This window comes from Elgaria multicarinata, chromosome 2, assembly GCF_023053635.1.
Source record: "Elgaria multicarinata webbii isolate HBS135686 ecotype San Diego chromosome 2, rElgMul1.1.pri, whole genome shotgun sequence".
In the NCBI taxonomy this organism is placed as follows: domain Eukaryota; kingdom Metazoa; phylum Chordata; class Lepidosauria; order Squamata; family Anguidae; genus Elgaria; species Elgaria multicarinata.
In genome coordinates this window covers 9529373-9673551 of record NC_086172.1, presented here as the reverse complement: position 1 = coordinate 9673551, position 144179 = coordinate 9529373, and the positions used below count along the sequence as shown (strand labels likewise).

The window sequence follows — 144179 nt, the reverse complement described above, 5'->3', positions numbered from 1 at the left end:
AGGGCCATTCGCCCAAGAAAGCAGATTTTTTAAAAAACAACAACAACAACAACAACACAACAACAACGTATATACCACTTTACTGGCTATGTTCGCCCTGGGAAAGGCAAACCCAATTTCATGAAAATCCAGATATAAATGGAATTGCCTCAGAATGTGTAGATGGGCCCAAGGTAACAGGTCAAAGCACAGGGAATCAGTCCAATATATATGGAATCAGGAAAAGCAGGAGTGGTGAAACAGGCAGTAGTCAAATGGAGTTAGGTGGTCATATGCATACACAATCCAATGGCAGTGTCAGGCAGGAGTCCAAAGTCTGTAGCACCCAGGCTCAATCACAAGGCAGGGTCAAGAGACCAGGAGACAAAGCAGTAGGAACTGGTGAGACATTGTTTCCAGCATTTAGCAAGCTCTAACCACAAAGGCTGTTGAGCCCCACACAGGCTCAGCTGCTGTCCGTTAGGACTCTCTGGCCAGAGCCCTACTCAAGAGGAGTCCATTTCTCCTGAGGAAACCATTGTTTTAAGCAATAGAGGTGTGCGTTCCACTCTGCAAAACCAAGGGTCCGTCAGAGGTCTGTCGGAGGTCTGGTCTCACAAAGCGGATATTGGCTGTTTTCAAAACCATCGGATCCCCGCAGTGTGGAGCAAAGGTCGTTCGGAGCTCCGAAGCATCTGAAGCTTTTTTAGGCTTCGTGAGAGGCCATTTTAACTTGATGGACTAACACTTTTCCATATTGGGAAGATGCTGGCAGGGGAGGGAGGGGTAGTTTTGAGATTGACATCTGTGGCTAACCAATAGCTCCAGTCTCCTCCCTATCCCCCCGTCCAATCACAGTGTTTAGGGGGAGGGATTGCAACTGATATAACCCATTTTCACCCACCCTGGAACTCATTTGTTTGCTGGAAGAAGAGTCCAAGTTCCCACTCCCCATAGGCACCTCATCTTCTCTCAAGAGAGATTGCAGAACTTTCAGAAACTAACCTCCTACAAAAAATGAAGTCCCCCATGTGTGTTGATTGAGTACCACATACCATATGTTTAAATTATGGGATCTGTGTCTGAATTAGAATGAGAATACAACCAATTTCTTCACTTCTTGAAAAAATGATGTAGGCTAAAAGGAAGGATCTAGGAAAAATGGCTCACATTATGAAAATAATGAAAACCATTCCATGTAAATGAGTTGTCCCAGGAAGTGATGATGACTGGCAGGCAGTCTAGATGCATACAGTCTCACAAGCCAATATTAGGATACGGAAAAGAATCTTGTGCCAAAGGCTGATCTGTGCACCACAAGTATGGATGCAACTCAGCCGGGTGTAAAGTCAAGAGAAGAAGGGGCAGAGAGAGAAAAGTTTGCTAGTACTAGTATATCTCCTGTTTTGAAGACAGGACTCAAGTTTATATGCTTTGATATGTGTGTGTGTGTGTGTGTGTGTGTGTGTGTGTGTGTGTGTGTGTATGTATTATATTTATGTTTGTTCTTGTCTGGCCTCTTATAGGGAGAGCACACACACACACCCATTTCACCCCAATAGAGCAAACGGTCAAAGAATGCAGCAGATCTCTATTTTTATAAACTGAAGATGCACAACTGTGCATCAGCAAAGTAAAGGATAAAAGGTCATGTGCAGTTTCAGATGTGTGTGTGTGTGTGTGTGTGTGTGTATGTATGGGGAGGGGTGGATGGTTTGAGAGGGGACTTTTTAAAAAAAAAATCCTAAAAATCAGGGAATGAAGGGATCAGCTTCCAAATTGGCATGGCTAAATCCCTACTTAAGAACTACCAGGATGCCAAGTTTCATCTCTTTATCTTTAAAAATGACAGTGGGCTTTTTTAAAAAATAATAATTTTAAAACCTCAAACTTTAAGAAAAACTTCCTAAAAATCAAAAGCTGAAGGGATCAGCTTCAAACTTGGCATGGCTAAATTTCTACTTAAGAGCTACCAGAGTGCCAAGTTTCATCTTTTTACCTTTAAACATGACAGAATTCTAAGCATTTTGGTTTCCCATAGGCTACAATAGGGCGGTAATCCGAAAACTAACGGTTCTCTAATGACACGGAGAGACAGAGCCACTCCGGAAACTGGAGTGGAGAATCACCTCATTGGAGCGCCACTCTGATTTTAGGAGTGGAGCAGACCCACTCCACATACAGCATTCCTTCATACAGTAGCCCTACTTGTCTGCCGCTTGAGGAGACCATGCTCCTGGGGGCCAGCAGGCTATTCAGCCTCTGCTCCAGAGGCAGAGTCCTGGCAGGGAAGGACCTGCAGCTGTCTCCCCTGAAGGCCCAGGCTCCTCCTGGTCTGGTGCCAGTGGCTAATTAATGTTAAATGTTAAATTGCCTTGGCATAAAGAGAAGAAGAAAACAAAGTTGGCTCCAATCATATCTCCTTTGGGAAAGCATTCACAAAGAAGGCCCTCTCCTTTGGAAATACACAGTTTATTTCTCCCACTGATGATATTCAGGGAAGAGCCTCATCTGAAGATCTGAATGTATGAGCAGGATAGTATGGGGGGATGCAGTCCTTCAGGTATTTGGTCCCCAAACTATTAAGGGCTTTACGAGTAAAAGCCAGTACCTTGAATTGGACTCAGCTACTATCCTCAAAGTCCTGCTATGTTTCCTGTCCTCCAAGTCCTACGTGTTCACACATCTGAGACTGGTCCAAGACATTTTGGTGCCTAAGGCATGAAACTCAGATCATGCCACCTCATGGTTCAGAAAGGATCACCACACTGTGGATGGGAATATGCCTTGCCCCCAGGTTTAGGCCCCTCAGACAGCTTGTGATGGTAAAGGCCTCTCTTTTTTCCTGAAACCCTGGAGAGTCACTGCCAATCAGAGCAAGCAATACTGGGCTAGGTGGACCTGGTATAAGGCAGCGTCCTGTGCTCCATATCACTGACCATACTCTGCTCCTTAAAAGGACTCAGAATCTCTACCTGAGGCAGCTGTATCACGTGGCCCACTGTAGGCATCTCACATCTCTTCAGAACTCAGAGAGGTGAGCAGGGATTGTCAAGCAGGGAGGCTGTCTTATAAGAGGGACAACTGAATGGCAAGGCATTTGAGACGTGCCTATGTTGAACATCGATCAGGACTCTGAAGGATTGTGTCACGCCTCACCTCGAAGAAGAGTCCTCTGAGGAAGAGGAAGAGAGCCAGATCTCTGTGCCACAGCCAGGGGCACACGGAGGGGTGGAGGCCCCGACCGACAGTGTTTCAGAGGTTTCACAAGAGCAGGAGGCAGAAGAGCAGCATGGCACATTGAGCTGCATGCCAGAGATGCCAGAATTGCAGGAGGCGGAGCTGGACGTAATTCAGCCAGTGTAGCGGAGAAAGAGCAAACGTCTGGAACGGCGAAGGAAGAAAAGCCAAACACAGCAGGAGGGAGCACTTAAGTACCACACACAGCCTTGATGGCCCAGGCATACCTCGCTGAAGGCAAACCGTCCGTTTCCTTGCTTCTTGAATCATTGCACCACGACTCTGATTCCTAGACCCTCGGCAACGTTTCTGATACTGCTTTTCCGGACACTCCCTGACTGCTTCGACGCTTGGCTCCATGACCCCTTGGCAATAGACTACGGACTGACCTGACTACGCTTCTGCTTTGCAATACCTTACCGGAAATTCACTGAGAGGACCTGGACCTGGGCGAACAGGATGTCCCTAAACAAAATAACCAAAGTCTCTTTCTATCTCTCTGAACTCACTTTAAGTAACCTGTATGTGCACAACAGGTCATCCAACCCGGCTTGGAGCACGACCCACCTGTGAACAGGACAGACTGCTTGGCACATTCTTGTTTGAAATGTAAGGTGGTAATCAGCCATGTTGAATAACATATTCCTCAACTATAGCCTAGGCAAATCTCACTATGGCAAAGATTTCTATGAAAAGCAGTTTCCAAGGGTAAAGCATTGCGAATAAACCACTGAATTAATGGTTCTTGTGGAAATCATCTATATGTTCTCCCATATAGATAACCTTCTGTAATAATCAGGATAATCAGGACCTGGTCTGTGCAGAGGAATATACTTTTGCTCGATGAGATTTTTCCACATTACTTCAGCATCTATTTTTAAATGGATGTGGTCATGTAGGTACATGAATTTCTGTATCGTTGGCTGTCAGCTAATCCATACCTCATTCTGAATCTCCTTTTAAATAAAATATTCTCCTGTCACTAATGCAATCTTATAGTTTATCACCACATGGTAAGGATTAACATTCTTCTCAACCTGCAGTCAATACAACACAGAGGAAAGTGAGATAAATCTATTAGAATTCAGTGTAAAATAAATGATTTTTACACCAAAAATTTAATACATTTATCTCACTTTTGTATGTATCGCGTCAAACTATGATGTTTCCTATCAAGAAACATGGTTATCGATCATTTTTAATAGCGGCCATCAATATTATCAAAATCTGAATAAGCTTTTAAACTAAATCTTTTTGGAGATATCAAAATCAATTGTTATTTTAAAAAGTATATTTTATCCCACAAAATTTAAAGGATACTAGAAGCATCTGAGATGTATGTAATTCATAATACATGTATTCATATTTAATATCTTTATAGCAGTTGACAACAGTCAGGGAAATTGTAACTCAAGAAATAAAAGGATGTTTTCAGCAATGGAGCTCTCTCTCTCTCTCTCTCTCTCTCTCTCTCTCTCTCTCTCTCTCACACACACACACACACACACACACACACACCTACCAGCATAACTCTTCATTCTATTCTGGGCCTCCCGATCCTGTGGTAGAACTATGCTGGTCACCATTGCTCCTCTGTTTGCATTGATTCAAAGTCACTGGCGTCCTCTAGATAGCAAAGAAGTTAAGGAAACAGGTAATACCAAAAATGTATAAAATTTTAACACAAAGTGTAATATCAAAATTAACACTTAATATAAGTTTCCAAGAGCACAAAGCCAATAACACAATAAACATCATGCTCAATCATCACAAAAAGCATAGGCCAAACGTGTTTTGACAGTTAACTCCTTCAGTAGCTAAACTGCTAGGCTTTTATGTACTTCAGAGCAGTTTTTTTTTAAAAAAAGGGGGGGGGCTGACCTGGTTATTCCCAAATTTGAGGGATGTATAAATGTCACTCCCCTCAATGGAGAATAAAGTGCATCAGCGTTTGCAATCTGCCTAAGTTTTCAAACACAAGTAGCTAACGTCATCACCATGTAACATATAAAACATCATGGACTCCAATGACTATAGCAACTCTTATATACCACAACCTAGGGTGACCATATGGAAAGGTGGACAGGGCTCCTGTAACTTTAACAGTTGTATTGAAAAGGGAATTTCAGCAGGTATCATTGTTATGTCTGCAACATCTGGTGAAATCCCCTCTTCATCACAACAGTTAAAGCTGCAGGAGCCCTGCCCTCTTTTGTATCTGCTCACTGTACAAAAGAGGGCAAGGCTCCTGCGGCTTTAACTGTTGTGATGAAGAGGGGATTTCACCAGGTGCTGCATGCATACAAATGACCCCTGCTGAAATTCCCTTTTCAATACAACTGTTAAAGATACAGGAGCCCTGTCCTCCTTTTCATATGGTCTCCCTACCACAACCACAAGTTGATGTCCACAGTACTGGAAAAGCAGTTGTCACAAAACTGTAATACATACACACACAGCAAATTATTGTTACCCTCTCCCACGTAGGGATGGGGACATCCCTGGAAAATTATGCTCAACGTTCTCAACTTGTTAGAACTTCCAGTAATGCCTCTTGATGCTGTTGTCCCTCCGAGTGTTGTCAAACAAGCGCGAACATACATTACAGCCACAGACAACAATCCAGCAATTGATACGACATGCAGAAATTTAATACAGTAAGCATTTCCTGGCATGGAGATAAAGTTATAAGAAAAGCTTAATTTCTTCACACCTTGATACTGTTTAAGGCACAGGAGCAAAATCCATTAAAAAATGGCAGCCTAACCAGCCACAGGTGAGATACAGGCTGCCGCTGACAGGCATGTTCATTGCTGTGACCTTCTGAAAGGGGGAGTCTCTATAACCTCGTTTATTTGTTTGTTTAATTATAAGTATAAACATAGGACACGGAACACACAGAAACGTACAAACCAACAAAGTTTATAAGACTTTCAAAACCTTTCACTGCCTCTCCGTTTTGATCAAGGCGGGGAACAATAGTAAATATAAAATACATAAAACTGAATTAAGAACATAATATACACATTGTTAAAACATCCTAAAAGCATTGTTAAAACATCCTAAAAATTCCCCTGGATAGGCCTGCTGGAAGAGATCAGTCTTGATAGCTTTCTTGAATGCTAATAGACTGTCAAGTTGATGAGTGTCCTCTGGCAGGCCATTCCACCGTCTGGGAGCAGCAGAAGCGAAGGTCTTCTGGGTAGGACCTGAGTGTGTGGGGCGAATTGTATGGGAGAAGGCGATCCCGCAGGTAGCCTGGACCCAAACCATGTAGGGCTTTAAAGGTGATAACCAACACTTTATACTTCGCCCAGAAACTCATTGGCAGCCAGTGAAGAGATTTTAAGACTGGTGTGATGTGTTCCCCCCTAGGTGTACTGGTTACCAGCCTGGCTGCCATATTTTGAACTAGTTGAAGTTTCTGGACTAGGCACAAAGGTAGATCGCATTGCAGAAGTCGAGCCTCGAGGTTACCAGCGTGTGCACTACTGTCTTTAGGTCTTCCGACTCTAGGAAGGGGTGCAGCTGGCAATATCATTGATAGTTTGTTGGTTTCCCGACATTCTAGTTCTATTGGCAGTGAGAACTTCAAGCTAAACTAGGGTGGCATTTGGGGGTATTCTTTATTTTATTTTTTATTTTGGCCCCACCCCTTTTGTCTTTGGCCCTGCCCACAACTGGAATGTGGACTCCAAGAGCTTCTTTGAAATTGAATTTGGTCTTCAAGCTGAGCAAGGCTCAACATTCCTGCTATGCACCTTATTCACGGGAGAGGTGGCGTACGCTGCAGCTGTGCTAATGTAGCAGCCACCATATCTAATACTCTCTCATTCCAGGAAGACAGGGATCAACACAGAAAATCAAAAAAGGCACCAAAATGGCAGCCGTGCTCCAAGCCTCCAGCAGTAACTAGTGCTCACTGGGGCTGGTGGGGTACAGAGGCTGAGCTAAGGGCAGACCAGGGGCTGGGCAGCCTCTAGAATCCCCATGCTCCTAATCGAGGCACATCATTTTCAAGATTATGCGTGGCAGGGTGGGATCCAGACAGCTGTGCAAAAGCACTTCTTTTGACCTGCATTCCCCTGTTCCAACAACAACTCCCACTGACAGAAAATCAAGTTGAAAGAAAATCAAGAAAATCATGTATTTCATGGTGTTTTTGTGTTGTACCCCGCCTCGATCCAGAGGGAGAGGTGGGAGGAGGAGGAGGAGGAGGAGGAGGAGGAGAAGAAGAAGAAGAAGAAGAAGAAGAAGAAGAAGAAGAAGAAGAAGAAGAAGAAGAAGAAGAAGAAGAAGAAGAAGAAAAGAAAGAGGAAGAGGAAGAGGAAGAGGAAGAGGAAGAGGAAGAGGAAGAAGAAGAAGAAGAAGAAGAAGAAGAAGAAGAAGAAGAAGAAGAAGAAGAAGAAGAAGAAGAAGAAGAAGAAGTTACTTTAAGATGATGGGTACAAAACAGCGGGAGGAGAGGACACCACACAGCCACACAAAATCATCCCCATCATCATCTCAGAGCTACACAGAAAAGAAATCATTGGAACTTAGCAGCAAGTTCGGAGAGCATCCACAATCCACGCATTTGCATGCCCACCATAAAGCATTTCCCAAACCACCCCTCTCCATGTCTATTCCGAAGTTAGAAAAAAGCAGAACAATTCAAAAATCCAGCTTTTGCATGTTGACTCAGGAGTGCGCATGGATAGCAAGTTCTGAAAACATCCAAAATCTACCCCTTGGCATGTAGTAGCCGTAATAACAGTAACCATAACAGTGGTGGTGGTGGTGGAGAAGATATCCTTGGAGGAGCAATTCAGAGCAGAAGTCTTTGGGACCCAGCACAAGCCTTGCAAGAAGAGGACACTGGGAGTGTGTGTGTGTTAGAGAGAGATAATAATAAAGGTTTTGAGGTGTATTTAAGAATACAAAAACTAAAACCCAAAGAGAAGTTTTTTAAAAATTAAAGAGACAAAAGAAACATTTAAAAATTATAAAGACATTAAAATAATTCCAAAAAATCAACACACACAAAATCAGAAATCAACTGTTCTCTGGTGTCTGGTTGTGATTCAATGAGCTGGCCTCACACACAGGGAAAGACACCTTGGTTGTTCGTTCGTGTTCGACAGCACGGAAGACATTGCCTTCCCCTTTTGCTCTTTAGGAAGTAGGAGACAAAGGAATTTGGTACAGTTTATATGGGATGGCACAAGTCAGGGTTGGGGAAATAATAAATGCCTTTCCTGGGAAGAAGAAAATAGTAATAATAAAAATAAATCAGGAGGGTGGGTGGGTGAGAAGAGGGTCAGCTTGTGGGGACTGCAGTTTCCCCTATTTGAGAATCACAAGAAGCGTTGTCTATAGCAATCTTCCCCAACCAGGTGCCCTCCAGATGTGTTGGCCTACAACTACTATCATCCACAGCCAGAATTGGCTATGAAGAGTTAGTTCAATACATCGGGAGGGTGCTTGGTTGGAGAAAGTGGGTTTAGAGTTTTGGAATGCATTAGGGGGAGGTTGCCTTGGCACTGTTTCCAATAATTGGAATAAGTCTTTCTTTTTCCTCTCAACAAAAAAAGCAACATGTCAAAATGCATTGGACATAAATTACACCTCCGCATAAATTCTTAGAGCATTGTTTTGAGGCCTCACTTCTCCTTTTCTGGCTTACTGTTTCTAAAAACCCACATGTACATACATGTGGAAACATGAGCAGCCTGTCTTGCCTTGGGATGGAAACGTTTGGGGGAGGGAATGGGGTGGGTGGAACTGAAAAAAATCAGGAGATAATCATTTCCCCCCAGAATTCCCAAAAATCTCTGGGTGGGGGGAAGAGGAGGAAAAGGGTGGTTTGGTTTGGTTTCTGTTTCACCCTGCTTCTGGGGGGGGGGGTTTCCCCCATTCCTTTAAACCTCTAATCCTGCCCTTTTCTTCCTGCCACAAACCAGTTTTGTATTCACAGTGGTTCCTAAGGTCTTGCCAATTTCAAAATTCTTCCGTTTTTGTATGTGAATGCCGTGAGATTATTTCCTAAAACGGTAAATGTATTCATTTTCATTAATGCGATAATGTATCTTAAATTAATGCTCTCTACGCTTACCCGTACCCTTAATGACTTCACTTTCTATTCATTAGTGCGGCACAGGAATAAAGAATTATTCAAAAGGAAGCTCAGAAGGTGGCAGATTACTATGCAGCTTTGTGAGTCTTGAGTATTTTAAGGAACGGAGTGTGGGCGCAAGTGTTGGTGGCTGGCACCTACTCCTGTTTAGCTCTTAGGTTGTCCATGCTGTCCCCTAAAAAAGCTTGCCAACTGTTACATTATGGATAAGATGACCCTATGAAAAGGAGGACCAGGCTCCTGTATCTTTAACAGTTGCACAGAAAAGGGAATTTCAGCAGGTGTCATTTGTATATATGCAGCACCTGGGGAAATTCCCTCTTCATCACCACAGTTAAAGCTGCAGGAGCTATACTAGAGTGACCAGATTTAAAAGAGGGCAGGGCACCTGCAGCTTCAACTGCTGTGATGAAGAGGGAATTTCACCAGGTTCTCCATATATTCAAATGACACCTGCTGAAATTCCCTTTTCAATACAACTGTTAAAGATACAGGAGCCCTGTCCTCCTTTCCATAGGGTCACCCTAATAATGGAGGCATATAAGTTGAAACTTTTTGCATTTCATCCCCTTCCCCCCCACACACACATATTTTTGCATGAAGGGGAAATTATTCTGAGTGTCTATTCATTTTGGATAATACCAGTACAATGAAGACATATGAAGCATCTTGCAAGAGCTGGAACTCAGAAATCTACTTAGTTGGTGAGATCACAATAAATGAAGAAGGGGTTGGAGGAGGTATGACGCTGGAAGAGAATCTATTCATGGAAGAAAAACCTCTTGAGCTGAGAATGCATAGCTCGCACTGCACACACACGCACACGGCAGAACATTTCCACAGTGAGAGCCATATTCAGTAAAATCCTTGATTATATTTTGCCTTCATGCTTTGCAAAATAAGTCCAGGCTTGCTCTCATGCTCAAACGGAGCAGATTCCTGCCTGAGAGAAGTTTAGGGGACGATCCACAAGATGCGAATCAAATAGGTCTTAAGCACATGGATAAGTATTTAAATCCCATTCATTTCAGTGGGATGTAAGCACACTTGGCTTTCTTTGATTATGTGTTGTATCTATAATAATACATATTGTTTCATTTAATAATGTATTAGTTTTAAATGTTTTAATTACATGTTTTTATGGCATTTGCATTTATGTTGTACCCCACCTCAATCCGGGAGGGGGAGGCGAGTAACAATTATTATTATTATTATTATTATTATTATTATTATTATTATTATTATTATTCGATATAGAAGGGACAAACGTTGCTCAGAAACGCTCCCGTAAACCACAAGTAAACACACGTAAGCCTTCTTCTAATTGAGGTCGTAAAACCTGAATGCTCCTCCATAATAACCCCTCCCCCAAAATCCATGCACTTAGAAAACTAGCGTATCAGGGCGAAGGCTAACATCGAATTCTTCTCTTTGGCACCTATCTCTTTTTCTATATGGAAATATTAGTACTTGATTCGTGTGGAGGAGCATTGCAGCCCACTTCCATCTGAAGTGGTACAGCCCCAGCCAGAGGTTCACCCTCTCCGTGAGAAAACTAGGCCTGGCACTTTCTATGGGAGAAAGCAAATGGGCTTTGCCTTCCTGTCTGTTGGCAGAGCGCTCTTACGGTGTGCCCATGCCCCCTAGGGGACCAGATGGTGCATTACACCAGAAGGCCTACGTGACAAGCAGGACAAGACGCTGTGGGATACATGACAAGTCAATATCCCCTTGACTAGAACAGGGGGGCCTCAGAGAAGTGCACCTTTCCTTTAACAGTGCTTCCTTTACAGTCCTGATGCCCGGTGATATCAGGGTTTTGCCCTGCATTTTGCAAGGGGACATACTTTTATCCCACAGGCCTTTATTTTATATTCCTGATCAAATACCCTTTTGGTTTTTATGTCAACGCTTGTGTTCTTTGTTATTTTTCAGCAGGTAATGAATTGTAAAGCAGAGCTATGACTCGGGAATAGTCTTCTGAATCAAATATCTTTTCTTCCCCTCCGCCCGCCCCGGACAGTTTCTGTGACGATTGTTTCTTGAAACTCATGATAAATTCAAAAATCGCTAGAAAGTGTAATTTACACTCCACACTTCATTACAGATCAAACAGTGCAGGGAAGAAGGGACTCTCTTCATTCTCACGCTTCCTAGCATGAAAAAACTTTCATCTCTCTTCGATGCCAGCTGTGGAATCCTCACAAATGGATGTGAAGGAACAAAAGCATGGCATTATTATCTTTCGCTAAAGCTAGTCTTGAGCCTGTGCTAGGATAACTTCAAAATCCTCATAATTAGAACCACATCGTTTCAGTTAGATGTCAAGGATGGAACATGTGGAGCAAAGGGTCTTTAAAGGAATTATAATGAATACATTATACAAAAAAAGTAAAAAGTAAAAAAGTAACACAAGATTTAAACACAAGCGCATCATAAATATGAGTGGTACATGGGATATCAACCGCCATACTAAAGTGAATTAAGTTCAAAACAATTTCATAAGCAGTCCACACGTATGGTACTAATAGAGGAAGCTGTACAAACCAAATTTCTGCAGTAAGCATGGTAGTTGTATTGCAGGCCTTTGAACAATCTGCTTTGCCATTCATGCTGGTGTAAGTATCAGGGTTTCTTTCTCTCTGCGCCTGAGGAAGATACTCCAATGTCAGCTCTAGTGAGGGAAATCCTACGATGAAAATAGCACAAAATGTATTCACTGCAAGGAACGTGTGGCAGTCCAGATGTTGTTGGACTCCAGATCCCATCTACCATAGCCAGCACAGCCAACCATGGGGGATAATGGGAGTTGCAGTCCAAGACCACCTGAAGAGTCACACATGGACTCAAACCAAAGAGTGCTCACCAATGGCCCCTCATCAACACAGAAAGAAGCGATGACTGGGCTGTCATAGAATAGCAGAGTTGGAAGGGGCCTACAAGGCCATCAAGTCCAACCCCCTGCTCAATGCAGGAATCCACCCTAAAGCATCCCTGACAGATGGTTGTGCAGCTGCCTCCAACTACCTCACACGATTTGGTACTGGTTCCTCTCTGTTCGGCCCTGGTTAGGCCTCATCTAGAGTATTGCGTCAGTTCTGGGCTCCACAATTCAAGAAGGATGCAGACAAGCTGGAACGTGTTCAGAGGAGGGCAACCAGGATGATCAGGGGTCTGGAAACAAAGCCCTATGAAGAGAGACTGAAAGAACTGGGCATGTTTAGCCTGGAGAAGAGAAGATTGAGGGGAGACATGATAGCACTCTTCAAATACTTAAAAGGTTGTCACACAGAGGAGGGCCAGGATCTCTTCTCGATCCTCCCAGAGTGCAGGACACTCTGTCACAGGGTTCTGCCCCAGGCCCAGTGTTGTTCGACATCCTTATAAATGACTTGAACAAAGGAGTAGAGGAATGCTCAGCAAATTGGCAGATGACACAAACTTGGAGTGGTAATTTATACCACAGAAACAGGATTCATGATGGTCTTGACAGGATGGAGAACTGGACACCAAACTAACAAAGTTAATTTCTAACAAATTCCTGCTGGATCAGTCCAAAGGCCATTCTATTCACACAGTGGCCATCGAGATGTTTGTAGAAAGCCCACAAACAGCATATGAGTACAACAGCACCTTCCTATATGTTCCCTTGGAACTGGCACACAGAGGCATACTGCCTCTGATGCTGGAGGTAATATATAGCCATCCTGGCTAGTAACCATTGATTCCCTGATCCTCCATAAATTTCTCTAAGCCCCTTTAAAGCCATCCAAGTTGGTGGTGATCACTACATCCTGTGGTAGTGAATTCCATAGTTTAAATACGTGCTGTGTGAAGATGTCCTGAATTTGCCGCCATTCAGCTTCATAGGATGACCCTGGCTTCTAGTATTGTGAGAAAGGGATAAAAATCCGCTTTTCCCACACCATACAAAATTTGTATACGTCTATTTGTATACCTATTTTCCTAAGGTAAACAGTCTCAGACACCATAACCTTTCCTCCTAGGGGGTTGCTCCAGAACACTAAACAATTCCTTTGAACCCACAATTTTCAGCACCAACAAAAATCGATTTCACAGTATTCCCATAAGAATTGGTTTTTTAAAAAAAAGTGTCACTGTGTTGCACTTCTTTGACAATTTTCCAACTAAATATGAATTAAACTTGATAGCACTATGGTCATACTCTCCAATTGGTTCAACCACACTCAACATCTCACACTAGAACCTGGACAGCACCATGTAGGATTAATCTAGGGTTTTCTCCCCTCTTGAAATTTAACCTCTTTGTCATGACTGAAACATGCATTTATCCAGTCAATTTAAGAGTAATTGAAGTCACCATTACTTCAATATTTCCTCATTTGGATGCCTCCCTAATTTCATTCTCTATCTGAGATTGCTCTGAACATTTAGGTCTGAACATTTAAGTCAGGGGGACAATTGCATGTCCCCAGTTACTTTTGGAGCCTGATAGTGTCACCTAGAGCAATGCTGTGGAGGAATTTGCCTCTTCTAAGGTTTCTACTTTTCTTCACACTATGCTTTATTTGATGTATAGGATGACACCACCTCCAATAAAACCTGCTTTGTCCTTCCTACAGGGCTTGTATCTAGAGATGACTATACCCCACTGGTTCTCTCCATTCAACCAGGTTCCCATTATGCCTACCATATCTAAGTTCTCCCTTAAAACCAAATACTACAAGACTCCTGTCTTGGCTCATACATGGTGACCTTCTCCAGATGTTTCTGGGGTGTGCATGTTCTGATATGGCCCTTAGGCCACTTTGACTGCTTTGCCATATGCTCATGGCCTATTTCCACCCCATCACAACTTGAGTAATTGGAAACATTTACACTTCCATTCCCTGGGAGGATTCAACACAAACTGGATGTTTCCCAACTCCCATTGGCTTTTCCCCCAGGGTTCCACTTATATGAGCCTCGTGTGGTGCAGAGTGGTAAAGCAGCAGTTTCTGCAGCTGAAACTCTCCCCACGGCCTGAGTTCGATCCCAGTGGAAGCTGATTTCAGGCAGCCGGCTCGGGTCGACTCAGCCTTCCATCCTCCCGAGGTCGGTAAAATGAGTACCCAGCTGGCTGGGGGAAAGGTAATAATGGCCAGGGAAGGCAACGGCAAACCACCCCACTATAAGGCCTGCCAAGAAAACGTCAGCGAAAGCTGGCGTCCCTCCAAGTCAGTAATGACTCAGTGCTTGCACAAGAGGTTCCTTTCCTTTCCTTCCACTTAAAAGCTGTTCTGCCACCTTTTTTATGTTAGCGCCAGCAGTATGGCTCCATTCTGGTTCAAATATTTATTTATTTATTTTATATTTATTAAAACATTTATGTCCTGCCCTATATTAACAAGGATCTCAGGGCGGCATACAGATAAATACTGCCCATCCTCTTTGTACAGGTCTGGCTTGACCCAAAACATTCCCCAGTGCCTAACAAATCTAAACCCTTCCTCCTTACACCACCATCTCATGCCTTCATTGAGACTCCTCAGCTTTGTCTGTCTAGCTCGCACTGTGCATGGAACCGGTAGCATTTCAGCGAAAGCTACTTTGGTGGTCCTGGCTTTCAACCTCCTACCTAGCAACCTCATTTAGATTCCAGGAATTCATGAGTACATTCCACCATGAGATTGGTACCCATATGCATCATGACCACTGAGTCTACCCCACCTACCAAGCTATCTAGGGGATGTGTGATATACACAACCTTTAGACCAGGCAGGCAAAGATGTACACACCTTTCATAAACCCAGACATCTATGTTTCAAATCTCCCACTATCACAGCATAAGAGACCTCAGCATAAGAGGATATCTGTTCATCCTCCAAGGAATCCCTGTTGTTGTTTATTCGTTCAGTCGCTTCCGACTCTTCGTGACTTCATGGACCAGCCCACGCCAGAGCTTTCTGTCGGTTGTCACCACCCCTAGCTCCCCCAAGGTCAAGTCTGTCACCTCCAGAATATCATCCATCCATCTTGCCCTTGGTCGGCCCCTCTTCCTTTTGCCTTCCACTTTCCCTAGCATCAGCCTCTTCTCCAGGGTGTCCTGTCTTCTCATTATGTGGCCAAAGTACTTCAGTTTTGCCTTTAATACCATTCCCTCAAGTGAGCAGTCTGGCTTTATTTCCTGGAGTATGGACTGGTTTGATCTTCTTGCAGTCCAAGGCACTCTCAGAATTTTCCTCCAACACCTCAGTTCAAAAGCATCTATCTTCCTTCGCTCAGCTTTCCTTATGGTCCAACTCTCGCAGCCATAAGGGATAATTTCCCTCTTCCTTGGAGTGATGCCTTCCTTCCCTGGTTGCCCCATTTTCTGTGACTGCAAAGGAAGTATTATCTAGGGTGCCTCTATCAGGTTCCTGAAGGTTTTATCCACAAACCTCTCTGCTTCCCTCATCTTCTCCAGGGCAGCAACCTTAGTTTTCAGGCCAGGCGGGCGGCAGGCATTCCCTGAGGGGCAGGTGCTCTTACACTAAGTACACACCAGCAACTTCTGTCCAGCAGGCAAATAGTCATATATGTGCCATTCGGTGCGATGAGATGGATAGCTCCTTCACCTTTGCTTTCTTTTTACCTGGATAACTTTTTTGCTTATTGTTATTATTGGGTTTATTTACCTGGAAAACCAAGTTATTTGTTAGCAGAAGGTGGGGGGAAGTTGTCTGTCCTGGCCTTCTCATCCTGTTGCTAAACCTGCATGGCTGCATAAATTGCATGTATGCTTCACTTCTTTTTAGTAGGGCTCTTCAATCTCATACTCCATGAGCTGGGCTCCCTCGCAAGTCTGCATAAACCAAGGGAGAGTATATATGGCTCAAATATGGATCTGCACTAGAGTAGGGTGACCATATGAAAAGGAGGACAGGGCTCCTGTATCTTTAACAGTTGTATTGAAAAGGGAATTTGCATGTATGGGGAACCTGGTGCAATTTCCTCTTCATCACCCCAGTTAAAGCTGCAGGTGCCCTGCCCTCTTTTAAATCTGGTCACCCTACTATAGCTCCTGCAGCTTTAACTGGGGTGATGAAGAGGGGATTTCACCAGGTTCCCCATATATACAAATGACACCTGCTGAAATTCCCTTTTCTATGCAACTGTTAAAGATACAGGAGCCCTGTCCTCCTTTTCATATGGTCACCCTACACTAGAGTGGAAAGCTAGATCAGTTTAGCCCTTTGGAAATGAAGATTTTTATCTGAGGAAAGGGCAGGGGTTTAAGGAGAGGATGCAGTTCGAGGTGCCCTGGGAATGCACCGGGCTGAGTCAGTGTGAGCCTGGCTCAGTATGCACTTTTTAGGCTTATGTTCTGGTTTTTAAAAATTAAATGAAAAGCTGAACTCACAACTTGGACTGAGGTCTATAGCCGCACTTGGAGACCTAAGAAATGATTTTACACTGAATCTATGCTTACACTTTTTGTTTATAGACAGACCTTTTCATTATCTAGATCTGCACTGTGGCTCTTTTCAAAATACAGCTATGTATTACTTATTATTATTATTATTATTTATTTATTTATTTATTTATTTATATAGCACCGTCAGTGTACATGGTGCTGTACAGAGTAAAACAATAAAATAGCAAAACCCTGCCACATAGGTTTACATTCTAATAAAATCATAATAAAACAATAAGAAGGGGAAGAGAATGCACCAAATAGGCACAGGGTAGAGTAGGGTGACCCTGTGGAAAGGAGGACAGGGCTCCTGTATCTTTAACAGTTGCATAGAACAGGAAATTCTGCAGGTATCATTTGTATATATGGAGAACCTGGTGAAATTCTCTGTTCATCACCACAGTTAAAGGTGCAAGAGCTATACTAGAGTGACCAGATTTAAAAGAGGGCAGGGCACCTGCAGCTTTAACTGCTGTGATGAAGAGGAAATTTCTCCAGAATCCCCATATATTCAAATGACACCTGCTGAAATTCCCTTTTCAATACAACTGTTAATACAGGAACTCTGTCCTCCTTTTCATATGGTCACCCTAGGGTAGAGTAAAACTAACAGTATAAAAGTAAGATCAAAATCAAGTTTTAAAAGCGTTAGAAAAAAAGTTTTTAGCTTGTATAACTGCTTTCCAAACTTGGCTTTAGTTTCAGGGTGAGGTTCACTGAAACAACTCAGGCTTCTCTGCTAAAACAGGGCTGCAAGAACACTTGGTTTCTGCTGGATTCCCCACCCCACTAAAATTTAGCTCCTGGCTGTAAGTTTCTAAAGCATTTTCCTCCTGGATTTTAGCAGTCGAATTGTAAGTTTTTACAGGATACCCTTTCCTATGCCCTTATTTTGGCTTCAGCTGATGATCTTTGAGTTTAAATATGACCTGAGTGAGATAGAGATGAAAGATTGATTGATAGATGGGTTGAACTTACTTTTTTCTCTTATGAGTGTTTAACTCGCATATGCACTTCACTTCTTTTTATTTTGATGCATTGCTGCTGGGACTCCTCTTTTCATGACATATTTTCTGTAAAATGAATATCTTCTCTGACTTCACAAGGTAAAGTGATGAACACAGAAAACAACAACAACAACCATAGAGTAGAGATGAGGCACATGGATATAAGATCCAGGGACTTGCTATTGTTCACAAGTCAACTTATATCTGTTGGTTCACTCATGGGGGAGAGGATGTCTCTTCTCTAAGTATCTTGGGTACATGACGTATCAACAAAGGACAGAGCCTTCTTGACTGTAGCAATCCCAACTATGGAATACTCCAACTATGGAATACTATCCCCATGGAGCTGAAACTGATGCAAACATTGCAACTGTAATATTTTCAGCGCTGGTTGCAATGAAGAAATTGCAATTCTTTTAGTGTCTGCTCAAACCTTTCTGGCTAAACGTTAGGAAGAACTTCCTGACAGTATGTTTGACAGTGAAACAGACTGCCTTAGAATTTGGTGGATTCAAGGTTAAAGGCTTGATGGCCGCCTATCAGGAATGCTGTAGCAATTAGGTTGACTACAAGCTCAATCCGATGAGTGTTTTATTGCACGTTCGTTACTGAGCACTTATGGATTCCTCAGAGGTAGTTCTCACATGATGTCATCTGCCTCTCACATGCCTTCTGCCCCTTCTGGTCTTCCTTGCACCGCAAGAAAAACCAGGAAAACTACAAAATATTTTTTAAAACAAAGTTGCTGCTCTCTCCTGCTGTGTGTGGGAGAAGCAGCGTGTTCACAACGAGGGACTGAATGGCCCTCGTGCACCTTGTTTACTTCCTGTTTGAAAACAGGACGTAACCGTCAGGGGATCTACACTAGTATATGAAACGTTGTTTTTACAGTCATTGAACGTTTTGTTTTTGAACGATTTAAAACATAGCAATTTTTAATGTTCCCCGTCTGCCAATTTCCCCTCCCGCTTCCTCTTCTCTCCGAGACAATCCTCCACCTACAAACAATCCAGCAAGCAGCCTCCCAAAAGTGAAACTGGAAGTGGCTGCAAAACAGAGGCTTGAAAGAAAAAAACAGCTCCAACTTTGGGTGCGGAAATTACATAAACATGCCCCCCCCCAGAATGTGATTGGCTAATTAAGAACTACAGGAAACCCATTTAATACAATGAAATCGGCCACATCATACCAAATAGAATGACTTATTTCAGAGAAGTTCAAAATAAAAACCAGAGAAAAGACAACAATAAAACGTCACAAACTGAACGTCATGTGGCGTAATACTACGAAATGGACACGTTCTAACTTGACTAGTGTAGATCCCCTCTGAGTGTCCACGGAGAAGAGACGTTAACCAGCATTTCTTCCAAGGTGTGATGGAGCTTTACATGGGCAGATGTTTGAGCTAGATGATCTTTGATATTCCTTCCAATTCTTTTTTTTTAATTATTTAATACTTCAACATACATCAATACAATAAAAACAATACTACATAATACATAAATTGTTAGATAACATTTGATAACATATATTCTAACTTATTCTATTAACATAATCATACTTAACATAAAAGTGTACCTCCCCCACCACGGGATCTTATTCCTGTTTCCAAAATCTCATTGTTTCTTCTGGAGGTGCTTTCCCACTCCCCTTAGATAAGACAAATTCTAGGAACTGTTTCCATATTCCCTCGAAATCATTCGTTTTTATCATTCCTCGTCTAACTTTTATATTACATGTTAATTTGTCATTAATAGCAATATCCCATATTTCTTTATACCAATCTTCTATATGATAATCCCCTTGAACCTTCCAATTCCTAGATATCATTAACCTTGCTGCAGTTAACAAATTCGTTATCAATTCCTTCCAATTCTATGATTCTATCATATTATTTATTGTTGCTGTTGTTGTTGTTATTGAGTTTTATTTCTATACTGCCCTTCCTCCTAAGTCCGTACTCTGATGCAATAGGGAATCGGTGAAGCGCACCTGGGTGCACATTCCCTTCCATTTAAACTGATGTCTGGATTCACCCCCAAATACACTAGGGCATCACAAATCAAAGGCAATTCATAAAGGCGATGCGTCTTGTTCACTCTTTGCTACAAAGCATGGCACTACTTACAGTGAGTGCATTTCAATAATCAAGGAGCAGAAGGCATTTAAGTGTTCAGGTGCAGTTAACAGAATGACCACAAGGTGACAGCATCACCCAATTCTTGGTGGGAAAATGTTTTTCCCCTTTTACATGGCAATAAGAACCTGGCGCCTAATTGTTATGCACAGAAAGTGAAAAATATAGAGAGTTGTTTCACACAGAGAGAGAGAGAGAGAGGAGCACAATACTCTATAGTGAGGCAGATGGCACTTTTTAGTAGTTCCGTATACAAGTGTCCTCCATCTGACTGGTCCAGTTGTGAGCCATTGATTATCATTAAACTTAATTTAAGGACCAGAGCAAAGAGAACAAGGCCGGAATCATTAATCTTTTTGTCTTTGGACTTCCGATGTTCCTTCACACAATTTATTTATTTATTTATTTATTACATTTCTATACCGCCCAATAGCCGGAGCTCTCTGGGCGGTTCACAAAAATTAAAACCATTCATAGTATAAAACAACAGTATAAAACCATAATATAAAATACAATATAAAAGCTCAACCAGATAAAAACAGCAGCAATGCAAAATTACAAATTTAAAACACCATGTTAAAGTGTATTTATAGATTGTTAAAATGTTGGGAGAATAAAAAGAACTTCACCTGGCATCTAAAAGCATATAATGTAGGTGCCAAGCGAACCTCCTTAGGGAGCTCATTCCACAGCCGGGGTGCCACAGCAGAGAAGGCCCTCCTCCTGGTAGCCACCTGCCTCACTTCCTTTGGTGACCCTAACCCTAACCCTAACCCTAAATCAATTCAGTTGGAATGCCTGAGGCCCTAGCAATAGCTTGATTTGAGGAGCCTATACGCGCATTGAAATCGCCAACATTTACGAGTGGGACTGTTGGAAATTCATGTTCTAGTCCACCTAGATAACGTTCAAGCTTGGACCAACAGTCTTCAACATAATAAGGTGAGCTCCTAGGGGGGACATAGATGTTAACAAAAATGTAGGATTGTTGTGAATTTTTAACAAAGACAGCCATAGCAAATGGGGTCAGCCCTTTAAGATGGATAATAGAAACTGAAAGGGAGATAGATATCAATATAGCAAGCCCACCACTAGACCTACCCTTTGTTAGAGAAGGGGATGCAGAACTTGTGTATGACACATAACCTGGCAGCCAAATATCTTGATTTAACCAAGTTTCTTGGAACAATAAAATTTGAAATTGGTTAATATAGGATAGGAAATCAGCATCCTCTAGCTTATTTTTCCATCCTGCTATGTTCCAAGAAAGGCAAAGAAAATCTGTCTTAGGTTGAGTTAATAGTCAATTATAGTTTGGAACCTGTGTTTCAGTGACAGTTTCTTCCGCTGCTATTAATCGATTCTCTGTCAGAGAAGGGCTACCGTTTAATTGATGTACATCAGCAGTAAAGGTGACTTGTTTCCCCATCTTGGGTTCTTCCATTTCATGTGGCTCTAGTTTCCTCATAGCTAACCAATTTACCGTTGTTTGGCGTGCGTGATCAGAGATAACATTCCTGATTTTAGAAGGAGTCACAAAGGATATTAAATCCTCCTGGGACATTGGTTCATGGTCTGGGTTCATCACCACACTACTTGATGCTGCTAACCTTGACCTTAATGTATCTAATCTATCGATTATGGCCTTTTTTTCATTCAGAGGTAGGCATTTGTAAGAACTAATTAACTGCTCTTCTTCCGGAATCCTAGAGGCATTAGATGAAGAAGCATGTAAAATAGCCTTTTCTGGTAGAGAAGATGGGCCAGGGAAGTCTCTTGAAAACTGGGGATTTTCTAGTCGCAAAAGGGGTAGAAGAGGTAGCCTCACTGCATCTAAAAAAAACTCGGGTAGAGATGACATCAAACCTAGCTAAAAGAGCCTTCTCCTTCATAATCATTACTGGTATTTTATCAGATCTAAACAGTAAAATACGTTTTGCACTAGTGGAGGGGCATACAGCTTATCCATAGACACTAAATCAATTTCCTTCAGTGGTAGTTGTAATAGATAACTACGATGTCTCTGCATAGAAGCCAAGGTGTTCCATTGGATAATACGGTTTCTGTTAGGGTATACAGTTAAAGCTATCCTGTTAGGCTGCAGAAGAAGATTTGAAGCAAACTGAGAACTCACGACTGTAGATGACTGAGAAAAGCAATCAGGTACCATCCTATTAGTTGCCCTGGTATCATCTATCTTTTTAATAGGTGACTTAAATAAGGGAACAGAATTTTGCCCCTTCATGACTGTTACAAGACTATCAACTCTATTTGAGATATCTCTAAGTTCCTTATATATTTTTTCAACCGTTAGGGCCACCAAGTTATAATGCTCTTCCAAAAGAAGCCTATCGTTACAAAAGGAAGCAGACTTTCCCTTAGCTTCATCAGCATTATCATTAACTACATCTATATTTTCTATTATACTATTCTGATTTATGACATTGTTTCCAGCACGTAAAGGTTGGGGCTCAAAACTCTCCACCTCCAACACACTAAATCTGTTAGAGGTAGGGATAGTAGGCTTGCAAGTATCTAATTTATAAAACTCATCAATTCTAAGCTGTTTAGTGGAGGATAGTTTGAACTGGAGTTACTACGAGCACGCTTTGTCAGACCCATTGAAGTTAACGGTTCCTCGTCAATCAGACAATAATAAAATAACAAATCAGATTAAATTACTGAAATACACTGACTAATAGAACGAGCAACTTAATTACACCCACACCCCCAAATCTAGCAACAGACAGACAGACTCTAAAAATGAGAAAATTAAAAACAGTTACAAATTAACTCTACTTGTACAAATCAACTCTGCTTATAGTCCCAGAGAGTTGAGACGTATGCTTTCTGAAAATAAATTCCAAAGATCAAAGCAGCTGTAATTCATTAAAATTTCGATTTTGTTTTCGTTCCTTGAAGCTAAAAGATAAAATAAAAAAATAAGAGTGATAGTCAAAATAGCTAAGATATTAAAAATATTAAAATATTGGCTAAGATATTAAAAATATTAAAATATTAAACTAGAGCAGCATAAAACATGAACCGATTCCCTTCCCTCCAAGCAGGGACTTGTTTGTTTGTATGTTATGAATGTTCACTCTTCTCCTCCTCACAGCCAAGTTTGCTGATCGCAAAGCACACTCCGGAGTCTTTACTTGCGACGAGGCAGTTCCTCTTGCACGGCTTCTTGCCCACGGCGGAGAGCCTCAGGCCGAGAGCCCTTTGTCTCTCGCTGCAGGCTTGCACCTCCAGCACCCTGGTCCCTTTAGTACCTGTAGGAGTGGGCAGGACAAACAAACACTCTCAGGTTCTGCAGCAGCCCTCCAGCCCATACAAGTGTCCTGGATCCTCCCCTATGGCATAGCTCAAGCACAGGCAATTGGCATGATTAGTTATTATCTCCAATTCATGTCTTAGATTTGTGTGTGGGAAAGCAAACAGTTTGGGGATCCTGCTAATATTGCTGTAATAACTTTCGGGACTTACAGAATATTTTAAATTCCTGAACATTTCCATGCTATTTAGGAATAGAAGATTCTCATTTCCGGAACCTTTTGCCTCCATCATTTCACAGGTTTTTACATTTTTGAGAGTACTTTTGATGAGGTTAACCGGCTTTTATTATCAAGAGCCTTTAAAACACAGAGAATCTTCCACACAATAACAAAATGGGACTGTTTCGCTATATATAATTACATCCAGTTTAGATTGTTAAGCCTCGTGTGGCGCAGAGTGGTAAGCGGCAGTTACTGCAGCCGAAACTCTCCCCACGGCCTGAGTTCGATCCCAGCGGAAGCTGGTTCTCAGGCAGCCAGCTCAGGTCGACTCAGCCTTCCATCCTTCCGAGGTTGGTAAAATGAGTACCCAGCTAGCTGGGGGAAAGGTAACTGCGACTGGGGAAGGCAATGGCAAACCAGCCCGCTACAAAGTCTGCCAAGAAAACGTCAGCGAAAGCAGGCGTCCCTCTAGGAGTCAACAATGGCTCAAGTGCTTGCACGAGAGGTTCCTTTCCTTTCCTTTAGATTGTTACCCTGGTGAGAGACACTTCCCTAAAGACCCTCACTTCAGCTGAAGTACTTCTCTGCTAATGCAGACTTATCTATTCTGATAATACATGATAAACACAGCTGAATTAATTGTTTGCAGGCATATTCATTTGGAACATCTGGAACAGCTTTTGAAGCATGGAAAACAACAAACCCTGCACAAAATTAAATTGAAAAGTTACAGTTTTGTTGTGCATTACAGTACGTTATATACTAAGGCAATGGCACTCACATAACACATGCAAAGAGCAGCCGTGGAATTCAATTTCAACCCTGTGGATGTTGCTCCACATAGTAAACTGGTCATAAGCAGCAGTCCACACACCCCATGCAGCTGTAACACATTTTACTGTGCCATTCTAAACCTTCCTGGTTTGTTGCAGTATGATAACAACCATGACTTTGTGGGGAGTCACCTCTGAACCCCACCTTTTCTACCTCATCAACGACTATTGCAGAGAAAGAAAGAAATTGGCACAGGTAATTTCAAGGATGTAAGTGCAAAGCAGAAGGTTGGGTGGAGGGGAGCAAGCAACACAAACTTTGCAAGCATGCTTTCTGTGTTCCCTTTTGCAATTGATTGCAATGCATTTATTATCATCATCATCATCACCATCTTGTTTGGCAGTGTGGATTTCCCCCCACTGTTTTGCACTCGAGATTTTAAGGGAACTTGATTCTTTGTGCAATAGGAGTTATTGCTAGAGCAGGAGAATGTGACCCAAAAGGAGAGTTTGTGGCTGAGTTCGTACGGCACACTAATCAATGGGGGGCGGGCAGGGGTAATAGGAACAAAATGGAAAACAACCGTTGATTAGCATGATGTCTGAACTCTGCAAGAGTGTGACTGTACGAGCTTTATCACACCAGCATTATACTGTGCAACCACTGCGAATTGCATGCAAAGGACTCAGAAGTTTTCCACCTTATAATCTGCTTTGATTGTGAAGTACTCCCAGGCATCCTGCCTTCATTGTGCAATAAAGCCAAAAGATTCGCCGTATTTAGCCCCTACTTTTTGAGCATATCTTCCGAGCCGCCACTGGGGCGCAGGAGCAGGATTTTAAAGAAACGCTTACATCTGCGTAAGCTTTAAAGATAAAGACACCAAAATTGGCACAGTAATAGATATTAGGGAGAGCTTTAAGCATACCAAGTTTGGATTGAATTGGGTCATCTATTGATTTTTTAAATATTTTTTTTACATTTCCCCCCTTAAACTCACTTCCCAGTATGCAAAGGATCGCTGTCACCTAGTAGCAAAAACAACAACAACCGTGAAAGCTTAGCGCTACGGGGATAATCTGAAGGAAGCAGGTACGTGGGATGAAGCTCTGTATGAATTTCCCACCCATCCCACCTTGCACGCCATAGTTTCTCCCTTCCTATGATATGGGCTTCTGGGGAATCCAAAGACTGCTCCGAGTGGGTGCCAGCTGCCACTATTACCCTAACTACTCTGTGGTGACAGTGTTGATAGTTCAGTACTTTTTTTCCTCCCACACACGTGCATAAAGAAGAGAGGGAGAGAGAGAAGGCAGAAAGAACAACGTAACCAGAAAATTCACCCAGTAGTGCAGCATCCTTTCTTCTTAATTGTTCATAGTCAGCTAGGCTTGTACATGTTTACAGATGCTCATTTTATTATTTTTACATTAAACATATATTATCCCTTTCTATTTTTTTTAAAAAAATTGTGTTTATTCTAAAATAAGTGTATTTAGAATCAGGGCTACAGAAGCAAACTTCATTTTATTCCTGTAGCCATGATAGAGCCATGATTTAAGTAACTTGTCTTCTGTTCTAACGTATCAGGAACGTAGAAGGAGTTAGAAACCATCCAATGGCGGTTGGAGAGGGGGGAGAGAAGAGAAATGTCGATTGTGTGCTTCACAACTGTAGAAATACACATCGCTGTCTAAAGCCACCAGCTGCAGTAAAGGCATTAAGTAGGGTGACCCTATGGAAAGGAGGACAGGGCTCCTGTATCTTTAACAGTTGCATAGAACAGGGAATTTCTGCAGGTATCATTTGTATATATGGAGAACCTGGTGAAATTCTCTGTTCATCACCACAGTTAAAGCTGCAAGAGCTATACTAGAGTGACCAGATTTAAAAGAGGGCAGGGCTCCTGCAGTTTTAACTGTGGTGATGAAGAGGGAATTTCACCAGGTTCCCATATATACAAATGACATCTGCTGAAATTCCCTTTTCAATACAACTGTTAAAGATACAGGAGCCCTGTCCTCCTTTTCATATGGTCACCCTACATTAAGTCCAGAGTCTAGAATTATCTATGCACCACTGATTCCACTCATGCCTGTGATAGTAATTGTAATATCCTATTTAAATACGTAGCAGCATTGAATGTAATGGGGAAAATGTTTTCCTTGTCCTTAATGTGTTGCTTGTCCAGCAGCTGAAAAGTAGACAAAACTTTTTAAACCAGGGGTGGGCAACCTCAGAAGGTCTGGAGGTGCTCAATGGGACTTACTCAATGGGATTTACTTCTCAACAGACTTGTATAGGATAGTGTGACTCGCTTTTTATACTACAATCATCTGCAATGTTCCTTGACTGAGATTTAATATTTTAAAAGCTTTTAAATGGGTTTGTAGTGTAAACGTGCCCAAACACAGTCTCAAAAGAGCTTGAGGTAATATACGTCCCAAGAATTCGTTAAGAGATTTTTAAAAACAGAAATTTGTTCCCTCGCAGGGAAGAAGTGTCTGGTGAGGAGGCCAAAGCCTAGCTAGATTTAAAACTGACAGTGCCCCACAACTTGCAACGGCTGAGGAGAAAATGAAAGCAACATTTTGAAGCTAACTTTCTAGTTTCTCACATGTGTTCCTCAGCATCCAAGGAGAAGGGCACATTCACCAGAGTCAGATACAAAATGGCGGGATAATTGCTGTTATTCTCAGGGCTGGCACTGCCATAGAGGCAGCTCAGGTGGCAGCCTGGAGCGCCAAAGTAAGGGGGCACTGAACAGCGCGCCCGGAAGCCGCTCTCCTACAGTGGCTCTGAGAGGGCGGCTTCCTGGCGTGCCGTTCCGAAGCTACCCGCTCACCCCCCAACCCCAGCACCCTGGCTTCGAAGCCAGAAGCGGCTTCCATCCGGGTGCTGGCTTTGAAGCCAGGAAGCTGGGGCGGGGGGCGGCTTCGGAACGGTGCGCCCGGCTGGAAGCCGCTCATCTGGCTAGGGCGCAAAATAGTCTGGCACCGGCCCTGGTTATTCTAAAGAGTTAAAGCAAAGTGAACCAATTTCTGATCAGGATGCTTTGCAAGTATGATAGCAAGCAAAGCCTACACGGTTTGGAGATAAAAACAGAACAACAAGAAGAAGACTAAATGCTGCTAAGAGATACGCTAATGACAATGAGAGGCTGGTTGCTGCCTGCAGAATCCTGAAAGTGGAGGGTTCCAAGAGTTGGAAGGGATTGCTATGGCAACAAGGCAAGCATCTACTAAAGGAGATATATATATATATATATATATATATACACACACACACACACACACACACACACACACACACACACACAAACACATAGGACAAAAAGATACATATGCAAAGAAAAAGCAAACAATACATTCATGTAGAAGCAAAACAACGTCCTTGCCAAAACACCTTATTAAATGTTTACAGTATGTAGCTCCAAGTGGTGCCATCAGGGCAGGACTTTCGGGCAGAAGTCCAGGGCCCCATTCAGAATAATGAGCAATAAATGCAGCAGGCTTGGCTTACCATGTTTTGAAGTGAGGTAATACCTATTTACGATCTATAGAGGAGTACCCCCCCCCAACTCTGTCAGACCATTAAGTCCAGAGTCTATAATTACCTAACTACAACACTGGTTTCTGTTAATTTGGTCCTGTTTAACTTCAGAATTATTATTATTATTATTTATTTATATAGCACCATCACCCAGTGGGTAACCAAGCTAAGCCCATAAAGACAAACATCAGTACAAATGTCCTACACCACATTTGTAGGTGTAGGTGCCCAAGTGAGCAATACCTGTACTGTCCACATAGATTTGGAACAAAGACCAATGCTTACATTAGGTGATATGTCTTGAATAACCATCAAGACTGCATGCGCCTCACAGCCCTGGGCAGACATTCCTATTAATCGCCACTGAAGGATTTTCTCAGGATACATTTGAAGCTTCTCTACCCACAGGAAAAGTCCTGCAGACTTACCAGGACTTTCTAAAGTCTTCCCAACATGATGGCCTGGTCCTTTACATGTGACAACATGATTTTGAATTGAAAACTTCCCTTCACAGAAAGTCTTCATTGAGTTTAATGAGACAGTGCCAGTGTTTACACACTGGGAGATCCTGCGATTTCCCAGAGAATACCACAGTGTGTGCGTTTTAAAAGTTAGATTTCCAGGGGATTCCATGGGAGATGTTCTGGACATTGACGACATCATGTAATGGACCAGCAAACTTCTGTGAGTGACCAATCACAAGTGTGCAATAAATTACTTGTTTAGAGAAGCTCACAGATAGCAGCTGCTGCACAAATGCAGTGTACTACCAAATTAACAGTTTATATTTTTTTAAAGGCATTCTGAAACATTGTAGTCTGACTTTCATAAAATGTATTTAATTAGGGTGACCTGGGCCATAGCTAGACCTAAGTTTTATCCCAAGATCATCCAGGGGTTAAACCTGTTCATCTAAGTGCCACACAGGGGATCCAGCGCTCAGGCAGGGACGAACCCGGAATGATCCTGGGTTAAACCTTAGGTCTAGCTATGGCCCATATGTAAAGGAGGACAGGACTCCTGTATCTTTAACAGTTGCATAGAAAAGGGAATTTCAGCAGGTGTCATTTATATATATGGAGAACCTGGTGAAATTCTCTGTTCATCACCACAGTTAAAGGTGCAAGAGCTATACTAGAGTGACCAGATTTAAAAGAGGGCAGGGCACCTGCAGCTTTAACTGTTGTGATGAAGAGGAAATTTCACCAGGTTCCCATATATACAAATGACACCTGCTGAAATTTCCTTTTCTATACAACTGTTAAAGATACAGGAGCCCTGTCCTCCTTTTCATATGGTCACCCTATATTTAATTCAACCTGATTCGATGCATATCTACTTGGAAGGAAGTCTTACTGAGTGGAATGAGATTCCTGATCAAGTAAGGACCATTTCACACATTATACAGTTGCAAATCAAGTGTACACTCACTTGGAGCTGCAGCCAATCCTAGCACCTTAACACAGTGTGTTAAATATGTTTGTCACATTGTATTTTACATGTACACTTAATACATTGGGTGTTTATCTAAAAACTATAATATATGCATCTCCCCCAGAATGTTTATGGTATTTCAGAAGATCACTTTTTTTAATTGGTTAGGAAAATTAAACCAAATTAAGAAACAGGAATTATCCTACCATGTACATGACTGGACTAGTCCAGTTTCAGTGGGGGGGGGAGTGGAAGGGGAAATTGACCATGACTTAATAAAAAGGAGGCTGTCCCACAAGAACTAAACACCAAAAGGTAAAAATACCAGAGAGAACAACCAATGGACTTAAGTATTTAAGTAAGGTACAAATTTAGAGCTGTCATTTTTTAGAATAATATATACATATTGTCCATATGAAAAATCCTGGTTAAATTCATATTGATAAAATATGAAATAGATCTGGAAGTCCACTAAATTCAAATGAAGACCAAACTCAATTATGGTCCTTCCTAACATGCCTGATCATTGCCTCTAGGTAAGATTCCCTGTTCATGACTACAATAGCGTCACTACAGAAAACAGGCGAATTCAGGGTGGACTGCAATAGGCAGCCCATGCTGTTCTTTCTTGTTCAGGCTTTTAAAGGGAAACTTGGATTGACCCCATGGAAGGCAATGTCTGGACCCTGTCATGGGCTGGAAATGCCCTGTTCTGTGAGTGAAAAGGAAAACTGGCAAAATAGGCCTCATCTACACCAAGCAGGATATTGCACTATGAAAGCGGAATAGAAAAGGCAGGAGCCACACCAAGCAGGATATAACGGTATGAAAGCGGTATATGGTATGTGTCTTATGGGCCCCAACAGTTGTCAGTGAACTTCAATACCTCTGTAAAGCAGAAGTGTGGCTCCTGCCTTTTATATACCGCTTTCATAGTGGAATATCCAGCTTGGTGTAGATGAGGCCATGGTGTGCCCACGTTCTTTTTTGCTCTTCCTTTGCTTTGGGCTTTTCTGCTGCCAGCAGGTGGAAATCTTTATTTTTTTGGCTGGCCTCCACCAAACCAGCCTCAAACTTTCCAGCTCTTTCCAGCTAAAATCTTATTGCCATTGGTTCAGGTCTCTCAATCAATTTTCCAGTTCCACTAGCTGTGGCTCCCTCTTTCTCTAGACTCTGGGATTCTTTCCTTTCTTCTCTCTCAAACCCCCTCCCTTCTTTTTGCTATCCCCTCTGCTTTTATCACTTAAAGTTATTTTTCCCTCCCCAACTTCAACCAATCAGGAGAGAAGTTTCTTGTTCATTTTTGTAAACTAAATTTCTATTTCCCAAGTTTATGACATTTTTCTCTTCCTCTGATCTTTAGTTCAACTTTATAATTTCCTGGCCTCCTGAGCTTATATTTTTTTCACTCTGGCCTCTCTGGGTCGAAACACGTTTGGTTTGGTTTGGTTTTAAAGTTTTTATTTGAGGGTATATATAATATTACACAGTTAGGATTTATTTGAGGTATACAGATCGTTTTTGGTACATAGTATATTAAAGATTTCTTAAGCATTTCACTCACCTGTACCAAATTATTGATAGTTGAACGATTAGAAGCTTTCTCACCCCTTTCTTTCCAGTTCACTGTGCAAGCCTGATGCTACACACCCATACTTCTACAGCCCTATTGCGATGTTCAAAAAAGGGTTAAAATGAACATGTAAGAAGATGGAGTGCTTTAGCCCCACTGTTCTCTTCCATTGCATTTGTGGCCCTCAGCTTGTGACTGTCTGAAAAGGAGAGTCTTCTCTACTCATGGGTTTCTTGACACAACTAAGGCCTTAGCTAGACCTAAGGTTTATCCCGGGATTGTCCCAGAATCGTCCCTGTTCATGTAAATGACACACAGGGGATCCCGGGAGCAGGCAGGGACAACCCCGGGATCAACCTTAGGTCTAGCTAAGGCCTAAGAAGGCTGAAAATCAGGCTTGTCAATCGCACGGAGTACCCCCACGGATATAGGGGGTTCTTCTCTTCAGACAGTTGCCCTCCATGAGTAGAGGGTGACAAATGTGGGGGAGACGGGCCGGACAAGAGTGCTCCTTCTCCTCACATGTTCACTTTAACCCCGCTTTGAATACCTGAATAGGGCTAAACGGTAGACATTCATTCAGCATAGTACTAGGAAGTTACCCATCACATTAGCCCATTTAAAAAATAATACTTAATCACTCCTCCATTTTGTTTTAGGGGAATAGGAAATATCAAAAAGTCCCCAAATCTTAATTTGTTTGGGAAATGTATTGAACTGCAGGCTGTGAATGTGAAAACTTTGTATCTTTGGCCTTTCAACTACAGGACTTTGCTGTTCAAATGCAAATGCATGCACCCATGTTTATCTAGTATAATATGACTGCTTTGTTCTCTCCCTGCCCAAAGGATGGCTGAAGGCTCTGAAGCCCATTATCAGCTGGAGACGGCCAGCTCCAGATAAGGAAGATCACACCAGAGTCCTGGAGTCTAAAGACGCCATTTCCTATGTGTGGCTTTGGAATTGCATGTCGGAGGAGATGGGACTTGAGAATCAGGTAATTCTTTCTTCCCGGGATACCAGTGATCTTTGGAGAAGCCGAGAAGAATACCAAAGGCAGAGTGGATGGGTGTTTGAGTTTGTTTTTAAATAAAGAATTCTTCTTTATCCTTTCTTTAACCCTAATTCCAGATCACTTGAAAGTACTCTTAAGAGACTCAGGCCTTAGCTAGACCTACCTGATAGTCCGCAATGGAGGAGGGAAGATCTCGCGTTGCGATTAACGCGAGATCCCTCCTCCGTTTACACATGAGGCATGACGACCTCAGAAGAAAAGCATCACACACCCGCCATTTTTATTATTTTTAAAGGAAGCGGAGCACACGAACACTCGTGTGCTAAAGGTGCTTTTTTAAAAAATAATTTCATTTCCACGCTCCCCCCCCACCCTACCCCCGATGGGCGCAGTGCTCCTGGCTCCGCACGAGTAATCGCCGGAGCCAAGTCAAACTGCAGCAATGAGCCACACGTTCCAGTCTCAGGCTCAGCCGTGGAAAAACTGGGCCCAAAGGGGAGTGCTCTATTCCAGAGCCAAGGAGGGATGATCCCTCCCTGATCCCGGGATCCCCTGTGCGTCATGTGGACGCACAGGGACGATCCTGGGGTTTCCCCTGTGATAAAGCCCGGTCTAGCTAAGGCCTAAGAAAAGCCATGCCGGATTAGCCCAATGGCCCATCTAGTCCAGCATTCTCTTCACACAGAGTGGCCTGTGGGAATCCCACAAGCAGGACATGTGTGCAACAGAGGCTTCCCTCTCCTTCGTGGTCCCTCTTAAAAGTTCCCTCCTGTATTTGGCAAAAGTTATCGATAAAGAATGAGATAGGCCGTTTATATAGTATTTTATACTATATGAATATACTATATTCTATATGAATATACTATATACTATATGAATAGACTGAGATGCTGCTGGTGGGTGGTTCCTCTGATCGGATGGGGGGTGTTCAACCGGTTCTGGATGGGGTTGCACTCCCCCTGAAGGAGCAGGTTCGTAGCTTGGGGGTTCTCCTAGAACCATCTTTGTCACTTGAGGCTCAGGTGGCCTCGGTGGCACGGAGTGCTTTCTACCAACTTCGGTTGGTGGCCCAGCTACGCCCCTATCTGGACAGGGATAACCTAGCTTCAGTTGTCCATACTCTGGTAACTTCCAAATTAGATTACTGCAACGCCCTCTACATGGGGCTGCCTTTGAAGACGGTCCGGAAGCTGCAGCTTGTGCAAAATGCGGCGGCCAGATTGATAGCTGGAACAGGGAGGTTTGAGCATGTAACACCGATTCTGGCCCGCTTGCATTGGCTGCCCATATGTTTCCGAGCCCAATTCAAGGTGCTGGTCTTAACCTATCAAGCCCTACATGGCTTGGGACCACAATACCTGATGGAACGCCTCTCCCGACATGAACCTACCCATACACTGCGCTCAACATCTAAGGTCCTCCTCCGAGTGCCTACTCCAAGGGAAGCTCGGAGGATGGCAACAAGGGAGAGGGCCTTTTCAGTGGTGGCCCCCCGACTGTGGAATGATCTCCCCGATGAGGCTCGCCTGGCGCCAACATTGTTATCTTTTCGGCGCCAGGTCAAGACTTTTCTCTTCTCCCAGGCATTTTTAACAGCATTTTAACAGCATTTAACAACGTTAAGTTTGTTTTTAATGGACCCCACAATTGTTGTTTTTAAATGGATACTGTTGTTTTTATACTGTTTGTGTGTGTGTGTGTGTGTGTGTGTGTGTGTGTGTGTGTGTGTGTTTAAATTGTATACTTTTAATGTTTACTATTTTTAAATGTTGTAAACCGCCCAGAGAGCTTCGGCTGTGGGGCAGTATATAAATGTAATTAAATAAATAAATAAAATAAATAAATTTTCTTTCACACATAATGTCTTGTTTAAAATTTGAAACTTGGTTTTGGAGTTAAGTTGATGAGGGGAAACATATACTATGGCACCAGCCATATTGGTCGTCAGTCTGTTCCAAATCACATTACTATGAATATGGCATTATCACTGAGCATGTGGTGTTGGTCTTTCAAAACAAAGGGATTCCTGGATGACTATGACAACCCCTGTGATGATGTCAGATTCTTGGATTGAGGCAGTCCAGTAAAAATTTCCACAGCAGAGCATGCTGGGAGAAATGCAGAAAGTTTTTGCATGAGATAACTGATGACTACTATAGAACATTGACATAGAAACATGACTAACAAAGCATTCTTAGGCCGTGGCTAGACCTACGGGTCTAGGGTGACCCTATGAAAAGGAGGACAGGGCTCCTGTATCTTTAACAGTTGCATAGAAAAGGGAATTTCAGCAGGTGCCATTTGTATATATGGAGAACATGGGGAAATTTCCTCTTCATCCCAACAGTTAAAGCTGCAGGTGCACTGCCTTCTTTTAAATCTGGTCACTCTAGTATAGCTCCTGCACTTTAATTGTTGTGATGAAGAGGGAATTTCACCAGGTTCTCCATATATACAAATGACACCTGCTGAAATTCCCTTTTCTATGCAACTGTTAAAGATACAGGAGCCCTGTCCTCCTTTTTATATGTTCACCCTAACTTAGTTATCCACCAGCTTTTGCACTTCCTGAATGTTCTGATATAGTTCTCAGCTACGAGAACTATATAGCAGGAGCTAAACTAGAGTGACCAGATTTAAAAGAGGACAGGGCACCTGCAGCTTTAAGTGTTGTGATGAAGAGGGAATTTCCGCAGTTTCCCCATATATACAGATGACACCTGCTGAAATTCCCTTTTCTATGCAACTGTTAAAGATACAGGAGCCCTGTCCTCCTTTTCATATGGTCACCCTAAGCATGACAGGAGGGAGGATCTTGCAATATGGTTATTGTGAATTCTCCCCTCTGTCTACACGTGGCGTGCAACATCCTAGAAGGAAGAGGACGTCACGCCCACCATTTTGTTTTGTTTTTTTCTTAAAGGAGCGCACAAGTGCTCGATCACAAAATGTAAGTTTTTTTTAAAAAAAAAATCCCCTGCTCACCCCACCCACTCAGGAGCTCTGTGCCCCGTGCCCAGCTCCCGGCTCCTCGTGGTTACCCGTGATGCCCGCCCACACATTCTGCAGTCCCGAGATCTTGAAAAAAGCGGGTCAAAAGGCTATGCCGCTATCCCCAGGGCAAGGGAGTGTGAACACACAGGGATGTGAACACACAGGGATGATCCCAGGGCGATCCCCAAGATATGGCAGGTCTAGCTACAGCCTTGCTCAGAAGCAAATCCCACTGAGTTCAGTGGAGGTTACTCCCAAGTAAGCATGCATAGCACTGCAGTATAACAGAAGTCATTAAGACATTTTGATGTCTCTATCTTTAAAACTTAAGCAGATGTAAGCATTTGTTTAATTTGAATGCTTAAAAGTATCAAATCCTGCTCCTGCGCCCCAGTGGCTGCTCGGAAAACAACAAATGATTCGCTCCAAGACTAGTAGCAAAATAGTAGGCATGTGCTCCGCTCCGATTAGAACCGGAGAATAAGAAGCGAATTGGCCTGCTCTGCCTTGCCCAGAAGTGGAGTAGAAGCGGACCACAGACCCTTAGAAGCAAGGCGAAGAGAAGCGCCCATTTTCGGAGCGATCCTCTTTCCGCGGACCGATCCGATCGCCATTTTGAAACATTTCGCCCATAGGATTGCATTGCGGAAAAGAAAAGGGGATAACTATGTTGTTTTTGAAGCAATCTTTCTGAAACTTCTTGTGCTTAGAGAGTCATGGCTGGGGGTCATTTTGAGCCTACTCTCAGCTCTCTGTGTGGTGCAGTTCGCTTGCTAGAATTTTTTTAAAAGTAGGGTAAAGGCGGGAAAAAGATTACCTTTTCGATTGCTGAGGGGCAGAGTCAACTCCCGGTCATGATCACATGATCCCAAAGTTGGAGGAGGGGATAGGCAAAATGGGTAACTTGGGATTCTGGGAACTTCTCTTTCTTAGTCTGAACGGACTTTTCCCCGTGTTTTTTAAAACAGTAGCCCCACCAAATGCACAAACACAACCTGAAATCATATACTAAGCCAATAATAAGAGATAGAAAAAACACAGCACTGCTACCCACCCTAACTTTGGGGAACAACTGAATAGATGTGGTGCAAGGGGATGAGCTCCCCTAGGGCATGTGGAGTGCCCTCACTCTCCTGTACTTGGAGGGCCATCAGAGCCCTCCAAAGAGTAACCCAGTGAAGCAATGCCTATCATGAGTTGAAGTGAGCGTTTGCTTCTTAAAGACTTGTACCTAGACAGGACCAGTCAAATTGGCAGATGCTTCCCCCTTTGGGCACATCCACCACCACCCCCTCTTACTGGTAAAAGTCAGATATAGCCTTTTAAAAAAAGTTCTTCTTGTTGTTTATTCAACAACACTGCTGCTTTTAATTCCACCCCTCCTTTGTTTATTTATTTATTTATTCCATTTTGTATGCATTACTGGCTTATCCTTCCTTGGCTCACTTCCTTATGCCCCCAGAAATTTCTGCTGCCTGCCTGCCTTCCCTCCCTCCTCCCCTGCCTGCCTCGCAGGGATGGTTTGTGTCTGGCTTTGACTCAGGGGAGAAGTCCTTCCTGCGCTCAATTAGACTTTTGGAAGTTCCAAATCCATTTTTCAAGTGTGGAAGAAGATTCATATTTAGGTTGATCTCTACTTCCCAATTCATGGCATCTTGGGATTTCCTTTGAAATGGCCCCATTGAGCTGTCTGCAGGTTTAAGCTCCGCCAAAAATCAGGGGATGATAGGATTGCCTTGTACCTTGGCATGATTGTGGGTCTAGATGGCATCTGTGAGTGTGCCCACTTCCCTTTTTTTATCTGTCCAAATGTCAGAGAACAGTCCACGTCTGCAAATGGGGTGCCCGATTTTCATAAATTCCCCCAAAATCAGGGGATGATGGGACTGCCTTGAGTCTTGGCGTGCATGTGTATCCCTGGATAAGCTATCATGGTGGTGAGTTTGAGGTTTCTAATGTGCAAATTGACGGAGCTATCGAAAGGGGTGTGAATGGGGTGCCCGATTTTCATAAATTCCCCAAAAATCAGGGGATGATGGGACTGCCTTGAGTCTTGGCGTGCATGTGTATCCCTGGATAAGCTATCATGGTGGTGAGTTTGAGGTTTCTAACATGCAAATTGACGGAGCTATCAAAAGGGGTATGAATGGGGTGCCCGATTTTCATAAATTCCCCAAAAATCAGGGGATGATGGGATTGCCTTGAGTCTTGGCGTGCGTGTGTATACCTCCATGAGGTGTCATGGTGCCAAACTTGAGGTTTCTAACTTTAACAGAAAAAAAGTTGTATACTTTTTTAGCTTAATGCAAGCCTATGGGGGGGAAACGGAGCTCCGATCCGGATCCGGAGCTCCGCAGCGGAGCGGAGCGGACATACGCGGAGCGGGGGGTGGAGCGAAGCAGCCCGATCTGCAAATCACGGATCTAGAAGAGAAGCGGAGCGGGGGGTCCGTGCACACCCCTACAAAATAGGTCGGGTCACAGAATCATGGGGGGATTCTACATGTAGTACTGAGGGCACTTCCATGCGCCCCCAGTGCGGCCCCAAAGCGATCGTGTAACTTGCCTGGAGAAGAGACGAAGAAGAGGCGTCCTTGCCACCGCCACCACCCACCTACTTCCTCCCCAGCCAGGACGGAGAGCTCGGCAGAAGAAGGCGGGGTGGAGAGCTTCTTCCGCTCTCTACCCCGCCTTCTTCCGCTGAGCTCTCCGACCCGGCAGGGTCGGAGGTAGGTGGGTGGCGGCGGCGGCAAGGACGCCTCTTCTTCGTCTCTTCTCCAGGCAAGTTACACGATCGCTTTGGGGCCGCACTGGGGGCGCATGGAAGCGCCCTCAGTACTACGTGTGGAATCCCCTATAGAATAGCAGAGTTGGAAGGGGCCTACAAGGCCATCGAGTCCAACCCCCTGCTCAATGCAGGAATCCACCCTAAAGCATCCCTGACAGATGGTTGTCCAGCTGCCTCTTGAAGGCCTCTAGTGTGGGAGAGCCCACAACCTCCCTAGGTAACTGGGTCTTTTGGCTTTATAGCACAATTAAAGCAGGATGCATGGGAGTACTTCACAATCAAAGCAGATTATAAACTGGAAAACTTCGGAGTCCTTTGCACGTAATTCGCAGCGATTGCACAGTATAACGCTGGTGTGATGAAGCTCTATATTTGTGGGGAAAGGGAAGGTCATGTGCCTGCTTCCCTTCCCACCGGCACTGAAAGAATCATCAGCTTCATCAGTGTATAAACTTGCCCATAATATTGAAGTCCTTCAAAAGAAAGAGAGAGAGAAAATAAAGTACTGGGGGGGGGGGGGAGGTGCACAATGCAAATAGTTTTCTTCTGTAAAGAATAAAAAGGAACACATCCATGATTGCCATGCAAATACAGACACGTTTATGGAACATCATGCCTAAAGGCTGACAAACCACGCTGCTGATGTTTTGAATTGAGAAGGAACTGACTTGGAACATATATTTTTTTTTATACTGCATTGAGAGCCCTGCCAAACATCAATGACCTTGCCGCTAAGGAGGTATGACAAATGTTTGTCGGTTTGTTTTGTACCAGGAAAAGATCGTGAAAACGTAAGAGCTTTCTGGGTACACTTTTAAGGTTTTGCGCCTGTTTAGACTACCCAATGGAAGCCTTTAAAAACCAACAAACCACGCGTGAGACTTTGTTCTTGAATGTCACCGTGGCATAGGGCTCATATGGCGTAGAACATCACTCATTTTCCCTGGCAGGGTCTCCTGCTGTATAACGTGTGGGCTAAATTATATGCTTAGCAATTTGAGATGCAAAAGGGCCTAATTTATGATTAATATCTGGACACTGGCTTTTTCGATTCTATAGATCAGCCCAGTGTATTACGTTAGAGCTGCAACAGGGATTATTCTTGCAAAACTGCACAACTGCCACCACTAGAGCAAGACAGCATTTGACACTTGGGGAGGGTGCAGAACGCACTGCCGCGAAAAGGGTTAGGGTGGAGTCAGGCTGCAAACATGATCAGTTGCTAGGGTTACAGCTGGCTGGAGGAAAGCGGTGGTAGTGGTTTGACCGCTCTTGCCAAGTGACTCTGTAGGCTGTGACTGCCACACAACACAATAACCCATGTTGGGTTAAATAGCCCACTCTGACAACTGTAGGTTTTCAGACTGGGTTGTTTGGTCCAAATAAGCCATCATGAGTTTAAAAAAAGCCCGACAGGTGGCTTATTTAACCCATCTTGACATCTGAACCCAGTTCTGTTCTGCTGAATAGCTGCTACACAAACACATTAAAAAAAAAGACAGCACTGCACAAAGAACTTTAACTACCAATTTTGCAGATCATGAAAGCAACTTCATTTAACCTACTTTGGCTATCAGAGCCAGCAACATCAAAAAATAATTTAAAAAAAAACCTTTAAAAATCTGTTTTTCTGGCTTTAGCAGTAGAGTACATAGTTTTTTAAAGCTTTAAATGCTATATTTTTGCAGCATAAAGTTTCCTTTATAAAGAGAGGACCTTGTGTATTATGCCAAAGATGAGTAAGCAGAACCTGCTGTCTTGAAGTAATGCAACAATGGCTGATTCTCTGCAAATCAATAATAAGAAATCAAGCCGTATGTTTCACCAAGCTACAAATGCACTTTATTACATCCTGTTAGCAATACTGTTTGGGATGTGGTCATGGGGCACTCAAAATAACAAATGGCCATGATTCCAGGCACACTTACTAGAGAAAATGTCCTAATGAAATCAGTGGGATTTTCCTCCAATTAAACATCATGGAATTGCACCATCAGAGATTAGTGAATGACTTCTACTTCCAACATTACGTCCAATGAGGATGGCCTCCCTACTCTGTGGAATATTCTATCCCTTAGAAGATGAGCAATTGTTGTTTTTAAATGGATACTGTTGTTTTTATACTGTTTTTATGTGTGTGTGTGTGTGTGTGTGTGTGTGTGTGTGTGTGTGTTTTTAAATTGTATACTTTTAATGTTTACTATTTTTAAATGTTGTAAACCGCCCAGAGAGCTTCGGCTGTGGGGCGGTATATAAATGTAATTAAATACATAAATAAATAAAATAAATAAATAAATTCCCCTATAAGATGGAGCAGCTTCCAGATGTTTTAGAATTCAACTCACATCAGCCCCCATCCGCATGGTCAACGTTCAGGAATGCTGGGAGTTGTAGACCAAAACATTTGAAGGGTGCCCGGTTTGGAGTTCGCCCTAAAGAATGCTGTGATGCCAAAATAGAGTAAGAGATTAGGGGGAGTCACTAAGAAGTCACTCTCATGCAGTTTAAAAAAATATAATTTTAAAGCATTTGTAGTTTTTTTAAAAAAATAGTTAACCATGTATCCTTTTATACATTAAGATGAAAGATGTTTTTAAAAATGTCAAATCAGTCATAATCCTCTAGTTTGTCTTTACTACCTTTCTAGATATTAAAACATTTTTTTTCCTCCACTGTACTAGCCTTGTTCCAGGAGTAGGGTGACATCCTATCCATGGGAAGGGAGGTAAATCTTTCTGCAGTTTGCTAGTCATGCTTCTTTACACAATTCTTTTTTAAAAAACAAAACAAAAAACAAACCCTGAGATGGATAAGTGCAACAGATGAGTAGCAGTTATGCATTCATTGCACCATAAATTAACCCTTTTGGAAAGACCCTTTGGCTACAGTCAGCTTATTTCTGTCCTTTCTCATTTTATCGTTGGCTTATTCTCATAGTGCTAAACTTGCACAAGTGCTAGAAAATGTGGAGTGGAATCTTCTTGCAATACTAACATTATACATTGTGAGCATCGTCAGAGAAGGGGAATCTTATTTTTATTTTATTTTGTAAAGGGTTAGCCAGGTTTTGTAGAAGTCAGCTTGAAAGGATGGACAGACAAAAATCTGGAGACACTAGTAATTCTAACCTCTGAATTGGAGCCATTCCTGCATTGAGAGGCTGTTAGTTATGCTTACAAACGAAGGACAAGGTTGTGGTTGCCAAGCCCCAGACACAGGAACAGATATGAGAGCAGAGGAAATCTACTTCCTGCCCGTTTCAGCAATTCAGGTGCCAGGACCCCTTTTTTTTTTAGATACCAGTGGTATTTGGGGTTAACCTTGTCGTTGTAGTATGCAGTCACAATTTTCAGGGCATTCTGCTAGACTCACAGGTGTTGGCAACTTCAGGTTCCTCCTCCTCCAACAGGCCACAGTCTTTGCAGTGTTATGAAATGCCCCCCCCCCCCAAATCAGAACAAAATTGGTGATTTGCTGCCAAAATTCGGTGGCAAACCACTCTGTAGCATCAAAAGGGTTAAATTTATCTTGTTCTCAAGCTAAATGTGACCCTTTTAATGGCCACAGGACAAACTAAATTTAACTCTTTTAGCGGTGTGTAGTGCTAAAGACACTGGTGGTGGTAAAGATGGGGTTTTGCAACAAAAACAAAATTTTCCTGCCAAATTCAGCAGCATAGGAGGGGTCGCACAGTGCTACAGTGAAGGTTGTCAGTCACCTCACTGGTTGTCAGTGAATTGCCTGAGGTCAGACATAGAATCATAGAATAGCAGAGTTGGAAGGGGCCTATAAAGCCATTGAGTCCAACCCCCTGCTCAATGCAGGAATCCACCTTAAAGCATCCCTGACAGATGGTCATCCAGCTGCCTCTTGAATGCCTCTAGTGTGGGAGAGCCCACAATCTCCCTAGGTAACTGGTTCTATTGTCGTACTACTCTAACAGTCAGGAAGTTTTTTCTGATGTCCAGCCGGAATCTGGCTTTCTGTAACTTGAGCCCATTAGTCCATGTCCTGCACTCTGGGAGGATCGAGAAGAGATCCTGGCCCTCCTCTGTGTAACAACCTTTCAAGTATTTGAAGAGTGCTATCATGTCTCCCCTCAATCTTCTCTTCTCCAGGCTAAACAGGCCCAGTTCTTTCAGTCTCTCCTCATAGGGCTTTGTTTCCAGACCCCTGATCATCCTTGTTGCTGTCCTCTGAACACGTCCTGCTCAATGCAGGAATCCACCTTAAAGCATCCCTGACAGATGGTCATCCAGCTGCCTCTTGAATGCCTCTAGTGTGGGAGAGCCCGCAATCTCCCTAGGTAACTGGTTCTATTGTCGTACTACTCTAACAGTCAGGAAGTTTTTTCTGATGTCCAGCCGGAATCTGGCTTTCTGTAACTTGAGCCCATTAGTCCATGTCCTGCACTCTGGGAGGATCGAGAAGAGATCCTGGCCCTCCTCTGTGTAACAACCTTTCAAGTATTTGAAGAGTGCTATCATGTTTCCCCTCAATCTTCTCTTCTCCAGGCTAAACAGGCCCAGTTCTTTCAGTCTCTACAGCAGAGACCTAGAGCAGAGGAGAAAACTGAAGCAATGTCTTCCAAAACATAAATAACACTGTGTTGTAATGGAACCATGCGAGGAAACCACTGAACATATTAAAGCAATAATACAATGTTCCAGATCAGAAAAGTCATAAAGCTTCATCATATTCAATAAACGCATGCGCCAGGTATACGGTTTGCACCTAGCTGTTGTTGCCACAGAATTCCGTGAGGCTAGCCACAGCTGGCAGCACCGTATGTTCATGTGAGGTTCTGCAGAATTGCCCATTAAGTATTATATGATAATAGGGATGCATGCTGTGCACTTAAAATACATAGCAATCATGACTTATTGCCCTGCATGGGATTCTGTTTTACAGTATGCCTTTCGGGGAGGCACTTTATAAAAAAAAGAGCAGTAAAGTAACTTATGAAAACAAGCACTAGAAAAAGAAATAAAAAGAGGCAGTAAACAGAGATGTGTCTGTCTTAATACTAGTAACCTCAGACAAATTCCTCTATTAAAAATGCAGGTTATTGTGAAACCTTTGTTCAGCACCTCCTAAGGGCTGCATTTTTTTTAATAAGAGCTTTTATTTAGCACCATTTACCAGGCTCCTTGCAATCCACACCTTTTACTGTCAATGGCAAAATTCCTGCTGACTTTAATGGACTGGAACATACCAAATGCAAGGTGGAAACCATTGATCTAACTTATATTGCTTGACAATTTTGCTAACTTGTTTACGGAGTATGCTTTTGCTTTAGGAGGCTTCAAAGGAAGCTTTTATTGTGCAATCGCCCTGCCTCATGCATTGCATTTTATAAGGCTTCTAATTGTAAACCTCCCATCTTTTCTAATTGTAATTCTAATCTAATCTTTTCTAATTGTAATTAATTTTCAATCTAATCTAATCTAATCTAATTTTCTAATTCTAATCTTTTCTAATTGTAATTCTAATCTTCTAATTGTAAACCTCCCATCTTTTCCCAGTTTCTTCCATCTTTTTTCTTACCAGAAAAAATCAGTTGAGGAAAAGGTGGCATTAAGGAAACGATGGAATAGCCACACCACGTCTTTTCATTGGTAGTGGTAGGAGCTGTCTGGAAGCACATTTTAATCAATAGAGTGATATCAACCATGTGGTAGGTTGCTTCAAAATCTGGACCTTGAGTTAGGCAATATTGGTTGTCGTATATCCAGCCCCAAACATCTTTAATAAGTTGCCTTATTTGGATTCATTTCATTAACACCTTCCAAAATTTCAGATCAGAAATTCATTCTGGATATGTTCTCATTATCCTCGTAGGTCCTCCACATCCCCTTTATAATATATATATACCGTACGAGGGGGGAAATGAAATTGCACATCCAGACACTATTTATGAAATAAGGGTTTTGTTGTTTTCCACAGTAAAATATTCCTGAGATATCTAATTTACAGGATTTCTATCAAGAGACTTTTTTTTTTAATTAGGGAAAGCTGAACCTAGAAAATCTTTTCTAAAAGTTTTCAGAGAGGCCTTCAGTTCAACACCACATTCAAACAGATTTCCACAACATAGATATGTCAATTATCTATTACCTGTAACTATTATCAGTGTTGAGTTGGAAGTATGAATATTGGCTTGGGAAGGAACGCCTCCTCCCATATGTACCTGCCCAGACCCTAAGGTCATCTTTAGGGGTCCTTCTCCATGAGCTCATGCCAAAGGCTACCAGGAGGAGGGCCTTCTCTGCTGTGGCACCCCAGCTGTGGAATGAGCTCCCTAAGGAGGTTCGCCTTGCACCTACACTATATTCTTTCAGATGCCAGGTGAAGACCATTTTATTCTCTCAGCATTTTAACAGTCTATAAATTTAATTTTAACTTTGCTGTTTTAAATTTGTATTATAAATTTGTACTTCTGCACTGCTGCTGATTTTATCCTGGTTGTGCTTTTATATTGTATTTTATATCATGTTATTTATACTGTTTGTTTGGTTTTAATTTTTTGTGAACCGCCCAGGGAGCTTCAGCTTTTGGGTGGTATAAAAATGCAATAAATAAATAAATTGTATACTGTGTAATGTTCTTTGGGGTAAGAAGGAAACATATATTGGAACTGGCCCACCATAGCCCATTATTAACTATTCTGACAATCAGCTCTGCAAGGTCCCTGTGGCGTTACCTCACTATTGATTATATTATTGTATATGTCTGGAAAGAACTGAGTAGGTGTGGTTTATGATGTAATAGGTGGGGGAGGAAGAGGAGTAGATAAGGAGGGTGCTTTTAGGTTTTGGGGGGTCTGGTGGTTTTTTTAAAATTATTATTTGTAATGCAGCAGTTTCTGCAGCCGAAACTCTCCCCACGGCCTGAGTTCGATCCCAGCGGAAGCTGGTTCTCAGACAGACAACTCAGGTTAACTCAGCCTTCCATCCTCCCGAGGTCAGTAAAATGAGTACCCAGCTAGCTGGGGGAAAGGCAATAATGGCCAGGGAAGGCAACGGCAAACCACCCCGCTATAAGGCCTGCCAAGAGAACGTCAGCGAAAGCTGGCGTCCCTCCAAGAGCCAGTAATGACTCAGTGCTTGCAGGAGAGGTTCCTTTCCTTTCCTAAGAAGCATTTAGATTCTAGAGATTTAGGATTAGTGTAAAGCGATAGAGGTGGTTGGTGTGTGGAGAGTTTAGATTAGGCAGGATTGAAAGTATTATATTTTTGTTTAAAGTTTTTAAATAACAATAAACTTTTTATTATTTTGATAGCTACCAAATACCACATGTCAGCTTGGCATTGCTTATGTACCTCACAGTTATTAAACACCCACCCCATGTTATACCCACAGTATATTTAGAACAGATCCTGTATAAAACCTGTTTCCCTCATAGCTAGGGGAAAGGTTTTAATTAACCCTCCCTCAGGTTTTCAAGTGGTGGCGCTTGGCCTGAGGAGGGTTTATGCGACGGGCCTCGAACGAGGGTTTGTTACGTCGCAGTCCCAGAGGCACACTGCGGCAGTGTCCTATTAATGGGGGGGGAGAGGATGATGTGCCATCAAAACCCATTCTTTCTTCTTTATCTGCAAAAAAGAACAAGTTATTTGCTGTGAAGCACTGCTGGTCTCCTCCTGACCTCCATTAGCGCTGGCAGTGGCAGGACTGTATATTTTTATTTTTGTGAACCGCCCTGAGAGCTTCGGCTATTGGGCAGTATAAAAATGTAATAAATAAATAAATAAATTTCTAACTGGAGGCCTGGGGTGTGGGGGTGCCTGGAGTTTCTATCCCCTTGCTAGCTCCCCACTTTTCTTTTTAAATTCAACTCTCTCTTCTCTTTTAATGGCATCCTGCAGCATGGGAGTAATTGTAAGCTATGTGGGGAAGTCCTAAGAGCCCCCAACAGCTTGCTGCATGTTCCCTGTTTTTTCTTTTTCCCCCGACCCCCCCAGTTTGCTTCATGATCTTTAAGTTATTTGCCTCAGTTCGCTTTTTTCTGTGCATTGGGTTGCTGCTGGTGAAGAAAAATGTGAGTTCAATGAGTGCTTTTGTATTGTTGCATGGGTCAGGCGTGGGGGGGGGCAGTGGGGCCAGTTGGCATGGGCCTATGACTTTGAAGGGGCCTACTCCAAGTCCCCCTGGGCAAAGTTACTTGATTTTTGTTGTAATTGATGAATTTGCCCAAAGAAAAGCACGTAAAGCATTTTTGAATGTGAAGAAGTGATGTCTTATATACATCTTGAATAAAAGGGCTTGCCATTACCTTTTTTATAAATCGTTAATAGTTCATACGTATTTAGAACTGATTAAAAAAAACTTAATGAGCAGTTTGAAATGGAGCCTACATTTCCCATCTGGCCCCCGGGGCCTATTACCAGCTTTGCCTGGCCCTGGTCAAGCCAGGCCTCTGTTTTGCACTCACGATTTTGAAATTATTTGGCTCTTGAACTTACTGTGCCTATTGTGACCCCTACACGTTTCCGCCTGCAGTTAGCTGCCCTTCCCTCTGCCCCATTAGACCCAAGGAGCACTAATACCACTGGCAGGCAAGACTTTTTTCCCTCAGTTAGAGATCTATAAATCCAGGAATGAACATAGAACCTTGTGCTTGCAAAGTATGTGCATATTTATTTACCACCAGAATACTTTAGCACAGCCTTCCTCAACCTGGGGCGCTCCAGATGTGTTGGACTACAACTTCCAGAATGCCCCAGCCAGGCTGGGGCATTCTGGGAGTTGTAGTCCAACACATCTAGAGCGCCCCAGGTTGAGGAAGGCTGCTTTAGCACAAGATGAAATAAAATCACCCACCAGGATTGGAGCAGGCCAGTTTGTACATTAGTTATATTTAACATTAGTCTAACTTAACTGTTTGTCTGGATTACTGCAATGTATTATGTATGGGGCTGCCTTTGAAAATGGTCTGGGAGCTTCAACTGGTCCAAACTGGTGAGATTGTCAACAGGATAGCCCAACAGGATAAGAGCACTTTTTCTGTTGCGGCAGCTGGGTTATGGAATGAGCTCCCCAGAGAAGTTTGCCTGGTGCCTACCTTGTGGTGTTTTCTGCACCAGGTAAAGACCTAATTTTCCCAGGCATTTTAGTCTTTCAGTTCCTGTTTTCAAATCTCTTACTGTATTTTAAATCTTTGCAATGCAGCTAGGTTCTATTTTGGTCTTTGTTTTTCATTCTGGGTTTATACCGTGATTTCAAACTTGTACATCGTGTTTGATCACGTTGTATTTTATGGTTTTAATTGCTGTGAGAGTGTGCTTCAGCTATTGGACAAGAAAGAAATGTAACAAAATAAAGAAATAAAGAAATAAAGCCCCATTCATTTCAATCGGCCCACTCTGAAGTAGAACCAACATTGGGTACAACTCACCACCGATACCCTGCTTGACAACTTGTCTGTTCTTGGTCTCTTGGAAGGACTCTACTTCTACTTCTATTGAATAATTTGGGTTCCTCTCCTCCATCCTCTTTCCTTTTAAAGAGACCGTCTCCTTTCAAAACCGGGGTGGGGCGGGGGATATTGCTACCGCTGCACATTTATTAACAGGCACTTCGAGTTCTACCTGGGCTCGCAAGCCTGCCTAGGTACAAGCCATGGGTCTGGAACACACACACCCGTTCCAATAAATCCGCGCCCGCTCAAAAACACGCTCCCCGTCGCTGACTCGCACGTGCCACGGCTCAGCCAGGACCCCGAAAGTAAGTTTGGGCCTGAGGTCTTGGCACCACCAGGACCCCACCGGGTCGAGGCCGACGGAAAAGGCGCTTGGCCCCCCGGTTCCCAAAGCATCCCTCGAGGCCGTGGAGATCCCAGGCTGCGATTAGGGCCTCGAGGGAGGGGCCGCCCGAGGAGACGCGCTTGCAAAACAGAGGCGCCTCCGCCTCCTGCACGGGGGCAGGCGGGAGGGAGGGAGGAAGGCCGGGCTCCCGACCATCTTGAGTCCCAGGGAGGGAAGCTCGCTGGCTCCTCGCCTACTCGGCTCTCGTCCTCTCCCTCCCCGAAAGCAGCTGGGCTGCTCGGATAACGTCATCGCTTCCGCCCAGCTTCCTCCGGTTGGCGGCCGTAAGAATCCAACATGGAGTAAAGGCAGCGATGGGGCTCGGACGGGGCCGCCGGCTGCTGTTGCTGCACCCCGGCGCACGGGCCGACGCGGCGGCGCCCCGCTGCCTTCCCGCGCGCTGAGCGCCCGCGCCTGCCACCAGCCAGGCCTTAGCGAGCCCCCGTCTTGACCGCCGGGCGGGCTGTCTGCCTGCCCACCCCCATCCCTACCCCTCTTCCCTCCGCCGCCCCCCTTCCCAGCGAAGCCGAGGCGGCCTCATCGCAGCCCCCCACCCCACCCCGCGCTCGCTGGCCTCGCTCGCTGTTCCCGCAATGTAAAGCCCAGGAAAAATGAAGAGGCGCAGCCCGGCTGCCCGCGGCGGCGGATGAGCTTGAAGGGGGAGAAAATGACCGAAGAAACCCACCCAGACGAGTAAGTGTCCGACCAGGAGGGAGGGACGGAGGGATGTAAACATCTGCTTGGCGAACATCTGGAGGAGGGAGCTGCTCGGCCGGGCTGTTGCTCTGGCAATCTTTTCTCTTCCCTCCCCGGCGCCCACCACCCGTGCAGCTATCCCAAGCCTGCATGTCTCCCAAGAGCAGCTTTTCCTTCTCCACACCTCGCCGCATCTCGGGCTTGCGGGGGACGCTTGGCGCGCGGTGCAGCGCCCGGATCTTTCAGCCTGCTGTGTTTTTTTGGGGGGGGGGCGTTACAAAGCCCTTCTCTGGGATTTGCGCGCGGGGGGGGGGTCGGGCGCGGAATGCGTGGTGAGAAAAGAAATAGGGACTGTTTTCTGGAGCTGTTTAGCACAGCTGCCACCGTGGTGTGGATGGACTTCTGCCTTGGCTGTCCGCGGACCTCGCGGTGCCCCCCTGCTCCTGAACTCTTGGGGGGTGGCCGCTGTTTTTATGCCAGGGTCTCTCTCTCTCTCCCCCCCCCCCCCTCTCTCTCTCTCTCCAGCCTCTCACGCCCACTTCTCCCCCTGCCTGGTGTGTTTTTGCAGCCTTCACATCCGCCATTTCTTTCTCTCTCTCTCTCTCTTTTCTTGAATCGATCTCATTTGCATACCACATTTCCATTCATAAAAAAAAAAAAAAGCCACCCTCGGAGGCCAGGAGTCTGTGCTATGGTCGCAGGAGAAAGAAACCTCACCCGGAGGATGGGGGCGGATGGGGGAGGAGGAGGAGGTGGGCCGGCTTGTTGTTGCTGCAAGACCGAGTGGCGAGTGCCCCGTGGAAGGAGAGTCCCGATCGCTTTTCTGCAAGCGCTTGTGGCGAGAAAGGAACAAAATCGGAAGGCAGCCCGCCTGGGCCTTGGCTGCCTCCGAAGCTGCGCTGGGGGAAAGGGAAGACGAGCGGAGTCGCCTAGGCACGGCTGCTTTGCAGCCACAGGCGCGACGCGGCTGGCGGAGTCATTGTTAGCCTCGCAGCCGATCGGGGCGGTTGTGCGTCGTGTGAGCGCGTGCATGGAAGGAAAAGAAGAAGCGGGGGTCGAGGCGGGGGGGGGGGGAAGAGGAGAAACACAATGCATTTTCATCCTCCCTTCCCCCCCTTCAAAGCGTGCTAATTTCCAGACAAATCCCTCTAAAGGTGCCTCAAATCCGCGCTTGATCTCCGTGCAACCGCACCCCTCCTTGGAGGCACGGCTTTCTTTAAAAAGTGCCTGTGTGGCGGGGTGGGGCTCCTTCGGCTAGTGGTGATTAAAGGTGACTTGGCTCGCCTGCAGGGACGCATCTCTCGCTCTCCGCTCCCCCCCCCCCCAGCTTTGGTTAGCCGTGCTCAGCACGATTGCATACGCCTGGTGTGTGTGTGTGTTTTTGTGAATAAGACGAGTTCCCGTTATTGTCACATGATCCTGACATTCATAAATCCGGTAACCTTCAGCCTTGGTTCATTCACTCCCTCGCTGCCGTTGCTGCCCTGCCCTTCCCTTCCTTGAATAGTTGGAGAAAAACGAGGGGGAGGGATTAATAAAATGTAACCCCGCGGGGCGAGGAAACAGGCGCTCTCTAAATAGTACTTATTGGCGAAAGAAGGCCGCCCTTCCACGCTGGAAATGGGAAGTGACTCGCTTTCTTCTTCTTCTTTAATGCCATGCTTGTGGGTGAAGGTTTGAAGCGCGCACATCCGCGGAGAGGATGTTGCTAATTCAGCTTTGTGGAAGTGGGGAGGGAAAGGAGCCCTTCTTGCATAAACGTCCTTTGCCCATTTGTCTCTGAAATCGACAGAGATGGAGTTCAGAGCATGAGAATCGCTTAGGTATTTGCTGCACCTGCAATCTGGGCTGCCACGCAGCTGTCGGCCTGGCGTTTAGAAAAATGACAAGGAAGCTACCCTTGACCAAAACCTCTCTCCTGCTAAAAGCACTAGGCCAAGTGGAGGCCAAGTGGGTTCTGGGCCTGAAAAGGATCGAAGTCTGCTGCATCAGTAAGGAATTGGGCCATAGCTAGACTTAAGGTTTATCCCAGGATTGGCCTGGGGTCAAACCTGTTCATCTAAGTGCCACACAGGGCATCCAGCGCTCAGGCAGGGACAAACCCGGGATGATCCTGGGATAAACCTTAGGTCTAGCTACAGCCTAAGTTAGCCTCATTGAAGTGAATTGGATATAACTTTAATTAACATTAGATCTAACTCACTGGGTGCAACCCATTCCATTTGTGCTGTTCCTCCAGATCTACACTAAGCAGGATACGACACTTTGGCCTTAGCTAAGGTTTATCCCGGGATCATCCTGCCGGGATATCCTGTGTGTCATTTACATGAACAGGGATGACCCCGGGATAAACCTTAGGTCTAGCTATGGCCTTGCGCTGCTTCTAGGGCTGAATCAGTGCAAAGGGGTTTCTTGCACTCTGAGCCACGGTGTCACACGCCTGAAGTGCAGTCAGCACCTTCGCAGGGTGGGTCTTCATTCCCACCATCTTCATACCCAAACTGGGATGGTAGCTGTAACCTCCCCCCATGGCTAAGTGGCTGCCATAGAGCTGGAAAAAGGCTAGAGTAACCATTTTCCATTTTCAGACTGGATTTTCCGTTTTTTTCTTGAAGGCTTGGAAATCTTTCATGTGAACGGTAAATTGAAAACTGTTCATAAAAGTTAATGTAAAAAAAATTAAATCCTGGGATCTGCAGTGATTTGGGCAGCATGGCATCCCTTCAACACCACCACCCACCTCCTGAGAAGTAATAAGAAATTTATGCTCTTGTCAGAACAATGGGAACTTTTGAGTTCTTTTTTTAATTATTTTTTAAAAAAATTAAAGCTCTGGAAATGCTAATTTTGCCAGGAAGGAGGGATATATACTATCCAACATTATTATTCAAATATTACAAAGTGGGTGCAGTAGATAAGACTGAGCAATTATAAGCCCATATTTGAGATGGGGTGAGAGAGTGGTGCGAACCCATTTAGACCAAGGGCGGTAAACATCTACCTCTAGGAAATAATTTGGCTGGCTTGCACCTGACCTCTTTCTGTTGGGGTTCCAGCTAGAAGATTTACCATACAAACATACCTTGGGTTGCAGCAAAGGTCAACATAGTTTAATTGTCACTGGCCCTCAGTTAGCTTAAACCCAGCACATACTTGTGCTCTGTCTGCTTACATGTATGCGCGTGCAACCCAAATGAAGTAGTGAAATAAACCTAGAAACCAGTAGGAATGTCTTATCCTGGCCATCTTATCTCTTCAGCACTTGCTGTGTCTTGTCCTTCCTGTTTCAGCAGTTCTGACTGATTGGAGCAACGTCTAGAAGCACCTTTTATTCCAAGGCACCATCACAACTACAAAGACTCTCTGACCCTTTTATAGTAGGCATTTTGATACAAACTTATTTGGCATGGATATAAAGAGGATGACATAAAAAGTAGCGTAGTCCTTTCCACCTATGGCAGTAGATATTTTAGTTTTGGCAGCATGAGGATGGTAGGATTTGTCTGCTATAAGCATCAACGTTTAGCATTTGTTTGCAGTATAGTACGTACGGTAATGAAAATATTAATTCTTTCTACTTACAGACACTGTAAAATGTCACTAATTGGTTCAGCATAGAGGGTCATATTGACAGTGTATAATGAACTGGACTGCCACAACTAATTTTTTAACTGGATGTACCTTTATATGCTTTGAATATTAATTTTTATGGCTGATTGCAGGCATGTTTCTCTCCTCCAAAATTTGTTTCTCAGTATTGGTAGCCACAAAGGTAATGGTTTGAGTTAGGCTTGGAAACTGAAAGATATGAAAGTAGTGAATTTGGTTTTCTTTTCTTATTTTTGTTTCTTGTCTGTAGCTGCTTTTTCAAGCTTATCTGTGGAACCATGAGGACTAGGAAATGGTTACTAAAATGTTTTGGTAGTTTCATCTTTTTTATCTCTGCATTGATGATATCCCTGTCATGCTGTTTCCGATTGCTTTTTGGAAACCAAAAGTTTATTTATTTATTTATTAGTACATCACATCTTGTTCAGACAACTTAACATCAGAAATGTATTAGCACAGTTGAAGACGCAATAAACTATCAATTTTTTGGCTACCATTGCATACATCTGACTTTTACATTTGTTTCGAGATTTCATGTGCTTGAATACTAACCTGGGTAACTTCCTGTATCCCGGTACATTAATTGACAATTAAGTGTGTGAGACATTTCCCTTGGTACATTATGTTAACCAAGATTGAATGGGAATTGGAGCATTAAGTCTTTAACACACAGCTTCGTATTACCCATACAACCACTTAAATGGCAGTAGAGTAGGAAAAACGGAGGTTTTCAAATGATTTTAATGTATTTTCTTGTAAATGTTCAATTAACTGATTACTGTTAAGCTTCGATGCTATTTCCGATTTAGAAACAATTTGTGATGATCTTTAAATGATCCCATAAAGATTACCAGTGGAGGTGCCACCTATAATCATATCATTTGATATGAAGATCTTTTGTAGCAATGTAGAAATGCTTAGGGTAATAATAATAATAATTGTCTCAGTGCTGTGGTGTGAAGGTGGTGTTACAACCATCTAGGATGGCATGATAACACCATAAAACATGTCAAAAAGCTGCATTGCTAGCGGGTAACAGTATAACAGTAATATTCCCCAAAGACTACAGTTAGGAAAATGCAGTCTAAAAGAAGAATTCCAAAAGCCCATGTATAGCTGGTAATTAACAGTGTAATCCTATGCATGTCTACCTGGAAGTAAGTTTCATTGAGTCCAAATTGAGTTCAGTGGGACTGATTTTTAGAAACTGTGTTCAAGAGAATTCTGGGTTGCCTTGGAAGCTCATTAGAAAATCAGTAATGGCAAACAAACTTCCTAGCCTACCGCTGCCTAAAGGGGGACTGTGGGATACCTGTTCTGGGTTGCACGTTGAGTTCATATTGGATGAGGCTTCACTATTTATGTACGCCGCCTTGGGTTCGTTGGAGGAAAAAAGGCAGGATGTAAATGCAATAATAAATAAATATAAATAGATGCTAGCTTTCTTCTTAGGCTGTATATAAACTATAGAACATTTCCTCAGAATCCTCTGCAGTGTGGAGGGTTTCCTTGGCAGGCAAATTGTTATGGGGTGTGTTCTCTAAAAGTTGAAAAAAAAATTAAAAACTGCATCAGATTATTTTCTGGAGTTAAAGAACCCTTTCCTTTCGGAAGTTGAGTGTCTCTTAACTCTTCCACTGCCATCCTCTAGTGCAGCCTTCCTCAACCTGGGTCGCTCCAGGTGTGTTGGACTGCATCTCCCAGAATGCCCCAGCCAGGCTGGGGCATTCTGGGAGTTGTAGTCCAACACATCTGGAGCGCCCCAGGTTGAGGAAGGCTGCTCTAGTAGATGTATGCAATAACATACGGAAAGCCAGCATGGTGCCGTGATTAAGAGTGTTGGACTTGGTGTGGAGAGATCCAGGTTCTAATCCCCATTCAGCTATGAAGCTCACTGGGTGACTTTGGGCCAGTCACAGACTCTCAGCCCGACCTACATCACAGGCTTGTCGTTGAGAGGATAAAATGGAGAGAAGGAGGATTATGTATGCTGCATTGGGTTCCTTAAGGAGGTAAAAAGGTGGTATATAAATGCAGTAAATAAACCACTTTTTGTACTATTAAATGGTGGAAGTTGCTGCTGTTGGACTCTTAATTCTGTATTTTTATTCATTTTGTTTGGGGAATCCTTCCACTCATCCCTTTCCAGTGTGATAAGAGGAGCTGCTAAGAATGTGATAAGAGGAGTCAATCTCCAACATCTCCAGGTAGAGCAAGGAAAGACTCCTGTCTGAAACTCTCAAGAGCCACGGCTGCCAATCAGCGCCAACAATACTGGGCTAGATAGACCAAGGGTCTGACTCAGTGTAAGGCAGCTTCCTATGGCCATGGCTAGACCAGGCCTATACCTTGGGATTGTCCCAGGATCATCCCTGTGCATCCAAATGACACACAGGGGATCCCTGGAGCAGGCAGGGATGGCCCCTCCATTTTCCTGGGATAATCCTTAGGTCTAGCTAAGACCTACGTTCCTACTCCAGAGTCATTCCATGAAAGACCAATTGTAGTGGCAATTCTTTGGAATAGGTGACCTAAGGACTGCAGCCTCAGGCAATTAAAATTAACCTAGCTATGGTATTTTAGTGCTGAGTGCAGAAATAGCCTAATTTTCTGGCTGTAAAAGCCAGAAGTACTTAAACTGTGAAAAATGCTGCTGGTGGAGCAGGGGCAGGAGGGAAAGGGGTTGCAGAATTGCCATTTAAGACATAAGTGAAAGTTCAGTAGAGTGCATTAAGGGCTTAATTAAAAATTGAAGTACGAAAAATGGTTACTTCCTTTACAGCAGCCTTTCCCAACCTGGTGCCCTCCAGATGTGTTGGACTGCAACTCCCATCACCCCCCAGCCAGCTATGCTGGCCAGATTTTGCAATCCCATACATCTGGAGGGCATCAGCTTGAGGACGGCTGGTTTACCGCTACCCCCTGGTAAAGGCTTTGAGCTAGCGATGTTGGTTCATGTAGGACATGCGGTTCAGACCCAGTGAGTTGGGTCATGTCAAACATGCACACACCCTTTCTACTGGACCCTTTGCAACTTCCCCCTAGCCCATAATGTGCTTTGGATTCCTGTTCTATAGGGTGTAAAATGGCCAGGTGTAAGGCTTCCGTTTGTGGTACGTTGGCTTTTGCCCAGGGGAATTTCCTGTGTGGTATGAAAAAAGCATAGGAGGCCAGGAGAATGTTCCAGCAAACAGTTTGAAGGCTGAATCAGAGCAGGTTTAGTTCTGAAATCGCCTGGATGGGAGACTGCTTGGGAACCATATTATGCCACTCTGAGCTCCTTGGAAAAAGAGCAGTGTATATGTGTAATAAATAAATGCCTGTAATACAGGACAACATACACAAATGCGGTGTTTTTTTGGCTGAGGCCCACTAACTGTTTTAAAGTCAAGTGTTCCTCCATGTTCTAGCTCGTGGTCAAATGTTTCCCATGTGTGCATGCACTTCTAAGCTCAGAAACCTTGTCTGTGGTAGAAACATTAACATTGTCATGTATTGGTTTTTACAGAGTTGAACCATTCTGAATCTAATAACTCTAGAATTGCTGTCACTAAAAAAGAGGGAATCCAAATTGTACATGTTTCTAGATTGGTACCGAGGAAATGTTTTTGTTTAAAGGGTGTATTACAGCCTTTCCCAGCCTGGTGCCCTCCAAATGTGTTGGACTACAACTCCCATCATACCCAGAAATTAGTTATGCTGGCTGGAAAAGATGTAGTAGCCCAACACATACCCAGATTAAGGACAGCTGGGATATTGGTACATCTAGGCCACAGCTAGACCTAAGGTTTTTCCTGGGATCATCCAGGGTTTGCCCCTGCCTGAGCACTGGATCCCCAGTGTGTCACCTAGATGAACAGGTTTGACCCCTGGATGATCCAGGGATAAACCTTAGGTCTAGCTATGGCCCCAGTCTGAAGCCGAATGCTTTTATACTTGGTTGTTGTTGTTGTTTGCCTTGCTGTTGGTTTGCCTTCTACTCTACTTTCTTGTACTAGCTTTGTAATGAACATTGCAAACAAAAAACTACTTGGTTGGTATTTGTTTTTCGTTATTAAATGGCAGGGCTTCAATATGCGAAACTCTCAGGTTAATCAAAATCAATTTTGTTGCTGTAAAAGTTGGGTGGTTTGCAGGAGATACCTGTGGCCTCATCTACACCAAGCAGGATATTGCACTATGAAAGCAGTATAAAAAAGGCAGGAGCCACACTACTGCTTTATAGCGGTATTGAAGTGCACTCACAACTGTTGGGGCCCATTGACGCATACCATATACTGCTTTCATACTGCTGTATCTTGCTTGGTGTGGCTCCTGCCTTTTATATACCACTTTCATAGTGAAATATCCTGCTTGGTGTAGATAAGGCCTGGTATGTGTGACGGGGCTAGTGAGTGTGGCTAGACCCTATTACCAAGCAGCTACTGAGCCTGTTCTTCATTGTATTTCTTAATTGGTGTTATATTTCTTAGTTGAATAGGGAAGCTGGCAATTCCAAAGTACTCCAGTCCACCATGTAGGGCTGATAAGCATCCCTTACAGCGCTGCTTAATATCCTCATGAAACATTTCCCAACTACTTAGCGTTCTCTTGTGTTTTGCTAAATGCTCCTTGTAGCTTCCTTCATAATATGTTTTAAGGTTCTCTAAGTAGATGCATAGACTTCAGTGGCGACTGAGGCCTTAGCTAGACCTCTGGTTTATCTTGGGATTGTCCCGGGGTCATCCCTGTTCATGTAAATGACACACAGGGGAACCTGGGAGCAGGCAGGGACGACCCCAGGACAATCCTGGGATAAATCTTAGGTCTAGCTAAGGCCTGACTCAGGTCACAGCTAGACCTAAGGTTTATCCTGGGATCATCCAGGGTTTGCCCCTGCCTGAGCACTGGATTCCCTGTGTGTCACCTAGATGAATAGGTTTGACCCCTGGATGATCCAGGGATAAACCTTAGGTCTAGCTATGGCCACAGTTTCGTTAGAGGGGAGGTTTGCTTTGCATTTTTCTGAAAAGCCTACTTTTGCTAATATCTGTTGTTTCAGGCTTGTGACATTGGGAGCAATAAAAGAACTATTGGCTTAAAGTTCTTGGCTCTTTGGTACTGGCACATTGTGGACATAATCCCAACAAACGATGGTTTGAATATTGGAACTTAGCTTCATGAATACACAGTTCTTTCTCCTCTCCTCTCTCTGGACCTGACTCCCATCCCCTCAGTACCAAAACTCTTGTTAACTATGGTTTTGCAGTACATTAGCACTGATTATTTCTGTATAACATTTTTAAACTGCCCACTTACCAAAGTTCTCTCGGTGCAACCAGGATGATCAGGGGTCTGGAAACAAAGCCCTATGAAGAGAGACTGAAAGAACTGGGCATGTTTAGCCTGGAGAAGAGAAGATTGAGGGGGGAGACATGACAGCACTCTTCAAATCCTTAAAAGGTTGTCACACAGAGGAGGGCCAGGATCTCTTCTCGATCCTCCCAGAGTGCAGGACATAGAATAACGGGCTCAAGTTAAAGGAAGCCAGATTCCAGCTGGACATCAGGAAAAACTTCCTGACTGTTAGAGCAGTACGACAATGGAACCAGTTACCTAGGGAGGTTGTGGGCTCTCCCACACTAGTGGCATTCAAGAGGCAGCTGGACAGCCATCTGTCAGGGATGCTTTAGGGTGGATTCCTGCATTGAGCAGGGGGTTGGACTCAATGGCCCTGTAGGCCCCTTCCAACTCTGCTATTTTATGATTCTATAAAAATATGCTGGGAGTTGTAGGACTTTATGTTGTCTAAAAAAAAAGTCTTCAACCGGGACTGAAGAGAGCAGAATGTAATCACCAATCAAGTGTTTCTGGGGAGAGCATTTGACAAACTGGGCACTACCAGGTATTAAAACCCTTTCTCTTTTAGCTAGCTGCCTCGCATCATCTGGCAAGGTCACCTGCCGAGGGCCTCAGATCATGATTATACTGTCTGGGTAGATAAATATGGCAGAAAACGGTGCTTCAAGTAACATGCCCCACAAGCCATTTCGGGCTTTAAATATTAAAACCAGCCCTTTGAATTGGGCCTGGAAACAGACTTGGCAGCCACTGATGCAATTCATGGCTAACACAAACAGATTAGTAAACTCGCTTCAAATCATGGTTAAGTGGAGAACCTATGAGATGTGTACCTGTTAAAGAGCCTGAACTGGTCATTGCTCCCTATCGAACTTATCTGAGAGGCAATTGCGGGTCTGCTACTGCATGATGTGTGAAATGCCCCCAAGTTGATTTTTAATAGTTTATGCATCTGTGCTGCCGTAGCGGATTTCCCCCCTCTTATTATCTTTGCTTGCTGGCTGCTTTGAGTTTTGTTTTTAGAAAGAAAAGAGAGTAGTGCATAGGCCCTAGAAAGGTGGGGTAGAAATGTGTATATAAATAAAAATAAAAATTGAGTAAAATAAATATTGTTGGAACTATAAGATGCCAATATGTTTGTCTAATTTCTGATATATTCATATGATATATTTGTGAATTGAGAAAAGGAATGATACAATTTTGAAAACTGGGATTTTCCACCCACCGACCTCCTGGTATTTTTATACAGGCAAGTTTTTAGAAATCAGTGTTCTCTCTGAGACAGAAAATATGGTGATTTTTTTTCTTTATTTGAGTGCAGTGCTATTTCCTGATTTGTGAACGCTCTGTATTCCTTGTACTCAAGCTACAAAGGCATAAAAGTGATCTATGAGCTTCTGGGTGATAGCTATACTACTTGGTTAAGTATAAACTCTTAAGTTATAGTTTCTCCCTTGCTATAAAGAAGAGAAGGAACCATGCAACTGAATTTGTGTGTTGATGTTTTAATTAGAAGGTGTGTTGCGTTCTGCTCAAAAGCTAGTGTATAAATATAGTCTGAATATTTCACCTCCATGTAATGAACACTGAAATACTATGACAAGCTACAAGTAGTAATTAAAAACGAATAGGTAGAAAAAACAAAGACGTGTCATAAATTGGTGTGATAGTATTGATCGGCTACATCCAGATGTGTTACAATGGGGGAGGGGGAACATGCACCCCCCCCCAGGAGAATTTTGCACCCCACACTGGGCCTCCTGCCTCTGTGGCATCCCCCCTCCCTTGCTGGATTCCCAGCAGTTGTTCCAGGAAAGAAAGCGTGCAGGGAGCTTGTTCCCCTGCAGAAACACTAATTCTGCAAAGAATCAAGGCACATGATGTTTGTCCACGCCTTGTTTCTCTGCAGAATTGTGCTCTACCTGGCAGCAGCTTCTGGTAGTTGAAGTTCAAAACACCTGGAAGTCTACCTTCTGCCCTCCCCTGTTTTAAACAACTACTCAGTAACAGTATGTAGCATTTTCCATAGGCCTTTAGCTTGTTCCACGTGTGCTATCTCAGTAATCAACTGTAGGTCACTATTAGGGTGACCATATGAAAAGGAGGACAGGGCTCCTGTATCTTTAACAGTTGCGTAGAAATGACAGCAGGTGTCATTTGTATATATGAGGAACCTGGTGAAATTCCCTCTTCATCACAACAGTTAAAGCTGCAGGTGCCCTGCCCTCTTTTAAATCTGGTCACTGTAGTATAGCTCCTGCAGCTTTAACTGTTGTGATGAAGAGGGAATTTCACCAGGTGCGACATGCATACAAATGACACCTGCTGAAATTCCCTTTTCTGTGCCGCTGTTAAAGATACAGGAGCCCTGTCCTCCTTCTCATATGGTCACCCTACATTATACAGCTACACCAGCTATTTTAAGCACTTCAAAACCAAATGTTAATGTGCATTTAATGCATGAAGTTACGGGTACGTGGGTGGAAGGACATAGGCTTCTGCAGTTGTTTCTCAAAAGAACATTTCATGTGCTGCTTTGTTCTTTGGTTCCAGAGCTCATCCATGTATAGCAGCGAGAACAAGCACATCAAATCTGAAAATATTTTTGTTGTCGTTTCAGATGACTCTCAGGTTGCTCTGCGACATTAGTCTTATCTCCCTTTCACAGGCAGCTCTTTCTTGTGAAATATTATCAATGGCTCTGGAGTAGCAGTAACTACCCAACTGTATTTGTCATCATGAGTACTAGCTGTGCAGATAGACCCCCACTGTGTTCTTCTGTCATGACATCAATCTGTGCTTTTAAGGCAGGAAATGCAGCCCTGGGAAATTAAGGCATGACCGTGCTTCCTAGTGCTTTGTATCCAAAATAAAGTTCCAGTTCATTTCAGTTTAAATCATCAGCAATAGGCAAGGAGAGAACTTAACATTCTTCTTAATTTTAAAGTTAAAAACATTTCAATTCTGTATAAATTGGGGAAACTCTTATTCTCCATTTTGAAGGTAAGGAATTGTACTTCAGACCATCCCATTTCCATCTGCCTGCATTGCCATTGCAATGCTGTTGCAGTGAGTGGAGGCAAGAAATAAAGAGACGATACCAAGTATTGGATTTAAACTGGGCCACATTTTATTAAGTGATCTGCAGGGGGTGGGAAATTCCTATCCTAAGAGGGCATAGTTAATCAGGCCTCTTGACCTGTGGGTTGGCGCCTGGGACTTTGCCATCCCACGGGCTTCCCCTTATGGGGTAGGGAGACCTTCCGGTGTCGCTCCAGCACAGGCAGCCTAGGCTCTGTGTGGGAGAGGAGGGTCAGCCTCAGAGGTAACCCTTATCTCCCCTGCCAGGCCGCTAAGCTCAAAACAGGGAGCCTGAGGTGTTACCCCTCACCTCAACGGTGCCTGCGAATGCTCACCGCCCCATAACCCCTCTCAGGATGCCCTTACCTACTGCCCTAAATCAAATGTGACCGAATTATGAACGTGAACCAATTAACCTATTTAATACTCCCAAGCTGTCCTAAATTTATACTCTGCTGTAATTTGAACTAGAGACTTCCTGGCTCATCGCTTGTAGAACTGATGGAGCCCATATCACTTCCTGAACCTTTATCCATGATTAACTTGGTGTGCTTTGAAGCACTTGCTTGGTCCTGTCTCCACCTTCCTACCCTCACAAGTGTAAATTTTGGTTTCCCCTTTTAGAGTTAATTGGAGCATAGTATGTCTGCACTGACATGAATGATAATCACAGTTACCTATATTCTGATTTAAAGCTAACCATAGATAAAATTAACTTTTGAAGCTTTAGATTCTATCTCCTGCATCTTTGCGTAGAAATTAATATTGGAATACGAAGCTCTCTGGTCTAATTCCATGTTTGACAGTCAGATCTGGCGCTATAAGAGAGAACATTTTCAGAGGGAAGTTGGAGTTAGCATCTCTTGCAGGGGGGACTGAGTAATAAATTTGGATTGTGTATGAAGCCATTATTGCAGATTTGGGAGATGTTCCTTGCACTGGTGCACATGACATTACGGTGAGAATCACTTTCTCTGAATGTTCAATCTGAATCTTTAGATTTACTTCAAAAGGAACTATATGGTTCAGGATAACTCAGGCCGTAGCTAGACTTAAGGTTTATCCCAGGATCATCCCGGGTTCGTCCCTGCCTGAGTGCTGGATGCCCTGTGTGGCATTTAGATGAACAGGTTTGACCCCAGGACAATCCTGGGATAAACCTGAGGTCTAGCTACGGCCTGGGTTCTCTTTGCAACACTGTTTGTTCTGTCCAAGGTAGTCTCAGAGCAGAATGGAGATGGTGAACAGGATTTAAGAGAAGTCAATCAAAATGGTGCTCTTAAGTCAAGGCATTTAAATTAAGGGGAATTGTTTTGCCACTCTTCCGAACTCTTTTAAAAGCATTCTGGGGAATGATCATCTGAAGACAAAGCGAACACTGTATAGTTAACTCCTGCTTTCTGCCTATATTTTTCGCAAACATGTTTTAACAGTGTAATTTTAGAGCTGTTAGAGGAAGGCTGTAGGTGGGGGAAGGGAAAGATTCACTGCTTGTATTTTAGCACTTGGTAAGGAATCTGGCTGTTTATATAGGCTTTGAGTAAAAAGTTATGCCCCAGAGCTGATCTAGGGTTACTAAGAATTCAAGTTGGAACATATATGGGAGTGTGCGTGCGTGCATGAGTCAAGTTGAGGCAAAGCACATAAAGGCTATAAATACATTAATGCTCAGGTGCTAGATTGCAAAATGGGTGAGACCCAAGTGTGTTCGTTTTTTGTCTTATCCTCTGTCCTTATAGACTTGAAATAAGCTTGAACCTTTGAGGTCTCCAAATACCTTTGAAAATCTAAAATGTTACAGGCTCGTCGTCATCTGACTTCCTCATTATGTATAGTGGGGAAATTCCACTTGGTCATTAAATGGAGCAAACCTCTCGTGATCCCCATTTGGCCTCTCTGAATCTAGGCTTGCAAACTGTTTACAAAATGAGTACATGTATTTGTCAGGCTAATACTACTTCTTACTATGATAAGCTTTTAGAAGGATAAGAATAATTAAATTCAAGGTGTGGATTTGACCTCTGACTTTTGTTGAGAACTACAAGTTCCACTTATACTTATTGTTGTTCCCGCCTCGATCCAAATGGAGAGGCGGGAAAGAATTATTATTATTATTATTATTATTATTATTATTATTATTATTCACAAGTTCCCATTGTAGGGAAAGGAGAGGGTTCAGTAGATACTCCTAACTATTGCATGTTGCTCGTATTGCCTAATTCTTGAAAAGTCAAATTTAGAGAATTTCTAAGCATCACCTCCTGACCTTGAAACCTAAAGCTTTTCTCCATTGAATGAAGACAAAGCTGAGAAAATTAAGATAGATACATAGTGAGCTCATTCATATTCTTAAATGTGCATTAGAATATTGACATGTTTTGATCTCAAATAAGTACTATACTGCTGCCTATAAGGTCTAATCCTAGGTATTTCTTCCTTTGCTTGAAGTAAAATGGTTGTGGCTAACTTTGCTAAACTTGAGCTGCTGGACAGCCGTCATTGTAAGAACCAAGATCACATTGCTTAGATTAACAGAATTATTTTAAAGAGCATAACAGGTGAGATTTTGCAAAAGGAGAGGAAGAGTTCAGTTTTATTCCAAACTTGCATTCTCAGTTATTGAAAAGTTTCTCTTATTTCCAGTTACATTCTTGAAATTATCTCTATGAAGATAATTTTGATTTGATCTGACCCATCTTAAGAGGTGTGGTTTTCAAAACTGGAGAGAGGTCAATTATAAAATTGGGACATTATATTTCATTGTATCACATCTTGCCCTCCATGGCAAAGTTAGATAATATTTTATATACAAATACTGGGACACACGTATTAATTGGACATGGGGGAACCAAGGCTGTATTTTCACATTTGTCACTTAAAACTAGGGCTATACACTGTCTCTGGCCAAGGTGGGCCAATTCGGGCCCTGATCCGGGGTGGCCCAAGGCCAAAGCAGATCGGCACCAAAGCCTCGGGACGCCTCGACCCAATTCGGAGTGGTGCTGGCTGCTCTTCCATGCCTGCCTACCCGGGAAAGCCTGCACAAGACTGGCCATAAGTCCACTGGACTCCCCTCCCTCACCCTCTCTGGTCACCTCCTGCCACCACCTCTGCCAAGACTTACCTGTAAATCTAGAGAGCCGAGCCATGATTTAAAGTTAAGGTCATAGCAGCTCTCTGTTTTTACTATATCTATGGCCGAAAACTATGGTGACGAAGGAGGAGACAAACTCTGGTGCTCAAAAGAAGAAAGAAAAATTATTGTGCTCTATGTGTTTCAGAGAAGAAGTTTTCTTCAGGAGCTGTTTTTAGTTCTTCTGAAATTCCTTAACTACAAGAACAATATTTTCTTTTTTTAGATGCTTGTGTATGCTGCTTTTTGAGCATTTATATTTCAAAAGATATAGATATAGTAAAAAAACAAAACAAAAACTTCTTCCTTTGAGCACCAGAGTTTGCCTCCAACTTCATCATTAGTTTACAGTGCCTTTCCCTCCACATCTATGCAAACTATGGTGGCCATAAAGGGCCGTTTCTCTTTATGGCCACCGTAGTTTATAGCCATAGATATAGTAAAAACAGAGAGCCACCATGATCTTAACTTTAAACTGCGGCTTGGCTCCCTGGGAGTGATATATTTTTGTGAACCACCTAGGGAGCTTCAGCTATTGGGTGGTATAAAAATGCAATAAATAAATACAGGCACATCCTGGCGGCGGCTCTGAGTTGTAGGGGAGGGTGCAAGGGGACTAGGAAGGAGGGTGAGGGGGCTGCAAGCGGAGAATGAGGAGTTGGGAGTTCCATGGACTACCGGTCGGCCTTGCAACCTACAAGGCCAAGTTGCTTCGAGGAGGGCGAATCTCGCTTCAGCACCGCGGGGCTGTTTCAGAGGCTCCGAAACAGCCTTCGAGGCATGTCACATGGGGGCTATGCACAGCCCTACTTAAAACCCTTACCTGCTTCTTCATTTCTTTTTGCTAGGATTGAGAGCTTTAGTCAACTATAGCTTTTAATTACAGACTGTCATATCTCTCAATAATTCAGTGGAGCTGAAATTGAAGTGGTGCTGACTGTGGGAGAGAGAGAAGCACACATTTTGGCTTTCCTTCCAATTTGTTGATTCCAATTAGCTAAATCAATACTTTGCATTTCAGAGTGCAGTCCTTATCATTCTCATCCGAGCAATAGGAAGCACAATGCTCTATGGAAATAAATGGCAAGATGTCCTTTAAATCTGGATATAATGCAATCCTGATGGGGCTTTGATTTGTTCATTTTGGAAGCCATTTTTGTGTCTGGGATAATACTGGAACAGGGAATGTTCTCTCTACTAGATGGATGAATGAAGCAGCCCTAATATTACCCCCACACTTTTCAGACATAACAGTGCTTTCTCCCCACCCCTTTTGTGGAGTACTACATTGAAGGGAGAAATACGATGCTGGCTAAATCTACACTAAGCAGGATATGACACTTTGAAAACAGTTTGAAACCTGTATATGGAGTGTTTCCTGGGCCCCAACAGTTGTCACTACCGTTATAAACCGTTTTAAAGCAGTCGTGCAGATTCTGCTGCTGTCTCAGCATCTCTTGAAAAGAAAGCTCACAATGGGCAAGTCAGTAGTAGTGATAATTTGCCCTCTGGGCAGTTTCTGGAATATGTTCTTCTCCAATCAAGTGCCTCCAGATTTGTTGGGCTTCAGTTCCTGTCATCCCCAATGGGTGTAGTAGTCCAGAAAAATTAGCAGAAATATTTTGTGTCAGTTTTAAAATCGCAAATAAACACTTGCCGCTGTTTTTCAGAATTCGTTGTGTTTCTTGACATGATTATTTATCCTAGTTGATGCGACATGGATGCTTTTTGTAGGCAAATACAGAGTTTAAGTAAATACTACTATGAGTGCAGTTAGTGGCAGAAAAGTAGTCAAGTTTAATATTCTGGAGATAAAAGGTGCTTGTTTCTCTTGTTTTTGTTTATGCAGTGGCATCTCTAGAGGCCTGGATTCTATGCCAGAGAAGGTTTGAGAATGGGTCTTGTGTTAGTACCCTCACCTCAGTGCAGGAAGTGGTGAATGACCAAGCCGGGGAGACCTTGCAGTCATGTGTTAAACCATTGTGGGTTCTTCTGAACATTGGAAGGATAGCTTATATCTGTGTTTACTGAGCCGTTGGATGGACACACACGCACACCGCCACTCAAAAAAATGTCTAAACGTGTGTGTCAGGCACTTTAGGAACCATTAAATGGCTGGGGTAATGACTTACTGTTGAACTCACCTGAGAGAGAACTAACATTTGAAGGAGTGTTTTTTTTTTTAATGGAGCCATCAAAAAATCTTAAAATATTGGTGATGCGCTTCTGGGTGTTTGCCTACATACAACATGTCTATAAGAGAGAAGCAGTTATTTTTACAGCTGCATGCTGTTGCATTTCAACTTGAGGATTTACAGTGGAAACTTTTATCTTGCAGGATTTATAGCCTGGCCTACATAATTCAGTCCATACTGAAACTTGGCACGTGCAGCCCTAGTGAAACTGCCATCCCTACTTCACAAAATTATTTACACAAGATCAAAACAAGGAGTTGGATTTCTTTGGGGATGAAGAAAGGGGAGGGGGGTATGCATGTGCATGCATACATACAAATCATTTCTGTAAGCAGCACTTTTGTGACCATTTTGTATTTCTGTTAAACTATTACTGAAATAAAATTTATAGGCTAACTTAATGTGTATACTATACACCTCCTCTGACCCATTCCAAACCCATCTAGCCTGGAAACTACTCCAGAAACATTAAAAGTGCCATGTCAACACTTCACTGATTACATATAATAGGAATATAGTACTTTGAATGCCTTCCTGTCTTTGAACGTCTGTGCCTCCAGCTGTATCGGCCATAAGGAGCTGAGAAGAACCATCGTTTCAGGACAGTTGCTCTATCTGCTATGCTATGCCAAATAATACGGCCTAGTCCTCATGGCTAAGAGCTGTTATCAGGAAGACAGGAAATCTGCGGTTCAAATTTCACCTCAGACATGATCTTGCTTGGTAGTGTGTCAAGCTGCTGTTCTCTAAGCCTCTCACCTCCAATACTGGGATAATCATATTGGCCTGCCTTACAGGGCTCGCAGTAGGCTGACTGAAATAAAGTACGCGAAGCTTCTTGAAAGGCAGTATATCTATGCATAGTATTTAAAGCTTAGGAATATGGAAATTAAATTCCAACATAACTTTTCTGTGTCATATATAAGGAAACTTTGGATATAAGGATGGGTAGAAAGTACATCATGGTCTAGTAATAGACCACTGACCATAGAATCATAGAATAGTAGAGTTGGAAGGGTATAAGGCCATCAATTCCAACCCCCTGCTCAATGAAGGAATCCACCTTAAAGCATCCCTGACAGATGGCTGTCCAGCTGCGTCTTGAGTGCCTCTAGTGTGGGATAGCCTACCACCTCCCTAGGTAACTGGTTCCATTGTCGTACTGCTCTAACAGTCAGGAAGTTTTTCCTAATGTCCATCCGGAATCTGTCTTCCTGTAACTTGAGCCCATTATTACGTGTCCTGCACTCTGAGATGATCGAGAAGATATCCTGGCCCTCCTCTGTGTAACAACCTTTCAAGTATTTGAAGAGTGCTATCATGTCTCCCCTCAATCTTCTCTTCTCCAGGCTAAACATGCCCAGTTCTTTCAGTCTCTCTTCATAGGGCTTTGTTTCCAGACCCCTGATCATCCTTGTTGCTGTCCTCTGAACACGCTCCAGCTTGTCTGCATCCTTCTTGAAGTGTGGTGCCCAAAACTGGACACAGTACTCAAGATGAGGCCTAACCAGGGCCAAATAGAGGGGAACCAGTGCCTCGTGCGATTTGGAAGCTATACTTCTGATCCCGTTTCTGGTGGACAGCCTAGTGTTGGGATTTTTGCAAGCAATGCTGAGCTAAGCAAAGCTTGGTCTGGCAAGCACTTTTACTTGAGATTACTTGCCATAGATTAGTTGTGCCTTCACTCTTGAGAGGTATTGAGTGCACACACACTTGCTTGGCGCATGTAAAACTTATCAGTGGGTCGGTCCCGAGGAATTCTTGGAGGAAAAGATAGAGCATTCGAGACTGCAGTCAGCCAACTATCACGGAGGAAGGTGAGCTCCAGAGTGGCTCGGAATGGTGGGAATTGCGATCCAACACATCTGGAGAAAACCAGGTAGGGGATTTCTTTGAGTTGCTGTTTTGAATATGAACATAAGAAGTGTCATGCTGGATCAGACCAAGGGTCCATCTAGTCCAGCACTCTGTTCACACAGTGGCCAACCAGCCATCGGCCAGGGACCAACAAGGCAGGACATGGTGGTAACAGCACCCTCCCACCCATGTTCCCCAGCAACTGGTGCACATAGGCTTACTGCCTCGAATACTGGAGATAGCACACAACCATCATATGAAATGGTCCTTTTTTTAACAGCGCTGGAGAAGGTAGTCAAGTGTCATTGTGAATAGAGCTCCAGCACCTTTTGGCTACTGTGACTACAGGATCTGTACCTGTGAAATATTTCATGACCCAGAGGGCGACCCTAGTGCACGGTAATGTCTTGCACAAAAGAGCTCTGCAAAGATCTTTTGTGCCTGGTATTGACCTTGTGGTTCTTTGTTTATAAAGCATGGGCACAGGCCCTTCAGCAGCTGTGGCTGTGTAGTTCAGTTACTTTGTTTAGAAGCCAAATAGCTGAAAGTCTTTAAAATCTGTTTGAGAAATTTCTGCTCTCAAACCAGTAGAATTTAGTGTACTTCCAAAGAGGCAAGTTTGGTTGCTACTTAATCCCATACTGCCTCCACCCTGTCCCATTATTTGTGCTTACAGATATTGTAGCCCAGCCCTGTACCTACTTAGAAAGGGGACAGTTGCCCCTCTACTCTGCCCACTCTCTCCTCCGTCGCCATGTGTCACTGGAGCAGGCAGTTGCCATGACAATGGAGCTTGTTTCCATGGCACAGTCCTGCTAATGTGGATGATTTTTGTGGTTTACTTTATTCATTCTGCTTTAAAACCCATAAGAGTGAGAAGGATCGGAGACTGGCAATCTGCATAGTTTGAATGGCCAGGAGACAACATGAGAGCCCTGCTGGTTCAGAATAAAGGCCTATGTGGTCCAGTATTCTGTTCCCCTCATTTCCCACAGCAACTGGTACGGAGAGGCATACTGCCTCAGATACTGGAAGTAATATATAGCCATCTTGACTAGTAGCCCTTGATAGCTGTCTCACCCTCCTTTAAAGCCATCTATGGCCACAGCTAGACCTAAGATTTATCCCGGGATCATCCAGGGTTTGCCCCTGCCTGAGCACTGGATCCCCTGTGTGTCACCTAGATGAACAGGTTTGACCCCTGGATGATCCAAGGATAAACCTTAGGTCTAGCTATGGCCTAAGTTAGTTACATGTCTATAGAATTCACTACCACAAAATGTAGTATCATAGAATCACAGAATCACAGAATAGCAGAGTTGGAAGGGGCCTACAAGGCCATCGAGTCCAACGCCCTGCTCAATGCAGGAATCCACCCTAAAGCATCCCCGACAGATGCTTGTCCAGCTGCCTCTTGAAGGCCTCTAGTGTGGGAGAGCCCACAACCTCCCTAGGTAACTGATTCCATTGTCGCACTGCTCTAACAGTCAGGAAGTTTTTCCTGATGTCCAGCTGGAATCTGGCTTCCTGTAACTTGAGCCCGTTATTCCATGTCCTGCACTCTGGGAGGATCGAGAAGAGATCCTGGCCCTCCTCTGTGTGACAACCTTTTAAGTATTTGAAGAGTGCTATCATGTCTCCCCTCAATCTTCTCTTCTCCAGGCTAAACATGCCCAGTTCTTTCAGTCTCTCTTCATAGGGCTTTGTTTCAAGACCCCTGATCATCCTGGTTGCCCTCCTCTGAACATGTTAGATGAGCAGTTGGATAGAGCGTCAATTTGCCATTTTTCTGCTTGCCTGAAGGCATTTGGTACTCCAGGCAAATAGCAGAGTAGCAAGTTCTGTGCCTGTTGTATCCTTTTTATACCACTTCCTGTGTAAGACTAACAGGGCTTCATTTGAACCAGGATTAATCCTTGGTGCCTGTTCTCAAGACAGCTCTGTTGACTTGATATTGAAATGAAGACCTCTAGGAGGAGATCTCTCTATCACGTAACTAACCTTCTCAAGTCTTTGATCTAGGCCTCCCAACTTTTTTACATGTCACTGCTCCTTAACATTAGCTTTATATGAAGACATTGGGAGGTGACAAATACTATCTCCATGACATGAAAATATTGACTACTGATTGATACAGCTCAAGCTGCTATTGACCTAATCTATCCCTTGACCAGCTGCCAACTTGACTGATATTATTAGGAAAGGATTCCATATCAGAGGGTATGATCTGTAAATGGGCTTAAATTCGAACACACTCACATTTAGGCACATAGCATCAAGCAAGCTTTTCTCAAGTAGAACTATCAGTGCCTATAGTGAATAAGTAAGCTAATTAATGTTTCAGTAATTACTGTAGGACAGAACTTCAGGCTTTTTTTTAGCAGATGTGTATATTTTTCAATTGCTCTCCAAACACCTATTATGCCATAGACTTCCAACAGCTTCTCCAGAGGGCTTCGGCTATGGGGCGGTATATAAACGTAAATAAATAAATAAATTCAGAACCATTAGTCAATCCTGTACATGTTTTTGCAAGTTCTTAACATGTATCTATTTGATTTTCATCTTACTGAATTTACACTCTGGAGTTCCAAAGGTCAGCATTTTTGCTGTTCTAGAGAGATTACTATTCTTCACTTAATAGTTTTGAAAACTGTTAAGTGTCTAAGGCACCCACATTTTAAAATAATGCCATTGAACTCAAGAACGAAAATTAAAGCTAAATGCTAGCCCCCATGCAAAGGTGGTAGCTAGGAATTTGGAAGGGGAGTCTTCTGCTCAGGTATAAGCAGCTTGCCCTCATACACCTTTTGTTGTTGCTCCGGTAAAGCAAGGTTGGTTTGTTTTAAGTACTTAAAAAAATCTCTGTTGAATGATGTGGGAGAAATATAAATACACTGGATAAAAGGGGAATATACTTTATGTAAGGTTACACTCACAAGTAGTTTATCAGAAAAGATAGGGAACCATGTGGGTAACTTTACACCAAGTAGTTATGTTCTAAGAATTTGACCTGTGGTCTAAGTTGTCTTGGGGATCATCTATACCAAGGAGATAATCCACTGTGAAAGTGGTATATAAAATGTAGGAGCCACACTGCTGCTTTATTGTGGTATTGAAATGCACTGACAACTGTTGGGGCCCATTGACATATAGCATATACTGCTTTCATACCACTATATCCGGCTTGGTGTGGCTCCTGCCTTTTACATACCGCTTTCATACCACTTTCATAGTGGAATATCCTGCTTGGTGTAGATGAGCCCTTGGTGAGGTGATTCGACCAGTGGCGGGGTTACAGACTCTTGTAATAACCCAGGAGTCCAAAGAGAGTGCTATACGTGTTCTTTACTTGCTGCTGGCCTATATTTCTGTGGTTTATCACTCCAAAATGGCTAAAAGCATTTGCATTTGTAAGCATCTTCAAAGGCTTTTGCTATAGCTGACAATAAGCGACCATCTCCCTCTGCCAGCTATGTATAATTGAAGATCGCATTCTGTTTTTACCAATAAAAGCTGGTCCAACTGTGCAGGTTCTTGCCTGCCAATTCCTCTAAAGTCTTATTTTCTAGTGCGAGCATAGCAACAGCAGTCTGTACTTAGTTGCTAGTGTTGAGAGAGGTTATATCTGCAGAAGTGTACAAATACCACTTGGAAGTAAGTCTTATTGATGTTGCTGCACACTCACACCCCACATCCCAGGAAGTTCTGGGTACATGTAAGATTGAGAGATGTGACGGGCTGAAAAAATGAACAAAGACAAAGAGTGAAGCCTGTCACATCTCTAGTAAGTTTAGCTCCAAATAGGTAAACCTCACAAGAAGAAGAAATAACATGGTTTCTACTTCTCTCTCAATTCCTCTTGCATTGTCTGGTCACCAAATGGGGAAAAGCCAGAGTACCCAGTAATTATCTGGAGGTACTGTGGCCAAAACATACAATCTGTATATAGCTTAAGAAAGAACTGTCATTGGACTAGCTACATCACAGTTTAAGTTATTAATCATCTCTAAAAGTTGGGGAACACTGACTAAGTACCTTGCTAATCACACCTATTCCAAATGGCATGTATGAAGAGAACAATTAGGCACAATAAAAGCAAAACAACATGAAAGAAATGTCTTGCAAAAGTATGAAGAAAATAAAGCTAAATAATAAAATTATCCAGGTGGGTTTGTGAAGTAGGATTATGTGGTGGTAAAAAAAAATAGCAGAACTATGCTGTTTTGTTTTATTTTTTAAAGTCATAATAGGACTTTTTCCCATATGTCAGATTCAACATTTATAATGATTTTTCCATATGACTTAACACACATTGGGCTTTTTGGGTTAATGGCTAGCTTATGGCATTTGTTTTTAATGGTTGTTTTTCCACTTTTTGTGACAACAAAATATTTATTTATTTATTACATTTTTATACCGCCCAATAGCCGAAGCTTTCTGAGCGGTTCACAAAAATTAAAACCATGAAAAGCATAATAAAACAACCAACAGTCTAAAAACACAAATACAAAATACAATATAAAAAGCGCAACCAGGATAAAACCACATAGCAGAAATTGATATAGATTAAAATACGGAATTAAAACAGCAAAGTTTAAATTTAAGTTAAATTAAGTGTTAAAATACTGAGAAAATAAAAAGTCTTCAGCTGGTGACGGAAGGAATACAGTGTAGGCGCCAGGCGGACCTCTCTGGGGAGCTCACTCCACAGTCGGGGTGCCACAGCAGAGAAAGCCCTCCTCCTAGTAGCCACCTGCCTCACTTCCTTTGACAGGCGCTACATTTGGACTACATTTAAGACAGAAATAATGTTTCAAATTCAACATAATGTTTCAAATTCAACGTAATTCCGAAATAAATCCCAACCTTCTCAATGGAACTAATTTCCAAGTAAGCGTGTTTTAGGACTTCAGCCTTTGAACTGTGGCATGGTTATAGTTGTGTTATTTCTCAAAAGAAAAAGCTGGAAAGCAAGTTTGCTAGTTGTTTCAGCACAGGTCTGCCATTTACGCTTGTTGTAGCTTTTGTATTCCTGTCTCTTGCCATCTTTACTTGACATTTGAGACACGTTCAGTCCTTCGATAAGCATTTGCGTCTTCCAGAAAACATGTGCCTGTTGAACAAAGCAGGGCCTGACATTCAGTATTGCCCAATGAATTTTAATTTGCTTCTTTCCCCCTTCTGCCTTTCATTTTGTTTGTGAATAAGGGGAGATACCCAATATCACTAGCTGTTAAAAAAAAACAAAAAACACTTTACAGACAATGCATTATCATGTGTGTTATGTCAGATCCAGTCTTGAATAGAGGTTATAAAATCTCTAATTCTATTCTTCTTGATGTCTGTATATTCAGTAGAAATTGTGTGACTGTTTCATCACTCATGAATCCTGAAATTTCCTGAAATTGGAAGAAATGTACAGATTCTAGTACACTAGAAAGTTACAATGTTAAATGTCCCACTGATTGTCTACATGTAGAGGTTGATGAGAAATTAATCTGGGATACTTGCATATGTGCATAAAAACAGAGTGCCTTCTACAAACTCCGGTTGGTGGCCCAGCTACGCCCCTATCTAGACAGGGATAACCTGGCTTCAGTTGTCCATGCTCTGGTAACCTCCAAGTTAGATTACTGCAATGCGCTCTACGTAGGGCTGCCTTTGAAGACGGTTCGGAAGCTGCAGCTCGTGCAAAATGCAGCGGCCAGATTGATTTCGGGAACCAGAAGGTTTGACCATATAACACCTTCTCTGGTCCGCTTGCACTGGCTGCCTGTATGTTTCCGAGCCCAGTTCAAAGTGCTGGTTTTGACCTATAAAGCCTTACATGGCTTGGGACCACAATACCTGATGGAACGCCTCTCCCGACATGAATATACCCGGTCACTATATTCAACATCTAAGGTCCTCCTCTGGGTGCCTACTCCAAGAGAGGCTCGGAGTGTGGCAATGAGGGATAGGGCCTTTTCGGTGGTGGAATGATCTCCCTGACGAGGCTCGCCTGGCACCAACGCTGCTATCTTTCCGGCGCCAGGTTAAGACTTTCCTCTTTGCCCAGGCATATGGCGGCACATCTTAATCACCCACATGTTTAGTTTTTTAACGGTTTTTAATGCTTTATGTGTGTATGTTCTGTGTTTTAGAGTTTTAAATTTTGTATACTTGTTTTTATCTCAATTTTAGAATTTCTGTAAACCGCCCAGAGAGCCCTGGCTATGGGAGCGGTATATAAGTGTAATAAATAAATAAAATAAAAAAATCAGTTTGCATAACATGTACCTGAGGCATTTGCTTTCTGCTACTTGAATGATGGTAGTGATGTATATGACTAATTAGCAATCACTCATTCCATTCCTCAGTGCAACAAGAGCTATAAATCCACAGGGCTCCATGATCATAACCTTCAGAGTCTAAAGACCAGTCAATTTCCCTGCCTAAATCCACACATACCATATGAAGTTTGGGCTCTCTGGATTGAGCAAACCAACTAAGTCAAATTCAGACATGTGACACTCTGGGTAGGGGGCAAAGGGGGATTACCTTCTATCCATCATGATTATGAGGATTAGACTTGGATGCCCCCAGCTTGTTTGGCTCTTCTGAAAGGATCTCTGGCAAGTTACAAGTGGTGGCATGGAGTGTGTCTGACTCAAAATTTTCTCTTCGTTCTGGTTTGAGATTTATTTTATTTATTTATTTATTTATTTATTTATTTATTTATTACATTTCTATACCGCCCAATAGCCGGAGCTCTCTGGGCGGTTCACAAAAAATAAAAACATTCAAAGTATAAAACAACAGTATAAAACCATACTATAAAATACAATATAAAAGCTCAACCAGCTAAAAACAGCAGCGATGCAAAATTACAAATTTAAAACACCAAGTTAAAATTTATTTATAGACTGTTAAAATGCTGGGAGAATAAAAAGGTCTTCACGTGGCGTCTAAAAGCATATAACATAGGTGCTAAGCGAACCTCCTTAGGGAGCTCATTCCACAGCCGGGGTGCCACAGCAGAGAAGGCCCTCCTCCTGGTAGCCACCTGCCTCACTTCCTTTGGCAGGGGCTCGCGGAGAAGGACCCCTGAGGATGACCTTAAGGTCCGGGCAGGTACATACAGGAGGAGGCGTTCCTTCAGATAGCCTGGCCCCAAGCCGTTTAGGGCTTTAAATGTTAATACCAGCACAGATTCCCTAAAGAGGATGTGACCAAAGTTGCACAGACTGAAAAGTCATATAAAGTACATGGAAGTCCATATTCTTTTTTCTTTTATTTTTTGCAGCTATCAGGGTGGTCTTGGGTTATTCTTATGTCATGATAGGGCTTTTCTCTGCTGCATTCCAAATTGAGTGGGGAGTAAGTAATTTTCTACTACAAAGATACACATTTGAGCACTTTTGATCTGTAAGCACCCTTACTTTATCATCACCCAAGAGCCCTGGCCCTTTGATCTCACAATACCTCTTATAAGCCTTGTTTCTGGATACTGGAAATAGAAGCTACTGTTGCTATATCCAACACTATGCAAACCTTGGGGTATTATATTTTATCTTTTTCTTTTTTCTTTTCTTTTTTTGTATTTAACTTGTTATGCTTGTTTATTGCAAGTCTCCAGAGAACTTTTATGCTTTGGGGCAACATACAGATGTTGTAAGTAAATAAGTAGTAGACTGACTGAATATTCGTTTATGCCTTTGATGAGGCGATCCTACTTTTAAATGTCGTTTGATCTTAGTTATATTATTTAGTAGATATTGGCTCAAGCTATTCCTATTATTGTACGTAGCCAGTCATTGCTTGTTTGTTTTGTATAAGAGCATTTGTAGACCGATTATGTTGGATGCCTACCAGGACTACATTTTATATTTCTCTGATATGATTATAGCACTTTGAAAATGTAAGTAGGACCTCTCAAATTCTTACCTTGTTTATAAAGTGGGATTGGGTCATTTTATTATTTTCTTCTTATTATTATTATTTATTTATATAGCATCATCAATGTACATGGTGCTGTACAGATTACACAGTAAATAGCAAGACCCTGCTGCATAGGCTTACAATCTAATAAAGGTGGTAATACCATTTTCTTCTTCCAGCTGGGCCATCCACACATCAAGAGGAGTGGTGACAAAAGAATGTTGACGTACTGGCTAGAATGGGGAGAGAGGTTTCTAAAAATGTTAAGTGACTTCCTTTATGCATAGTCTCCCTGGAAGTGGCTTGAGTTGTGGACTGTAACTGATTAGGTGAAAATAAGAGCACCTCACAAATCTTGGCTTGTCCTAATGGCCAGCAATTGTTTTATGGTTGTCACTGATCTTTTCCCCAGAGTCCCCTGGCATGCACAGAGAACACAGCGGAGGAGCTGGATAAAACCCACACATGCTTGTACTATTCTTTTTCCTTCTCCAGAGCCCAGCATGAAGTGAATCTCTCCCCTTCTGTCTTCTCCAAAGCCCTGTGGGAAGTGAGAGTCTGATTCCTCCCACAGAGTTCTGCATGTCAGAAGACTCCTAAGTGGGTACGTGGGTGAGTGGGGGAACGACAGGTTAGTTCTGAGTTCTCTGCAATTAGCGGAGAACTTGGAAGACTGGAAGAGATCTATCAGATGGCCATACAGGGCAGAGGCAACGGCACCATATGAACATGTTTGTGGACAATTTTAATATTAATCAAGTATAAATAATTGGTGTTAATTGCCTTTTTGTCCCAGGATGTTCAAGGTGATTAAAATAGTAAAACAACAACAACAAACGCAACTTAAACTTGCTATTTACTGTTTTACTCTGTACAGCACCATGTACATTGATGGTGCTATATAAATAAATAATAATAATAATAATAATAATAATAATAATAATAATAATAATAATTAAACTGCAATTAAAATGCCTGGTTAGTTTTCGGATTCATTTAAGGCTACTTCATATGGTGTGCGTGTTTTTGTTTTATTTTTCGCCTATAATGACTCTACACATTCAAACAGGTTTGTTGTGAATTGCTTGTGTGGTACAGATGCCTGCTGATTGGCTGCAGCGCCTTGCAGCTTGTAACCTTGTGGGGAAATGCACGTCCCCACTGTGTGTGAAGTAGTCCTTGGGGCTACTGGTGTACTGGGAGGGAGGGGGGAGGATCTCGTGGTATTCTGATCGCGAGATCCTCGCCCTCAGTCCACATGCAGCGGGCGGTGTCCCGGGAGGAAGGAGTAGGTTGCAGCTGCCTTTTTTAAAAAAAAGAAGAAAAAGAAAGAAAGGGTCTGGAGCACAACAGGGCGAAAGTACGTTAAAAAAAAAAAAAGCCCCAACCCCACTCCCCTCCTTACCCCCGATGGCCACTTGGAGAGCTCCGTGCCCCATACCTGGTTCCCAACTCCTCGCATTTACAAGCGAGGAGCCGGGATGAAACCGGGATGGTTGCCCACACCTCCCACAGTCTCAGGATGATCCCGAGACCGCGGGAAAAGTCGGGATTAAAGCCGTCCTGGTTATCCCGGGGAAATGCAGGGATCTTCCCTCCCTGCCCCTGGGATCCCTCATGCATCATGTGGAGGCACAGGGATGATCCCGGGGCAATCCCCGGGATAAGGCATGGTGTAGACATGCCCTTGGATACCTGCAGAAAAAGGACAAAGGCAGCAATTTCATAGGTATGGATAAGATAATGGTGCATGGGGACTGGTAGACATTTCTCTCTCGTTCTCTCCCAGGTAGCGCAGGCAGGCAAAATACTCCAATCTCACAGTCAAAGGGGGGAACAGATTTTTAAAAACTAACTAATACAGACTCTCTTTTTTAATTGATATGCTGGATTGAGTTATAAAAACTTTGCCTCATATAATATAAAACGGCCAAATCAAAACCAGGATTTTGGAAAAAGTGCAAAGTGAACTGCTGTCTATCATAATGAAGAATTGTTTTGTTGCAGACTTCACAAAGCAGTTGTCTGGACATGATATTTTCTAGCATCCAAAGATCTATATGTGTGTATTATATATTCACTCCAGTTTAAACAGAGCTGGGGCATGTAATAAATTTCTGAGTGACTGCTTAGATGCCTTGTGTAGTGCTTCAGGGCATGAGCCAAAAAAACCTAAAGGATGTTAACAATCAAGGACATACAGGAGTCAGCAAATAGTTCTGTTTTACCAATGATTCTTCATAGTCCTGTCGGTACCCTTAGTACAGTGTCTAAATACATTTGATTGTTCTTTAGCTTGGGTTCTTGTGTAGTATCTTAGATTTGACATGTGCATTTAACTATGTTAACTATATTCAATGTGTAACTTGTAGGTGCATTTTTGCTGTTTTGTGGCTGAGAACTTCTTATGAGAGAGAGCATTATGTTGACAAAATATATCAAGCTCCTTTTCCCCACACCTCCCAATATTTTGAAAGAATCTCTGGGTTTAAAGCAGGGTGGATAAAAATCAATGAAACCCGTATCTTTTTAATTTAAAAATTATATAGCTCCTTTCTACACGGGGATACATCTGTGCCTAGTCCGGAAACTTCAAAAAATTGCACCCAGGCTGGTCACTGGTACACCTAGGGGTGACCACATTACACCACTTTTAAAATCTCTTTACTGGCTGCTGATTAGTTTCCGGGCGAAGTACAAAGTGTTGGTTATCACCTTTAAAGCCCTACATGGCTTGGGTCCAGGCTACCTGTGGGATCGCCTTCTCCCATACAATCTGCCCCGCACACTCAGGTCCTCTGGGAAGACTCCACTTCAGCTAGCAAAAACTAGATTAACAACTGTTACCCAGAGGACCTACTCTTCTGCTGCTCCCAGACTGTGGAATGGCCTGCCGGATGAGATTCGTCAACTTGCCAGTCTTTTAGAATTTAAAAAAGCAATAAAGACTGATCTATTCCGGCAGGCCTATCCAGTGAAATTTTAGGATGTTTTCAGGATGTTTTATTCATGTATGGTATGTTTTAATTCGTTTTAATGTGTATTTTATATCATGTTTTTATACTGTTTGTTTTACACTTTGAATTGTTTTAGTTTTTGTGAACCGCCCAGGAAGCTTCGGCTATGGGGCGATATAAAAATGCATTTAATAATAATAATAATAATAATAATAATAATAATAATAATAATAATATGGATTTTTTAATAAAATGCTAAAGATAGTTTTCTATTTAAGATACATTTTAGTCCAAACGTTATTCATTATGAAATAAGGATTAGTTTTTAATGATGTAGCATGAGGCTGTTTAAATCTTTTGGTAAATGAATTCCATTAATCCATTCACAATGTCATGCTCTTCCAGAGGTTTCTGTAAGATTATTTTTCTCCTTCCAATAAAGTACAGCAGAAAAATTGTCCAAATATGAATGATTAACCTATTAAACTGGAGATAGTTCACCTCACAATAATTTAATAATTAACTATCTATGATGTGTTTCTAATAGCATAACCAAATCAGTATTTATATATATATATATATATATATATATATATAACTGTAAAACTAATCTGAAAAGTTGCTATTCTAAAAATGAAACCTTCATCTGGTTGTAAATATTAGAATTATACCAGAAAGAATGAGTCTTTGGTAACTCTGAGTTGTGTAAAATATAGCGAGGAAGAGTGCACTTTGGGGGGGGGGGGGGAGTCACATGATTAAATTGAGTCTTTAATGATTTAAATCAAATTGATTTAAATCAAATCCACCCTGGTTTAAAGTGCTTCAAAGTAACTCTTCTGAAGTGTTTATCTCCTTTGCCCTGTCTGATGATCCCTCTTCTGGGTGGGAGGGTGCTGTTGCACTATGTCCTGCCTTGTTGGTCCCTGGCCAACGGCTGGTTGGCCACTGTGTGAACTAGATGGACCCTTGGTCTGATCCAGCCTCAGGGCACTTCTTGTGTTCTCCTTCTCCCCACCACACCCCCATTTGTGAATTGCAGTCCTAATGCATGCCAGAAACACACACTATTTGGGAGAAACATGGTACACTAACCTAGTTTGCCAGAATGTATGCACGTTTGCTTGTGCACCTAAATTTTCACTGGCTACCTAAAGCCTCAGTTCCATTCTGGCTTGCATTTGGGTGGTACCATACTGTGCAAATACTAGCAAGCAGTCCATGGAATCACTTGCCTATAAAGATATTGCAATAAGTAAATGTTGCAAACACAAGGAACTGCTTTTATATTGGGGTGGGCCCAAAGGCTTGGCTGTCTCAGCTTTGGCAACAGGTCAGGCACGGATCTTCTGTTATGTATTTTATTATTTATTTTGGCTTATTGCCAAGATATACAAGGTGGCTTACAATGTACTGAAAACAGCATAATATAAAATGCCACCTAAAAATTAAATCTGCAAATCAATTCAAGCAGCAGCAGAATTCACTAGAAAATCGGAGTTCTGATTTTAGGGAAATCCTCTCTGTCTTGCCTGTACTTTCTCTAGAGAAACGGATTTTCAGTTGGATTTTGTTAGAAAGTCTTGGGCGGTACCTCCAAGGGTTGACTGACAGGCAATGGAGTTCAAATGGAACATTTCAGACAAAACTAATCCCAGGGACATGTTCATGCCTGACACCGTGTCATTGCCAGTAGGTGCAGAAAAACATATGGAATAGCTTTTTGTGAAAAGTGGACAGAAAACCTAACCCACAAGCCAAGCCAGCAACTGTAGGAACAAACAGGTAATTTAGGCTATGGCTAGACCTAAGGATTATCCCAGGCAAATGGAGGGGTCGTCCCTGCCGGCTCCTGGGATCTCCTGTGTGTCATTTGGATGCACAGGGATGATTCCGGGACGATCCCGGGATATAGGCCTGGTCTAGCTAAGGCCTGAGAGGCAGAAGCTAGGCATTAGGCTTGAAGGCTCATGAAAGAAGTGATCATGGCTGATGGGTCAATGTTGTAGCTAAGTGTGCTGGGAAACTCCTAGTTCAGATCTTTCCTCTGACATGAACTCTGCGCATGGCCTTAGGCAAGCTGCTATCACTTGCCCTTACCTTCTTTCCTCCACTCCCATCTGGAATATGGATGCAATGTCACCAGTGATCTGGGTTTTCCAGGAAAGAAATGACTTGGGTTTTGTTTTTTTCCTGGAAAAAATGTTTTCTAGAAAATGTTTCAATGATGATTAGCTTAATTTGCAGAGGAAAATTTCAATTTACATTCAGTTTATTTTACTTGTATTTAGTAAACAACAAAGCTAAAGCAAAAGTATTCCATTTTTATTTTTTTTGTCCAAATACACCACAAGTATTTGACCAAAATATTTGAGGAAAACGAAGCACACTTTATGCTAAAACATTTTTAATGGAATACTTGTAAAAATAGAAAGATAATCGTATGTCCTTCCATTAAGCTGTTTAAATTTAACAAATAAAACAAAACTATTGAGATAGTAATTAATTTTAGCTACCTAAAGAGCTGTTATGCTAACAACCACTCATATGCTAATATGCTGACAACCACTCATCTGTTTCAACAGAGTCTAACTTCCTTCTGCTAAAGTTATTGGTGTGCCTTCAATTTCATTGTCATTGTTTATTAGTTCCATTTCACTCTGAGACATATATGCATTTTAATCTCTCATATTAATTCCATTTCACTCTGAGACATATATGCATTTTAATCTCTCATATTAATTCCATTTCACTCTGAGACATATATGCATTTTAATCTCATTCATATATATGAGTCATGCTAGATCAGACCAAGAGCATCTAGTCAAGGAGCATGTTTACATGTTTATGCATGCTAGGGACAACCAGCTGAAAAGATGGCACTAATTACAACTTTGAAACTGCCAAGCTTGTCTATTTGCAATTGGCATTCATTCATTTTTTACTATTGAACTCGTGAAACAGAAATTTTTCTGTGGAATAAGAAATTACTGGGAAATTTCTGTTTTGGAAAACGTTTCGCCCCACACATCACTGGATGACTCTGGGCCTACGTTGCTCAGTTGTGAAATGGGCTGTGGAGAAAAGGGCTGCCATCATGCGTCTACCGGCCCTGAAATTGTGCAGCCCCTTGATCCTGCAGTCTGATGTCCACACCTAGTGCACGGATATCTGCAAGGAAAAGCCTGGGTGTATGGATCTCTATGCAAGTTGAGACCGTTCATGATCAGAGTTTATTTATTTATTTATTACATTTTTATACCTGAAACTCTCTGGGCGGTTCACAAAAATTAAGACCATAATAAAACAACCAACGGGTTAAAAGCACAATTACAAAATACAGTATAAAAAAGCACAACCAGGATAAAACCACGCAGCAAAATTGATATAAGATTAAAATACAGAGTTAAAACAGTAAAATTTAAATTTAAGTTAAAATTAAGCGTTAAAATACTGATTGAATAAAAAGGTCTTCAGCTGGCGACGAAAGGAGTACAGTGTAGGCGCCAGGCGGACCTCTCTTGCATGCACAGCGTGCGTGTGTGTGTGTGTGTGTGTGTGGCGTTTGGACATTGGGGGCAGGACCAGCAGCACAACCCCTTTCTGTAGGTGGATGCCCCTCAGGTGATTGACAGGCAAAGGAAGCACGTGCATGAAGCTCCTTGAACACACAAATGCTCCTCTGGACCAGTGGTTCTTAACCTACAAAGTATGAGGAACCCACCTGTGGCGTTACACCCCACAAGTCAGTTCCCAAATGTATGTCTGGAGTTTGTAAGTCTGTGGTTTTTAGAATGTTGGCCTGAATGGGTGGAGTTAGAATGTCTGGGGAGGGGGGAGGAGTGATATATAAGGAAAGGACGGAGGGGATTGGGGGAGACTTTTTAGGTACTCTTAGAGTCTTTAGCTCTCTGTGCTTTAGCTCTCTGTGTTTAGAGTACTTAAGTTCTGGGAAATTTGAGGTTCAGGGTAGAGAGTGGTGTCTTTGGAGTGTGCACATAGTTGAAGTATATTAATCAATACAGATAATAAAGAAAGCTCAAGAGTGATTGTGTGAGAGAAAGGAAAGTGCGTATGTGAATGAGTGAAAGGATTGGACGAAAGGTTTCAAAAAGGTTTTAAACGTTTTATTTGAAACAAAGCCTGTGAACTTTTAAAAATAAATTTTAATTGTTTTGTTTTTAACTACCACAAAAATCCCACGTGTCCGTTTGGCATTTATCATCTGAGGTTTACACATTTAGCACCCACTCTGACGATAATTCACCTTAGCACATATAACTCACAGTGTTTTATTTTATATATTGAAATCCTTCTCCATTTAACCCCTTTCTCCACATAGTTTGGAGGAAGGTGGTTTTTATCCCTTGCCTCAGGCGTATCAAGCGGTGGTGCTTGGCTTGAGCAGGGAGTAGCCGTGGCCAGGCCTGGTGTTCAGAGCCTGTGTTGTGGCACCACGTCCCAGGTCACATAGCACATCTCTCTTGAACTGAAGTGACTTTCAAAAGCAGTTTGTGATACGGCATGGTTGTCTGTTTAAATAAATAAAGATGCATGTTTATGCAGAAGAATCCTTCAACTCACAGCATGTTGGCTGGGGCACGATGGTAGCTATAGGATTTTTTTCCTGTTTAAACATACATAGGATTGTCCCCCATAACATCAAATATTCCACCAAATAAGCCCGAGTCCTTGGGTGCACCTGAACTAGCTGCTATAAGGATATTGGAGTGATAAGTGTCTGGAGATGTTCATATAAAAGACAGGTATGAACTCTGATCCTATATAATTTACTTTCCAGCAGATCCTGTTGATTGCAATTGAATTTCCAAACAAACAGGATTTGATTTGGTGTATTGTACACTGAAGGATCCAACTTTACTCCCTGAACTGACAATAGCTAAAACTGGTACCTTTAGTCCTCTGTTCCAGTATCTTAGACTTGGATTTGGGATGGGTATATACCAATGCGTGTGCAGCAGATCATTTGAGTAAAACAATGAAATGTAATGTTGCAAACCTATTCCAAAACCATAGAATTCTGTATAGATACATCTTCTTGTTTGTCTTTGATCAGAACAAATCATTCAGTTGTACATGTGGAGTTGACAATCCATTCTTTCACATACCTTTGTAATTCGCATGATGATGATTTTTTGCTTCTGTACATATTTTGCATTTGATCAATAGCTGCTATTTAATTGTCAAAACCTGTCAAATTATAATCAGTAAAGCTTTCCTGTAAAGGTTGAAGTTTAATTTTTCTTTCTTTATTCTTAAAATCATATGTCTCCCACATAGTTGTCTGTCTTTTCTATTAAAATGAAGAAGAAAAGTTAGTTAAGTCAACTTAACTCCTCTAACTTTTGCATGTTAAGTTCTTGAATGGTCTCACCAGAAGAAAAGTAGGAGAGAGAAAAATCAAACTGCTTTTCAACAGAATTGGATAAAGAATTGGATAAAGGTATCTGATGACTTGTGTATGGGTAGACAAATCCAAAGACAACGGGATCAGCAATTGCAGAACCCAGGCCAAATTCACCTCTTACAGGTGCTACCTAGGCCTTAGCTAGACCTACCTATTGTTTTTATTGCGAGATCCCCCCTCTGTTTACACATGGCACGTGATGACCTCAGAGGGAGAGGTGTCGCGCCCACCATTTTGTTTTTATTTTTTAAAGGGGAAGATGCACACAAGCGCTCATGCGCAAAAGAGAAGTTTTTTTTAAAAAAAAAATCCCCGCTCACCCTACCCCACCCCCGATGAGTGCAGTGCTCCTGAGTGTGCACGTCCTGGCTCCTCACAAGTAACCACGAAGAACCAGGATGCTCAGCCACACATTCCGCGGTCTCACGCTCAGCCCGGGACCATGGAAAAACTGAGCTCAAAGGGTAGGGTGAGATCCCGGGGCAAGAGAAGGATCATCTCTCACTGATCCCAGGATCCCCTGTGCATCATGTGAACGCACAAGGATGTTCCCGGGGATTGCCCTGGGATTTCGCCCCGTCTAGCTATGGCCCTAGTCTCCAGTTGTCAACCAAGAGGATGGAAGCGGCATCTGTGGCAATGGAGCTTGGAGGGTAATGAGGGTGGGTAGATAAATGCTGGTCTACCACTACTTACTCCCATCTAACCAGATTTTTCTTCCTTTCTTGGACCTCTTGCTTAAAACACATGACTCAATGAGAATGATGCTTCAGGCAGGCACTGGAGATAACACCTTATGGGATCTGCCTTCAGAACATTATATTCAAAGCGATTGTCTCCTTGATATTTTTTTGTAACGGAGTCATTTCTCATTGGGATGATGATGACGATGGTTATGATTTATTACATTTATATACTGCCCCATAGCCGAAGCTCTTTGGGTGGTCTTCACTGGCCTCCTGCATATCCACACTGAGTGAGACTTTATAAACTTCTCCTTGAAAAATCATAGAATCATAGAATAGCAGAGTTGGAAGGGGCCTACAAGGCCATCGAGTCCAACCCCCTACTCAATGCAGGAATCCACCCTAAAGCATCCCTGACAGATGGTTGTCCAGCTGCCTCTTGAAGGCCTCTAGTGTGGGAGAGCCCACAACCTCCCTAGGTAACTGATTCCATTGTCGTACTGCTCTAACAGTCAGGAAGTTTTTTCCTGATGTCCAGCTGGAATCTGGCTTCCTTTAACTTGATCCCGTTATTCTGTGTCCTGCACTCTGGGAGGATCGAGAAGAGATCCTGGCCCTCCTCTGTGTGACAACCTCTGAAGTATTTGAAGAGTGCTATCATGTCTCTAGGTAAAACGATGACCTCTGTTGTGTCCTGATCTATGGCATTTATCATCCCTTTGCTGTTAGAGTATTACTAGAATGCTATTTTTAGGTTCTTTTTGATATACCTGACTTGTATTCTGATTTCCTGAAACCTTACTATAATATGCATTTTCTAAAGACTTATTAATAGTGAGCTCACTCTTCGCCTTGGCTGAAATAAGGTACTTAGCATTTTACATTGAGAGGACTTTCATCATTCATTCCAGAATGAATGTTCCCCAGAAAACGCCAGTGTTTTTCACATATTTATAGCCTGACTTTATTTCAAGAGACTCTTTATGTGGGGAAAATTAGGACAAGTAGGAATTGGCTCTTGAAACCTGTATAATTTATAGATTTGAAAACTTCTCATGGGCTGGATTTGGAAAGTTGAAGTTGTGCACTGATGTTCTGTTGCTGTTCTTTACACTTAATTACTTATTACAGTAATTTGTACTGCATCCCAATAATAATAACAACAACAACCACCTCTAAGCTAGTTTGCAGAGTTTGATTAGAGAAGCAAGAAGAGAAAGGGACCAATCCATCCTGTCTCATTCTCCAGCAGCCAGATTCTCCTCTGCTTGGCTCCCACCCGCAGCAATACTTCACATCCAGCCCCTGAGTGAAAAGGCCTTGCTGCATGAGCTAGTACATTTCCCATCATCTCCTAACTTCCATCTCCTTGTGCTTTGCTTCCCACACAGCTCAGAGCATGCCAAGGGTTAAGGTAATAAAGTGTGCATTTTGACATAGCACATGGGCCAGGTTCAAAGAGGTTCAAAGAGTTCTTCCACCTCGACCCAATAGTGGGAGCACTGCCCCCCACCCCAGTCAGTGATCCTGGGGAGACTTCATCCAAGAAGGAGGCATGGGGCCCTGCGGCATAGCCCACTGGGTTATTTAGTCCCAAAAACATTTTGTCATGGGGCACTGATGACCTCCACACTCAGTCTCACCCCCCGACTTCCCCCTTCGACTTCCTGGGACCCAAGAGGTGAGGTGGCAGCAGACTCAGTGGGAAGTTCCGAGCTGGTGGAGGAATCTCAGGGGTCTCATTGGGAGGAAAGATCTACTTAAAAGGAGGGAGAAGCCAAACAGGAGTCCAGCAAATAATCAGGAATGGGAGGAGCCATCTGTAGGGATATAAATCTCTCCATTTCATAGAATCATAGAATAGCAGAGTTGGAAGGGGCCTACAAGGCCATCGAGTCCAACCCCTTGCTCAATGCAGGAATCCACCCTAAAGCATCCCTGACAGATGGTTGTCCAGCTGTCTCTTGAAGGCCTCTAGTGTGGGAGAGCCCACAACCTCACCATGCAACTGATTCCATTGTTGTACTGCTCTAACAGTCAGGAAGTTTTTCCTGATGTCCAGCTGGAATCTGGCTTCCTGTAACTTGAGCCCGTTATTCCGTGTCCTGCACTCTGGGAGGATCGAGAAGAGATCCTGGCCCTCCTCTGTGTGACAACCTTTTAAGTATTTGAAGAGTGCTATCACGTCTCCCCTCAATCTTCTCTTCTCCAGGCTAAACATGCCCAGTTCTTTCAGTCTCTCTTTCTCCTTTGCTAGGATAACAGCTCCCCAGAGACAGCTCGAGTTTGCCCTAGCTTCAGCATATGGGGAGCGGAAAATGGACTCGGAGTCCCTGGCGCCACAGCTTGGTTGACCAGGTGTGCCGAAACATGTTGGTGTCTCTGTGTGGCCTAGCATTTTGGGCTAGGCCAATGTTTCCTTTGAACAAGTGGTTGGAACAACTTGGCAGCCTGAAGACGGCCCATCTTTCTCAGCAAAATTCCAGTACAGTAGTTCGATCAGCTGGGCAAAGAGAGAATTGGAAGCCGTTGGCCTTGCCACTTGGCACCAGGCTGTAAAGAATTTATTATAGTAATTCCTTTGGGGTTTTGCTTTTAATAAGAGACTTTGGATGAGCTCAGGCAAGACTTGGAAGGTAGTAGAGAGCTATATATAATTTAAAGGGACCAACTGTGGCATTTTAAATTGTAGTTGTGAACAATTGAAATTGTCTTTAATAAACCAGAGATTGTGTGTAAAAATAGGCCAGACCAATTAACGTGAGCTTGACAGGACAGCTAAGGTTGGGGACTTGACATACGGGTGGAAAAAATGCTTACCCATTATTATTATTTTTAAAAAACACCCATACACTTTTCTTTAAAAAAATTCCTCAAAAATCTGATATCAGAGGAATCTTTGATCATTCTATACCATGTCAGGCTACATCATGATTTGTAGCATAAACATGATGGTAAAAGATGGTGAGATTATATTTAGGCTACTCTGATAATTTGAGATAGGGTGTGAGAGAGGCACATTTTAAAATGCCCCTTTTCTTTCTGTTTGTTGATGTGATTGTCGTTGTTGAGAGATAATTGTCTAGACCTAGAGTCTAGGGGCCTTGCTAGACGAGGGTTTAGCCTGGTGTGAGGCCCGGGCTCCCTGCTGTGCGTGCAGATGACGCACAGGGGATCCCGGGGTCAGGCCGGGCTAAACCCTCCCTTAACCCGGGATAACCAGATCCACTTGTGGCCCGTTCCACGGCTTTTCCCGGCTGCTCGCTTACTCGCGTGTAGCCGGGAGAAGACCCACACTGGGCAAAGCGCTCCATAGGAGCTCTGTGCCCATCAGGCCAGGGGCGAGGGAATCGCGGGGGGGGGGAAGAGTGGACCCAGCAGGAGGAATGGGGGGGAAGAGTGGAGCCAGGGTGGGGAGATCGTGGCCGGGGTGGTGGTGGAGGGGGCATCGGACATGGCGAGTGGGGGCGGCGAGCAGACGGGTGAGCGAGCGAGGGGGCGAGCGGGGGGCATCAGACATTGTGGGGGGGAAATCGGGGGCAGGGGGAGCGGGGAACCCTTTATTTTTAAAAAAACCCAACTTACCTTTTCGTTGGTATGCTCCTGCGCACATGGCCCCTTTAACTTGTTTTCAAAAATGGAGGGCGCGATGGGGTTTTCCTTTCCCCATCGCGTCTGACATGTGGAAAGGAGCGACAGCCCGCGCTACTTCTACCGCGGGCTGGCTGCTCCTCCCACACGGATTCTGAGGTATATCTAGCAAGACCCTAGGTTGAGTGACAACCATCTGAAGAACAAGCAAGCAAACTTTATTGTGTCTTAGCAGAATGATCGTTGTTAGCAAAAAGGTCAAGGTGTTTTGGTTGTTTTAAGTAATATCTATCCCTAGGAATATGCTGGAGAAGACCTGCCTTCTTCATGTGCCAATAAAATGTTACAAATTAAAAATAGGAATTTCGTATGCCTATCTGGTTGTTTAGCATCAATCTTCTTTTAGCTTGCTTCTTCCCAAGCATAGAGAGAGTCTGAAAAGCTCATCTTTGATTTCTTTCAAGTTCCCCCTTCCCCACTTTACCATGATAAAAGGATGTGATTGGGGAGTTTTAATTTTTTAGGGAAGGAAGTACACTTCTAAAAAAAAGATCAGACACCTCTCCATTTCTGGTATCTTGAATGAAAATGAAAATTTTCAAATACCTTGCTCGTTTTTGCCAAACTGTGCTCTTGAAGCTGCTTCAAAGATACTTCATAATTTCTCTTTTTCCTCCTTGAGAAGTCCAAGTGAATTAAAAGCAATTAGAGCTTCAAAGCTTGATACATTTAAAAATAGTACCGTTTTCCCCCCTATGCATCTTTTTTCATTAGCATCCTATGCTTTTGCAAACGGCAGCTTGGATCTCTTCCAGTTGTCGTCGTCTTCTTTATTATTTGATAACTTGGTTGTGACTAAAGCCTTTAAAATACTCAGATTATATAAATAAATGCTACTTTCTTTCTTTCCCTTTTCATCTGAGTGCTCTGTGCTTCTTTGATCTGACTCACTTGTATTTTTCATCAACACCTGTCTTCTTCACCAACAACTTCTGTTAAGCTCTGTAGGCTGCAGTTAATACAGGATTAGATCAAAATTAGGCGGTGTGGCATACATAGCTCTATTTACATAAGCATGTAGTGATATCAACTTGGTTTTAGCCCCTTCAGATTCTCCACTCAAGAACCATCCTGATCATTTTAATGAAAATTCTAGTGACACACATACTTTACTATATACCTCTTACATGCCCCTGCAACTGATTCTGGTGCGGTGACTGGTCTAAACATGTGGAACTCTGGAGTCCAGCTTCTTTCTGCAGTCTCAGGTTGTATGTACCCTCTTGTTCTCAAAGACTTTGCTTATCATTCTCCTGCCGGCCCTTTATTTCCCATTTTTAGGATAACCTTATTTCCCGTTCTTATGAAGCATTTCCTAATATCCAATTTTGGCTTCCTATTAGACATCTTGAGCTCAGATATGCTGGTCTTGGCCTCGATAGATGCGTCAGATAACTCGTACTCTTGGAGTAAAGCTACACGTGCTGGGAGGTGTCGGAAGAAAGGAGATGCAGAATTCTAAACCTGTGTTTTGAGTGTAAGGAGGGCACCCGTACAGGAGAAGTGGTGGATAAGGTTGGCGAGGTGGGGGGTGTTAAACTTGCCCTCGATTGTCTCCATTCAGCCATTTTAATCTTTTATTCCCAGCCAGGCTCCAAAACCAGAAGGAAGGGGAAGTGGTATGAATGTGTTTGGGACAGGGGAACATTTGCAAGGAGAATCAGCAAATCCTGAAGGGGTTACACATCCTCCTGCAACATGTCAGTTTTCCAATACAAATGCCCCCGCCATATCCACAGGTGCATTTCAACCGCAAATGCAGGCTTAGGAATTTCTATGGTCTGGTTCAGACAATCAAGTCTTCATAACTATGGTTTTTCAAGCTTAGAGTGAGCTGGTATGTGCCAGGGAAACCCACAAAAGTACTTTAATGATGTGATAAAATGATTCCAATATGTTTTGAACACGCTCAAAGCGTTTTGATCTCTCTCTTCAGCCAAGGCTCCCAGAGCAGACAAAGATCAGGCTTACAAACTATGAGAAATGGCACAAAAGGAAAGGGGATTGGGAGGGAAGAGGGGGAAATCAAATTCAAGCACTATATTCCGAGTTGCCAAGTTCAGCCAGTCTTGGAGTTGGATCTAAACGCAGTGCTGCTTCCTCTCCCTTTGATGGCCTCAGCAGTAGCCAGTTGGGGGTTGAGGTGGGCTCTCAGCTGGAGCTGTATAAAGGCACAAGGGAGAAGTGCCTGCTACTGCTTCATCTCCTTTCAATGATTTACTCTTTACCAGAAACACATTTAATTTTGTCTCAGCGATAAGCCAAAGCGCAGGCTCTTGCTAACAGTGCAGAAGTGTTGTGGACTGCCATACACTGAGTATATGGCCAACATTTGCCTTGGTGGATCAGATGTTGTGCAAACCTGGTCTATTCCACCAGAATGACACTGATCAGATTGCATGAAGGCACTGGAGCACAGGTCCCTTGCAATCCTCACTTTGCAGTGGCTAAGAATAATGCCAGTGCTGGGGCTTTTAAACCTTTTCCTATTAGAAATAGTTCAGGACATTACAAGGGGTGCGCGTGTGTGTATTTCATTCTGCAGTTTGTGACCAGACTACTCAAATGGTAAGAGCATGATCCTTTATTAAAAAGTCTACAGAGCTGAAGAGTGAAGTGGGGTGTCTTCGGTCAGGTTTCGGTGTATTTCGTTGTGGGAATCAGGATGCTGAAATATGAAGAACTACGCAACTGGCCTATAAAATGCAGAATAGTCCTCTGATGACTCATCCAGTACAATGCAGTATATTTGTCAAGGAGACTGAATCATACATGGGGGAAGCGACTTTTCTACTAACCAGCTGGTACTCGAATCAGAAAAGCAATCCATTTTATCATATGGTTTACTGTGGCAAGAATGGTAAAACTGTGCACACTGAGGTGTACGATGTAGAGGAAATGGCAGCTGCTGGCAGGTATGTGCATTCCCCTTTTAGACGCTGTGTACATGTGGCTGGGTGCTCATGGAATTGGTCCTCCTGTTTTAATCGCCTTTAAAACAAATCTGCGTATTTTGCAGAGGTCTGTTGTTGTGGAAGGGAAGACACATTTTAGTCTCTTACATTTAAAAAGATTACGTTTGAGGGTAACTTGTGCTTGTAGAAGCTTTTGTAATTGAAATGAGGGGGGGTACCTGTTTTTATGAGCTGAGTAAAGGGGGAAGAAGGGAATTGAGTTCTGAAGAGCGATGCATGCCATTTGCGAGTGCAGTTCTAGATGTATGTATATCATCCATTGGGAAATTACGATGAATGTATCTGTCGTAGTTGTTTAAATGTCTACCACATTGAGATTGTGAGAAAAATTAGCCTGCGTCCAAAAAATATAAGCTGTAGCAACAGAATGTTGTTGTTTTTCTAGAGAAGATTTTTTTATATAAAAAAAATATTGTTGGATTTCGTCAGATTTTATACTCTTTCGTTTATGTTTCACAAAACAATACGTCACTGCTTTTGTCTGTATTGTAGTTTGCTCTGTGCAGCATTTTTTAAAAAAACAACAACAACCCTGCTATGAATGCAAAAGACAAATGAATATACAGGTGGTGAACTGTATGGTGACACTTAGATATTTTGCTAATGGCCTGATGGTTAGAGTCGCTGAGCCAGGAAACAGGTTGCTCTATTAACAGCTGCACCTGTGGAGCATAATAAAGCATAGTGTCATGCCAGCTTTGCTGGCAGATGTGCTTAGCATCACATTGCGAGCCAGTAGTCCAAAGGCTCTCTTGGTCCTTGTGACCTGCACCATGGCTTTAAGCAGGCTATGCCAGCAAAAGCTCATTTTGTGATAGAGCTGAGTTCTGAAATGACCTTTCTATGCCTTATCATTCCCCCCTACCATCTGTACTTCCATAATATCAGCCCTGAGAGATTTCTGTTTTTCCTTTCATGGTGGTGAATCTTGACAAAAGTGGATTTCACTGAAAACATTATTGAATGGATGCTTTTTCCTAGTTTACCCTTTGATATACTGCTTGGCAAACAACAGCGGCTTTGCTCCCTGTTGTAAATATTAATTGAGTACAGTTGTTAGCGCATGGGATCATACTAGTTCTAGACTGACTTTCCAGGTGTATACCTCTGGTAAGATCCTTTTAACTCTTGTTTTAAATGACAAATTATCTTTGTAAATGAGATCTCAACAATTTGCATAGGTAACAGAATAATCGTCTAAGGACAAAGCTAGAGACTTTCAAAATCTTCACTGTTCTGAAACATGGTCTGTCATCCCAATCTTTGAACTTTCATATTTCCAAACCCTGGGAAGCTCATTCCACAACTGGGTGCCACAGCAGAAAAGGCTTCTTCTTGGTACCCACCTGCCTCACACACTTTGGTAGGGGCCCACAGAAGTGAGGCAGTTGTATATAAACACAGATAGAATTAATGGCCCATGAGACACAAAGAGAAAATCAAAGAAGGAAAATGTTCAGGTGTAATCTATTATGTATTGTCCCTGGGAACCAGTGAGTATAGCTTGTTCAATTTCAAAATTTATTTTGATGAAATGTTTAAAATAACCTAATCCTCTGTGAATCCTTTGTTCACAGATTACCTTTTTGTTGAAGGAGTTCATACGCATGTGATACATAACGCTGCAGTTTTCCCTGTTATAGCTACTAGCCAAATATTAGATTTATCAACCATAGTCAGATAGAGATCATTCATTAAGTTTTCTCTTCCCCACTCAAGATGACAAGGTCAGATGTTTGCGCATTCAAACCTCTCTGGACTTGCAAATTATCTGATTCAGAGAAAACACCAGTCTAGTTCTTGTGGGATTTTGATGCTGTGGAAACTCTAATACTTCGTTGTCTCTGTAGCTCACACATACAAGCTATGTGCCTGCACAGAACAGTCATTTGGAACATTATAGAGTGAAAAGGAGTTTTAAGTTGGAGCTTCACCCATACACTCTTCTGTGTATGGTCCGGGCAGGGCTCCTGCCTGTCTCTCAGTTCCTTTTGGATCATTCTCACACATTTGAGGCAAGATCCTCTATTATTATTATTATTATTATTATTATTATTATTATTATTATTATTATTATTATTATTACTATTATTATTCAGTCTCCTCCTGGGAGACTGAATAGAGTTATCTTTTCTTCTTTCTCTTATCTCCCTTTCCTATTTTTTCTGAGTTTCTTCTTTTTTATTTCATTACCCCTTTGGGGTACATAGCCCCCAAGGCCTTCTTCAAAAATAGCTGTTAACCAATGGAGACGCCAACTGCCTTGGAGAAGCACACAGGATGGAATCTTGTACCCACCATCAGGCCTTTATGAAGCAGATCAGGTGAAACAATAACACACCTTTGGTCCCTGTTGAGTGAACAAGCCCTCAAGACAGCAGACACAGCCACCCTGAACCAGCCTCTTCATAACGCCTCTGCATGTGTTTGCATGAAGCCCTCTCTGGCTGTCTCTCAGGTACTTTCAGTGCACAGTGGCCGTTTCTACACCTGCCTTTTTTCCAGGGATCGTTTTGGGATCATCCCTGTGCATGCAAATGACACACAGGGGATCCCAGGAGCAGGCAGAGACAATCCCTCCATTTTCTTGGGACAATCCTTAGGTGTAGAAAGGGCCACTATGGAAAGTGCTTCACAGCAATTGTCCCTGGTATTGGAAGAACTGGCTCCTGCCACATCAACAGCTTTAGCCATCTCCTTGGACTGTCAAACCGGCCTTTCAATTAGTTGAGACCAAGCGGGTCATACAGACCAAGTCTGTAATAGATGGCCAGCTAATCATCAGGTACCAAGACAGAAAAAGAAAAAGACAGCCCAACGCCGAACCGAAACCCGTACCATTTCCAAGCCAGCACCACCGGCATAGACACCGTCTCAAACTCTCATGCAATCACCGATACCATTTGCTGGGGAACATCGGTGGGAAGGTGCTATTGCACTCATGCCCTGCTTGTGAGTTTCCCGTGTGGAGCTGATTGGCCACTGTGTGAAAAGAATGCTGGACTAGACCCGTGGCCTGATCCTGCATGGCTCTTCTTAGGTTCTTATTTGTTCTGAAACAATCTTCTTGAATGAAAGGAGCATGAGCCTTGTTTGAAAAGTCGATGTAGTCCCAAATTGGGTTGGTGCCAAGGTGGTGTGGATGTGGTCAGTTGGAGGTCGACGAGAATTAGAATCCCATTCCCATCTTCCAGGTGGGTCCTTCCTTTTTTAGACACAGTCAGGAGTAGATGCACGAAAGACTTTTACCGTCAAATAAAAGATTTGGCTTTTGTCTGACTTTTACTAGGAGGAGGAAATTGTGTGTTGGATGCATTTGTTTCAGTCAGCGAGAATCCTTTATAAGTAAGACAAAACCTTATAAATAAGCTTTTCCACTTAACATATGGGGTAGCCTCAAGCAAGTTATGTCTCAAAGTACTTTTAGCGTCTATCCTATCCCACCCTTGGGGCTCAGGGATGGTTATAACTTGCAATCTAAAAATAACCCATAATAAAATCAGACTGAAATATCAGTCATGGCCAACAAAAGCCACTCAAATAAGACTACAATCTGTCTGAATGTGCCCTGGCAAGATTTGGGGACGGGGTGGGGTGCTCTGCAGCTTTGTAGAGCTCTACTAGTCTGCATCACTTACCCTTGCGGTCCGAAGTATTGCAAAGCTTGTATCCTAAAATAATTCTGTGGTAATTACAGTGGGAGGAGTTAGCCTCTAAAGGTCTTTAGGGTCCAAACATTTGAAGAGCTGTAGAGAGTAAAACCATCTCCTTAAGTCATTTCTGGAAAACAGCAACCAATAGAGATACCCCACACAAGTTTCAAATGGTTGAAAATAAAGTTGCCAAATGGTACCCAGGGGGACATCAGAAGGAGGGGGTCCCATTGGGTTGAGCAGCAATTATCTCTTGTGTCCTTTCTACCAGGAATATTGTGAAACCACACGAGAGATTCTATGCACTGTTACGCAAGAATAGGACACTGTGGCCGTAGCTAGACTGGGCGAAATCCTGGGGCGAATACCAGGAATATTGTGAAACCACACGAGAGATTCTATGCACTGTTACGCAAGAATAGGACACTGTGGCCTTAGCTAGACTGGGCGAAATCCTGGGGCGAACCCAAGGATCGTCCCTGTGCATCCACATGACGCACAGGGGATCCCGGGATCAGGAAAGGATGATCCCTCCCTTGCCCCGGGATCTCACCCTCCCCTTTGGGCCCGCTTTTTCCATGGTCCCATTGCCACGGATTCCTCGAGCGGAGCCGGGAGCCGCACACGGGGTGCAGCGCTGCACCCATCAGGGGTAGGGTGGGGGGAGCGGGGTAATTAAATTATTATTTTAAAAAGGACCTATCTTTGCGCACGACCGTTCGTGCACTCCTGTTTCTTTAAAACTAAAAAAAAATGGTGGACGCGATGCCTCTCTTCCTGAGGTCGTCGCTCCTCACATGTAAACGGAGGAGGGATCTCGCATAAATCACAAAGCGAGATCTTCCCTCTTCCGTCGTGGACTATAAGGTACATCTAGCTAAGGCTAAATCTTCTAATAAGCTTTTCCTAGAAGTTGGTAGACACAACAACAGAGTGCAACCACAGTTATAACTAGGCTGAAACAGGTAGCATCCAGATGCCTCTGAATCTTCAAGTAGACAACCACCTGGTTATTAGCATGGTTTCATTTCTCTTCTCTCCCACCCCCTGGAATGTAAGTAGCAAATCCTTCAGTACGTGGATTAAGGTAGCTTCATTTTATCATGGAATCTATGGTAAACATGACTTCCCCAACCTCGTGCCCTCCAGGTGTTTTGGACTTCAACTCCACATCAGCCCAAGCCAGTGGTCAGAAATGCTGGGAGTTTTACTCCCCAAACATCTGGAAGGCACCAAGATGGAGAAGGCTGGAATATGACATAATCCCTCTGGCTAGGGTGAGCAGAAGGCTGACTGAATTGCTGCCAAATCATTTGCTGGTTGATGGACTATAAACAAAGCTAGATAGTGGATCTTCTTCTGATCCAGGAAGATATTTTAAATCAAGAGTGCATAGTTAGGATCATTTCACTCATATTAGTTATGACATAACTATTAAGAGGTCCTAAATTTTTTCTCTTGTTTTGTAAATTAAAGCACGGTAGACAAGATTCCAATAACCATGTGAGACTTTGCTCTTTGTCTGCGTCTTCCTAAGAACTTTGCATATGCTCTGAAACCCAAGAGAATACTCAAATAGGTAGCATGTAACTAGCTGTTAGATTTATTTATTTTATTTAGAATTCCATTTCTGTGATATAGTTGTCTTCCATTGTTCTTCCTGTTTTCCCAGATAAAACACTTCTAAATATTTGGACATAGAATCATAGAATAGCAGAGTTGGAAGGGACCTACAAGGCCATCGAGTCCAACCCCCTGCTCAATGCAGGAATCCACCCTAAAGCATCCCTGACAGATGCTTGTCCAGCTGCCTCTTGAAGGCCTCTAGTGTGGGAGAGCCCACAACCTCCCTAGGTAACTGGTTCCATTGTCGTACTGCTCTAACAGTCAGGAAGTTTTTCCTGATGTCCAGCTGGAATCTGGCTTCCTTGAGCCCGTTATTCCGTGTCCTGAACTCTGGGAGGATGGAGAAGAGATCCTGGCCCTCCTCTGTGTGACAACCTTTCAAGTATTTGAAGAGTGATATCACATCTCCCCTCAATCTCCTCTTCTCCAGGCTAAACATGCCCAGTTCTGATCAGGGTGATGTGAGGTCATTGGCTCCATTGCTGTGCTGCTCTAACAGTCAGGAGTGCGTTGTTTTAAAGGATAATTTCTCACTCAAACATTGGATCCAAGACTGCACGGTTGTGTAGTTACTCGTTGTGTCTCTTTGGATTTTTGTTACTTTTTCTTAGAGCTGAGCTGAACAGAATCATCCTTGGCAGATGGGCTTAGAACTCCCAAGCAGCTAGGCAGACTGTGTGGTTCTGGTTGGCCTACTTTTCAGATATTTCTATATCTTCCATCATCCCTTGCTTTTTAAACCACTTGGCTTGATTAAGAGTTTTGGAAAACTGAAAAGCTTGCACGATCATTTGGTTGGTTGTAGTAATAGTATTGCTCAGCTGTGATTTTGGATCCCCCCCCTCTTTCTCATGGGACCAGCACAGTTATCTTTGTCTTGCTGTTTTTATGTGCCCTGGCCCCCCTCTTTACAGCAGCGCTTTGGCACCGCAAGGCACCTTGCTCCCGCACTTGCGTTCCTTCCTGGTTATCTGCACTGGAAGGAATGCAAGTGCTGACTTTCCCGCTCTTTAAAAGCAAAACAAAATAAAAATAGGGGGGGAACGAGGCAGCTAGAGGAGGCTGCGAGGAAGGGGGAGCAGAGACTCGGGTTGAACCACCTCTGCTTCCTCTGGCTGCCCGTTCCTCTCCCCATTTCTTTTTATTTTTATTATCTGTATCTGTGCAGCTGCGGAGATACAGATAATAAAATTAAAAAAAAAACAAAAGGGGGAGGAACACATCCCCATTCCTCTCCTCCCCTCCTTTTTTTAAAAAAATATTATTTTACAGGCGCAGGGCTGCCCATGGCAACCAATCAGGCACTTACCTCAAAAAAAGTTGAGGTAAGTGCCCGACTTTTTTGGAACGGCGTTTCCAGCATTGGCCCCTGGATGGCTTCGCAATGGCGGCTGCGTCATGTAGGTGACGTGCCGCTACTGCGAAGCCACCCCGGAGCAAACCCTTCGTGTAGACATGCCCTTGGAGAATACAGACTTTAGCCATTCAGAGTTAAATCTACCATCTGAAGTAAAAGGCCTACTTTATCCTAGAAATGAAATCCTTAACACTGTATACATCTGGGAGGAAAGAAATTACATTGGTTAAATTTGCGGCAAAATCCATGATAGCAATTCCCAACTTCCAGATAAATTTTCTGTAAAATGGGAGGGGTCGGAGAACCCTCCCAATCAGAGGGAGGGGGACGGAGGAGCGTTCAAAACCACTTCAAAACCAGAGATGCAACTTACATAGAGCCTGTCTCCAGACAACCCACCTCAGTGTATTCAACGTGAGGTAATCCATTCATTGAAGAAAAGCATTGTTAACAAAAGAATGTATTTTTTTATATATATTTTCTTTCATGAGCCAGTTCACAGGTGAAAGGAGGGGTGGAATAAAGAAACGAGGCACATGTTTGTGGTGCAAAATTCAGGCAACACTTATTTAAAAAACTGCAAAGGGAAAATACCTGGGTGGGCAGCTTGACCTATGCTGCAACTAGCCAGGCAAAATATATCAGACAAAGCATTCTGTGCCTTCAGGACTACGCATTTTGGAGAAGGTAGGCCTTGCCCTGTCACCCCCCTCCCAGGCTGCAAAACACTGGGTGGGTGAAGTGAATTGGCCTCCCAGGTAATCCTTATCCCCCTGCTATGACCGCAAAACCCCAAACAAGAGGCCTCAGGTATCACCTATCACTGACAATGGTGCCTCAAAATGTCCACCATTCCTGCTTATAGTAACCATGCTCACCCATACCAGCCACGGGAGGATTGCAAGCCTATTACTTAGTCCCCACCCCAAATCACTTCTCACAGGCTCCTTTTCAGATCCAACAGGAACAAATCGGATAAATGAACCCCATCAGGGCTGTGGAGTCGGCACATAAAATCTCCGACTCCTTTATTCATGGCAACTCCAACTCCTTTAATTATATATTGATATAGGAAATAAATTTCCTATATATTTCCTACATCGACTGCAAGCACACAACTTTTGGATGATATTCTGGAGGTGACAGACTTGACCTTGGGGGAGCTAGGGGTGGCAACAGCCGACAGAAAGCTCTGGCGTGGGCTGGTCCATGAAGTCATGAAGAGTCGGAAGCGATGGAACGAATAAACAAAAACAAAACCTGTTAAAGCCCAGGTTTAGACCTGGTTTTTTTATTTTATTTATTAAAGAAGCCCAAAGATGAAAACAATGAGGTTATATATTTATTTTATTTTATTTTATTTTATTTTATTTATTTATTTATTTACATTTATATCGCCCCATAGCCGAAGTTCTCTGGGCGGTTTATCAAAAGACTATAGAGTATAAAGTAATAGGATATGAAACTATAAAAGAAAATCAGGAACAACTTTCTCTACTAGTTCAAAAATCTAAAGTATATACTTTGATATCAAAGTCAAAACTACAAAAAAGTAAAAAACAAAAATTGAACACCTAAAACAACTTAACAAATTACCATTTTAAAAGAAATGAACTCAGTTAGGTCTATAAGTAACATAAACCTTTTTCGAGATTAAAGTATCATTTGAATATAAAATTCAAGTGAATATACATATCACAACTCTATATACATGTATAGACTCTATTTAAATGTATTAGGAGTCGGAGTCGGTACATTTTTACCGACTCCGATTCCAGTAACCCAAGAATTGCCTCCGACTCCATGACTCCAACTCCACAGCCCTGGACTTGGTATAGCTCCCTCCTTGTCTGTAGAATTTTGGGATGGAAGGAAGGAGTAAGGCATATTTCTGTCCTGTTGAAATAAAATACTTCAGTGAGTAGCTGGGGAAGTCTACTTACATGTTTGTGATAAAAGAATGCATTCCACCTAGGAACACCTACCTATTCACTACCAATATAGACTAACGCATGCTTTTGAAGAGGATTTATTGCTATTTAACATTCAGGGACTTGCACCCCTACGTACCGGACGTTATAACAAATACTCTTTTATGATGTTGGGAGGTTTATTCACAGTGATTAAATGTAAAACCTTTGAATTCCCAGGGTGAGCTTTTATGAGAGTAACCTTCCCTCCAGACATGTTGGACTGCATCTCACATCATTTCTATCCAGCTTGTTCTATATAGGCCCTGTTTGCCATCAAGCATAACTCTCCTAGATAGCAGCTGAGAAGATGGTTTATTTTTGGCTGCCACTTTTGCAGAATACTTAGGGTTTGATAGAATTATGGCTGGTGGTCATTTAGCTTCAATGTCAATTAAGTTAGGGTTTTAAGTCAGGGTTTATTGATTACCTCTCAAACATCTACTGTGATAAAAACATATCGCCATTCTGCAGAATGAGATGGTAGCATGAAATTGCATGGGGTAAACCAGCACCTTAGGGGAAAAAGCTGCACAAAGCTATTTTGTCTGGTTTACTAATTTACCATATGCTAACACATACTTGCACACTGGAGTCCCCCAACTTTTGGGGCGCATGGGCACATTTGGAATTTGAGAGAATGTTTTTGAGCACCATCCAAAAGTGGCTACCATAAGGTGTGGGCATTCACAAAATTTACTACTGCAACAAAACATCCACTTCCTAGAAAGGCAAATTGTTGAGTCTAGAAAACACGCACTCCTAAGAACTCAGTTTTCTGTTCCAACAATGCTCCCCCTTTTCTTTTCTTTTTTGCAAATCAGTTTCCCCAAATCAGTTATAAAATTCCTCCAAATTTATTTCCCCAAAATAAGATGGTCACCCACCCCCCAAAACTCACCCCACACCTTTTTGGATTGTGGGCATATTTAGCAATTTGATAAAGTATCCTGCACAACACCACAAAATGGCTACCATGGCAAAGGACAAGTAGACTGACAAGAGACCAACTACATGGCAGAGCTGTGGTCTGAGGCACAACACACTAAACAATGCCTTTCAGCCCACTGTTTTTACTACCAAACAAAAATCTATCCCACAGCAATTTTGTGTGTGGAAGGGGTGGGACCATTGGAGGGTGCCAAGAAAGGGTCTGGGAGAGCATTCTGGGGTCCAGAGGCATTCTGGGCAAAGGAAAGAAGGAGGTTGGGGAGGGTGGCACTCTGTTTTCCAGCTGCTCAGGGTAAAAGGTAAATGTTTTAAAAATCCCCCCAATAAATGTTACATTTTTAAGAAAAATCAGGAGGAGCAGGGAGCCTTGGAAGGGACCAGGGGCGCTACTGTAAGTGCAAAAACTACAACATTGCCTGCCTCCGCACTAGAGCATTCCAAAATATGACACACACACACATACTCCTGTAGTCAAAAGTAGTTCAGTCTAATCTGCATAATGCAGTGGTTCCCAAAGTGGGCGGTACTGCCCCCTTGGGGGCGGTGGGATTGCATTGGGGGCGTTAAGAGGCAAGGGGGTGGCAGGGGGTCGTTCGAGGTGGTCTTTTCCAAGAAGCGCCTCTCCAGAAGGTCTTAAAACCCAAGGACATTTTTATGGAAGAAGGTAGTTTGGTCCTAAGCCATATAGGGGAAGAATGCACACATGTATTAATACTGTTTAAGAAGAGTCCTTTTAACGGTGACTTGAAATGTTTCAAAAGCACCAAACTCTAATGAAGAGACATACCCTGCTTGGTGTGCCCTGCCACGCTGGCTGCAAAACAGAGGCATTCGCTCTTTTCCCTCCCTCCCTCGGCAAGCCTGTGGCGGGTGCTTTGGATTTTGAATAAATATTAAATTAATTGTTGCTGTTTTGAATTTTATTGTTATTATCTTCCTTCATGGGTCGTTGAAAACCTCTATTCTGAGTAATGATTTTTATAGTATAGGGTAGGGGGCACTCGGCATGAGTTTGTGGAACCAAGGGGGCGGTGACCTGAAAAAGTTTGGGAACCACTGGCATAATGTGTTGCTAGGGTCTTGATCAAGAAGAACAGACAACTTTTTAAAATGTACGTGCTTAGAAATGTAGTGAATAGTCTTCAGTGAGAAGTAGTATTATGAAAAAGGAAAGCGCTCGGCATCTGCTTTTTGTTTTGTTTTTTAACTGTTCCTCAGGTGCCTGCGGGCAAATATAAACATTGGTAAACTATCTAAGGACATGGTATTATGAAATGGTTCTTCCAGCAACGTTGAGATTGTAGAGATCAACTTATGCTCTTTAGAAAATGTTAGTTTTCAAAGTCTAGGAATTAAAGACAAAAAACAAAAACATCTCCCAGTCATCCAATAAAATGTGCTCTAGGTCATTGATCAGTCTGGTTCACTCTTTCTGACAATTCCATCATGTGAATGCAGATGCAGAATGTGAAGCTGAATGGGGTTAGTGCAGAGTCTGAAAGGAGTTTCAGCCATTAATTTGCCTCTTTATTGGATTCCTCCTTCTCCTTTTGTATGTTCCCATTTAACAACCTCCACCTTTGACCTCTGACACTATAATGTTCTTTTGCTGAATGGGTGCTTTAAAGCCAGATAATTATAGCATTGTAAATTGTGAAGTCATTAAGAGCACTCCATTCTTAAATGCCAAATGGTTTGTTCTATGCTTGATGTTTCTGGAGGAGAAATAAGAGTGTTTGTACTCTACAATTTCAATTTGGTCATAGTGCACAGTGTAAGAATGTGAAGTTTCATGCATCCGTGGATCCATATGTAACCACAGTGCAACGTAATTGAATGTATGTAAAGAATTAGAACTAGAAATGTTTGGGCCTTGGAAATCACATGCTCTTTCATTTCTTATAATCATAAAAATAGGTTCTGAAATAGTTTCGAAGGACATGTGCATAGTGGGAGGAATAATGAATCACTTCATGAAGTCTTTCAGTGAATTCAAATTTCATTGACTTGTTACTTTGAGTCTTCTGCCATTTTGGGAACGTATGGCATTTTGAAATGGAAACCCATCCAAGAGATAACCAAATCAGGTAGTTTCAAGTTATTTCTTGCTTTGACCAGTGAACTCTGCTTCAAATAAAGGTTGGAAAAAGAGTTAAAAGCACAGGGCCTGTCTAGTCCAGCATCATTTCCCCCCACAGTCACCAGCTGCTTACGGAAAGCCTACAAACAGATTGCAATATCCTTTCTCTGTGTTCCCCAGCAACTGGTATTCCAATATGTTTTGCCCCTAGTTCTGGAAGTAGCATACAACCATTATGACTAGCCTTATTGACAGCCTTCTCCCCCATGAATTTGTCTAATCCCCTTTTAAAGCCATCCAAATGAGTGGCTATCACTACATCTTGCGACAGCAATTTTCATAGTTTAACTATGCACCTTGTGAACTACGCTCCTGATGATGATGATGATGATTGCATTTATATCCCACCTTTTTTCCGCTTAAAGAACCCAAGGCGGCATACATAATCCTCCTCCTCTCCATTTTATCCTCACAACAACAACCCTGTGAGGCAGGTTGGGCTGAGAGTGTGACTGGCCTAAAGTCACCAAGTGGGTTTTCATGGCCGAGTGGGGACTAGAACCCGGATCTCCTGACTCCCAGTCCAACACTTTAGGCACTACAGCACACTGGCTCCTTTATTTATTTATTTATTTATTTATTGCAGTTCTATACCACCCAATAGCCAAAGCTCTCTGGGTGGTTCACAAAATTAAGACAATTCAAGTATAAAACAGCAGTATAAAACCATAATATAAAATACAATATAAAAGCACAACCAAGATAAAAACAGCAGCAATGCAAAAATACAAATTTAAAATAAGAATTTAAAACCGCAAGTTCAAATTAATTTATAGACTGTTAAAATGCTGAGAGAATAAAAAGGTCTTCACCTGGCGTCTAAAAGCATATAATGTAGGTGCCAAGCGAACCTCCTTAGGGAGCTCATTCCACAGCTGGGGTGCCACAGCAGAAAAGGCCCTCCTCCTGGTAGCCACCTGCCTCACTTCCTTTGACAGGGAAGGAAGTGAGGCAGGTGCAATAACCCCTTGTTATAGTATTTAGAAGGAGAAAACTGCCCCCCCCCACATCCCAGGGCTTACTCTCCCTTTTCTAAACAAAATAGGCCCAAATGTTGTAACCCATTCTTCTAGGAGAGTTGTTTCAGCTCCCTGGTTGTTCTAGTTGACCTTTTCTGCCCCCTGACCAGAACCCATCTCTGGATTCAAAAAAGTTCTATGGGAGCTATTAATCCATCAAAGCTCTGAGAAAGACTGGGAGCTTATATGCAAGCTGCCCCCTGATTCGCCAGATGATTCGCCAGGTCTTGCTCTCATGCAGCCTCTTCGTCATAAGTATACCCTGACTGAGGCCATAGCTAGACCTAAGGTTTATCCCTGGATTGTTCAGAGGTCAAACCTGTTCATCTAGGTGACACACAGGGAATCCAGTGCTCAGGCAGGGGCGAACCCGGGATGATCCCAGGATAAACCTTAGGTCTAGCTGTGGCCTGAAAGGAGATTTTGGAGCCAGGAGAAATCTCCACTGATGGCTACCTGGTTTGTCGCTGCCAGTATCCTGGTGATCTGTAGACAAAAGCAGGAGAGTCCGAGGGCAGAGTTGAAGGGGTTCTCAAAGACCTCAGGTGAGACATCCCTGCCACAGGACCCCCTCAGGTTACCCCGGTTCTATTGTGAGAGGTGTGCTAAGGGATCAAATTCCTCTTCCAAAGAGGTCTCCCCTGAGCTTGGGAACCTGTGCCATGGGCCTGACACATTTTCTAGTTCATGAAGAGTTCTAGTTCCCTAATCCAGCCTTGTCTATTGAACTCATAGCAGAAAACCTCACTGTCACTGCCAGATACTTTCACAATTTGCAGTTTGAGGCTGCATGGACCGCTTCTGCTAGTTGCAAATCAGGTGGTGTCTTTTTTTTTTTACATAGAGTGCATTTGCCCAGGCGGAGGTAATCAGCAAACAGCTACACTTGCCGTGTTATCTCAGCCATACATAAGTGGAGGCCATCTCCAGCCTCAAACAATTCTGATGACATAACCAAAAGGTCCGAAAAAGGGAAGGGCTGTTCTTTCTCCACCTCCCATGCATAATGTAATTTACTCATGCTGTCACATTTTTAGAGGCGGCTTTTATATCTACAGGCCCCACTGAGATATACCAGATAGAATTATATAACATGATGAAGGAATTTGCTCAGGTATGTCCCATGAGCCTTGTTGAGGGATTTTCTATCAGCCACCCAAATACTCAAATCCAGCATCCCTAGTGGTTTCGGGTACTGTCGCTTATCACAGCAGGTGCATCTGGTTATATGGACGGTATCCCCTAGTGCTGTGCTACCAGTCCTACAATACAGCCACATTGGTTCCAATTTCTTGGACAAGGATTTACGTCAGGCTTCCTTAAAACTCCCAGTATTCAAGAGTAGGAACAATTTGACATGGACAAAAATAGACAAGGTGGCTAAGAAATGGATTAAAATGAAGATGACGAAATCACTTGATTTGATCATGCTGAATAATTCAATAATCTGCAATCCATGCTAGATAATGATACTGCTTCCACACGCCTTGGCTGAGAGGACTGCCCTCACTTACCAACAACCTTTAATCTGAAATGGCTACTCAGCAGCACCAATAGACCACCAGCAATTATTATTATTATTATTATTATTATTATTATTATTATTATTTATATAACACCATCAGTATACATGGTGCTGACATAAACCCCTTATCAAATCAGACGACATTATTCTGATACCCAATAACATCAGTTGTACCAACACAAGTTCATTTTATCTGCTCATCCTTTAATGTAATGTGTACCATTACCTTCTACGGCCTTTGCTGGACAGGGATAACCTTGCCACAGTAGTGCACGCACTGGTAACTTCCAGATTAGACTACTGCAATGCACTCTACTTGGGGCTGCCCTTGAAATTGACTCAGAAGTTGCAGCTAGTGCAACATGCAGCAGCAAGACTGCTGACCGGTACATCTCACAGAGACCACATAACACCGGTCTTAAAGGAATTGCACTGGCTGCCTATATGCTTCCGGTCGGAATTCAAGGTGCTGGTAATGACTTTTAAGGCCCTAAATAGCTTGGGACCTCAATACTTGACAGAGCGCCACTTCCTATATATGCCTGCCTGATATTTGAGGTCTGTTGGAGTAGCCCTCCTCCATGTCCCCCAAACACAAGACATACACTATGGTGGGATGTGGGAGAGGGCCTTCTCTGTGGTGGCACCCCTGCTGTGGAATGCCCTCCCCTTGGAGGCCCGACTGGCGCCAACGCTGATTGTATTCTGGCGCCTTTGGTGGCTAATATATTAGCCTTTGGTGGCTGATATTCACCAAACCTATACATAGTTTTAATTATTTTAATTGGTTTTACTGTTTTTAAATTTTGTACTGGTTTTATCTTATTAATGATTTAATTTGTTTTTAGCTGTGTATATTTATTGTTTTATATTGGTTGTATGACTTTATCTGTACACCGCCCTGAGATCCTTGTGATATAGGGCAGGATACAGATATTTTAATAAATAAATAAATTAAATAAATAAATATCACATAGAACAAAGAGGTGAGTTTGTACCAAAGATTAAATCGATATAGATTTGATATAAAAAATTGAATTCGGAAACTTAACAGGAGAACATTTCAGTATCCCAGGGCACTCCACTACTGATCCAACTGTCAGCATTATTTAAAGACAAAACATCTAAGGGTGACTCCAGGATCAAATCACTATGATAGAATTTATTAGTATGTATGTTTGATTCCATTTGTTTAAGACTCAAGACCAACCTTGGATCATTCATTGAAGCTTCTCAATGCCAGTTGCTGGGGTCTATGAATGGAGAAGTGCTGTTGTCCTGCTTATGAGCTTCCCACAGGGATCTGTTTGGCCGCTGTGGAAACAGAATGCTGGAATAGATAGGTCTTTGGTCTGATCCAGCACGGCTGTCCTTGTGTCCTTGTGAATCGTCACTGCTCATCTTGTCTGTATTTCAGCTTTGCATGGAAATGTCACTGGCTGTATCTCTTGCATATTGTGGCTTTTTAGCCCCACTGTTGATAATTTTAAAAGTATGATGGCTTTCTTGGTGGTAGTCTTCAGGTGGCAAGTAAATATGGTTTTATTTAAGAACACAAGGGGCAGTCTAATCTGGTGTTTTCGAGGTGGTTGTTTTTTATGATTCTTTTTTACATTGCACCTTTTTTGGTTTTGGTTTTTATTTTCAATATTCTCAATTGGTTTTGAACTACTTCAAGGTACTTTGGCATGAGATGCATTGTATATATTCATTGATCTTCTCTGTACTTGTGTATGTGTTTACCTGCCAATTGTGGATATGTTTCATGGGCTTTTGGCCTTAAACATTTGTCACAATAAATCTGTTAAGCTTATTAAGTTGTTAAATCTACTGTGCCATGGCTCTCTCTCGCTCTCTCCTATTAAGAGGAAAGGCAAATGAAAGGAGGTGGCACTCCGTGCTCTCACAGTTTCCCTAACATAATTCAGCACAACCAATGTGTATGCTATATTAGGTTAGCTAGTTCGTTGTAGTAGGTTAGTTAGGTTAGGCTCAACAGTTGTTCTAAGAGTTTAACCAGTTTGGTTTTTCTTCCAACCATAATACCAATGAAGAAGTAAAATTGTTAATCTAGATTACCTACTTAAAAAGAGACGACAGACCCATCTTTATGAATTGTTGGATCATGTGATTAAGGTTGCAGTCCTATAAACTCTGGAGGTAAGCACCATTGAACTAGGTGGGACAAAGTAAGTGTGCAGAGGATTCACTGTGCATCTGGTCTTGAGCCTTAGTAAAAATGTGGGACTCCGATCTGCCAGGAACTCATGAACAGCATTAAGGATGGACAAACTCCCCCAAGTCCTGTTTGTGCTTTGCTCGCTGGACTCCCACTGTTTGCCCACCCCTGGCATGCATGTGGGCCAAGCTGCCAGAAGGTCCACAGGCGCCTGGTGAGAGCACGAGTTTTGTGTGTGTGTGTGTGTGTGTGTCCACAGGCTGTGATTTGCGCAAATTCATGGCTGGGAATATTTATGGAATTCGCTAATAGTGCAAAATCGTGGCCATAAACAGCTACAATTACACCTACAATTTTGCACAAATTGTGCTATGTATGGCTGCAGATTTGCACAAAATCATGATTGCTGTAAATGGTCCCCGTCATGAATTTGTGCAAATCAGGATTTGCACAAAGACAAGCAGGAAGCCACAAGCTTGCCCAATTCGGCATGCGCTGAGTTTGAGATAGCTCCGGGATTTGCAAGCCGGCATCCAGCGGGGGGCGGGGGCGAACGGGCAAAAACCCACCGAGCTCCACCTTCAAACTTGATTCCTCAGATATCTCAAAGCACAATCCTATACATGTCTGTTCAACTTTAGGCAGCAATCCTATGCCCAGTTACCTAGGAGTAAGCCCCATTGAACATAGTACAACTTATGTCTGAGTCGATATGCATAGAATTGTGCTGTTACTAGTTTTAGGCAAGCTATACTCAGCCCCACATCTGCAATATGGGGATCTACTGTCTGTACTATACTAGTCTGCTGTAAGGATAATGTGTGTATGTGAAGTACTTTGAACACCCTCAAAGTGCTCTATAATTATTAAGTATTAATAACAATATTGGTACATCATGCATTTAGGAATTTAGGTAATGTTTGCTCATGTTAACAGGAAAGCTTAAATTTGTTTTGAAACTATATTTGATCCCCAAAACTTTATCTCTTATCTTCCTTGCTTTTTTTTAAATAAAACAGAAACACAATGAAAAATTGAAAGGTTGGAATGTTTTTAGCTTTACATATTAGAAAGGACAGGCAGTTTAATATCTTAAAATTTATATCCTGCTTCTTGACCAAAGTTCTGAGATTGCCAAAGATCATATCTAAAGCTGAATAGAAATATTCAAAGAAGTATCTTAGGTTTTATGTATTTCAAAAGATAAAAGGGAAATAGTTCTATTTTGAGGCGAAGTTGGCTTGCAGCAATGCAAATATTTTTAAATCCCTTTTTCAAAGGATACTTAAGTTATATTGAATCTATTTCAGAACAATAGCAAATGCTATATAAAATCAATATTAAGGGGATATACTTCAAATCTTGATGGACTACCCAATAAATTAACTGATTTTAAAGACACGGAAAGCATGGGATAGAAATAATAAACAGAGTATGAGAATTTAAGAAGGGTCATGCTGAATCAGACCAAGGTACATCATCATCATCATCATCTATTATTATTATTATTATTATTATTATTATTATTATTATTATCTTCTATTGCATTTTTATACCACCCAACAGCCAAAGCTCCCTAGACGGTTCACATCTAATCCCACATTCTGTTCATACAATGGCCAACCAGCTGCCTTTGGGAAATCCACAAGTAGGATGTAGGTGCAATAGCACCTTTCCGCTCATGTCCCCAAACAACTGGTGTACATAGGCTTACTGCCTCTGATGCTTGAGGTAGCACATAGCCATCAGGATTTGTAGCCATTGGTAGGCTTATCTTCCCTGAATTTGTCTAATCTCCTTTGACAGCCGTCTGAATTGGTGGCCATCACTACATCTTCTAGCAGCAAATTCCATAGTTTAACTGTGGACTGTTTGAAAAAGTACTTTTATCTGTTCTGAATCTCCCACTAATCAGCTTCATTGGATGACCCCGAGTTCTAATATTATGAGAGAGGGAGAAAAAAATATTTCTACTCTGTGTTGTTTATTTAAAATATTTCTATGTGAATTTCAGCATAACTCAATTTGTGCCTTGGTTGTTTATTTTCAAGGGTTTTATACCACTCTGCATCCAACCAGTGAACAATAAAAGAAGAAAACCATCAAAATGCATTTAGGGAGCAATCCTATGTTTCCCCAGATAGTGTCTGGGGGACATAGGATAGGTTGGTTTCCTGGCTCTGAGGTTGAGACAGGGCTCTGACCATGGATCTAGAAACGTGCTCCCCACCCACCCTTTGTCACTGGTGCAGAAAGAACCATGCTGGCTACCTCCCCTCACTCAGAAAAAGGCATGCTGAGATGGGGAAAGGGGGGCAGGAGGAGACCCGGACAGCTGTGCTGCAACCTATCCTACAGCTGCTCCAGACTCCTTCCCTCCCCCTCTGAGACTCAGCTGGTAGACAGGTGAAATCGCCCCTCTAGCAGAAATCCAGGGCAGCTGGAGCGAAAATGGCCTCCACTGCCCTCCCGCTTTCTGTTCCATACTCAGTAAACTCCGAGTTTGGAGGTTGCCAGGTATCCACATAGGTTTGTACCCTTAAATATTTAAAATCAGATGATAACAACAAAACCATGGTTGATCAATCTGGAAATTGATGTTTATGTAGTAGGCATGTAACATAGGGCATGTCTAGATGATGGGATATCCCAGGGATCGGCCCGGGATCATCCCTATACATCCACATGACGCACGGGGGATCCTGGGAGCAGGCAGAGAAGATCCCTGCATTTCCCCAGGATATTGGCCTACACTTTTGTCCCAGTTTTTCCGTGGTCCCAGGATGATCCCAAGACCATGGGACGTGTGAGCGGCTGTCCCGGTTTGTCCTGGCTCCTCATGAGTAAACGCAAGGAGCCGGGAACCATCGGGGGTGGGGTGGGGTGGGGTGAGCGGGAGGGTTGTGTGTGTTTTTTTAAAAAATACCTTTTTCACTGGAGTGTTCCTGCACTAATTTTCAATAACAAAACAAGATGGCAGGCGTAGTATCCTCTTCCTCCCGGGACGTTACACGCTGCGTGTAGACCGAGAGGGAGGATCTCATGATCAGCATATCATGAGATCCTCCCCCTCTACCCCACTGGTGTAGACATGCCCATAGATTTGAAAGGAAATCCATTTGTGTCTGATTTGGATGTTACTCTTGTGTGACCTGAACTATGAGTGATTCTAGCATGGGTAATATCCGATAAAGGAACTTCTAAATGAGATGTTAACTGTGTTTGCTGAAGCCTTGAAAAGCAAATATCAATGCCCAGTTATGTTGCAATTACTTAATTGATCGCTATCTAGTGTTTATAAAGGCTTTCCTCAGGACCACACTACCTTCATAGTATACAGAGGAAATGCTCTTGGTGGACCTTGGTGTGGGCATCCACACAGCCAGAGGTATTCATATAACATACATTTTGTATCGAGTGTTTCTATGTGTTACGTTGCCTAGATATACCCAAGCCCCAAACGTTGTTTGTGAGTGGCCCCATTTTGCTTTCCTACTGGTTGGCACGGAGCTACCCACTTTGCTATTAGAACAAATAATTGCTTATTCTTGTTCCTTTTCTGGATCACTTGAAATACAGTGGTGGGAAGCGCTGGCACGCTGCCAGGCAGACGTGCAGTTTCCCAAAGCATCTATGGGAAGCTTCACCACAGGTATCAATTGAGCTCAAGTAGCTAAATCAGCCAATTAATGTTAGTAAGAGTAAGCTGCCTAGATGAAACAATGCCATAAAAGTGGACTGAGTTATTGTGCTTACGGGCTAATAAAGTGACACATTCAAGGGCATTTATGACCTTGACAATTCTGATGTGGGGAGTAGATGCATGGAACAGTCAGAACAGCATCAGTCAGGCTCAAACCTTTCACAACGAACATTTTTATGATAGGTTAAAAGTGGTTATTATTATTCTTCCCATTGGTAAACATTTCAGTTGTCAGCTCAGTATTCTCAATATCGGAACTTCAGGGGCCCTTTGAGCCTCTTGAGAGTGGTGGTTTTCTTTTGATCTTCATTTTTGATGTTTGGAGATCTCTGAGATCACTTGCAAAAATGTAATTATTTTCCCAGGCATTTGGACATTAGTTATGGCCCAGTTGTTGTGGTCTGCTTTTGTGCTGTCCATTTTAGTCCATGGGAGGAGAGAGAGAGATTGTGTATGGTGGACGAACACTTTTTGTATTTTGTTATTTTTAGATCATCCTTTTTCTGGTATTTATTTATTTTTATTTTTATTGTGCTAATTATGGTTTATATTTGGGGGGTTTCAGTTCTATTAATTATGGATTTATGGATTTCAACTGAAAGTAGATTAGTGAGACAGGATTTGCCTTTGAGGAAGCCATGTTGATTCTTCTTCAGCATGACTTGCCCTTCTATATGCTTACTAATGTTGTCTTTAATAATGCTTTCAACCAATTTACGTGGAACAGATGTCAAGCTAATCAGCCTGTAATTCCCAGATCCACCACCCCACCCCACCCGGATCCTTTTTTGAAAAGTGGTGTTACATTGGCCATCTTCCAGTCCTCTGGTACAGAGGCTGAGCTTAGAGACATGTTGCATATTTTTGTCAGGAGGCCACATTTTCATGTTTGAGTTCTTTGAGAACTCTAGGATGGATTCCATCTGGGCCTGGTGATTTATTTGCTTTCAGTCACCAGGATCGTGGTATCTCTTATTTTGACTGTGGTAGCAGAGGGCACTTGCTTTGTTAGTATCTTCATGTGCTGAAGCTGGCTGTTCTTTCTGTAGATTTTGATAAGTAGATGCTAAAATATGTGAAATGTAGAATCTGATCTAATGGTCTCTTGTTCTTGTTGTCTGTTACAGTGACAGCTATATTGTGAGAGTCAAAGCTGTGGTTATGACCCGAGATGACTCCAGTGGAGGATGGTTGCCACAAGAAGGAGGCGGCCTTAGTAGAGTTGGTGTCTGCAAGGTCATGTGCCCAGAGGGCAATGGAAGAAGTGGATTTCTGATCCATGGAGAAAGGCAAAAAGACAAACTGGTAATTTAATCTAATTCAGTATCTGCTCTTGGCTCATTCCACGCCCCCAGCTCTGCAAAATCAACAACAATGTGTTTCTTAACATTTCACAAGACTATACATGACACAATGTGCAAAAGCCCTCCTCTCAATTCAACGGAACTTTTATCTATTGTCTCCCCAAAATAGCAGCTGTACATTAATGTTTCGAGCCTCCTCTTTTATATATAGTTAACACTTTTTTACTCCAAGAAATGAAACTGACACTCTCCCCCCCCCCCCCTAAAATCCTGTAGCTTAGCAGATTGAAGTATAAAGAATCGACACAGCCAGGCATATTGTACTGAGTAATTCAAGCTTTTAAAATGGCAGTGAATTATTTATGCCACCTTCTGTTTGAGGTATAGGCCGGTAGAGCAAAAATGCAAGGGCAATTTGTCTTGCACATTGACACTTTGCTCCTTACTATAGCTGTTTATAGAACCAAGAGTTCCTGTCTCTTTGCACAAAGTAAAAGGGGAAGGAGAGTCTTTTTCTTTTAATCATGAGGCTAAAAGAACCGGCTGAGGAAGGCTCCACCAACGAATTTACCCCAAGTGGATAATCCAGTGATGGCCAACTTAGGCCATAGCTAGACCTAAGGTTTATCCCTGGATCGTCCAGGGGTCAAACCTGTTCATCTAGGTGACACACAGGGGATCCAGTGCTCAGGCAGGGGCGAACCCTGGATGATCCCAGGATAAACCTTAGGTCTTGCTGTGGCCTCCCTCTCTGGATGTCTCCAGTTGTATGGAGAAAATGAGCCAAGGGGAAGGCAAAAGAAATGGCAGGATATGATTAGTCAGTTTGGAGTCTGTGTCTGTGTCTGCATCCGCATATATTGGACTTTATTTTGCACCAAGAGGGAGTAAAACCACTTATTCTGATTAGTATAATTGTGTGTGTTTTGATTTTGTGCAATATGTACACATATTGCAGAGATTTGGGGACTTCAGGAAAGTTAGGTCCCCAAAGAGATATGGCATTGTAGCATATAATGTAAGAACCTGTGGCGTTCCTTTAAGAACTGAGCTGGAGGTGTTTTAAAGCGTGTTAATTTTACTCATCAGCAATTTTTGCTGACCTCTTGTGTGAAGAGGAGATTCTCTCACCAGAGCAATTGCAAAGTGAGCAGATATAAATGGCCTTGATTATTATTTTTCTGAGTGTGCAAGAGGAAAGAGTGAATCATACTAACAAACCCCATGCCCTTCAGTTGTAAATGTCATTTTACAATTTTGCACTTTCAACCCCAGGTGGTATTGGAATGCTATGTGAAGAAGGACTTGTTCTACACTAAAGCAAACCCTACATTTCACCACTGGAAAGTTGACAACAGAAAGTTTGGGCTCACTTTTCTAAGTCCTGCTGATGCACGAGCATTTGATAGAGGTGTGAGGAAAGCCATTGAGGATCTCATGGAAGGTACTGAACAGCATTCAACAATTCTCATTTTTGTTACAAAGTGCCTTTTTTTTTTGTCACAACTTGAAGACTGAATTTTGCACAACTTTCATTGCAGGAGAAGGCAACTGAGTGTCCTGCAGTTGTTTTGGATTACAATGCCCATTTGTCCCAACCAGCGTGGCCATAGTCAGTAATTATGGGAGTTGTAGTCCCAAACATCTGAAGGGGGGCCATGTTGCTTACTGCTGTTTCAGCTACTCCTTAAATCAAAGTCTTATTTTTTTTGTAGCAACTTGCAGTTTATTAGGGAGAATGTGATTCATATTATTCAGCTTTCATTCATCTGCAGTATCTTGGAGCATATATATTCGAAGCTAGTCCACTCTGAGCAAGTGCAATATATTAGGGTCTATTCATACAACACAATAGCCCATTGTGGGTTATTTAACCCATAGAGAGGCTACGCTGTGTGCTGGGCCTGTGCAGCCTTTTTTAATATGCAACCCCCACTCAGGGGTTGTCCTGTTGTGTGGGCCTGGCAAGCATGGGTTATGCGAGGGTTAAATAACCTCAAATAACCTTCACTTGCCTTAAAAAAGGGGGTTGGATATGCAACTTGGCGCCCATAGGCGCATCTGAACCTTGTCATTGATTTTATTTATTTATTTATTTATCTATTTACAATATGTATATACTGTTCCCCATTCAAAATTTCAGAGCGGTGTACAAGATAAAATAAAATAAAAACAGAATAAAACTCTTTAAAATAGATTTTAAAAGAAGCAAAATGTACAGTGAACCGTAGCTGATTTATATACAATTTTGAAGATATCTAGTGCATTACTTCTCTTTCTTGAATCTCTTTTCTTTCTTGAAGTTAGTTGAGATGTTATGCTGCCATATTAAACAGTTATATTTTTTGAGACCTGGGTTGTGGTGTCCATGTTTTTTTCTTTCTCTTTTTTGATCCGTCACAGTTTGTGGAGTGGGTTTGTGGGAACCTGAATTAAACTTACAATGTTTAAAGCAGATTTCTTAGTCACTCTTTTAACCAACCTAGGATTTCTCTATTTTGACACAAGTTCCTTTACCATTTTGCAAGATCTGTTTAGAATCTCACCAAAAATATTCAGATGAAATTAATTGCTTCTGTAAAAACAAAAAGCAGTGGCCGCAGTCCAAAATAACATATACGTCAGTTCTAAGCATGCAGCTGGGCTCTTTGTTTAGCCTTTTTTCCAATTGGTATAGCCCCCTCCTGTCACCAGTTGGCTTTTGAAATGTGGGCAAGTTCAAAAGGTGGCTTACAAGATGTACGGTTGCGCCAGAAAAAAAGCAAACCCCCCACCTCTTCATGTGCAGTCCTTTGCATCTGTGTCAAATAGGCTTACTGGATTGTGGTGGCAATGTAGAGAAATGGCACACATTTTAAAATCTCTTTCCAGGATCTACAACTTCATCCTCAACAATCCACAATGAGACTGAAGTTGGAGATGATGATGTCTTTACGGTAAGTATCCATCACTCGAACGAATGCCTTTGTTGTTTTTCACACAAAAAAACCTGTGCCGTGTTCAACTCTGGTTGCTGTCCATACAAACACAAGAGTCTGAAGAGCCTCTGGCAAAACTACGTGTGCAATGATGATTACTTCTCACTGTTCTATGGGGAAATCATTTTCAAAATCACGTAAGCATGTTTATGAAATAAAAATCCTTGATGTAATAGTTATATAAAAACACATCAGCAAACAGCACAGGTATGAAATGTTCTTGGGAGACAAACCTTGCTTGCGAGGCTATTCTGTAGTCGAAGTGCCACAACTGGACCATGACCCCATATTTCCATACTTTTGTTGGTGAAGGGGCAATGGGCCTGTTCAGATGACACTTCAGGCTCTGTGGTTAGCGAAACTGTGGTTCTCTGGCCACAAGCAAGTCTGGCCAGAGCATTCTGAACCAGCTGAAATTTCTGGAATATAAAACATGGCATCCTTAGCCCATCCCAGAAATGCATTTCAGAAAAATGGTTAAAAGTGTCGAAAGAGCTGTAGGAAAATCAACCGGGTCATTCACCAATCAATTTTAATCCTATGACCAGGCCAGAAACCAGGTTGGAACAGATCTAAGTAATCTATGACATCCAAAGCATGAGATGACTAGCAAAGTTACAGGGTGGTTTCTTTCAAGTTGTCTCACTACAGCCTCCTTAAAAGGAGTCAGGGATACACAATTTTTCATTGAGACATGTATCACCTCCTTGACCTAATCTCTCAACTCAGCCCTGGCGAATTTAATAAGCCATGACAGGCCTAGGTCCAAAGTACACCCAGTAGACCTCATCATTCCAAGGATCTTGCCCACATCCTCAGATTTCACATGCTGAAAAGTATGTGTAAAAACCAACTAGACTAAGCCTCAATGACTACCAGAACAGTTTTCTGTTACAGTGTTCTATATGATGATTGATTGATTGACCTGTGAACCTAGGCTTTCTGTGGTGCTCTGAAAACGGTTCAAAATGGAGCTTATGCAGGTTGTCTGTGCTTTTTCTTTGATTGTTGCATTTATCCCATTTTTCCTGTAGAGCACAAAGCAGCAGACAAAATACCTCTCATTCATGCACTGACCTGCACCTGCCTTCATACCATTCAACATTTCAACTTTAAATAGTTTATATTAAAACAGAATAATTTATTATTACTTATTACGTTTATTACGAATCTTACGTTCCTTTTTACAGTGCGTTGTGCATTTGGCACAACCCTCTCGTTCCCTTGTATTGCGGTAGCTTGGCCTGCAACGGAGCCAAAGCACGTGCAACTGAAGCAACTACATGCTGCTTCCCTGTTTGCCCTGCCTCCCTCCCTCCCTCTGTTTGCTTGTTTGCTGTTCAGTAGATTTATAGCATGCTTTTCAGGGTAAAAAAACTTGTGTTGAATTACTGATTGTAAGTAGGGCTGTGCACACACACCCCAACCTGGTTCAGATCCCGATCCGGACCTTCTGGATTGGGCCCAAACCAGTTTGGGTTGATGCAAACCTCCCTCGATCCACTCCGGATCCAGAGCGAGATTCCGCCCCCATTTCGGCCCCCCTTCCCCACTTACTTGCCTCCGCAGCGGATGGCAGAGGCAGGTAAGTGGGGAAGAGGGGACAAAATGGGGGCTGAATAAATCTCCCTCCTCCCTTACCTGGCTCCACCATCTGCCACCACATGGACCGTGGCGGCGGCGGACAGCGGAGCCAGGTAAGGCCCCATCCCCTCCACTTACCTAGCTCCGTCGTGGTCTGGGCGGCAGCTTCAACTGAGGCCCGCGGCCTGCTTCTGCCTTGAGCCCTGGGCCTCAGTTGAAGCCACCACCCGGACCGTGATGGAGCCAGGTCAGCCCGTCCTCCCCCTTACCTGGCACAATCGCCACACAGACTGCAGTGGCAGCAGGTAAGCCCCCTCCCCTCACTTACCTGGCTCCATCGCGGTCTGGGTGGCGGCTTCAACTGAGGCCCAGGCCACCTGGACTGCGACGGGGCCAGGTAAGCCCCCCTTACCTTGCTCCACCGCCACACGGACTGCAGCGGCGCCAGCGCCAGGTAAGCCCCTTCCCCACTTACCTGGCTGTGCCGCCGGTGCTGCACCGACCGCGGCGGCAGCAGACAGGGGAGTCAGGTAAGCTCCCCTCCCCCACTTACGTGAGTCCGGAGCTTCGGAACGGTCCGAAGTGATTCAGACCGTTCTGAACCAATCTGCACCTCTCCCAATCCACTCCAGATTCAGGGATCCGAAACGGAGCAGAGCACACCCCTAATTGTAAGTTCCTTGGGGCAGGGAACTGTCCTCTTGTATTATGTAAGGCACCATGCACCCTGGTGCTGTATTATAAATCATCATCGTCTCCATCGTAGACATTTTTTATTGTTAAGCAACTGATCTCAATGGAGACCTGCTCTTCAGTATTTGCTTTTCAGCCTTGTGCATTCAGAATTTGAATGCGTACATTGGGGCGGCGTGTCTGTGAGCAAGAAACGTTTTGCGTGCCCTACCTGGTCCCAAGCCCGTAATTACTGGATTGCATAAAATCTATTTGCCGTAATATAAGAAGAGGGGAGGCCTAGTGGGAATACTGTATTTCTTCGATTCTAAGACACACTTTTTTCCCTAAATAAACAGCTCTAAAAATGGGGTGCGTCTTAGAATCAATGGCGTCTTAGAATCTTAGAATCTTCTGCCAAGACGCTTGTTCATGCGCTGGTTATTTCTCGGTTGGACTACTGCAACCTTCTTCTCTCTGGCCTTCCTTCTTCTCACATCAGTCCGTTGGTTTCTGTTCACCACTCTGCTGCAAAGATCATCTTCTTGGCTCGCCGCTCTGACCATGTTACTCCGCTTCTGAAATCTCTTCATTGGCTTCCAATTCACTTCAGAATCCAATATAAACTTCTCCTGTCGACCTTCAAAGCTTTTCACGGTCTAGCTCCTTCCTATCTCTCCTCTCTCATCTCACACTATTGCCCCGCTCGTGCTCTTCGCTCCTCTGATGCCATCTTTCTCGCCTGCCCAAGGGCCTCTACTTCCCTTGCTCGGCTTCGTCCATTTTCTTCGGCTGCCCCTTACGCCTGGAACGCTCTTCCAGAACATTTGAGAACTACAAGTTCAATCGCAGCTTTTAAAGCTCAACTAAAAACTTTTCTTTTTCCTAAAGCTTTTAAAACCTGATGTTGTGCGGACTTTATACTGTTAGTTTTACCCTACCCTGTACCTGCTTACCCTACCCTGTGCCTGTTGGCATTCTCTTCCCCTCCTTATTGTTTTACTATGATTTTATTAGTATGTAAGCCTATGCGGCAGGGCCTTGCTATTTACTGTTTTACTCTGTACAGCACCATGTACATTGATGGTGCTATATAAATAAATAATAATAATAATAATAATAATCAAAGAAATACGGTAACTGCAGTTCATTTTAAATAAGTAGTAGGAAATTGAACTAGTTGCACTGCATTCTTTGGCTTCTCTGTTTAGATAAAAAATGGTAGTTTCTTCAATTAGTTCTCATGGAGCTGCTGCTTTTTTCCCCTTTCTTTTTCTTTTTGCATGAGAAGAAACTGGTGGAAATAGTAAAAGGAAATACCACATCCAGTCAAATTTTTGGACTAAGGGGGACAAACATCCTCAGCCTGAAAGGTTTAATAGCACTGTTGTGGATCGGAGATGGGTTTCCTGTAGCAGTTGTGACCAGAATCTCTGTGGCAGTTGGCATGTTGTTTTCATCTGTTCTCTTGTCATAGTTATAAGACAAACAACAGCAGGCAGGGTTAAAAGGTGACTTCCTCTCCTCCAGAGCAAAACTATCATTAGCAGCTGCTTCCCAGCTACCTGCCAGAAATGATTTATAGATTCTGTGATGGAGAGGGAAACGGGCCGGGGGGGGCGGGGGGGGGCTGTGCTGCGCTGGAGCTGCAATGGCTTACTCTTCCGTAGCAATTGCCCAATTCTGTGCCGCGAAAATGTCTCCATAAATACCTCTGTCCGGATGTACGTCCAGGTCTGTGTTACGTCTGTCCTTCAAAAGTGAACCTAGAATACAAGTCGCACTGTGTGTGCTGTGGGGGCATTGCCTTAATACTCTGTGCTGTCCCCTTCCTGACCAGCCCAAGCACAGAAACCACAATGTCCCCAGAAAAGGTGGCAAGTCTATTGCTCCTTGGAAGATCGTCAAAACATAACACATTTGAATCCCATTGGTTTCGATTGAAAAGTTAATGATGGGCTTGGAATCTGGCTTCCTTGAACTTGAGCCCGTTATTCCGTGTCCTGCACTCTGGGAGGATCGAGAAGAGATCCTGGCCCTCCTCTGTGTGACAACCTTTGAAGTATTTGGAGAGACATGATAGCTCTCTTCAAATACTTAAAAGGTTGTCACACAGAGGAGGGCCAGGATCTCTTCTCGATCCTCACAGAGTGCAGGACACGGAATAACGGACTCAAGTTAAAGGAAGCCAGATTCCAGCTGGACATCAGGAAAACTTCCTGACTGTTAGAGCAGTACGACAATAAAATCAGTTACCTAGGGAGGTGGTGGGCTCTCCCACCCTAGATGCCTTCAAGAGGCAGCTGGACAACCATCTGTCAGGGATGCTTTAGGGTGGATTCCTGCATTGAGCAGGGGGTTGGACTTGATAGCCTTGTAGGCCCCTTCCAACTCTATTACTATTCTGTGATTCTCTTTGCCCTTCCGCTCCCCACCCCCTGAAATCAAAGGGACTAAAAGAGCTTAACTGTGGCTGAATTATGTCCTTTGCATTTCCAAGGATGAAGCTTCCCTTTAGGGGGTTTCTATGCTACGGAATGTAAAGTTACCTTAATTCCAGACCCTCATTATGATCCATAAATGTTTTCCATATGCCTGAAAATAAATTTCTCCGGTCTCTGCGCATTGAATGCTTGCTTTTCTCTAGAGGCAACCTGAGCAAAGCCAGTTGTTCATTTTGCCTCCATTGAGAAAGCGTTGGCTTGCCAGCAATGTGAAATTGTGCTTTGCCTCAATTTAATTAATCCACTTTCTTCACTCAGATGTTTCCCCTTTGGATAAACATTAGTCTGTTGAGAAGGACCACTGAGTCGTGATGTAATGCATTCTTGTCGTCAACAGCCGCTTATTCTGTGCAACTGTTAAGGAAGGGTATGACATGAGGGTGCAACTACCACAGCTGCATGGGATGGTTTATTGCAATCTGACAATAAATTACAAATCTTGTCAAAATCATTCTTACCTAAAAACCCTCCCAAGATGACCAGCCAAGAAGCTAAGAAAGACTGAAAGTACAGAACCTCTTGCTGTCCATGAATAGACAGGTGCTGATTTTGTAGGAGCGAGGGGGAGGGTTGTATACCTTTCTCACATTTTGGAAGGCTAAGGCTATTCTTTCTCAAAGGATAAAATGTAAGGTCATAAAAATAGCGCAAAGAGCAAACAGTTTCTACAAAGCAAATCCACCGAGAAAACTGGGTATTGTAAAACAACAACAACACCGGATCTGCTTGAACAGTGACTTCTTCAACTCAGCAATAGAGCAAAAGGCCTTTAAAAGAGGCTTCTGCAGCTGTATCATCCAAATACTGATATTTTGCGTATCATCATCATTTATATAACACTTTATTACAATTGTGACTTGAAGTATCAACTTTCTCCTCTAAGAGGAACTTCTCCTGTAACCTTGCTGCACCGAATGTGCTGCGTTTTCATCCACTAGACCATTATTATTATTATTATTATTATTATTTATTTATATAGCACCATCAATGTACATGGTGCTGTACAGAGTAAAACAGTAAATAGCAAGACCCTGCCGCATAGGCTTACAATCTAATAAAATCATAGTAAAACAATAAGGAGGGGAAGAGAATGCAAACAGATACAGGGTAGGGTAAGCAGGCACAGGGTAGGGAAAAACTAACAGTAGAAAGTAACAGTAGAAGTCTGCACAGCATCAAGTTTTAAAGCTTTAGGAAAAATGATAATCTTGTTCCACAACTATACCGGGAATAGCTGCCAAGGAATACTATGGACAAAGCACAGATCTGTTGTTAACATCTATACCAGACCCCAGTTCTTGAAGCATCACAATTGAAGAAAGGTCTTTTCCAGCTCTTGGCATTTGGTCTAGAGTACTGTGGAGTAGACATTAAAACAGGGACATGGTTTGCAGGATCAGAATGAGCCACAGTAGCTTGTTTTAATTCCCAGCACATGCTGGGTGCCATTTCCCTAATTGCCTGCCTGCCTGCAGCTTGTTGCCTCAACCTGGGCAGCAGAGCCGACCCTACTATTAGGCAGGGTGAGGCAGTCACCTCAGGCAGCAGATGCTCGGAGCCAGCAGCAAGCTGTTAAAGGAGAGAGCAACGTGTCCTCTGTGCTCCCTAAGTTAGCCTGCTGCCTTCAAGTTCAGTAGAGGATCCATTGTGCAGGTTCATCTGCCAATCCAGTCAGCATTTTGTGTACATGGAATGGGAGAGAGCACCATCTTGTCCTTCACCTCAGGCACCAAAATGTTTTAGGCCATCCCTGCCAGGCTTGTTTGAGGGGCACACAAGCCTTCAATAACCCATGGCCTGTGATAGGGTTATTTAAGCTACAGTGGCTTTTCTGATCATGCGAACTGACTCAGGCCATAGCTAGACCTGAGGTTTATCCCAGGATCATCCAGGGGTCAAACCTGTTCATTTACGTGACACACAGGGGAGCCAATGCTCAGGCAGGGGCGAACCCTGGATGATCCCAGGATAAACCTTAGGTGTAGCTGTGGCCTCAGTCTCCCGACCATTCCATGTCTCTTTTACACAATAATCATAGCGCCTACCAAGCGTAGGTAGAAGCTTCCTTCCTCCTGACCTCTTAGCATATTGGTCAGTGTTATGCTTCCTCCAAATGTGAGTAGTCATAGGGCATGTGAATCCGTGAGAGCTGTAGTCCTGCCTGTGGGTCACAGCACATGGCCAGCTCTGAGTTGAGTGCCAGTCAGTCGCTTGGTGATTTAGCAGCGTGAAACATACAGCAGCTGTTTGTCATTTGATGATGAGAAAATGAAGGTGGACAGAAAAAAAATCTGTATAACCTGCTTTGTCCATTGTTGTCTTTGATAGACTATTCCCAGCAGAGTTTGAAGGTACTAGCAGTCTGCTTACCTTTTACACGGAGATGACAATTGGTTGTTCCCTTTAGTGCATGCACAATCCCATGGGGCCAAAGTAGTCCTCCCATTGTCCCTTCCTTGAAAGAGTTGCAGAAAGAAGTAATGTTACACCTATGGGCTTGAGGGCGTTTGTGACATCAGAAAGGAGACCAGTCTGTTTCTGTCTCTCCATCTATTTGCATGTTCAGAAGTGCCACATTGCTGATTCAGCAAATTTCCCACTGACAACTAACAGGTCACAATTAAGTCTAAGATTATATAGCTATCAAACCATTAATGCCTTAAGTGCTGGCATTAGAATTTCAATCTATTATTATTATTATTATTATTATTATTATTATTATTATTATTATTATTATTTTCATTGAACAGACACCTAATATTCTCAGAAAATGAACACATTTTCTGAAACATTTATTTATGAACAATTATTATCATTATTATTTTAATTTATATACTGTCCCATAGCCGAAGCTCTCTGGGCAGTTTACAGAGATTAAAACACTGAACATTAAAACCGATACACAAAATTTAAAACCATAAAAAGCACAAAAACAGAGTAGATAAATATCCATTTAAAACAACTGTTCTGAGTCAGTTAAAACACAACATCTGCTGTTAAACGCCTGGGAAAAGAGAAAAGTCTTGACCTGTTAATGATGTTGGCGCCAGGTGAGCCTCGTTGGGGAGATTGTTCCAGAATTGGGGGGCCACCACTGAAAAGGCCCTCTCCCTTGTTACTATCCTCCGAGCTTCCCTTGGAGTAGGCACCCGGAGGAGGACCTTAGATGTTGAACGTAGTATATGGGTAGGTTCATGTCGGGAGAGGTATTCTGTCAGGTATTGTGGTCCCAAGCTGTGTAAGTCTTTATAGGTTAAAACTAGCACCTTGAATTGGGCTCGGAAACATACGGGCAGCCAATGCAAGTGGGCCAAAGTCGGTCTTATATGTTCGAACCTTCTGGTTGCTCTTATCAATCTGGCCGCTATATTAGACAGTAAAGGCAGCCTGAGAAAAGAGAGGTGGAGACCGAAAGGACCAAGGGAAGGGAAGGCATCAAGGTGAAGAAGGCAGTGAAGACACAGAGACCAAGGGGTGGCGGTTGGAGGAAGCAAGCTGAAGAGGAAGTGCAGCAGTTAGGGGACAAGGAAGTGGGACAAAGCCAGCTGGACACATGGCAGAGAGGTTGGGTTTACAGTCCATTAATTGGGGACTATTGCCATACTCATTGTTTTGTTGGTGAGCATCCCACTGGGATCAGGGTAAAGCTGCTGCAATACAGACATGTTTCTGAGAGTGTGCTGCTACCACTATCAGTACCCTTAGCCCCCTGCCCCATTCACTGTCTCTCCTGGTCATGAAATACTTGTGTAAGACGAAGTGTAGGGTTGTGAGGCCTTGCAAAATTTAACCTTGCTTAAGAGAACTTACGCCTGGCTTACTGCATGTGGCTTTTGATTAGCAAATGATATATTTAGCAAAGTTAGCCACAGGCATACCTAGAGTGATGATTCTCCCAGTTGCTTTATATATGCATAATTGCCTGGTCCCATATATAGCCCATGGGTAACATTTATCTTGACATTTGGATCCTGCTAACAAAATCAAGCATCCTTTGTCTGCATAGTCAGCATAAATAATGTAAAATGCAAAAACATGTCCAGCCTTCCTCCCCCCCACTTCATCCCCCTACAAACAAAATTAAGAAACCAGATCTCTTTCCACTGCCTCCTTCCTAAAACCTTTGGCCTACTTTTGTCTCCCAGATGGGTGTCAAGTATGTTACAGCCACACCATTAAAATGTGCATATGAGAGAGAGAGAGAGAGAGAGAGAGAGCGCAGCTACACTTGATTTTTCCTATTAACATCCAGTTCACATCGCCTCTTCTACCCACATTTTGTTTGTAGAAGAAATTTTACTCATCAGCATGCCGGAGGGTGGTAAGGGCAGCTCAGGGAGAATTGATAGTAGGGAGAAATAATTGAAATAAGATTGAACATCTGAATGAAGAGCAAGACCCTCTAACACCTTTGCATTCAAAGTTGATCATTTGGAGGAATGAAGGAGAAGAACGTTGTTCCTGCAGGTTTTTTCATCTGCTGGGGCAGGGGGTGATTAGTAGAGATGGGCAGGGGGGGGGCTCCAGATCATGTTGGACTGCAGCTCCGAGCATCTCTCACTATTGGCTGTGCTGGTTATGCCTGGTGGGAATTGCAGTCCAGGGATATTTGGAGGGGCACATGTTGTCAACCCATGGGATAAAGGCATAATAAGAATGGGAGGCAGATTTTCACTTCCACCCGTTTTTATTTTCAAGTCAAGTCTGAAGGAAAAAATGGGCTTGTGGGATCATCTACCTAGATCAGTGGTTTTCGCTTGTCTTCCAGGGTTCCTTAAAGGTTTATCTGATTTCCCTGGAAGCAGAATATTTCAAAGCGGTTTGTCATCCAGACTGTATTGTTGACTGAAGCAATCTGTTCTGTTTCCTGTCTTTCCTTAAGATTTAAGCTTAGGGGAGTGTCTCTCCTGAAGTGCAATTGAAGATATGGAGTAGGAGTATGCTAAGTGGTTATTATCCACAGGGGCAGTGGGAAGTTGATGGCACCCTTGAAGGCGGGCTGTTGAATATCTATCAGCCTGAGGGCTGAATTCCATTTCAGAGGAGCTCTTGGGGGTGAGGCCAAAGGCATAAGGACATAAGAGGAGCCCTGATGCTGGATCAGACCAAAGGTCACTCCAGTCCAGCACTCTGGTCACACAGGGCCAACCGGCTGTCGGCCAGGGACCAACAAAGCAGGACACAGGTGCATCAGCACCCTCCTGCCCATGTTCCCCAGCAACTGGTGTATATAGGCTTACTGCCTCTGATACTGGAGATAGCACTTAGCCATCAGGTCTAGTAGCCATTGGTAGGCAAAAGGGTATAGCCAAAATTTTATTTATTTGTTTATTTATTATTAAATGAAATGCCAGTAACGCAAGCATATTTTAGCTTAAAGTTCTTGCTGCCAGTAAATAAGCCTTAGACAGGAGTGGCATTTCAGCCTTTTCGAATGGGGGGGCGGGGGGGGGGGGAAGTGCAGAAAAGCTTGGAAAACACCGAATGGTTGGAGGTCAACAGAAGTCTGAACAGGTCTTACAGTCTGAACTGTGCGATTTTGGCTGTGCATTGAGTTCAGTCTTTTACAGTAACGTGTAATCAGCCAGGTGTTCCTTCTCAAATGGCGAGGTAGACACTGCTCCTGAAAATGAGGCGGAAAGCAGTTTGCCTTCTAAAGCTGCAGCCTTCAGCACTAGGTGTTTTTCATGGGCTACTCCGCCTAACCGAATGACTGCAACTACAGGGATAGGCAACCTTTTGGGGCTGTGGGAACGTTCAGCAATTCGAGGAACTGTTCTGGGTACCACCACAACATGGCTGCCATGGGAGGCGTGGCAAACGACATGGATCTTGCCCAAGGCAGAGGGGAGATCTGAGCTCCAATATACTAAACTAGTTGGCTGAATCCACAGTTTTCAGCACCAACAGAAACCTATTTCACAGCAATCCTAAGGCCAGCTCACATGGCCAGAAATGTAGAAATATTTTGTATCTTCATATGTACAACAAAACATATATCAGGTATATTCCATATTTCCATATTTTCTATCTCCATGAGGGGAAAAAAAAGATGAAAGGATTATTGGAATGGCTCGTATTTGTGTGCGCACAAGCTCAGTGCACATGCTGCTTCATAAGCAGAAGCAAATGCATGAGCTCAAACCCTACAGCATCACGTGTCTCTAGATTTCTGACCATATGAACTAGTTCGTGTGAGAATGTGGAGTGATTTCAGCCGCTCTGTTTCCTGTTTACACCTTAAACTTGGCACAGGAAAAGAGATGCTTTTTTTTTTTTAGCTCTGCATGTGATGACAACTTTCGGTTAACTTGGCCTGACAAAATCAGGACAATTGGCAACCCTTTGCAAGCTGTGTCTCTTCCTGCAAAGCCGTACATGAGAGGCAGGTAGGGGGGAATCTTTCTCCGGCCAGGTGTTCCCCAGAGCACTGACTTGCATGCATCTTCTTAGCATCTTCTGACGGATTTTGTAACTATTGGGGGCCACTGCCGCAGCTTGCCATTTATGTTAGCGCCAATTATTGGGCGGCACTTGCGTTCTAAAGCAAGGTTGCTCACAACTGGATTGACAGCATTTTGCTCCTAAAGTCTGAACATTTAGAATTAGCAGCCTATGGGATTGGAGTTGCTTGGCCAAAGCATGCACTCTTTGAAGACCCATACAAGAGGGTTGCCTTCTTGTAGACACATGCAAGCACTTCAGTGCCGCTCCTGCTTATGTTCAACCATGTGCCAGAGGCTGGAGGGGTGAGCTGAGGATGTGCTTGCCCTGATCTTCTCTGAGTCATTCTCTCAGGATCGATAGATGAAGTCTGTGTCAAAATAAAATAATGTTTGTTTAAGGGCATGCCTGTTTGAGAACAGCGCTGCTTTTGCTCCAATGTGAAGAGCAATGAATTGAGCTTTTAATAGATTTTCTCCCTTACCTCCAAAATGGCATTTCCCACCAAATCAATTTGATTAGAGATCCGGTGGTGGTGTGTCTTTTCCTTTAGCCTGTGGCTCAGCTCAAATTTAAATCCTGCTCTGCAATGCCCTTGATGAGGGTTCGGAAGCTGCAGCTCGTGCAAAATGCAGCGGCCAGACTGATTTCGGGAACCAGAAGGTTTGACCACATAACACCTGCTCTGGTCCGCTTGCACTGGCTGCCTGTATGTTTCCGAGCCCAATTCAAGGTGCTGGTTTTGATCTATAAAGCCTTACACGGCTTGGGACCATAATACCTGTCGGAACGCCTCTCCCGACGTGAATATACCCGGTCACTACGTTCAACATCTAAGGTCCTCCTCCGGGTGCCTACTCCAGAAGAGGCTCGGAGTGTGGCAACGAGGAACAGGGCCTTTTCGGGGGTGGCCCCCAGACTATAGAACGATCTCCCTGACGAGGCTCGCCTGGCGCCAACGCTGCTATCTTTCCGGCGCCAGGTTAAGACTTTCCTCTTTGCCCAGGCATATGGCGGCACATCTTAATCACCCACATGTTTAGTTTTTTAATGGTTTTTAATGCTTCATGTGTGTATGTTCTGTTTTAGAATTTTAAATTTTGTATACTTGTTTTTATCTCATTTTAGAATTTCTGTAAACTGCCCAGAGAGCTCTGGCTATGGGGGTGTTATATAAACATAATAAAATAAATAAATAAATGGGGAGCCCCACTGAAGAATATGGCTGCGTTGGAAGAAGTTTTTATTCCTAACTTGGGTTGTACTGTTACTTTGCTGTTGAAAGGCCTGCTGTTGTTGGGTTTTATGCCTTGGGGATCTGTGCCTTACACAGTTCTGGTCTCTCCTTTCTTTCCTGTGTCCCTCAGCCTTAAATACTTGTAGAAGGTCCACTCCCTATGGGTGCTACAGGTGCTTGGGAAGAAGGCCGTATTCTCTGGACAATGGATGTGTTTCAGAATCCCCTTGTGCCTTTCAGCGATAGCACAGGCTGTGTCAGGGATTCCTATTGTCACCTCCCTCTCAAAAAATATTGCTGCTGCTCATAAAAGGTGGTGGGGCAGTAATCAGTGATTGACAAGATTCCAAAATTCATAAGAACGTTGGATGCATCCAACATGGTGGCATAATTTTTCAAGGCACACTTTGTCGTTCCTTGTGGCTCAGAACTTGGAAATGGCTGATGTTTAGGTACTACATCATCGCTTTGTCCTTGCTGTTGGGTTAGAAATTTCTGTAGGCTCGGCTATATATTATGTGTACTTTTCTGGCTGCTAATCCATGTCCAGGCCCGATTCAGAGTGCTGGTATTAACATTCAAAGCCTTCAAAGGCTTGGAGCAATCTGAAGGACCGCTTCCTCCCATATGTACCTGCCATATTATCTTCAGGAATCCTTCTCTGTGAGCTCCTGCCAAAGGAAAGGAAACAGGTGGCTACCTTGAGGAGGGCCTTTTCTGCTGTCTGTCCGTCTGTCGTCGTCGTCCCCTCTGTGAAGTGCGCTCCCTAGAGAGGTTTGCCTGGTGCCTACATTGTATTCCTTTCAGCACCTTTTTATTTTCTCAGTATTTTAGCATCGTAGCCTTTTAGCTCTGCAGTTTTACATCTCTGTATTGGTGCTAGGTTTTATTCTGGTTGTACTTTAACCTTTTATATTTTATGCTGTAGCTTAAGAACATAAGAAGTGCCCTGAGGCTGGATCAGACCGAGGGTCCAACTAGTCCAGCGCTCTGTTCACAAAGTGGCCAACCAGCCGTCGGCCAGGGATGAACAAGCAGGACATGGTGCAACAGCACCCTCCCACCCATGTTCCCCAGCGACTGGTGCACACAGGCTTACTGCCTCAAGTACCTGGAGACAGCACACAACCATCAGGGCTAGTAGCCATTGATAGCCTTCGCCTCCAGGAATTTATCCAACCCCCTTTTAAAGCCATCCAGATTGGTGACCATCACTACATCTTGTGGTAGTGAGTTCCATAGTTTAACTATGCGCTGTGAAGAAGTACTTCTTTTTATTTGTCCTGGATCTCCCACCAATCAGTTTCATGGGATGACTCCAGGTTCTAGTATTTGAGAGAGGGAGAAAAATGTCTCCCTAGCCACATTCTCCACACCATGCATAATTTTGTACACCTCTACCAAGTCTCCCTTTAGCCTCCTTTTTTCCAAGCTAAACAATCCCAGTTGATGTAACCTTCCCTCATAGGGGAGATGCTACAGCCCCTTAATAATTTTAGTTACCCTTTTCTGCACTTTTTCCAGCTCTATAATATCCTTTTTTAAGTGTGGTGACCAGAATTGCACCTTGTGGTTAAATTTGCACCTTGTGGTTTTAATTTTTGTGAATTGCCCAGAGAGCTTTGGCTATTGGGCAGTATAGAAATCAGATGAGATGAAATGAAATAAATAATATTGCTCAATAAATGCAAACTCCAAAGGTGACTTACATATGTGAATCTGAAGCATATATTCTTATTGCTTCCCTGTGAGCTTTCTCAATATTATCCCATTCTGTCATTTCATATATTAATATTGGTGTTTTATTTTCTTTGATCTACATTGCCGAAATAGGATTGCTGAAGTCATTTAGCCCCATTATGTAACTTTGCATGTTGTTTCTTAACTGTATATAGCCCTGGTTTATATAGTGACATAACGTTAATATATATGTACAAACTGCAGTGAACAATTGGAGTTTCTTTTAACTCCATTATGGTAAAACCTTTATGGGGCTAGTTTTTGTGAATGTTTGATCCAGGAAATTCCTGAGAGCTGTATCCTGGATTCCTGTTAGATCTAGACCACAGTGTGCATACAAGAAAGTAGTTTATATTGCACTTCATGCATTGCAGATTGCAAGTCCACCCATCTGACTATGACCAAAATAGAGGATTTTGGCAGGAGGGGGGAGAAGGACTTTAATGTGCATTTTTGGGGATTTTCAGAGCAAAGAAAACACTGGAAAAGGGCAGGCTGTGCTTGGCACATGAACATGGTTGCAGAAAGACAGCGTTGGCAGCCTGACAAGGAGATGATTGACAACTTCCTGTTAACAAAGTAAAAAGGATTAGGGAATTGCCTTGCAGCCTATAGCAAGGCCGTTATGGATACTTAGAGGAAAGAGAAAACTGGATTTAGTCTCTGAAGTTGTTTCTGGCTTCTCTATCCCTTTAAGGGGGGACAGTATTTCCTCCCAGTTCTGACTTGGATCCATTTATCTTCATGGCAGCAGAAAGAAAACTGATACAAGACCACAGGGCAAATAAATGCCAGATTAGTGCTCTATAACTTCCTTAAGCTATGTAGACATATGCAGATCTGGTTTTGAGCTCTATTCCATTGTAACTTGTAGGAAATACGCACAGTCTCAAAAACATACAATGTTTCCTTGATGCATTTTGCTAAAGTTCTTCTTCTTCTTCTTCTTCTTCTTCTTCTTCTTCTTCTTCTTCTTCTTCTTCTTCTTGCCTCGTTATGTTTGAATCAAAAAACAATTAGTCAGCTCAAGCCATGCAAATAGGCAAACTGGAACAGTTGTAAAATGGAGGGCCAGCTAGGGAAGGGAAAAATAACCTCTCGTAAACAGTGAAAGGCTGGATGAAGCTTTTAACTCCCCCTGTTCATTCTCACTAGACATAGGATGGTTACAGGGGAGGAATGCCTATTTCATTGACCATGATCACTGCAGCACACAGGAAGCCATCTTTCTGTAGGCTGACTAATGGTTAGATCCTTTGGAATTTTTTGCTCTGGATAGTGTAGAGTAAGATGGAACAAACAAGGCAACGGGAACTGCAAACAACCCAGTCAGTTTAAGTAACTCTTAACTGGTTGAGACCACAGAGTGGGACTGACATCTTAAATTGCAGGTTTGATCTTTTGTATGGACGCTATAATAAAAGAACAAGTCGTTTCGGAGGGCCTGTTCAGAGGACTCTTCAGGCTCTGTGGTTAGCGAAACTGTGGGTCTCTGGGGTTAGCACTAACCACAAGCCATGCTGTCGTACTCTAAGCCAGGGTTAGAGACGCTAACGCTGCTGCAGATGGTCCGACTGGGATTAGTGAGTGAGCAGGGTTTAGCAAAATGCATCACACAAAACACCTTAAACCCTGCTGTTTAACCAAAGGCCTTAACCAGCAGGGTTTAAGGTGTCTTCTGAACAGACCCATCGTATCCTGGAGCAAAACTTATATTTGCTAGTTAAGAAAAAAATGGGGAAAGAAAGTTTTGAAGCAATTAACTTTGAGAGAAGACGAAAAAAATGTGATTATTTCCTGGAGCAGATGTCACTCCTCTCCTCTTGATTTATATGCAAGAATGAATCAGATGGCAGGTGAAGCATTATATTTGTCTGAAATAGAAGTATTTGAGTTCAAAATTTGTGTTAAAATGTTTCATGCAGATCTACGTGCTCTGCATTCATACTTTGCTATTTACAGCTTTTAAAAATTCCTCCTGACTTCAGCTGCGCATTCATGAGCTTATGCTTAAGAATTAAAAAGAAGCTTATTGCAGGCAGACACTTCTCAGAGCAGACAGAAATGATATTTTAAGAAGTCAGATGGGGTCACTTATTTGCAGTTATGACCATCCACACTTATTTTAGCTGGAATCTGCCACCAGAATAGAATTCAACAGCTGATGCAACTAAAACTTCCAAAATATTCTTACAAAATATGTCAAGCTTCGCATAAAAGTGTGGTAACCTTTATTGATCTCCAGTTTCTTCTTTTGCAAAAGAAGACAAGGAGGAAGATAAGAGCCGGTGAATTTATGCACGAAATTCTTTAGACTATTCCATAGTAATTGGGTTCCTCCCAACCATACGAAGGTTCAGTGGGCAGTGAAGTAGTTTCTGCTAGATGCAGCCAGTTTATAGTAGTCAATTGGCCATGCTGGCTAAGGATGATAGGTGTTATAGTCCATCTGGAGGAGGCCAGGTTTATACAGTTGCATTTCTCTGCTCCAGTGCAGGCAACTATGTCTATTTACCTAGCAAGAACCTGTGTGAATATCTAAAACTTGCACATAAACTGCAGCAGATGATAAACTGAGATGGTTTATTTATTGCATTTATTTCCCACCCTTTTCCCTCTTGCAAGGAGCCCAAGGTGTCCCACATGTTTCTCCTTCTCTCCGTTCTATCCTCACTACCTATGAGGTAGGTTAGGCTGTGATTCAGTCACTAGCTCAAAGTCACCCAGTGAGTTTCATGGCTGAGCAGGAACTAGAACCCGGATCTCCCAAACCCTAGTCCAGCACTCTAACCACTGCACCACACTGGCTCTGTTAGTGCCTCTGTTAGTCCTGTTTAACATTTAAGATGCACACAAGCAGTGATCATATCCCAGCTCACATGTATTTTAGATTAAAACAGAGCTAAAAATACAGACATGCAGCACCCTTTTTTCTATTATATACAGCATGTGTGAGCTTGGAGCAGTAATACAGCATTTGGCTTCAAGAACCAAATATCACACACACACACTGCAGGCGATTTCCTCTTGTTCATGCTTATACCTAAGAACTCTCATTGCAGTACTCGGAATTGCAAATCAATTGAAAATAAAGAAATAATGTTTTTAGGAAATGGTTATACATGGGGCCCTACGCAAAGTTCTCAATCCACGTTGATAAATATCTTTCTCCTGGGAAAACATAGCAGAAAATCAAGTGAGGCTGTCTGCAAGACCCCAGCATGGGTTATTTAACTCATGGTGAGGCTGTGGTGTGTACAGGGTATGTGCGGCCGCCATTTTAAATATGCAAACCCCACTTGGGGGTTGCCATGTCATGCAAATTGGGTGAGCTTGGGTTATGTGAAATGACTAAACCAAAGAACTGCATGACTATCTCTGTATTAAACTAATGGACTATTTTTTAAAGACAATTGTTTCTTCAACTGTGTTTTTTGAAAAGTTGGGCAACTTACAGTGCAGCAATATATGTTGTGGGGGTCCCCGTGTATATCTAATGAAGATCTCTGGATTTTGACTGGGGTCTGCAGAAATAGGGCATGCAGAACTTACCTTCCCTTTCCCGTTTGTTACTGACAGAATGCTACAGACAGCTCCTCGAATTCTTCACAGAAGAGAGAGCAGCCTTTGCGAACACTAGCCTCTCCTCCATCCTGTGAGCATCAGAGAATTTGCACCCGGGGCCACATCCATGACCAGTTTAGCCCTGACCACTACCATCTAGAACAAGTGAGTCATTAGTTTTTTCCCCCCAAAATCCATATAGTGTAATATCTTTACTAAGTCAACTCAAAGGTCACCCCCCCAAAAAAATGTACAAGCTTTCAAGATCTCCAGATTTTACCAAAAAAAAAGCGGGTTGGCGGCAGGGTTGGGTAAGGGGAAAGGCTGAGTTGATGTAGTTGGGGTGTCTGTGTGGTCATAGGGTTAAAATGATAGAGAGGAGGAAGGTTTGCAGACATTCAGATTGAATTTATTTATTTATTTATTATTACATTTCTAATCGTCCCAATAATTCATGTTCTCTGGGTGGCTTCTGCCAGGTGATGTGATGGTTTCAGTGTTCCTAGGACCACTGGAGCAAAATACTGTAGATGAGGCCCTGGTTAGGCCTCATCTAGAATATTGTGTCCAGTTCTGGGCTCCACAATTCAAGAAGGACGCAGACAAGCTGGAGCATGTTCAGAGGAGGGCAACCAGGATGATCAGGGGTCTGGAAACAAAGCCCTATGAAGAGAGACTGAAAGAACTGGGCATGTTTAGCCTGGAGAAGAGAAGATTGAGGGGAGACATGATAGCACTCTTCAAATACTTAAAAGGTTGTCCCACAGAGGAGGGCCAGGATCTCTTCTCGATCCTCCCAGAGTGCCGGACATGGAATAACGGGCTCAAGTTAAAGGAAGCCAGATTCCGGCTGGACATCAGGAAAAACTTCCTGACTGTTAGAGCAGTACGACAATGGAACCAGTTACCTAGGGAGGTTGTGGGCTCTCCCACCCTAGAGGCCTTCAAGAGGCAGCTGGACAACCATCTGTCAGGGATGCTTTAGGGTGGATTCCTGCACTGAGCAGGAGGTTGGACTCGATGGCCTTGTAGGCCGCTTCCAACTCTGCCATTCTATGATTCTATGTAGCAGACAATTGTTGATCATCCATTCTATAAAACAGGGGGTCCCCAACCTGCAGCCCTGAGCTCTTTCTGTGTGCCCCCCCCCAGCTGCTTGGCTGCTGCTGCCACTCTCCTAGCTTTTTTCCTTCAGCCCTACACTGCTCCTCATTGCCCCGAGTGGCACCACCCCACTGCCGCTTTCCTATCCTTTTCCTGCTTCCTGCAAAAACGTGCCAGGCTACGTTGTTCCTCCTGGTCTCCAAGCAGCTCCTTGGCTGCTTTTGTCGGCCCCCTCTAGGTCTTCTCCAAACTAGCATTTTGCAAGAGGGGACAGCAGACAGCTTGCATTTTTGCACACACACCCACAAAGGGCGGGGGAGGAAAAAGACAGAAAGAGGGCTGGCATGCTTTTGCCAAATGGGGATACGTGGTGGTTTCCATTGTGAACACCTCTAGAGACTCCGCCCACCAAGGCTCCTACAAGTGGCTGCCAGGTTACTGGTGTGGTAGAAGAGACAAAGGAAGCTGCAGACACAGTGATGGTGTTGACCAGGTTGATGAGGGAAGGAGCCGTGTGAGCTTTAGCTGCGTACGGAGTGTGTAGTTGTTGCTGCATTCTTTCTTCCCCCCAAGAACTGCTTGCCCTGACTCCTTGCCTTGCTTGCTTCTGCCTCTCCTCCCCCGCCACCTCCAGCTAGGAGTCTTCTGGTGCGTCTGTGATTGCAGTATCTGATGGATGCCCCTTTGGGTTGAGAGGGAAGGAGAGATCTTTCAGCAGGGAAGCTTTTGGGATTCCCCTTCCCACATCCTCCTCCAGCCAAGTCTCTCTCCCCCACCCCCACCCCCAGCTGCCATTTTGCTCCTCATTCCATGGCTCTAATCTTGGGAACTGCGTTAGGTTTGGAAGGCGTTCCAAAATAGTTTAATTGGCCAAGGTATAAATGTTTCAGGAAGGGAGTTGGGGCACCCCACCCCATATTACATCAAGAATGGGGTGAAAGGGAGAGGATAATACAATGCAGCACCAAAACACAACCAACCCCTTAAGGTCCCCTTTGACCTCAATCAGCCCAAGCACACAGGGTCTCTCCACACCTTGGCTGGTTGGCAGTGGTGTGTAAGCGCGCACCCTACAATCACCCTGACTAGGTAAGCATGTGTCGCTAGATAAGAACATAGATTCCATAGTACTTAAATATTATTCCACAATGTATTGAGTTCAGGTGAACATTGCTTCATTGACTTTTTACTTCTGACCTTAATTAGCAGGTTAATAATGTTAAATCACATTTTGATTCAAGGTCCAGCCCTTTTTAGGCATTGGAGACTCTAATGCAGCCCTCATGTGTCAGAAAGTTGGGGACCCCTGTTTTAAAATATAAAATCCGCCTGTCTCCATTCTGGGCAAACTTGACAGGTTCTTTGGTTGGTGAAAAACACTAATGGAGATCACCTACGCAGCCTTTATATTAACAAAGCTGAAGACAGACATGTACAGATTTTAATATGTTACAAACTGTCAAGTTGTTTAAAAAATGTGTGCTTCTTAAAATGCTTCTCCAACAGTCAATCCCACGCTCCTATCGGCATGTCAGCTTCCCAGATGACGACGAGGAAATCGTACGGATTAATCCCCGGGAAAAGATCTGGGTGACGGGTTATGAGGACTACCGCCACACCCCTATGCGGGAAAAGTATGTCGATTCGGATGATGGGGACTCGTACGTGCAGTTTGCCAAAACTGAACCCTCAAAACACGATTACAATTATCCTTACATAGGCAACTCTGACTTTGACCCGGGCGAAGACATCAAAGGCGCTGTGATAAAGACTCAACCCGCCAGGTGCAAACCGCGGCGGCGAAAAGAAGACGGGGAGAGATCGCGCTGCGTTTATTGCAGGGACATATTCAATCATGAGGAAAATCGACGGGGTCAGTGCCCAGATGCTCCGGACCGAGTCAGAAGCTGCATCCGCCGAGTCAGCTGTATGTGGTGTGCGGACAGCATGCTCTATCACTGTATGTCCGATCCAGAAGGAGACTATACAGACCCTTGTTCTTGCGACACCAGTGATGAAAAGTTTTGCCTCCGGTGGTTGGCCCTTATCGCCTTGTCTTTTATTGCCCCGTGTATGTGCTGTTATTTGCCCCTCCGGGCTTGTTATCACTGTGGGGTCGTGTGCAGGTGCTGCGGCGGGAAACACAAGGCAGCTGGATGACAACACTCAAAGCTTGTGAAGTTCTTTCCATTTTCCCTTTCGCTAAGGAGCATCTTGGTCTGGAGCATTCTCCGATCTTCTGTACATCTTGACACAGCCCGGGAGCCTAACAGAAACCAGGAACCGGTTGGCTTGTTATTTTCCCTTCCCACGTGGCTGCTATGCATTGATTGCTCACTGAGTTCTTCTAACAGACTAATGTGCGGCATAGACTTTTGTATTATTGTTCTGTAATAATAAAGAAAAGAATGTCTTGTACATGTTTATGCCTTCTCTCCCCCCGAAAGGATATCGAGACATGAATGGTCGAGTGTGGTGGACTTCCAAACATCTCACGGGTTTATCTGTATTTTGCAAGCTATTGGGACACGTGGAAGTATAGTAGAATGGAATGGAATCCCACTTTAAAGGGTGTTCAACTTGCAACCTCTGTGTGTATGCGAGTGCGCGCGCGTGTAAAGAAAGGTGTGCTACGAACAAATGTGCACCACAATGACACAGTATTGCTGACAATCTTTATTGAAAGAATTCATGCAAACTGCATTTATTTTGACAGTTGCTTGGGATGATTTCCTCTGATCTTCAAGCATTCAAGTGAAATGTGGAAAATGAGCCTTAGTATCACCTATAATATTTCAGAGTCTGAGAACTCCAGTTTCAGACCAATTTTACACATGAAAGGGAAACTTTTAAGTGTCTTCTCTCACCCTCACCTTAGTCTTTCTCCTCCAAATAACATTGGGAAATAATAGCTTTAGTGTTAACGTTCTTCACAGTGAAAGTGGACTCAACCCTGTAGAGTTTCCATTTGAAACAAATGGGTTTTTCACCTGTTAGCAGATAGACCCATGTACTTGTGGTGCGTCTTGAAAAGTAAAAGAGGGAATATTGTTTGTTGTTTGTTTTTATTTTGTTAAAGCATATCTATACTGTGTATACAAAGGATGGAGGAGAATTCTGACCCCACCCCGCTTGAATCCAAAATGGAAGCATTTCTGGGATGGATCTAGGGGCTGTATGCTTTCCAGCAGGTTCCAGACCAGTCCAAAAATACAGCTATAAGGAGGTGTGGTTAGGGTTGCCTGTTTTGTTTTGGTTTTGCCCTGCCTTGAAAACCTTTGAACATGTGCAGGTGCTTTGAATCTTTCCCTCGTGGAATAAAACATGCCGTTGCCTGCATCTGAGATTGTCAGATGTGGGTGTGGGTCTAGCACAGGCAGTGGGCTATGCTAAGGGTATCCCACCTCTTCTACCATGGCATTTGACAATCACTTATATGTAGTCAGGAACATGGCTTCTTTATTGCGTTTCCCTTAGCAGGAGTGCACAGATAGGTATTTTTCCTCTCCCAGCAGTAGGTCCAGGCAAGCCTGATAAGACTTGCTAATATAGTCAGGTCATTCGGCTTCTCCAGTCCAGATAGTAGCAGTGAGGGTCCAGGTAGAGAGGATTTGTCAATTTCATCAATGCTTTTAATATTGATATGTCTCTTAGCTCCCTGCTTTTATTTTCTAGTGCATTGATGAAATTGACCGATGAGGATTTTCCCCACCTGGGCCGCAAGTCTCTTCCAAGCCTTTGCACCCGGAAAGTTAGATGCACTTGCACTATGAACATGAATAGTTCCTAGTGAAGCCACGTCCCTATTACAACTTTCCCTGTTCCCTGTTCAATGATGCAATGCACAGATAGGAAGCAGAAAGGATCAAGGGGGAAAATGTACCATTGGTGTTGCAGGGTTTTCCGTTTTGTGGCCTGAACTGACCCCACAGTTCTGTCTGCTGTGCAGACTACGGGATCAACCCAGGGTCAGCATAGGGCCACATGGCTTTCCGCTCTCAAATGCACTGAACCGGCATGTTTGGGGGCTGCAGGGGACCTAGAGCAGACATGCCTTGGGTCAGAGCTGGACAAATCCAGGCACCTGGTCACCCTGTTGCCTTGACATTAGATGCTAGGAACATTGAGGTATTCTTCCAGCCCTACACAAAGGGAGAGACAGGCCCAATTGAAGTCAATAGGCATTGCAACCTTTGAAGACTGTTGATTTCAGTGGAATGCGATATTTCATGAAGTGTGCAATGCTTTGCAGGATCTGCATCAAGCAGTCTTCTTCCTTTAGTTGTGGAATAAGTGAAGACACAGGGTGAAATGATACTTTGATTTTATGTGGGTTTGGGTTTTTCGTTTTTTGCTTTGTTTCTTTAAAGCCGTGTCCTGTGTACAAGGCTTGTAATTAGCTGGGGAAATAATATTTTTCTAATATATGACATGCGATAACAAAATAATTTTTATTCAAAGGAATAATGTAGAGCAGTTTAGCTATAATATAGCATAGTACAATCTGAATATTCTGAGGCAGCTAGGCACTGGCTTGTGAGAACTGGTGCTGCTGTTCCTGCCATAATTACTCTCTGCAGTCGACCGCCAGTGAGTGCGTGCCCTTGCCCCCCTTATTGCACGTTGACAGGAGTCTTAAAAGGAAAAGGAGCTGAATTCTACTTTTTTTGTTTTATTTTTTTTTCTTGCCAAGCAGATGCAAATTGTGACCTGCTCCCCACACTTTCCATGTGAAATGGGCCGGCAGCTCCTCCTGGGAGTCTCATAGCTTTTAACGACATATGCAACAGTGTGTGATGTTACGGTCAAATCCTGGAGCTTGAGCACATCTGGTTATACTCGGGCATGGCCACTGTGATTTGATTGAGCACATTCTCTCTCTGCCCCCCCCCCCCCATTTTCTTTTTTACAACTGCTTTCATGGGCACATTGCAATATGCATTGAGCTAATCCAGAAATAAGTGGGCTGGGATCCTTTCAGGACTGTTTCCAAAACTGGACCCTACCCACTTGCCACCTGACATGTCACTCCTAAAACTCAGGGGACCTTCCAGAAAAGTCTTGGGGGAAGAGGATGATGTCTAGTTTGAATGTGAATGTCTGTGTGGAAACACTTGCACATTCCTAAGCAAATTTTTAGCAGACCCCCTTTTCACGTTTCCTCTGCAGGATGGGAGGTGCTGCAAAGCGGCCTCTTCCCACATTCTGACGGTACTGTTGTACGTTCCAGGCCATTTGGGAGGAGCCTGTGTGGTAACTCCTCCCCACGCCAATATTAACCTCACTTTCTGGGAAGAGCGACAGCGTGGGATCCTCCCACATGACCTGGGGCTTTTCATGTCACCTTTACGGCAGAAGGAAGCACATTGCAATAGTAACTCCTGTGTCACAAAGGGAACGTGAGGAGGGCACCAGATCTGATCATGTGCGCATTGTGCAGGATGAGGTGGTAGAATTCTGAACTGTACCACTTCAGACTGCAGGTAGGAAGTAGACGAATCTCTCCGGTTCGATTTCGCCCGGGGTCTCAGTTTTTTAACTTCTAAGTTCATTCCATCTCATTTCTGCATCAGATTTTGTTTTCGTTTCTCCCTGTGCACATGAAAATTTGTATATGGTTTTGGACACATTTTTGTGTCCACTTTTGCAAATGTCTGCATTTTAAAGCGGTTTTACAATGAATAGTGTGTGTAATTTTTCTAATTATACATTTTCATGCTCATTTTAAAAATGTATGCATTTGTGCACACTTTTTGAAATGTACACACTATTGTGCACATTTTTTCCTTTTTTTTTTTTTTTTTTGCCAGCCGCATCACAAACTTCAAAAATGTCTGGATCTCGATGGCAAACTGTTGCAGTTAGTGTTTAGATTAGGCAATACAAATTTGGTAAGTTTGCATTAAGATGCAAACTCGACTAATTTCTCACTAAATTAAAATGCAAACTCGACTAATTTCTCACTCCTTCCTAGTAAGGAGTCATATATAACATCCTTCCCCGTGTTTAAAAAAAATGTTTGTATAAAGCTAGCATTTGCCTTGCTAGCAGTGCCTGATGGGAATTGAAGTCTAACAACATCTGGATAGCCACAATTTCCCCACCCCTGTGTGAAGCATTTCAATTACAATTTCTCCAACTGTCGCTTCCAGTTTTACAATCCAGAATTCTACAACGTGTGTAGATGGGCTCTGGGATCTCCATTGTTTATATTTGATATTCAAGATTTGGGATTTGTCTGTAACATATATACACGTATATAATGTAGATTTTGATATTATAGCAATTGTTAGGTTTACATTTATGAAAATGATGCTAAACGGTAAGGGAAGTTCTTCATTTTATTTTTTTAACTTTTGGTAAACTCATGGGAAGAATAAATATGTTTGTGCCTGATCGCAAATGACAAATCTCCAAAGGGTGACTAGCAAACATCAAGCCAGCCTCAAAATAAAAAGTGTTGGAGCAACGTTTATTTGCAAGTTGTCCCACTTTTCTGTATTTCTGTCAGGTCTTTCCCCTCTACGAAGCACAACACTACAGACAAGATCTTAAGGATTGTCAAGCCTCTCAGTTCAAGTGCCCCTATTTATTTTGCTGAAGCAGATATACTCCAAGCCTTGATGTATTTCCTCTTCTGTAAATTCCCTCTTCTCCATAGCTTTTTTAAAAATTCCACGTTGAGTTGTTCCATATTTGTTCTTCTCTGTGTGTGTGTGAGAGAGAGAGGTTGGGTTTTTTGTTTGTTCTGTTGTGAAGGGAGCAGCAAAATGGGCACAAGGGTAGAAATTGGGGGGGGGGCACAGAAGGAGGATATTTTGTAAATATTTCCCATTCTCCCCCACACTGCTACTAAACAGTGTGAAGTTTTTCCCTTGTCAGTTTTCCAGTACTGACAATCATCTGAGAAATTATTCAGATTTTATTTTTGTATCTGTGGTAACCATCCATTAACATAAAGGTATTTTCCCCCCTCTGGTTGTGACATTTTTTTTCAAGCTATTGCTCACATTAACAAATTTTAAGTGCCTGAAGCAAACTTCCATTATGTATCTGTATACTAAAAGTTAAAAACTCTGTTGTATTGATTTTTATAAGCCTTTTTACCTCTGTGTAAAGAATATATATACAAGTGTATGATGTACATTTTAGTTCTTAACTTCTTTTTTATTGTTTCTAATATGTATGATCACTGTAGCTATTGCTTTAAAATGTACCATGTAAATATAAATACATCATATCAAAAACAAATACGTGTGACATGCTTTTGCTGTCTTAATTGGAAAGGTTATTTATTTATTTATTTATTTATTACATTTCTATACCGCCCAATAGCCGAAGCTCTCTGGGTGGTTCACAAAAATTAAAATCATAGTAAGACAAACAACAGGTTAAAAGCACAAATACACAATACAATATAAAAAGTTTGGGGAACTGCAAGATTGGATCAAAGAAAAATCTGACTAGGGTACTCCTTGTTACTAACTATGCACCCCCATACAGTGTTTCCTATTATGGCTGCTTTGTGAAATTATGGTAAGTTGCACTTCCTGGATATTTAAGGCCACAATCTTATTACACATGTCCCATTCAACTCCATTGGGCTTACTTTTGTGTAAATATGTATAGGATTGGGCTGTGGGTGTATTACTATTTATTATTTCCTCTTCTGTAAATTCCCTTTTCTCCATAGCTTTTTTTAAAATTCCATGTTGAGTTATATAATTACAGTTATACATCGCCCCGTAGCCAAAGCTCTCTAGGCGGTTTACAAAAGTTAAAAACAGTGAACATTAAAAAGAAATATACAAAATTTAAAACCATGAAAAGCATAAAATACAAACAAAACAGACAATATCCATTTAAAACCAACTATTCTGGGGTCAATTAAAAAACAGCATATGCTGTTAAATGCCTGGGAGAAGAGAAATGTCTTGACCTTGCGCTGAAAAGATAACAATGTTGGTGCCAGGCGAGCCTCGTCAGGGAGATCATTCCATAATTGAGGGGCCACCACTGAAAAGGCCCTCTCCCTTGTTGCCATATTAACACTGTTCTTTCCATCAGACAGAAAGTGCCATTATTGGGAAAATGCTATCCAGCAAAAATGAATACAAAACATTTATTTGAAGCTTCACTATAGAATTTGAGCTATCAAAAGTTATTTTGATACTTTTCACTGCTTATTTTTAATTTAATTTCTAGTGTTGGTTTCAGAATTCTCAATCTCCCCTTGATTTTTTTTCAGAGCATATGAAAAAAGATTTCATAGTCCATCCGTGAGATCTGGTGCCCGTTGTGGCTGGAGGGGTGCAGGGCGGGGCAACCCAGCCAACAAGAGGCAAAGCCCAAGAGTTACAATAGGTGGAAATGACACACAACCACTTTTTTTAAAAAAAAACACTATTTTCTGTTGTAATGGAAACCCATTTCATGTATTTTAGCCCATTACAAAGGTATCAGAAAGCTTTATTGTTTATTAATAATACTTGTATAACACTTGGTATAACAAAATCTCTATGATTTACATGCCAGCCAACGTACTGAAAATCACTATTAAAATACTCAATAAACAATTACAACTACAAGAAATAAGCAGAAACAATAAATTAAGAACACGAGAAAGCAATCAAATGGAGCAGCATCATGACAGTCAATTCCAAGCCTGGGAAATTTGTATGAACAGGTACATTTTTAGGAGGCTGACTAGATTTTCCACCTGCGGAACCAAGCAGAAGGGATTTTCAGAGGGTGGGTGCCAGTACTGAGAAAGTCTGTTTTGGAGATGTCATATGGCAGTAGTCTGTTGGTCACAGAATGAGCAACGGCCTCTGAGGATCTTAAATGCCAGCTAGGTGTATTTAGGGGAAGGCAGTTTGCTGTGTACCCTGGAGTTGTTTAGGAATTGGTATGTTAACAACAGAACCTTGAACCCGGCTTGGGAGTTAATAAGCAGCCAGTGCAATTCTTTTAATCCAGGTCTAATATGCATATGGCTGGGTGCTCCACTAAGCACTCTAGCTGTAGTTTCTGAGCCATGCACAAGAGCAACCCCATACAGAGGGCATTACGTTGAGGTTGCCAGTGTTTGAGCCACAGTGGCCAGGCTATTCTGTCTAGGAACAAGCATAGTTATGTCGTAGCCAAAGTTGGTAGTGGGTGCTTCAAACCATTGAGCTCATCTGGGCCTTCCGTGACAAAGAAAGATCATCCCCAAGCCACAGACCCATTCCTTCCATGGGAGTGCAGTGCCATTCCAAAGAGGCAAATCACCCAATTCCTGGATCTGGAAAGCACCCACCCATCAGCTCCCCATTTTGTCAGTATTCCATTTCAGTTTATTAGCGCTCATCCAGCCCATGACTGCCCCCAAACCACGCATGGCCCCTCCTGACTGAGATGTTACAGGCCCCGTTCAGACAACACGCTAAACTATGCTGCATAACTACAAAATGGTTAACGGGTTCCATTAACCATTTTGTGGCTAAGCAGCATGGTTTAGCATGTTGTCTGAATGGGGCCACAGAGGAATAGAGCTGGGTGTCATCAGCATAAGGGTAGTAATCAGCACTGGAGGTAAGGCACTCCACAGTTCAACTGCCAGGGGGCAAAGGCCCAGTCTAATTCTCTGGAATTGATCCCATAACTTAAGTGCTGAACCACAGTAAAAAATTGCCCCCAATTTCCAATTCAGAGGGAGGGACCAGGGGGGAAACATAGTTAACAGTATCAAAAGCTGCTGTGAGATCAAAACATCACAGGGCCACGCGCTCTCCGTCCCTCTCCGAAAGAAGAACATCCATCAGGGCAACACTCAGTTTATTTTTCCCTGTATAAATATATATATATATATATATATATATATATATATATATATATATATATATATATGTTCTAGCAAGTGCTACTGGCAACGCACTACAGATTTCTTATGGTAGCACACTAATTTATATTAGTGCTAGCGCTGTATAGGATACTATTCATGCAATGCTTTGGGACTCTAACAAAAGAAGAAATTGCCACTTAACTAGAACTTAGAACTTGTGAAAATGACCAGATGTAAAC

General features: G+C 43.0%; 1 protein-coding gene across 1 annotated transcript; it reads left to right on the top strand.

Moving 5' to 3' along the window:
* The first annotated feature begins 47936 nt into the window (after positions 1–47936).
* SPRED2 (sprouty related EVH1 domain containing 2) lies at positions 47937–136716 on the top strand. The gene is made up of 6 exons (XM_063115997.1): positions 47937–48022; positions 112111–112288; positions 113563–113731; positions 115159–115223; positions 133026–133175; positions 135621–136716. The coding sequence occupies exons 1-6, from the start codon at positions 47976–47978 to the stop codon at positions 136272–136274; spliced, it is 1263 nt and encodes a 420-aa protein (XP_062972067.1). The 5' UTR covers positions 47937–47975; the 3' UTR covers positions 136275–136716.
* Positions 136717–144179: the final 7463 nt, after the last annotated feature.

Coding starts and splice junctions, on each gene's coding strand:
- SPRED2 (XM_063115997.1), top strand. CDS start 47,976: ATGAGCTTGAAGGGGGAGAAAATGACCGAAGAAACCCACCCAGACGA. Junction 48,023..112,110: donor GAAGAAACCCACCCAGACGA/GTAAGTGTCCGA, acceptor TGTCTGTTACAG/TGACAGCTATATTGTGAGAG. Junction 133,176..135,620: donor ACCACTACCATCTAGAACAA/GTGAGTCATTAG, acceptor CTTCTCCAACAG/TCAATCCCACGCTCCTATCG.